This window comes from Channa argus, chromosome 11, assembly GCF_033026475.1.
Source record: "Channa argus isolate prfri chromosome 11, Channa argus male v1.0, whole genome shotgun sequence".
NCBI lineage: Eukaryota > Metazoa > Chordata > Actinopteri > Anabantiformes > Channidae > Channa > Channa argus.
This window is the reverse complement of record NC_090207.1, coordinates 16315382-16458805: the sequence shown is the minus strand read 5'-3', so window position 1 is coordinate 16458805 and position 143424 is coordinate 16315382. Positions and strand designations below refer to the sequence as shown.

The 143424-nt window shown below is 39.4% G+C and overlaps 10 protein-coding genes and 1 pseudogene across 15 annotated transcripts in view; 7 read left to right on the top strand and 4 right to left on the bottom strand.

Moving 5' to 3' along the window:
- The window catches only part of LOC137136750 (uncharacterized), a 53944-nt gene extending 46749 nt beyond the window's left edge, over positions 1–7195 (bottom strand). For both annotated transcript variants that reach the window (XR_010915621.1, XM_067522427.1), the window contains exons 1-2: positions 6871–7195; positions 2647–2830 (exon numbers count right to left, since the gene is read on the bottom strand). Coding sequence is in view for 1 of the 2 variants with exons in the window: in XM_067522427.1 (XP_067378528.1) it covers positions 2647–2809 (163 nt within the window). In the remaining variant the exon portion in view is untranslated. The remainder of the gene's footprint in view (positions 1–2646; positions 2831–6870) is intronic.
- A 2368-nt stretch (positions 7196–9563) lies between these two features.
- On the top strand, positions 9564–13618 carry LOC137135686 (arrestin domain-containing protein 3-like). Its single transcript, XM_067520121.1, has 6 exons — positions 9564–9999; positions 10581–10638; positions 10737–10884; positions 11252–11348; positions 12334–12590; positions 12803–13618. The coding sequence occupies exons 1-6, from the start codon at positions 9744–9746 to the stop codon at positions 13517–13519; spliced, it is 1533 nt and encodes a 510-aa protein (XP_067376222.1). The 5' UTR covers positions 9564–9743; the 3' UTR covers positions 13520–13618.
- A 609-nt stretch (positions 13619–14227) lies between these two features.
- Positions 14228–24460, top strand: LOC137135687 (arrestin domain-containing protein 3-like). 2 transcript variants are annotated; one of them, XR_010915479.1, is made up of 7 exons: positions 14228–14485; positions 16175–16232; positions 16321–16468; positions 18220–18316; positions 18556–18812; positions 19042–23716; positions 24089–24460. XR_010915479.1 is itself a non-coding variant. In XM_067520122.1 (6 exons), exons 1-6 carry the CDS (start codon positions 14230–14232, stop codon positions 19483–19485), a joined length of 1260 nt encoding a protein of 419 aa, XP_067376223.1. In that variant the 5' UTR covers positions 14228–14229; the 3' UTR covers positions 19486–24460. The 2 variants fall into 2 exon arrangements, 1 of the variants encoding a protein (XP_067376223.1); XM_067520122.1 differs by having other exon boundaries at positions 19042–24460.
- An 886-nt stretch (positions 24461–25346) lies between these two features.
- LOC137135688 (arrestin domain-containing protein 3-like) lies at positions 25347–34790 on the top strand (annotated as a pseudogene).
- A 9506-nt stretch (positions 34791–44296) lies between these two features.
- On the bottom strand, positions 44297–50573 carry aqp3a (aquaporin 3a). The gene is made up of 6 exons (XM_067520124.1): positions 50389–50573; positions 46294–46420; positions 46038–46175; positions 45801–45916; positions 45335–45552; positions 44297–45233 (listed from the first exon to the last, which is right to left on the bottom strand). Exons 1-6 carry the CDS (start codon positions 50494–50496, stop codon positions 45035–45037), a joined length of 906 nt encoding a protein of 301 aa, XP_067376225.1. The 5' UTR covers positions 50497–50573; the 3' UTR covers positions 44297–45034.
- Positions 50574–55277: 4704 nt separating this feature from the next.
- On the bottom strand, positions 55278–71478 carry nol6 (nucleolar protein 6 (RNA-associated)). Its single transcript, XM_067521426.1, has 26 exons — positions 71319–71478; positions 70740–70952; positions 70476–70592; positions 70162–70341; positions 69834–70002; positions 69571–69705; positions 69277–69440; positions 69047–69167; positions 68852–68910; positions 68631–68732; positions 68418–68533; positions 68042–68219; positions 67708–67830; positions 67194–67342; positions 63282–63357; positions 62752–62892; positions 62489–62606; positions 62074–62228; positions 61720–61883; positions 61380–61532; positions 61156–61253; positions 60857–60981; positions 58466–58555; positions 58143–58343; positions 57362–57463; positions 55278–57218 (listed from the first exon to the last, which is right to left on the bottom strand). The coding sequence occupies exons 1-26, from the start codon at positions 71463–71465 to the stop codon at positions 57069–57071; spliced, it is 3546 nt and encodes a 1181-aa protein (XP_067377527.1). The 5' UTR covers positions 71466–71478; the 3' UTR covers positions 55278–57068.
- LOC137136238 (E3 SUMO-protein ligase ZBED1-like) lies at positions 63368–66014 on the top strand. The gene is made up of 2 exons (XM_067521427.1): positions 63368–65037; positions 65202–66014. The coding sequence occupies exons 1-2, from the start codon at positions 63562–63564 to the stop codon at positions 65748–65750; spliced, it is 2025 nt and encodes a 674-aa protein (XP_067377528.1). The 5' UTR covers positions 63368–63561; the 3' UTR covers positions 65751–66014.
- A 694-nt stretch (positions 71479–72172) lies between the features above and the next one.
- LOC137136735 (uncharacterized protein C2orf81 homolog) lies at positions 72173–74788 on the bottom strand. The gene is made up of 4 exons (XM_067522402.1): positions 74681–74788; positions 74184–74433; positions 73848–74036; positions 72173–73754 (listed from the first exon to the last, which is right to left on the bottom strand). The coding sequence occupies exons 2-4, from the start codon at positions 74409–74411 to the stop codon at positions 72948–72950; spliced, it is 1224 nt and encodes a 407-aa protein (XP_067378503.1). The 5' UTR covers positions 74412–74433; positions 74681–74788; the 3' UTR covers positions 72173–72947.
- wdr54 (WD repeat domain 54) lies at positions 74715–79250 on the top strand. The gene is made up of 10 exons (XM_067522405.1): positions 74715–74800; positions 75139–75425; positions 75871–75933; positions 76754–76820; positions 77243–77299; positions 77514–77641; positions 77843–77943; positions 78264–78426; positions 78597–78671; positions 78821–79250. Exons 2-10 carry the CDS (start codon positions 75201–75203, stop codon positions 78950–78952), a joined length of 1011 nt encoding a protein of 336 aa, XP_067378506.1. The 5' UTR covers positions 74715–74800; positions 75139–75200; the 3' UTR covers positions 78953–79250.
- A 9700-nt stretch (positions 79251–88950) lies between these two features.
- Positions 88951–130552, top strand: rhobtb4 (Rho related BTB domain containing 4). Of its 4 annotated transcripts, XM_067520505.1 has the most exons (12): positions 89021–89159; positions 89861–89997; positions 113363–113564; positions 113793–113896; positions 117300–117485; positions 117764–118583; positions 118761–118980; positions 119974–120092; positions 124479–124629; positions 124733–124821; positions 125072–125177; positions 125411–130552. In XM_067520505.1, the coding sequence occupies exons 3-12, from the start codon at positions 113373–113375 to the stop codon at positions 125587–125589; spliced, it is 2166 nt and encodes a 721-aa protein (XP_067376606.1). In that variant the 5' UTR covers positions 89021–89159; positions 89861–89997; positions 113363–113372; the 3' UTR covers positions 125590–130552. The 4 variants fall into 4 exon arrangements, with proteins under 4 accessions (XP_067376603.1, XP_067376606.1, XP_067376605.1 ...); XM_067520502.1 differs by lacking the exon at positions 89861–89997 and having other exon boundaries at positions 88951–89159; XM_067520504.1 differs by lacking the exons at positions 89021–89159; positions 89861–89997 and adding an exon at positions 105411–105780.
- Positions 130553–136351: 5799 nt separating this feature from the next.
- si:dkey-40c11.2 (drebrin-like protein A) overlaps positions 136352–143424 on the top strand; it is a 24921-nt gene continuing 17848 nt past the window's right edge. Inside the window, exon 1 of the mRNA XM_067521060.1 lies at positions 136352–136680. Coding sequence (XP_067377161.1) covers positions 136589–136680 — 92 coding nt within the window. The 5' untranslated portion in view covers positions 136352–136588. The remainder of the gene's footprint in view (positions 136681–143424) is intronic.

Genomic DNA, 143424 nt, shown 5'->3' with positions numbered 1-143424 from the left:
TGATGTATAAGACTTATCTAGGCTACTGATTTATGACTACTGCCAGCTAATGTACTAAAGGACCCTCCTCTCTTCCTGTCATCAGGGGCAGTATTACAATATGTTTGTTGGAAACCTACACGTGTGACATTATAAATGTCTGAATTATATAAACACACTTTATACTCAAGGTGTAACACTGTACGATGGCATGATATTTTGCAATAAAGAAATTTGAAGATATGCACCCTAATAGTGTAAAATGGATTAGATTATCGAGGCAATTAAAGTATGACTTGACTTCTGTTGATTGTGGCTTTCCCTTGCTATTGGGTACTTACAAGAGATGGAAGAGAAACTCCTTTGATATCAAATCTGGTGTTTGGTTGAGTTTTGAATATTCAGCATTAACCAAGAAAATGGAGACACAGCCCAAGACTATTTGGAAGCTCTGCTTTGATGTTTAAGTTTTGAGTAACAACACTACCACGCTATATGTTACACCATCCACAACATCATAACAGAAGGTTACAGTCACCATCACCACTTCCCAAAGTGCTATTACAGTCCACATTATCCTGCTGCCAGTGGGACGTGGCGAGTTTTGTTTTTCAAATCCTGCAATAAATGATTCAACTGCTGCCTGAAAATGTTTCCTTATTAATTTCGCTAACCTGAAAAACACCTTACCTAAAACGTACACTCACTGGCCAGTTTATTAGGTGCACCTGTGCAGCCATCCAATACAGAAGCTCTGCCATTTTTGTACTTATAAGGTTACAATTTCTCAGAAAGGTGATAATTCTACTATGTGATTATTATTGAGGTCATAGTGGGTGGTGGAGTTGGGCTTGAGTGTATTACATTAAGAGGTGGTTTATGTTTAACATTATTTGAATCACCATCAGAAGGGACTCCATTATGACTTGATCACCAATTATTACCTCAATAATAAACAAACAGTACAATCATTATTATTAATATTATGAGTGTATCAAACCAAATCATGAGCCAACCGTATCATTACACACTGAAAATTCAATACTTAAATGAAACAAATCAAGATTTCATTACAATGAATCAAATCATTTCTTCTGCTGTCACCCTAATGGCAGCTTCTTTGGACACCTGCATGTGTGTTGGCATTCCTAGTCAACAAGCTGCAGGTTAAAACAAAGTAATACCACTACCATGAAAGGTAGTCATGTGACCTCAGTAATATGGAAATGCCAGAAATCCAACCTTTTCTCTCTTTTGCTTGTGAGAAACACTGACTTCACAGACGCTGGACAATAAGCCACCTGTTAGCAACCTTTACTGAGTGACAGTGCACTGTTTATGCACTCAGGAACAGTAAAGAGTGTAAGTTACCTGTGCAGTGGAAGGGTGCAACCTTAACCCTCAACTAACCCTAACCCAACATTTGTTAGTTGCAGAGCTCGTCCTAGTGTTATTCTTTTCAATATATAAAATAAGAACATTCTTGCTAGTTATGTTGGTTTTTTATCAATATGGCATATATGAACCTGAAGGTACAGCATTCATTAAACCTGTGTTTGTATCATGTTTTGTCGTGAGTTCATATAGAAAATTCTTTTTTTTTTTTAAATTGTTAATTTTCCAGAACACACACACACAAAGAAATTTAATAAATCTTTTGGCTATATTGCCTAGCCCTACCAATATTCAATACTCATGGTACTGCATTTAGTTTGGACAAACATGTCCATTCAATGTGAAAGCATGTACGATAGTTGGTGGTCTTGACTGTTCAAATATCCTGTGATCAAATGTCTCCCTCAAGCTTGGGACACACTTGACTAACCACGACTTTAAAAGGCTGGACAGCTCACATATAACCAACAATCACAGTTTTGTAGTCTTTGACAATCTGGGAGCAGCACACACTTGATGAATGAGTGGTAAATACACTTTATGACTAGTCTGCAATGAATGGAAATTTGGAAGATAAGCACAACCACAAATCCTTCGAGAATGGAAATCTCACAGGATTCCATGCCAAAACAAATATGGTGGCAACCAAGAATTATCAGTTTTGAACTTAAAAATATGAGGTCTAAAGAACAAAAGGCGAGATGCATAAATAAGAAATTTAACGTAAAATAACTTTTTAAAATTAAGCTAAGTTCAGGTAAAGCTGTAGATACTCTAGGTCTCCCTTAGTTGTGAATTCATTTGTGACCAACATCTATTAAAATCTTTGGGAGTGCTAGTCATTAAAAGTAAAGACTGGCATCTATACCCAACACACACATTGATTTTCTCTGCTGATGAACACAAACCAACTAGGCACAGCCAGTCTTACAGTCAACAACAACAACAACAATAATAATAAAAATCAACAGTAATAGGAACAATCAGACTTACTAGATAACTGTGGTTTTCAGCAAATCAAACTTAGATCAATAGCACTGTGAGTCTAATTAGTGTAGCTTGTAGCTTTAATTGTGCTAAACAATGACTGAGTAATTGATTAATAAAAATCATAATGTGGGAAGCAGAAAATACCTGGAGTATGAACAGTGTTACCTCTATACTGTCCAAAAAAATAAATACTGTCTACCACACTACAGACACACACACACAAACAAATCATTAGTACTATAGACTTGCACAGCTTATAACAAAACACAACAGGACCTTTACCTGTAGCCACAATGGAATGACTGGATCCACAAGCCAGCAGCTTCACCCTTCCTAGCCTAGCCACAGTGAACTCTCTGAGCTGGGACACCTCTGGTCCGATGTCCCCTGGTTTGTCATGTCCAGTCTGGCCAAGTTCCCCAATACCCCAGCAAAGCAGGTCCATATCTAGCTAACACTGGGTTTCCTGGGAACACAGACAATGGAAATGTAAACAAAAGCTCTGCTTGGTACTTTCTTTAACTGTTTAAAACATTTGCATGTGTGTGACATCCATTTTCTGAAAGCTAGGCACTCATGTTCGGAACTAATGTTTCTAATGTGAACATTTATATAGAAATAAGTTTTCCATCACCTTTATTAACACCTTGCACACCAAAAAAACACGTATTTTAGATGTTGATTTTTAGCAGTGATGAGGAAATTACTTCTCATTTGTACATGATCCAACATACAGTGGCATGACAAAACATAGTGGAAAGGTTTTCATTTAAAATAGCGGTTTACAAATACTCGAGGTTGAGTCAGCATTAATTGTGTCATTTGGCTAATTTTAAGTTCCCAGTCTTAATTTTAATAAACTGTAGATATGATGCAGATCACCATTATTCTCTTCAACATGTTTATTTACGATCTTGCCTCTGTGCTAATTAGAATGCATCTCTATCCTCCACACACACACACACACACCCTACAGCAATATTACCAGCACAATTCCATCCGACTGATATTGGAATTTTCCGAAAGAGCAAACCAATAGATAACCTATTACAAAACTAGGAGCGATCAATAGCTAATTTCTTTGCATTGATTACCACTTGGACATTTAACATGCACCCTGTGGCCACAGTGTGTGTTCCACAAGCTTAGATCCCCATTGGCCCTCATGAGTATTAAAATTATTGATTCAGACAGAGGACTAAAAATGTCAAGCTGTTCATTAATCTTAATAAAGACTGGACTTGACCAAGGCCCCTGCCCAATGCAGGGATACAACCTATCCAGCTAGGAGCACATACACAGCATGGATTAATGAGCTTTTACTGAGGGATGTGATTTAAATCTTTGCCATTAATAGATCAATTACAAAAGAACAAGTTTATAATAGTACTTACTTTACTGCACAGCTGAATACATTTTATGTTTCATAATGTCTGTCTACTGCTAGTTATCTTTAGAGAAATAAAAACAACTGCAGCATCACTGCAGGAATAAGCTGCATTTGCTGTTATGCTACAAATGGCCCTATCAGGCACTAACAGCAAATTTCCTCTCTCTCTTATGTAGTTGAAATACAAAAGCATTTATGGCTGTTCTTAGTTTAATAAATGTCCTATACAGGATTTAATTTGCTCACTTCTCTTAGTTTTAACCATTTATTTCTGCCATATTCGCCGTTAGGTTTTCTGTTTTGATAAGCAGTTAAGGTATTTGTATGATTTCCCAAGTACAGATGCACTAATCAGAAAGGGGTCACCAGTGCAATATATCCAAAATAAAACACTCCAGTACGACTGTGTCAGCCCTGAAAAAGACTGGTGACCTGTCTGGAGTGTACCCCAATGACAGCTGGGCATGAGCAAGATAAGCCGGATGGAAAGCAGTCTCAGACCTAAAGCCAATAAGCAACCATCACTAGCCACTTTATTAGGTACGCCTGCTCAACTGCTGTTTAATGCAAATATTTAATCAACCGATAACATGGCAGAAACTCACTGCATTGAGGCATAGTCAACACGATCTGTTGAATTCCAAATCAAGCATCAAAACAGAGAAGAAAATTGAAGTGACTACGAACACAACATGGTTATTTATGCTGCTGACCTACTGGTATTTTCACATGCAACCATATCATATGGGGTGGCTGTAGCTCAGTTGTTAAGACAGTCGACCATGGACCACAGGGTCAGTGGTTCAATCCCCGCTCCCGGCTACGTGTCAAAGTGCAAAGTGGGGAATTGAGCATCTTGCATGGCAGCCTCCGCCATCGGTGTGTGTGAAAGAAAATCAACATTGTAAAGCGCTTTATAAGAATATCTTTATAAAAGCGCTATATAATTAGCATTTACCATTTAAAAAATAGGCAGAGAAAAGAATGAGAATAGGCAGAAAAAGAGTTCCAAAGAGAATACCTTCAAACTTCAATAAAGGAAACTGTAACTAATAAGCACTCATTACAACCAAGGTATCCAGAACAACATCTCTGAAAACACATGTTCAACCTTGACAAAGGATTGGCTACAGCAGCAGATCACACCAGGTGCCATTCCTGTCAGCTAATGCCTTCAAAATATTTAACATAATATTATTTTAAAAGTTATTTATTTTGGGTTACTTAAATAAGATAAAAAGTTTTGATATAGTCCAAGTTAAAATTCATTACCATAAAATAAAGGCCTGGATGAAGACAGTAAAGATTTGGCTCATAACTTTATCTATCAAACATAACAAATATCAAATCATTATAGAGCACAACGGCTACCAGAAACTAACCTGTGTCAATGTTAAAGAAAAAGAAATGTTCACTTCAGTGTCTGCTTTGTTTTCTCACTCTGGTCTGGTTGTCTTGTGTCCCTGACTTCACTTCCTTCCCCTCCTCTCACTGCAAACACTGCATAGGCAGGGAAACTGTCACCATAGCACCTTCTGTTGACAGCACACCAGCGTGCCAAGTACATACAACCAAGTACATACAACATATTGTGGTGGTGATTTAAAGAATACTGAACTGCATTTGTAACTTAAATTACAGACACTGAACAAAATAATGACATTGGGGTATTCTACAAAGTTTACTTGTATAGCTGCTTGTATGTGATCTGTCACAATATACTGTAAACATAGAAACCAGTTTGTATGGTTGATGAAGTATACCACAAGTATAAGCACAATTTCTAGACTTTAAAGCCTGTACAATGTACACAGAGATTCAGATAATTACTGAACATTTGTTGGACCAATTCCCAATCCTAGTGCATATTGTGCCCCATTTTATCAGTAGGAAAACACATTGTGTAAAAACTAGATTCTCAAAAATCCATCTATATATACCTGCACTACTACGTTTTGCTTGTTAGTTGACAGATTGTTTAAGTTAAGAAGTCAAGGTTTTTTTTATTATGTCAATCAGTATGCATTAGCCAACAATAAGAGGAAAAATCATATTAGACACACACACACACAAAAAAAAAAAAAAGCAGTGAAAACAATCTCTCAAAGGCCGTGTAGTGGGCAGGGCTGGATTCATAGCGTGGTAGCCTAAATGTGCTGGGCAGGTCAGCATTCTATCCCAGGGCTGACAGAGAAACATGCAGTCAGATAACCATGCACACTCACATTCACACCAAGCTGTGAGGCGGCAGCTAACTGCTCCACCACTGTGCTGCCCAAAACCATAAGTATTTTTATATTCTCTAACAGTTTGCTTGTGAGATTGCTTTAAAAAAATGACAAAGAGATGCTGCAAAATGCCAAGTCCAGTTGAAGGTTTTAAAAACACATATGTCTCACCCGGGTGGCAATTATAGAAAGACTTAGTCCAATCTTATTTTTCCATCAGTGTTACAGAGTTATGTCTCTCGCCACATACACAATCTTTGTCTTTAAACACAGCGGTGGTCCGCTGACTCGCAGAGAGCACAGACACACCTCTGCGTGCGCGTTTTGTTTTGCTCAGTGATCAGTTTAGGTCCAAGAATTTACATTAGTTCGGCATGGCGACTCTGACCTGATCGGTTTGTCACTTTTACTAGCGACAGTGATGATCAGCGAGGTAGAAAAAAAATATAGGGAAAATGAACAGAAAGCAGTCTGTGCAGAGAAGAGTGATAATGTAACCTCTGCTCGGGATTTAGCGGAACTATAAACAAAAGTGCAAATGATCAATATTGATGTCAAACAAACAAACACTGACACCCTTTGTCTCCTCATATTTGGAGGACAATGATGACAGATGTTAATAGGAACAGTAAAAATAGAACATGCAACACAAATGCTAGATCTGGGGCAATTTGAAGGCAACGAAGCAAACTGCTTTATAGCGTGCGCAGAAATAAATGAGCATTTAAGTTCTGCGGTATATCAATTCTTTAAGAGAAAAATGTTATTAGTAAATATGAATTTACTTGTGGAGCAACTTTGTTCTCTGTGTACGTTGGTGAGTGCGAAGCTCAGCCAAGTCTGGCTGTGGCAAAGAGGTGCAGACAGCTCAGGTGAAGTCAAACTTACCCCTCAACTCCAGTGGACAACATCAGTGCGAGTTCGGGTGAGCAGACAATCAATACGAGTAAATTATCAAGAGTCTTTTAAAGATCATAAAGGTGAAATAACAATAATTTCATGCTCTGTCCGCAGTCTCTCGTCCACCGTCATGGATGTGTTAGCCACAACAAGCTGGCTGGCTAACAGTCGCACATTGAGCTAAAGCTGTAAGTTGTGTACAGGTTTATGTTCCGCTCTTAACCTAATGTGCCACAGGTTCCGGTGGACACCGAGACAGCAGCCCCCACACTCACCAACCAGAAAGGACCGTGTAGCTGTCAGCAGAGTCTTCATCAGGGGATCAGTGACCGATTTCATGTTCATTCTTCTTAAGCTTCACCCCGTAATCATTTAATTTGGAGTGATATTGTTGAGTCTAGGTGGTGACTTTGCTGTTGTAGATGTGGATAAATTAATTTCCCCTCAGTTATAATTTTATTAGACTCACTGCTGTTGAACTGTAGCTCAGAGAGGAGATTTTGTCAATTAGCGAGTCCTCGCTGGACAAAAATAATAGAAAAACATTTTTATCAATTGCAGTTGCAATTTAATAATTAAGCATTCCTAATACCAGGTTCTACTGTAGCTAGTATTACTATTCGATATCTTCGTTATCTGGCTTATATCAATAAAGTTTTAACTCTGCAGATATAGCTACAGAAACAGGTTACAGTTGGAAGTGTGTCACAGAGTTAAAGAAATTTGAAAAAGTGAAAACGTTTTTGTTTCCACTTAATAAAAAATTCTAAATTACAAAGCGAATGACAGTCTTACAATAAGGAGTCAGTGGACAAATATGGTACTGAACATGTTCTAAAAATTTTGAACTGCAACTACATTTGATGCAATAATAATGAAGTACATTAATGTCGCACCCACTTTACTTATAGCAGTACTAGGCAGCCTGACTATAATATTTATTTAGGGTATAGAGAGCTGCAGTGGCTCAGTTGGTAGAGTGGATGTCTACTGACCAAAGTGTCTTGTTTCACATATGGCTGTTCCTTACATTTAAAACATTCATTTAGGAGACATAGATTCAAACTCCTGCTGCTGAGGCAAACCACAAAATACTTAATTTTATTTTACATATTCTGAAACGCCAACTTTCAACCTTTTGAAAATGATTAAACATGCAAGTCACAAAATGTCGGCTGCAATTGTGTTTTACATATAATTCAAGGATACAATTGCTCAGGTGGAAAGGCTTCAAGTGCCCTTTAAGGTGCCCTTCAGAAGAGCAATCACAGTAGGGTCCCAACCCAGAAGTCAAAATTTTCTTGTTTCCCCTCCCTCAAAAAGTAAATTGTATTTTTCCGAGGACATTTGGATTATTGCAAATGATAAGCTCTGTGACAAACATAAGATCGTGATACTTAGGTGTAATTACTTACACATACCAAGTTACCTTCACAGACCAACTTCACAACACTAATTATTTTCCAAGTTTAAACACAATGGCGAGACGTAAATGGCTATTGAAAGGGCTTGACATTATGCATTGTTATGGATCCGAGAATTCTGAACATGTAACTCACCCATGTAGTTAGATAACGTTAGCTAATTTTAGCGTTAGGTACTGAAACAGTTAGCTCATAGCTAACCGCTAGCGAATAGTTGGAGGAACGTTCTTAAAACTCATTAACGCTGAATTAAAGAAAACTATATTCCAACATTTTGTATGGCTGCACTGATTTGATGTTAAAAATTTCTAATAATAACATTTAACCAGTTTGCTAAACACACAAACGTTGTTTAAAGTAACATTAACTGAGTTAGCTAGCTTACCAAATTAAACGGATATATATCTTGCGATTTGTAAATGCAAATGGGAGGTCCAATGCTACTAAAGCTATAGTGTAGATTTTTTTAAAAAAAGGGTTATAAAACTTACAAAACTCCAGATGTAACTTGAGACCATGCACACCAAGACTAGTCCGCCGCCCTGACCTTCGACATACACACATACAGCAGATTCTCTCTCGCCCAACCATCTTCGTCTTTAAAAAAACAAACCGTTTAGACACTACTACACATATTACGGTCTTACAAAAGTCCACTCCACGGTATTCAATGTAAATGTCTAATTTTATTATAATCAGGATAATCTTTCATGTGGCGAATACAAATATCACGTAAGCGTTGGGGGAGTATCAAACCATTTCAGTCAACATATATAGAATATAGTGTACAATTGCATTTTTTTCTTTACGTTTCACACATCACTTCCGGGATACGTCTTAGACCGTCAGGATTAAAGCATAGCGTTTTGTGCTGTTTTTTTAAGATTATGATGCTGTAAATATTGTCATTGCAACTTGACTGTGGTCACATGACACTGGAAGACAGTTTAGTATCATGTATAATTCCCAAAGTAAAAATACAAACAACAGCATTCAAAATTTATCTCAGATTTTATTAGGGAGAGATTTTTTGCGAAACTATCCATCGTTGTATACATATATACATATACATATATATGTATATATGTATACGTTTATATATTTATTTCCATTTACGACATTTGGTCATTTGAAATTGCAAATCTGTAGCTCCTGCGACCGACCACCAGGAGGCTCCGTTTCGTTATTTTTGAATATGCTTTCCAGGGTGGTCTGTGATCCTTCCGCTGATCTTCTCCTTGTTACCTTCAAACGTTGGATGGCAGTAGAGGTCTGCGATCGCACTCTTGCAGGGCGTTCTATGGGCGTGCTCTGTCTCTCCCTACGACATGGGTTCCTCCAGAGCAAAGTAGCATGCAGTGAAAACGCTAGGAAACAGTAGCTTGGTTAAAGTATTCGACTGTCATAATCCTTATTTACTCACACTTCTCTACCACAATGCCTTCAGTCAAAAGTTTTACAATGGCTTACCACTCGCTGAATGAGAACGGGACGTTTTCGGAGGGGGACACAGTAACTGGAACCGTGACACTGTCCTTACAAAAACAGATCACAGTTCAAGCGCTTTTTGTAAAAGTGAAAGGAGACGCCGAAGTACGCTGGACAAAAAAGAGCGACAATCGCAACCATACATACTCTGCACACAGGAGATATTTCAAGCTGAAGGAGTTTTTAATCCCAGAGAACTCTGAGGGTATGTTGTAGACTTTTTGTTATGCATGTGTCACTAGACTAAAACCGCTGTAGGCCCCATCCGTTATGGCCAGAAATGGTATGTGACGATGCTCGGTAATGTTGAAACGTCCATAGCCATTCATTTATTAAAACAGCAAAACCTCACAAACAACAACAAAAAAAAAGCCAACTCCCACATTCAGAACACAAAAGTAAAGTACAGATTGAGCCCCAGAACCTCCCGTGATTTCCAGTTGGTCACTAACTGTTATGCGTAGGTAGGAGGTGAGGTTCTGCTTACGAACCAGAGAACATCATACATGGGTGTTTGTTAAATATGCAACTCCAAACCAACTTATATACCAAGGAAAATTAAGTAAAGTACTAATTACTCGTGTAAAATGGCCTTCTCGTTTTTAAATATCCCTTCTTTTTAATGTTGTAAATATCATTACTCAGCCGCAAGCCCCGACAATATCAATATTCAGCATTTAATGTAATGTGTATATAAAGAATTGCATATTTACATAATTACATATTTAAATATGTTCCCATCTTTTATATTCTTTAGTGTTGACACCAAAACCCTTTTCTTTTCAGACACTGTTGTTCCACAAGGGATCCATGTGTACAAATTCAGCTTTGCCATACCACCAGGGTAAGAACAGTAAGAGTCTCTACAGCATACATTTGCAGATTAAACTGTTCTTAATTAAATTCTCTGTTCAACATGAATTTGCTCATTCTTCATTACAGAAGCATGCCGGCATCCTTTAGGGGGATACATGGAAAAATTGTTTACAAGATAGAAGCAGTGCTGTCCAGGAGCTGGAGGATGAACAGTACAGTGGAAAAGGAGATACATTTTGTCTCCAAGTCCTTTCCAAACCTGTGCTCACTTATGGTGTGTTAAATATTTGAATTGTACATATGTCCATTTTTGATTTACAGATAACATGTCACCTAATTCTACAGTATATTAAAAATAGATTTGAATTTGTAATGCTAAAGTGGATGCCACAAGTCCTCTTTAGTGCAATGCTTATGTTGCATTGAATCTGTAGTTCTATCTGTTCTTTCTGATGGAACAAAACTCTGACCACAATATAATGGAGGTGATATGCTTTTTTTTCCACAGGAGACTTTATAATGGTACTCAGATGGTCCTTATTTGTGCTCCTGTTGACTTGGGTATCTTGATTTACAATATGACACACAAAGATATATTAATAATGTATTAAAAATAATATTTTATGTCAATTGCATTGCAGTTACAACAAGTTGGTTCAACAAACAAAGAAATTGGGCTTTTCTCAAAAGGACATGTACACATGGATATCACCCTTGACAAGAGAGCTTATGCTCCAGGTAACACAATTCCTCTGTTTGTTTGTTGAATTTCTAGAAGGTAGTAACCAAAAACATGTTTGTCATGTCATAGTTGTAACAGCCAAGATTTTGCTAAATGTTGAAAACAAACAATTGATGCAAGTATACTGTTTCATATTATACACTTCCTGACCAAGAAAAGTCACCACCTTGACTAAGCAAATAGGTAAGAGGCCTCAATTTGGGTAATTAACTGCTGTAATTAATTTCTTATCTGGCAACATGTTATTCAGCCCTAACTATGCATTGAGTAGCTGAATATACTGAATGAACAGGTTTGTTCATGAATGAATTGTTTTGTTCATCCGGATGTCACAGGCATATCTCAACATAAAAAGTGCCAGGATTTATTGGGTTCAATCTTGGAATGAAGAAGAGGCTCAGAGGCTGCAAGAGGCTCATATTTTCCGGAGATCACTATAAGATCATGGTAAAACATTACTGCAACGATGGACAAAAATTAATCTGACCTTGCATTAGCTCATTAAAACCATGCTCGGGAGAATGCACGCCCTAACCAAAGCTACAGGTAGTCCAACAAAATATTAGAGTGTGTGACTTTTTTTGGTCGGTCAATGTAGTTTATGAATTATATTATTCAGCCTTTTACCTTTAGCAACATAAAGACATTTTAGTCTATGCACTGTACAATCCTTTTTCATGACAAACTTTGTTGATGCATCATTGCAGGAGAAACTGGTGTAGCTAATAATATTTTTAAGAGGTGTTTTCTGCTTAGACATATCTGTTCCGGTTCCTTGTTGCTGTAAATGCTCTTCTGTGTGTGTGTGTGTGTGTGTGTATGTGTGTGTGTGTGTGTGTGTGTGTGTGTGTGTGTGTGTGTGTGTGTCATTCTGTGACACTTGATAAAAACTGAATTAGATTGTACTTTACAAATAATAAGTACCACTTTACATTTCAAATTGGTAAATTATCATTAATTAAATTGTTACTTTTCTTATAGGTGAAACTATGAAAATCATTGCAAAAATCAACAATTCCTCATCCAGCGAGATGACGCCCAAATTCAGTTTAATCCAGGACGTGGTGTACCGTGCCAATGCCAATACCAAACGTGAGGAAACGGTTATCCACAGAGTGGTTGACAACTGTATGAAACCGCAAACACAGAAGGAGGTCAAGTGTGAACTAAAGATCCCTTGTAATCAGATGCCGACAATCCAGAATTGTGACATTATCTCTGTGGAATACTTTTTAAAGGTATGTAATGATATAATAATGTATTATTATGCTAAAACATAAGTCCCCTGACAGGGCTATATTTGACCTGATTTTGAGATTAGGTTTACCTGTAAGTATTGATGAGCATTTTCCAAATTTGTTGTCAGACGTTTGCCTGTTTTCTGTTTTGAAGGGAAACATAATGACCTAATGAGGAAGTTGTGTACTTTTTTTTTGTTTTGTTTTTCCAGGCGTATCTGGACATCAGCTTCTCTTTCGATCCAGAGGTCATGTTACCGGTGATCATTTTTCCTCCTAACCTAGCTTCTGGTCCTCAGATTGCAGGGCCCTATCCAGCTAGGGGATTTAGTGGGCCAAGCAATAGTGACTTCTTACCCCAGGCTGGGTTTATTGGGGTCCCAAGTAACCATGATTTCCCTCCTCCTGCTGTGTCTGTGGGTCCCTATCCTGCTGGAGGTATTGGGGGCCCGATCAACAGTGATTTCCCTCCGCCTCCTGTGTGTATGGATCCCTCTCCAGCATCACCATATTCAGGGAGTTATGGATACGCAGGAGCTCAGAGTTATTCAGCACCACCACCTCCATATCCTGGTTACCCACCAGCTGGTCTGCCAAGTGTGTACCCTGCTCAGCCAGCACACATCAGTGATGGCTACAGTAATCCTGTGCCACAGCTGGCTTCTCCATTTGGATCTCCATTGTCATCATCTTTTGTGCTTCATCCTCCACCTTCTGCCCCAGCATTTCAACCACCCCTACCTACCCCAGAGATCCACCCATCCTCTTCTTCTCCACTATCAAACATATCTCCAACTGCTCCTACATACAACTTGTTGCCTTCTTCACCAATGATGAACACAGACTTCCTGTCTCAATCAAATGAAGTTCCTCCGGAATATATGCCCTCTTTCCTGGCATCTGATTCAAAAAACTCTGATGCAAAATAAGAGGATGCATGTTCAGTTAAATTATAATTGAGAAAAATACCAGTAGTTAAATATAAAATCAGATTAACCAAGTTGCAACAATAAACAATAAGAATTATTTCCAAAGTACCTTATTACAGTAGTGAATTAAAAAGGAAAAAGTAATCTCCTTGCACATAGTTTTAACATATTGTTACCTCAATTATTTATACTTAGTTATATAATTATAATAACCTCAGTAAATACTGTGTATTTTATGTGCCTTGTTCAACTCAAGTGTCCTAAACTGATTGTATTTTCGGTGTTTTAGTGTATAAGTACTCCCTCTACCTCACTATTCTTTTTGGAGACACGTTAATATACATCGGAGAGCATGCAGGGAGACAAAACACCCCTTTACATGCATTCTAAACATTATATACACTCATTTTCTCCCTTACAAATAGCCTGATAATGGCGCATGCTTATACACATTTCCCGTAGACAGATTTATATAATCACGGTATTATGCTAATTAGGATATACTCTTGTTAATTTGTTGTGATTCGTGGATTTCTTCAACGTATGTTGTAATAAATCTCGTAAGTCCCTGACGTGACTTAATATCGGAATTTTTTTGTGACCTAATTTTTCGGGCGGAGCACACTAACTGTGACGTAAGAGCCACTGCTTGCTGTTAGAGGGACGGTCTGAGGTTGTGCAGCCACAAGTGGATAAACAGCGCAGATGACATGTCTCCCATAAAGTATTTCTGTCTGACTTATGAACCTGTAAACGAAGAGGGCACGTTTTCCGAGGGAGATATTCTCTGTGGCACTGTTACTTTCACTTTGACGAAAGACACCAAGGTGAAGACTGTTCTCGTCAAAGCTAAAGGTGACGCGAACGTTCACTGGACAGAAGGAAGTGGGGATGACGAGAGATCCTACAGTGCCCGCAGGAGATACTTTAAAGTTAAAGAAAACTTGGTTGGGGAAAGTGCTCAAGGTAAGCAAACGAAATGTGAAGGTGTTAAACTTGTACCAGACACTCGGTTACCTAGTTATATGCTTCCGCAGCGTTTATAACAGACGTGAAAGCTCGTCAAAGCTTAGGCTACATTTACTCAAAAGGACTCAGAATTCAAGTTAAATATCATTGTTAAATAATAATATAACGTAACCCTATTTAACGGGGTACCCTTTATCTACTTTTGGGCCTTTAAAAACTATGTTTTAGGTCACGTTTATGCAGCTGGGGCGGATCTAGAATTAGTTTCTTGGGGTGGCCAGACACATCAAAATAGTACGGGATTGTACGGGAAGACTGGCAACAGTTCATACTCAGACTATCGAAAGATTCATCTGTCATGAAAATATTTGTTAAATTAAATCAGTCAGACAGATGATAATTATGCGTGTGTGTTATTGTGGTCATACTGAGCAGTGAAGTTAAACTGGGGTGCATTATATTAAGAGGTGGCTTTTGTGTTTTGGCCCTCTTAAATGTAATAAATAGGGTGGCCAAAAACATTAGATCTGTCGGTCTGTATGAAGTGTTTAAAGTGTGGTATTTATGGAACGGAGGTAATGTTAATGCAACAAGTCTGCAGCTTTTCATTGAAAACTAACCTGTATTGTGTCATAAGGTGAAGCAGAAGTGCCCACTGTTTACTACTGTTAGTGAAAACTTGTTTAGCTTTCGCTGCTTTGACTGACTTTTAATAGACTGACATCCCACAGAGACAGTCACCCCAATATACCCAAAAGGTCCTTCGACCCAGATCACAACTGTTTCTGTGGATTATGGCAGATTGGTCTACACCCCCCCCCTCACTTATGTACTCTCATAATCCAAAGTGTATGTCCTGCCTACTTTAAGGACAATGTAACTGACAATGGCCCGAGCCATTCTGCCAGTACAGAGCTGCCACTAAGAGAAGGAAAACACCTACCCATCCACATTTCCTTCTTCAGATTCAGGTTCTCTACACCCAGCAGTCCAGCCCATTCTTATTCAAGGAGATGTAACAAGGATGACCTCATTAGTATACTACTGGAAACAGTTAAGCAGCAGGCTGAGGCTAATAAGGTGCTAATGCTGACAGCACAGAACTAAATGACACAGCTGGAACAATGAATGGCCACCATGGCTGGTTCCACCTCGAAACGAGCTCAAGCAGATCAGGAACTGTATTAGTCCTCCCTATCTCTGTGTTACAGGTTCATTCACCACCACAGGCTCAGTCGCCACCAGGCCCAACTGCTGACACTCCTGTGGTGCGCCTACCCATTTCCTTTACTGCCTGTTCTCCAGCACCTCAGAAATCATCTATGGCCCTGTCTCCAGCTAAGACACAAGTGGTGGTTTAGAGTCTAGCATTAGTAGTAGTAGTTATGCTGCCCCAGCATAAAACATCTCCTTAATTATTAATAAAGCCGAGTATAGCCAGACAGTCTCATTGCTCATTAGGTAACTAAATTCAGAGATGGAAAGAGGGAGTTACGTGAGCCCTTTACTGACATGGCCTCTTTCATATGTAAAAGATGCTTATGTGAATTTTCAGGACCATAAAAATCCAAGTTCCATTGAGCACCTAATACATAGTACCTTAATCCAACTTAGTAAATGTGTTATTTGTATACATTTAAATACATTATTCATAGGAAATGTTAATCATGCTCACTTCTCTTGTAGGCACTGTACTTCCCAAAGGGGCCCATAACTTCAAGTTCAGACTTCAAATTCCAGATGGGTAAGTGGGAATCTATGGTATCTAGCATCAATGCTGCATCCTTTGCTTTTACAAATAACTGCATTTGTGGGCTTGTTCTGTGTTATAGGGACATGCCGTCATCCTTCACGGGGTTTCACGGAAAGATTGTCTACATGCTTGAAGCAAAGCTGTCCAGGAGCTGGCGGTGGCCTTCTAAAGATCAAAAAGAGATCAAGTTTGTTTCAAAGTCCTTTCCGCAACTTGACAAAGTATTCGTAAGTGAAACAGTAGAAGAGAAGTACCCAGAAATGCTGCTTGTTTTCCAACTACTAATGTCCTAATCTCTGCTAGTTACCTAGATCAAGTATGTTCAGCCTTCAAGTTAAAAGTAGAGTTGGGGAAGATAAAGTTGACTTTTTACATTCTGGACATCCAGACAAATTGAAAGCAGAATAAGATTACTGGGCATTCACTAACAATTTGTTCAGGGCCAGATCATTTTGTGGTTTTAGTTAATCTCTCAAAAGGCAGAAGGGTGGTGTCTGGATTCTTATAAAAAATTTGGGAACCAGCTTAAAGCTAGCAGAAACATAAAAATAACTGTTGTATTCAGTCCTACTGTGTGTACTTTAATTAAATGTAAGTCTTATTGCTTTACACTTTGCCTCACTTGCTCTTGCTCATTTCCACCTCTGTTCCGAACTTACATCAATTTGCTACAAACTCAACTGTGTGTGTAACAACTTTGTGGCACTCTCTTTTCCCTGGCCACCTACTATACCTAACCAGTTATCAAACTAACTCACCCCTACAGGCATGCAAAAGTTGTCATGGGTATATTAAACCCAGAGCGTGTTAAGCAACCAACATGCTGGTGACCCACCTAGGCAGTAATTAATGTGTCCCCGAGCCAACTGCTCTAGCCATATTAATGCACAACAATAACTAACAACATGACCATCACCCAGATGACAGAATATAAAAATGTACAAGAAAGCTTAGCTTCAGTGAATTGCATGAAATACAGTTCAACACAGCAGCAAAAAAATACAGTTGCCTACTAATTGGGTAATGCAATGCATGGTGTGCAAAAACTTTAGGTGTCTCTGCTACTCGTCTACTACTGTGTGTGGAACTTCCCTTTACTATTAGTTTTTACACAGACTGACAACAAACACTGAAAGTGCATAGGTGTTATTTATTATATATTATTATTATTATTATTATTACTATTTATTATTTATTTTTCTACCACAGTACATAGTAACTGTGCTCACCAATACAGAAGAAACAACTGCTAAGGAAGCAGCAACAACAACTTATCTTAGTGGATATATGGAATAAATCTCTTGGACTAAGCCGGTCACATTTGTTAAACACTTAGGTCAGGCTTGTCACTCCCATCTCATAGGCATAGTCAGTTCCTCTAATGACCCACCCAAGCTCCTGCTAAAGAAAACACATTTGGATGAACCTCAAAGCAAACCCAGGAGGGTAGGTAGGGCAAGAAAACACAGAGAGTTTTTTTATAGTCAGGCATGGAGTTGAGAGCAAAGAGAGTTTTTATTAATTGATATAATATTCTGTCACAGTCCCGGTTTTTGCTCTGTACAGTTTGGTAGATCTACCTTCATTTAACATCCCTACAGCTATTTCTGTATGTGTGTGTATATATGTGCGTTTGGGGGCCTGTTGGCTCAATAGGTAGAGCATCTCGTTGGGTGCAGAAGGCTGCGGGATTGAAACCCACCCCACCAGGTGTGGCCCCACCCAGCCACCAAGGTAGTTTTCTGATTGACTCAGGTTTACTGTAGGGAACCCGCACTGAGGAAAAATGGAATAAGAAAATATCAAACAACTTTTAGTGAATACAATTATGTTTAAATATTAAGTATTGATGTTCTGGCACCAAACTGGACATAGACTGGCTTAATCAAAATGTTAATAGCAAGATAATGAGTTTCTTTCTTTTTTCCTGAACATTATGTTGTTGTGAATTACTGTTTGTTAATATGCAATTTTCTAGTGTCCACAATCTGGTTCTGTGAATAAATCGACAGGGGTTTTCTCCAAAGGACAAATCCAAATGTCTGCTACTGTTAACAGAAAAGCTTTCTCTCCAGGTAAAGTCATGGCTGCTTCTTTACAACCATTTGCTGATGTGAGACATAACATGTACAGAATATTGTCAGCTGATTTCAGCTTTGGTTTTTTGTATCATTATTTATATGTTTGTACAGGTTATTTTAACAGGTACCTGGTTTCTACCTTTAGTAAAACTAATACAATTATTATTAATGTGTTTATAAAATTATTCCACAAAAATGTGTGCATATTCCAAGGTTATGGTTTGTTTTTATAGGTGACACACTATCTGTTGTGGCCACAATCTGCAACTCTTCGTCCAAAACAACGAGGCCCAAATTCAGTTTACTGCAAAAAACTGTGTATCGCGCAAGTGGCTCCACTAATTCTGCTGAGAAAACACTATGCAAAATGATTGGGAAAACTCTCACACCAGACTCAAAAGAAACTGTATCTTGCCACATAAAGATTCCTGTTGATGCCATCTACACACTCTTTAACTGTGATATCATCTCAGTTGACTATTTCCTCAAGGTATGTCAAAATGTGATAGTGACATTTCATTTTTGTAGTTAAACACAATCTTCCACAATCATCAGATATATAAAAACAACAGCACTTTGTTACACGGTAATAGTTTAAACAAGGCAAACAGAGTAATTATGTTATCTTACCACAATCGGCTTGATTAAATATTCAATTAAGTAATGCTGGTTTAAATACTTACTTGCGTAAATTCAGCTCAAAAAGTATATGTTCCCAGGTGTACTTGGACATCAGCTTTGCCATTGACCCAGTGGTATTGTTCCCGCTTGTCATCGTTCCTCCGAGCCTGGCTGCCTCTCAGGCTGATGAGGCTGTGGGCCCTTACCCAGCTGGAGCTGTTGGGGCCCCAAGTTACAGCGACTTCCCTCCACCTGCTTTCCCTGTTGGACCTTATCCTGCACCCACAGGTTCAGGTACTTATGGGTACCCTGCACCAGGTCCCAATCAACATATGGACATAAGTGGCTATAAAAATCAGTGGGCACAACAGGCTACTCCATATGGGTTTTCAACTACTGCTTTCACAGCACCTTCGGTTCAGGTTCCAGCCCCTACTGTTCCACCTCTGTTTCAACAAGGAGAAGAACCTCCATCATATATGTCCCTTTTCCCCACTTCTCAGGACAATCTCAGCAGCAGTGGATCAAAATATAAAAGCTGAGCTTTAAATTGTCCATATTCACCTATATAAATGCCTGATTGACTGCAGTTACTTTAACCTTTTTAACAAGTGTTTTGAGAGACTCATTTTGCACTACTGAAATCAAGCACAACCATTACCTAAAGCTCATTTAGTTTCCTTACAGAGAAAACCGGTCAGTAGAGACTCTTGCTAGCGTGGCACTGGACTGTGTTCAGCAGCATCTGGACAGCCCCAAACCCTATACTCGCTTCCTCTTTGTGGATTAAGAGTTGCTCTTCAGCAAACATAGGCATGCAAACATTGTCCACCCACTCTGCTCCTGAATACACTAATACATAAGTCTTTATAATTAAATAATATTTGTACAATCAAGGATCTAGTTTATAGTGATTGGTGTCTTCTCAAATTAGACTAAAAGGGAGTAGACTGTACCTTAAGCTAAAGCTTATTAATAAACCCTACCCTACTAGAAAATAAATAAAAATAGAATACAATTTTTATTGTAATTGCACAAGTACAATGGAATTAAATGCATGACATACTCACACACACCCTCACACACACACTAACATCCTGCAACTATTGCACAGCTCCCTATGAAGGGGAGAGCACTGAACTGGTACATGCATATGTGCCCCCATCTACTCTCTTGTAATTGCCTACAAGTATGACATCATTTTTCCGCTCTTAGCCCACATTCATTAATATCCACCCCTCTGACTGAAACACATTCACTTTTCAAATTTGTACTGGCTCTATTTCAATTTTAAATAGAAAGCTACAAGAAATTATGACAAACTACTCTCTCGAAGTCTATTTTGAATATATTGTTTGCCAGCCTTTTTTTTTAACTTGCTTTATATATACAATACAGTATATACAATACGGATTTGATCAGAAGTTGATTTTTATGGTTGTGATTTCACTATCTTTGTGTGTGGTTTCCAACACTGCTTGTTATCAATGATGATTGTGTGGACTCAGTGTCCACACAGTCTATTAGTATTTTTATATCCTTGTTGATCAATCTGTTGCTGAATACCATACATTTTGATTTTGAAACAAGGATAATTTATACTAAGTACAGTGTAAAAATGTTTTATGTCTTTTTCATACACCTGATGAAGGTCTGAGAGGTCTTAAATCAAAGGTTTAAGAGACTGAAACATTGAATCAATAAATGTTGCAGTCTAAGCGAGACAGTGTGCAGTAATTGCTTCATTGCATAGGGTGACAGTGTACCAAGGTCATTCATGTTACGTTATTTTGGACCCACGATTAACCCTTGTGGCACACAATTTACACCTGCCAATTATAAAGCATTATTATTTTTCCTGACATGTTGGTTTATTATCAAGGTAACTTGGTAGCCATGACTGCGCGAAACCTTTAAAACCATATCTTCTTAATATCTGTTACAGCTATTTAAGATCCTTGGTATTAAAGGCCTCTTTAAGGTCAAAATAAATTCCCACAAATATTCATTTCTATCTATGATTATTTGTTTCACAAGATCCATTAGTGTTAATGCAGTGGATGAGTGGGCCTAAAACTACAACATGCCCATTGCCATTTCATATTTTGTTTTTTTTACTCAAGCTTATCTAACCTGGGACATGCAGCACAATATGGAAAACTGGGGTAGCACTGATTTTGGCCTATAGTTTTAAAATTAATCTCTGTCACCTGAATTATATAAAGAGATGTGTTTGGCTATTAACATCTGCTCTGTATTAGTTTTAATACAAATTACAAAAATACATATGTAAATCCTTTGACAACACAATCAGTGCTCCTGACGTATCAGTGCCATTAGGGTCTATTGATCATTTCACCTTGCAAACATTTAAAATTAAATAATTTCCAACTCATCCGCTCCAGCCAAAAATATTGGACTGAGGGTATAAATAAGAGAGCTGTTTACGTCATCCTTAACACTTCTTTCAGGAATTTCTTTAGCAAGGTGAGCACCAGTATTAACGAAAAATCAATGTCAAGTCTTTAATATGTGGGTGTGTTGTCCTGTGTACATGATTTTTTTTTCCAACAGAAAGCACTATATCAGAATGGGGTACAATGTCTCTAGGGTTCTTTCTCCCCATTACTTTCTAACCTTAAAAACTCCTGCAGTTTTCTGACTGCAGGACTTACAGTAGTTAAGAGACACCCCATAGGAGAACAAACAGAAAACTGTAAAGGACACACTGTTTTCTACAGCAGGTAAAGAAATTCCGTGTCACAAATACTGTTGGTGCAATTTCACACAGGCGTCATTGAGACACTTAGTGCTTCTTCCTCATTAGTGTGTGGTTTCTCAGAGTCTGTGTGGAGCATTATGTGAAAAACATCGTGACCATGCAGGCCCCAATAGCTGTCCAATTCCTCACAGTAACAAGGGGCAATCCTATTCATCTAGACACTGTTTTCTCTTTCCAACAGATTTAGGTTCTTTAAATCAAGTCCATGGAGATGTGGCACAACGGGAGTAAACACATCTTTCCTGCTTTGGTGTAAAGGTGTGTGTACCATTTGTGTATGTTGGTGGGAAGACCAGATTTGTCAAGAGTTATAAATGTTGCAGAATATGCAAATGTTTGCAAATGAAGCAAAACGTCACAGCAGCTACAGGTGGAATTTTTGTCAACAGTATATGAGAAGGCCTGGAACGTGACAAAGGAAGAAAACGGTGTAACGGGGTACGACACTGACAAAGACAAATTAAGGGAATGAACTCTGTTAATCAGTGGGCTATTACAGACATTAAGCTTTGTGGGTGTGAGGTATCTGTGAACTGACTGGATTAAGTGAATGAGTAGGTTGAGGGAAAGAGAACCTTAAATAGAAAGTGAAGATAATGAATAAATGAGAAACCTAAAGTTAAAGTTCCATCCTTAAGATTTAAATTGATCCCGGCCACGTTCATGAAAGCATTTGCAGCATGAGTAGAGCTAAACTGCCCATTAGAGCCTGTAGGAGGATGCTCAGTCCCTCTGGTCAAGTATCCATAGTGGGTAATGTACTGAGGAAGCTTTATCCCCACCCCCCTGCGCTTGCTGTAAACTGACACAAGGCACGACTCCAAATATCAGGAACCATCGGGTGTGTGTCCGTTTGCTCGTCATCATCGTTCTCAAAGGTAGGAAAAGTAGTTTGTAAATGTCGTTACCTTTTGCTAAGTCAGAGAGCTAATATAACGTTACCTACATTTTAAATGTAGTGGGCTGCGAGTTTCTCAACGGTAAAACAGCGACTCAGTTTATTTTTAGTGTTTGAACATTAGTTGCCTCTGCACCAAAACCCCTGCAGATTCCAACATGATTTTCTTCACTATAGACTATGGTAAGAGACAAGATATGTAAAAATCTATTCTCCTTCAATATGTTATGTTGCCAGTGGAACATGCCGGTACTAATTGAGTTAATTGTCAAGAGGTTAGTAGTATGATTTAGTACAAAAAGAGCCCCTCAAGAAAGACATTACTTTGTAAAAAAAAAAATGCTGTGAAAACAATTGCAAGAATTTGGAAATTTGCTGCCATTGAGCTGATATGTTGTTCAGTTAAACCCTTGCTTATTTTAGTAACACAATTATAAAACATTCTGTTGTTTTGCAACCACATGGCTCTGTAGTAACAGGGCCCCAAGTGTTGCCTGCAGTTAATACCCTTTGCCAACTGAAAAGAATTTGGTTTATTATGAAGTAAAAAAAAAACAAAAATCAAATGAGGGCCTACACTGCTAAGCAGCTGAAATTCAGTTCCAGACAAGGACGTTATGCAGTGCTATGGAATTCAAAATGAACAAATTTTTTTTTAATGATGAAAGTTGCAGCATTTGATATGTTTTTACAATTTATAATCAAAAGTTTAAAACTTTAAATAATCTGGAAGTTATTGGATTCTTTGTATAGTTGACATTTGCTTTCCTGGAAATAAAGTTTGTAATAGAGTGGACAAAAAAGATAATTAAACTCTACATTAGTGACAGTGTTTTTAACATCTCTCTAAAACCCATTTCAAACTGAAGTAAACATTACATTATATCAGTTTCCATTAAAGTAAAGTCCATCAAAGTGGAGAAGCCTTAAAAATGTTACTTTGTTAATTGTAGTTACTTTTCCGCAGCTAGGTGGAGATGAATAAATGTTTAATGTGACATTTGTAAGAGTGTTTTATTTGCAGGTTTAGAGTCTGGACAGAAATTTAGCCGTGCACGAACGAATGAACAATGAGAATCAGCTTCCCACAAAAGTGAGTAAAAGTTAAGATGTGTGAAAAATAATGTGTTACCTGGTCTGTATGTTTACATATGAATAGGGATGGGCTGAAAGACAACCGTGCTAGTAATATGCTCCTTGACCTTAGGAACTGTGATACTTATCCTCAATGTTTCCAATAGGTTAGTGCCTAAGCAGATAAACAACACAAAGTTAACATTTTTATTTATATAGATTTTCTTTTGCCAATAACTGAAAATAATGTTTTTACATCAACATAAAAATGGTCTGACTGTATCAAGAAAAAAAAATAATGTTGGATGAAGAGACAATGCTGTATCAGAAAAAAAATTATGTTCAAAGCAGATTGAGCAAATACCTTCAACCAGTTTTTCCTCTTTTTCAGTCTTGCTGTCCCAGAAGGAAGATGGTCGCATAGGTTTAGAGAGCCTACAGCCCTGCACAGGATTACAGTAGACATTTTAATGTTACTCAGAATATACTTACTTGTGGTCCTCTAGACCTGGGTATTTAGCTCTACTATGACACTTAAATCATGCACAATAGTCAAATGTCGAAGTGTCCCTGGGCAAGACACTGAACCCCGAACAGCCCATTCCCCATCTGTGCAGTGCCGGTCCAAGCCCTGTAGAAATTGGGGAGGGTTGCGTCAGGAAGGGCATCCGGCAGAAAAATTGTGCCAAATCAACATGCGGACAATGATCCGCTGTGGCGACCCTGAACTCACGGTATAAGCCGAAAGGACAAAAAAAACAAATGATAATATTCTTAATTAAAATGTATATTTTGCATTAATTGTATTGTAGTCCCTTGTAGTTGGTTCACCATATAAATAAATTGTTCTTTCCTCAAAAAGGCATGCACACATGGATATCACAGTTGACAAGAGGGCTTCTGTCCATGTAATACAATTTTTATTCACAAAGAGTTTGTGCTCAAAAGTGCTTTATTTTTAAACTGGGACTTAAACATGAACAAGGGCTAAAGAAACTACGGAACTCAATAAGGGGATAGAACCTAAACAGAAAACACCAATGTGAAATCATTAGCGAGATGAATCGTAAAAAAGGAAACATGGAATTCTCAAAAACAGAAAACGAGCACAGAAAATGTGAGTAAGACAACGAATGCAAACCAATGCAAACATCAGACCAAGACACAGAGAACAGAAACCCACATGAACAAGAGTCAGGAGTCCAAAAAGCATGAGACGGGGTGTAGCATGGCTCACAGAGACGAGACAAAGACAATGATCTGATAGAGAACCAAAAGGAGAGCTGGGTTTAACAAGGCAGGTGAACAGGTGAAAACACTTGAGACCGTTAACGAGTGGTAAAGGGGGAGAAATTAACTGGGAACAGGAAGTGGAGAAAATGGGTACAAAATAAAAGTCCAAGACAGGAACTGAATGTGAGGGCCTGATCAAGACAACTATGTTGAAAGCTGTGTGTTTAATTCTAGGTCATCTTGGCAAATCATGTCATTCAAAAACTCCTTTTTAAACCGTTCATAAATTGATATTTTCTCTTAGAAATAGGCTTAAAATGACACACGTTTATACACAGTTTTTTGTGAGCCCCCCCCCCACTTTCGGGTGGAGTCGGACAGTTGTGACGTAAGAGCCACTGCTTGTTGTTAGAGGCACAGTCTGAGGTTGTGCAGCCACAGGTGGATAAACAGCGCAGATGACATGTCTCCTATAAAGAACATCTGTCTGACTTATGAACCTCTAAACGAAGAGGGCACTTTTTCCGAGGGAGATTTTCTCTATGGCACTGTTACTTTCACTTTGACAAAAGACACTAAGGTGAAGACTGTTCTCGTCAAAGCCAAAGGTGAGGCGAATGTTCACTGGACAGAAAAAAGTGGGAATGACGAGAGATCCTACAGTGCGCGCAAAAGATACTTTAAAGTTAAAGAAAACTTCGTTGGAGAAAGTGCTCAAGGTAAGCAAACGAAATGTGAAGGTGTTAAACTTGTACCAGTGACTCATTCCTATACAGCAGCTCTATGAATTTTACTCTTTTATGAGTTTATAATTTTTTAGATGAAACTGTCAGAAAGGTGATAATTAAACTTTGTTTATTGTTGAGGTCATAGTGGATGGTGGTGTTAAACTGCAGTGCATTGCATTAAGAGGTGGTTTGGATATTTTGGCACCTCATTTTTTTTAATAAGGGGGACAAACACATTAGATCGATCCATGTATGGTGTTTAAAAGGCGGTATTTATGTTAGAGGGTGGTATTGTAACAAGTGTGCAGCTCTTTTAGTGTAAACTACCCAGTATTGTGTGAATTATGTAGAATGGTTCGTTTTAGAATGTTACTACTTATAATAATTGATGGGTTCATATGTAAATATCACTGTTACAGCTGTAAAGGTGCAGCTGATTTAAGCTACTTTATATATTATAGTATTATAGTATGGTTATCCATTATTTATCCATGAAATGATTATCATCTGATTTATATTTAGTGTGAGGCTCTGCATTTAAAAAGTAACTAAAGCTGTATTGGGCTACACAAGTATAGGAGAGTAAACAGTAATTTATTTCCTGGAAAGTGTAATTTATTACAATTACTTGAAACTCACTTTGTTTGTAAAATACACCAGGACCACTTAGCAGCAGCTTCACAGAAAGTTCCACTTTCTCAGGGATATAAGAAGAGAAGTTTTCTAGTGTTGTATTCTATTAATTGGTAAAAATTGTGAAAGTGGCCATGGGTAGGCCTTTACAGGAAAGTGCATTAGCAGCCTAAGCCACCCTCATCTGCATGTGTCAGCCTAAAAGTACATAGAAATAAACTGATTAGAACCTTATTATGATAGAGTGCACTGTACAATGCTTATGATACACTGTACATAGATATTTTTATACTACAGGTAATGTATACAATAGTACAGGTGGTTAATTTGAAATATATATATATATATATATATATATAGTAAGGCTTATATAGTTTTGTAAAGTTTTTGAATGTACATTTTTTTTGTTAAATTACAGGCATTGGTTGGATTGTTTTTGTATAAAATACAATTCCTTGTAAAGTTTATTGTGCTGGTAGTATTGCACCCATAAAGCTTTGAGTACCTTTAGCTGACGAACTTTGCACTACTTGTCAGGTGACTGGTTTCAGTGTCTTTAATCTTTTGAAAAACACAATTTAAATATATATAAGAAGCATAGGTCAGTCTGTGTTGACAGCAGTTATGGTCAATGTGCAAAGCATACCTAATTGTATCTTATGTAATTTCCACTGGTATGCATACTGGGTATTATGGACAGTATTTTAAAATAAATCTTTAAACACATTGTGAAATATGAACCACGTAAATCACAGTTTCATTAAGCACATAATAAAAGTGTATCTTACTCCACGGGAGTAAAGGCTTTATATGCATACATTTGTGAGGTATCCATGTGTCAGTCGTGCTCAATTCTCGTTTAGGCACGATACTTCCCAAAGGGTCCCATCACTTTAAGTTCAGACTTCAAATTCCTGATGGGTAAGTGTGAATTTCTAATATCTAGCATTTGTGCCTATCATTATTAGCCTTTACAAATAACTGTATTTGTTGACCGATTCTGTCTTAAAGGAACATGCCATCGTCCTTTAAGGGGTTTCATGGAAAGATTGTCTACATGCTCGAAGCAAAGCTGTCCAGGAGCAGGCGGCTGCCTTCTAGAGATCAGAAACAGATCAAATTTGTTTCAAAGTCCATTCCACAACCTGACAAAGTAATGACAAGTGAAACAGAACAGAGGTACACATTCCAGGTCCTTGAAAGCTGCTGCCCTGCCTGTTTCCCAACTAACCATGCCCTGCTCTCTGCTGGTTACCATCTTAGATAAGGGTGTAGTATGTGAACATAAAGTGAATTGGTATCTTCCAGCCTGTGATTGTAGGGCAGGGATAATAAACCAGCCGGGCAGCGGTTACCTAATATTTGGAATGAGTACCCCTGCAGCAGAATGATAATCATATAATACTTAAATAAGGAGAGGGAAACGCATGCTCCTCAGGGACTGCAGCCCTTTTCAAGCAGTGTTTTACCTCCACTAACCACTGTTAGTTACCTGGATCCGGTAATCTAAAGTCAGAAGTCAGAAGCTAAAGTAGCATTTTATAAGGCAGGGCTGTTGCCCCTGAAGAGTAAGAGTTTCCCATCCATGACTTAAATATTTGATTTCTGCAGCACTTAAAATGATTTGTCACTGATAAAAAAAATAACATGTTAAAGATAAGGTCACATGAATGAAGAGGGAAATTGGCCAAAATTTAAGTTTTAGGCTGTGTGAGAACAAAGTTTTGTGAATCGTGCCACAGTAAAAGCACAAAAAAAAACCAGTGTACTGTGCTTAAATATTTGGAAGAAGCAGACAGCAGGCACCACAGTAATGAGAGAGGTCATAGGGTATATAGCATTTTTTTGTGTGTGGGTTACAAAGTGATAAAAACCATACACAAAGGGTTCAAAGTCCATTTAAATGTATTTAAATTTATTTTATTTTATAAAGTTTTGCTTAGTGAATAATCTGTGGTGTACTGTATATACATGAATAAGTGAGTGTTGTTTTGTTTGTAACAATCCGGCACCAATTCATAAGGTTTTGGAACTGAACTTCTTACATGCTGGCAGTTTTCATTGTCCAAAAAATTCAAAGCAAAATTAGATGCTTTGGCTTTTCTAGTCAAAACACAGGTGCAACAACTAACAGTCTGTTCAAGGTCAGACCACTTCCTGGTTTTAGATAGCCACTGATTAGGTGTGGTTCTTTGTGAGGAATTACAGTTTGAATGACCGGGTTAGGGTTAGGTTGTGTGTCTCTCAGGTGAAGCCAGTTTTTCCGATCCACCCAAGCTCCTGCTAGAGAAAACACAACAGAATTAACCACAGGGCAAACCAAGGTGGGTGGACAGTCACAGAAGAAATTGCAGGGGATATTTTTTTTATAGGGAGGAAATAAAGTAGGTTCTGGTTCAAGGAGTGGTGTTGAGGGTAAAGGTTTATTTATTGGTTTAATATTTTGTCACAGTTCCGGGCCCTGGTTGGCTCTGCTACAGTTTGGTAGTTCTGCCTTTATTTATCATCCCTGCCACCAGATTCTTTTGCTCTCTTGCCATTTTCCCACACACTCACCTGCTTCATATGACCCAACTCGGAGCCTCTACCAGCTTTTGTCCTGCTTATCTGCCCTTATCACCACCTGACCTGAGGTAATATGCATTATTTGTTAGGTAGTGTTCTCATTGACCGTGGGCCACACCTGCCAGTAATGAGAGTGCAGTAAGAGGTCAGGAATAGTCCCAATTTTATATAAATAGCTTTTGGAACAGCTACAGGGTGAGTGGAGGGAATCTGCATTGTGAGGAAACATGGAAAAGGAGACAGTCAGGATGAGTGTTATCTTTACTGAACATTAAACTGATGTGAAATGATGTTTATATGCATTTTTCCAGTGTCCACAGTCTGGTTCAGTGAATAAAGAGACAGGGGTTTTCTCCAAAGGAGAAGTCCAAATATCTGCTACTGTTAGCAGGAGGATTTGCTTTCCAGGTAAAGTAATGCTTCTTTGTCTACAACCACATTGTGATGGGAGACAAAACATATTTTCAGCTAATGTCAGCTTTGCTTTATTATTATTTTTTGATTATAAGTAAAAGAAAATGCTAATATATCAGTAATAATATTAGCATAATTGTCACTTTAATGATTTTTACAAGTTATTATAATATGTGAATACTTCACATTAACTGTAATAAAAACAATACAGTTGTTATTACTGTGTTATGAAATTGTTCCAAGAAAATGTGTGCATTTTAAGATGTTATGGTTTGTTTTTATAGGTGACACACTATCTGTTGTGGCCACAATCTGCAACTCCTCGTCCAAAACAACGAGGCCCAAATTCAGTTTACTGCAAAAAACTGTATCACGCAAGTGGCTCCACTAATTCTGCTGAGAAAACACTGCAAAATGATTGGGGAAACTCTCACACCAGACTCAAAAGAAACTGTATCTTGCCAGATAAAGATTCCTGTTGATGCCATCTACACACTCTATAATTGTGATATCATCTCAGTTGACTATTTCCTCAAGGTATGTCAAAATGTGATAGTGATATTTCATTTTTGTAGTTAAACACAATCTTCCACAATCATCAGATATATAAAACAACAGCACTGTGTTACACGGTAATAGTTTAAACAAGGCAAACAGAGTAATTATGTTATCTTACCACAATCGGCTTGATTAAATATTCAATTAAGTAATGCTGGTTTAAATACTTACTTGCGTAAATTCAGCTCATAAAGTATATGTTCCCAGGTGTACTTGGACATCAGCTTTGCCATTGACCCAGTGGTATTGTTCCCGCTTGTCATCGTTCCTCCGAGCCTGGCTGCCTCTCAGGCCGATGAGGCTGTGGGCCCTTACCCAGCTGGAGCTGTTGGGGCCCCAAGTTACAGCGACCTCCCTCCACCTGCTTTCCCTGTTGGACCTTATCCTGCACCCACAGGTTCAGGTACTTATGGGTACCCTGCACCAGGTCCCAATCAACATATGGACATAAGTGGCTATAAAAATCAGTGGGCACAACAGGCTACTCCATATGGGTTTTCAACTACTGCTTTCACAGCACCTTCGGTTCAGGTTCCAGCCCCTACTGTTCCACCTCTGTTTCAACAAGGAGAAGAACCTCCATCATATATGTCCCTTTTCCCCACTTCTCAGGACAATCTCAGCAGCAGTGAATCAAATTATAAAAGCTGAGCTTCTAAAACTGTGAGGTCCGGTGTGTTACACCTGTTCGCTCCAAATTGTCCATATTCACCTGTATAAATGAAATGTGTCTCGTGCCTGATTGACTACATGCAAGTTACTTTAACCTCATTTTTCAGCACCTGAAATCTACAATCTAAAAATAGGCTCTTCATTTATGGTGATTGAATGATTAGACTGTAGCCAAAGATTATGGGTGTGTTTGTGGGTGTGTTGTCCTGTGCTCAAGACTTACGTGATGTTTCCCAACAGAAAGCACTATGGCAGAGTGGGGTACCATATCTTCCTGTTTGTAATTTAGACTCCATATTTGTTTGCACACAATAGCATATTACCATGCTCAAACCTATCTATTTTTATTTATTATTTTTAGCAATATTGTGTGAAAATTATTCATCTATGCCCCACATTCAATTCATTGTAGGAGGAAAATGTTAGTTTGAGTTTAGTAAAAGTATGGGCCCTTTTAGTTTTATTGTCTGTTTAATCACGAGTGTAGTTTTTGACCTAAAATAGCGTTCTCGTTTTTCTCTTGCAAACCTAAAGTTGGCCAAGGTGCCAAATAGTGGATGTGGTTTTGGTAAAGAAAGCCTGTATTTTTTTACAAAGACCAAGTTAAGGCTGGCTGTGAAATAATCAATTTAAATTGAATAAATTTAGCTTGTTAGAGAATACAGTTGGCTTATTTCAAGACTTTTTTCCAAGTTCTTTCAGATTCTTTGTGGAGCCTTGTTTAAAAAACATCATGTGACCATGCAGGCCCCAAAAGCTGTCCAATTCCTCACAGTAACAAGGGGCAATCCCATTCAGCTTGAGACACTGTTTTCTCTAACAGAGTTATGTTCTTTAAATCAAGTCCATAGAGGTGTGGCACCATGGGAGTAAACACATCTTCTTTCCTGCTTTGGTGTAAAGGTGTGTGTACCATTAGTGTATGTTGGTTGTGTGAAGACCAGATTAGTCAAATGAAGCAATAAGCAGCAGCAACTACAGGTGGAATTTTTGTCTATAGTATATGAGAAGGCCTGGAACATGACAAAGGAAGAAAACTGGGTGTAACGTGGGAAGGCACTGACAAAGACAAATTAAGGGAATGAACTCTGTTAATCAGTTGGCTGTGAACTGACTAGATCGAGTGAATGAGTAGGTTGAGGGAAAGAGAACCTTAAATAGAAAGTGAAGATAAGGAATAAATGAGAAACCTGAGGTTAAAGTTCCATCCTTAAGATGGAAAAAGCATTTGCAGGATGAGTAGAGCTAAACTGCCCATTAGAGCCTGTAGGAGGATGCTCAGTCCCTCTGGTCAAGTATCCATGGTGGTGAATGCACTGAGGAAACTTTATCCCCACCCACCTGCGCTTGCTGCAAACTGACACAAGGCACGACTCCAAATGGCAGGAACCATCGGCATGGGACGAAGGCTGCTGTGTGTCCGTTTGCTCGTCATCCTCGTTCTCAAAGGTAGGAAAAGTAGTTTGTAAATGTGGTTACCGTTTGCTAACTCAGAGAGCTAATATAACGTTACCTACATCTTAAATTTGGTTTGTCGACGATAAAAAACAGCGACTCCCAACACTTTGTGTTCCAATATTACTTAACGTTAGCAGTTATCTTAGGTTTGTTCAAGTTAGCCATACGACTAAAGCTAAAGCTGATGTGAATGTTAGTTAAAGGGAATAATTAGGGGTGACGTGCAATGAAATAACGCTACGTAAAACCAAAGTTTCCTTTCTCGCATCATCCATCACAGTAAGTTTCGTAATATTTTTTTAGCTCAGAGCGAAGTTGCTTAAAGCCACTGCATAAATCTAGCGTTAAACCATTTACACACACCGATGTTTGCTGCTTAGGTTGCTGGACGGTATTAAACGAGACACTTCCTTTTAAACCATTCAATGGATATTTGGTGAAGCAGCATTAATCTACTACTACTACTCTCCTAATAAGAATCTAAAAAAAAATAGATTGCTGTCTTTTTTTATATAGCTGATACGGATTGGCACTGTTGGGATCATTGTTCCCATGTGATAACTTTGTCCAAGAGTCCTTCACCGGTCATCTTCTAACCCTACATGCAAAATGCTACCTCCTACCTATAGTGTAAGGGATGGGTTTTACGTTTTTGACCCAATAACAGTTTTAAGACGTTTTTATTATAAAAAGGAAGATAGTTGGCAAATGCAGGCTAGAAGTGTTGCCCCTCCAACTCACCAGATGGTGCTGTGCTCTGGCCTATGAGAGAGTAACCCAGCAGTGACGTATGGAACGAACTAGACTTATTACAGTGAAGGGGGAGAAGAACAGAGTCTGGAGGAGAGTGAAGTGATTAGGGGGTAGAGTAGTCTTGGCAGTGGAAATAGATCCTTTGATGCGGCCGTGATGACTGACTGGTGGGTGGGTGTCCAATCCCTGACATGAACTCTAAAAACCCCTTTTAGTGAAAGTTAGCAAGAAATCACCACCACCACAAAGTATTAAAGGTGAATTGAGCCTTTAATTAATCATTTTCCCCTCCAAAATTCTACAAACAGTACCCCATAATGATAGAAGTTTTTTTGATTGCTTTACAAAAAATAAACGCACAAATGTACATAATTATTTGCTGCTTTTACCAAAAGGCACACAACAGCCCACCTGAAGGACTCTCAGACCATAAGAACAAAATTCTCTGGTCTGATGAAACATTATACACTTTGACCTGAATGCAAAGTGTCATGTCTGGAAGAAACCAGGCACCACTCAACACCTTACAAACCCCACAGTGAAGCATATTGGTGAAAGCATCATGCTGTGGGGATGTACTTTGTATTTCAGTGGCAGGAAATGGGAGAATAGTCAGGATCGAGGGAAACAGGAATGCAGCAATGTACAGAGACATAATTGATGAAAACCTGTTCCAGAGCACTCTGGACCTCAAACAGGGGCGACGGATCATCTGTCAACGACCCTAAGTTAACAGCCAAGATAACAAAGGAGTGGCTACGGGACAACTCTGTGAATTTCCTTGAGTGACCCAGCCAGAGCCCAGACCTGAACCTGATTGAACGTCTCTGGAGACATCTGAACATGGCTGTGCACAGACTCTGCCCATCCAGCCTCATAGAGCTTGAGAGGTAGAGCAAAGAAGAATGGGAGATACTGCCCAAAAATAGGTGTGTCAAGCTTATAGCATCATACTCAAAGACTTGAGGCTGTAATTAGTACTAAAGGTGCTTTAACAAAGTATTAAGCAAAGGCAGTGAAATTATGTACATGTGGTTCTTTTAATGTTTGTTTTAAATTTGCAAAGATTTTAAACCAACTTCTTTCACATTATTAAGACGTATTGTTTGTAGAACTTTGATGAAAATAATGAATTTGATCCACTTTGGAATAAGACGGTAACATAACAAATTGTGGAAGAAGTTAAGTGCTGTGAATACTTTCTGGATGCACTGTACCTGAGAATGCTTCCGTGATGTTGGTTCCTACTTGAGCAGTCAATGGCACTTTATTAAATCAACAATTTAATACATGAATACATGGTGAATGCTCATCTGAGGCATGAAAGAGAAAGTGCTCACATGGCTTGGTTAAACATCTGCATGGGGTGATCAAACATTTACATAGTGAGGTTAACATCCTCCTTAAATAAATAATTCTTTATGGGCAGGCGGTATTACTCATTATCCTTAATGTAATTCAAAGAATCTGCATCACTCACAGAAACAAAGCGACAGTCGTAGTCAGGTCATAAACTTGCCATGGTCCGAGACGTGGATAGACAAACTGAGACATGAACTTCATAAGGGCTGGAATGTCACAGTGAGTGGAGACAATCTGGCAACTGGGTGAGGGAACCGAGGAGCTATAGGAATGAGAGAGTGAGAGCAGGTGAAACTGATTGCCGGTGATTAGCGAAGCGGCATGAACGTGAAGGGACCAAACAGGAAGCGACTGCAAAATAGAAGCCTGAAAGCAGAAGTGAAGTGCGCGATCCTGGCATTTAGAGATTTTGCAGAGGTTTTATAAATGAAAATAAAATCTCTCTAAAGTCTCATTTGTCACACATTTCAGGAGATAAATTTGATTTAGAAAATATTTTGTCATATACTTAATGCCATGTTCCTTCCTCTACTAGCAACAGTCAATTATCAATACCATTTTTTTTCTCTCTACCACAGAAGTGTCTGGCTTAAAGATTCGGAACAAGCTATTGGGTAAATGTCTGCAGGTGGGAGAAAGAGCCTTGGGAAGCAGAGTGTCACTGGGGGAATGCAGCCTATATTCACCCTTACAGGATTGGCACTGGCTCCCAGAGAGCCAGGCTCTCAGCAGTCCCCACACTGGTGAGTGTCTGACTGCACCGGGTGAACAGTATGAAGGTGTCCTCCTGCAGCCCTGTATCTTTAGTGGTGAAAGTGGCAACGCGGGAGTTGAAGTGGAAGCGATGGGTATGGCCAGACAGACAAGCAACCAGGCATGGTTATGTTCCAAGAAAGGCCACCTCATTTTGAAAGGGAGGGGCCTGCACCTCAGTGCCACACAAGATTCAACTTTGGTTTTCCTTTCAAGGGAACATAATCAGGTAATGATATTTTAGAGAAGTATTAGAAGATTAACCATGTGGCCTAATGTCTGATAAATCAGATTATTCTCTTTGGTATTTACAACTGAGAAGGAAATGTATATTGAAATCTGTGGTGCTGGATGTTCTTGTGGTGCCCCCTCTTTATAAGCAGGGCAGCAGATGGCGGACACTTGACAACCAGACATTATGCGACGGGAGAAGCCGCAAACTAAACCAACTCCAAGACGAACCTCAGCTCCATCTGGGGAAATCATTGGAACCTCAGGACATCTCTAACATACACAAGCAGCACAAACCTTGTAAGGACCAAACATTTGTCAGTAGTTTACGGAAAATGAATTTTTAAAAGTGATGTTTCAACGGGTCCACTTGCATCAAAGTGTTGACAGTATTAAGCATTATAAGCAATAATGTTGCTATAGAATCAAAACAAGAATGCAAGCTCTTAAAAAAGATTTTATGCATTAAAAATTATTCCATTTAGTTTTTTCTTGAGGATCTAATGTTGTTAGGTTTGCTTTTGACCGATCAATATTTGTTTTATCTTGGAAGACTGCCACTATGTCCATGAAATGTATTTCAATGTATTTCCTTTTTTCGTCAGAAGATAGACAAACATTACTATTCCTTTCTGTGTCAAAACCCTTTACTGTCTGAGACATAAGTCATACAATTAGGATGAAGAAATAAACCCATGATGTTCAGATTAGTCCTCACCTTTAGTTGACTAGTTTCTTTTTTTCCCCACTTCCAGTTGAACGAATGGCAGGTGTTGAAGTGACAGAAACATATCCTGCAATAGATGAGACTCTTTCATCCCCGAGCACCAAATCCCCTGCAGATCCCACCATGATTTTCTTCACTATGGACTATGGTAAGAGAGGAGATATGTGAAAACCTATTCGTCCTCAGTATGTTATGTAGGTAGATATACAGTGGAGTTACAACAAGTTTATTAGTTACAAAGGTGTTTCGGTTATTTACTGTAGCATAGGCTTTTTGATATACATATCCCCATTTCCAGAAAAGGTGGCACACTGTAACATGTAAATAAAAAAAGAATGCGATGATTTGCACATAATTTGAAACATGTTTTTGGTTGTGTCTCGTACAAAGACAATATATAAAATGTGGAAGCTAAAAAATGTTGATATAAAATAAAAATTGTGTAATGCTAAAAAAAACAACTCGTCCAACATCTAATTAGGTTAATTGACAACATGTCAGTAATCGTTGCTTATAAAAAAAATAAATCACCTGAGAGAAACTGAGTCTTTCAGATGTAAGAATGGATCAGTGTTCATCACTGTATTTAAAAATGCCATGAGAATTTTTGCTCGCCACATAAAATGGCAAAGGATTTGGGATTTTGCTACTGTCAAGCTGACATCCTGTTCCCTTAAAGCCCTGCTTATTTCAGCAGCACAATGACAAAACCCATTCTACCATATTTCAACAGCATGACTTTGTAGTAATACAGTCCAGGTGTTGTTACCTTTTGCCGACTAAAAACATTTGGTCCATTTATAACGTGAAAAATACAACAATGCCTGAAACTGGTTAGCAGCTAAAATTCTATAACAAACAATGGGAAATAGCTTCCTAAACATGGTGTTGGTAAAATTAGGGGTGATGTGATGCAATGCAGTGGTAAATATCTGTCTGAACATTTTTAAAACGTGTGTTTGGTATCACATTTTAAGAAGTAAAAATGTCTTCTTAAATGTTTTAGTTTCATCATTTGTTCAGTTTACCATAATATGTTTCGAATAATATGCAAATCATTGCAAATTTTTTTATTTGCATTTACACAACTATTTTGGAAATGGGGTTTGTAAATAGGGGGGGCAAACAATTAGAAAAATTGTCATTATAATGTATAGTTTAATCAACACCTTTTCTAAAATCACTTCAAACTGAACAACTAAACATTTTATTATGTCACATTGCATTAGATTTATCAGTTAAAGTCAAGTCAACCCAAGTGCAGAAGCCTTAAAAATGTTACTTTGTGTGATGTAGTCACTTTTCCGCCACTAGGTGGAGATGAATGAATGAGGAACTGAGCGGGTGTGTGATATTTGTAAAGGAGTTTGATCAGGCAGGTTTCAAAGTTTGGACAGAAATTTTGCAAATGCATGCATAAGAATCATAACTTACCAAATAAATGAGTCTAAGGTGAAATGTGGGTTTGTGTGAAAATAATGATGTGTTACTTGGTCTGTATGTGCATGTTAACATGAATAGGGATGGGGTGGAAGATAACCATGCTACTACTAAGCTCTTTGGCTCTGGTCCTGGGAACTGTGATTCTTATCCTCAATGTTTACTCCAATAGGTGAGTGTGTAAACACACACACGCACATACACACACACCACAAAGTAGAAATTTGTATTTATATTGATTTTTTTTTCCTATAACTGGTTTAATCAATCTAATAACTGCACCAATTGCAAATATTTAAAAAAGGGGGAAAAAACTTTGACCGTATTAAGAAAAAATCGTTGGACAAAAGTTTTATGTAGAAAAAACATGTTGGACAGTTGATTTCAAAGAGTTTTGGTACAAAGCAAAATGAGCAAATACCTGCACCCAGATTCTGTCTGTTTCTGTCTTGCTGTGCCAGAAAGAACAAGGTGGTATGTGTTTTGAAGTCCTACACCCCGAGGGCAGAGATGAATGTTCCCGGGTCCCCAGTCCCCAGTGAAAGAGCCCTACTGACAAAGTACGCCATGCGCCTCCCACACTCCTCTCCCTCTTTACAACGAGGAGAAATACTGATTGAGTGGAAGGATGGCACTTTTACTCCATTGTATGAGGCCTGAAGGTGGTTATGTAGGCTTGGACACGTTTGTGCAAGTACGCATGATGTCTTATGTAAGGTTGTGCATGTTATTTTCTGAGTACTCTGAAGAGAACAGTTCTAAAAAACAAAAGGTCAAATGAGGTGAAGGTTTCTGTTTCAGACTGTTGGCATCAAAATAATACCAGGCAAACTATGGAGGGTGTATACTTGACTTTCATAAAATGGAAAGTTCATGGATGAGTACCAGACCATTTCTGTGAGGCTTAGCTGCCAAAGGAAGATAAAAGCTGTTGTAAAGCTGCCAAAATAGAAAAAGTTAAGTATGGTCTTTGCGTTTTCAAAGATACTGAGTACGGCTTTTTGGTGTTGGAGATTTTAGGGATTACTTGTTGGATGAAAGGATTGTGAATGATTGTTTGAGCATTCAGACATTGTTGGTAGGCTTAACATAATTATAATTTAAGGGCTAAACAAAGCAACAAGTAGCTAAGGCATTAAGTTGGATAAATTAGACAACTAATCTAATTGTCTGTCAATGGGTAGCTCAGCTGGTAGGCAGTCTTCCACAGACCACAGGGTCAGTGGTTCGATCCCCAGTATTTCAAAGTGTCTCTGGGCAAAACACTGAATCCCCCCAGCAGCCCATTCCCATCCCCAGCTGTGCAGTGCCGGTCCAAGCCCGGTTGAAATTGGGGATGGTTGCGTCACGAAGGGCAACCGGCGTAAAAACTGTAAAAACTGTGCCAAATCAAAATGCAGACAATGATCTGCTGTGGTGACCCTGAACTCACGGGATAAGTTGAAGGTAGAAAAAAAAAATAAAACAATCTAATTGTCAAACCTCTAAGCTATATGAAGAGCTAATAATGTTGTCCCAGTTTGATGACAGACATTGATAACATATGAAAGTTAGGTAATCTTAAGGACTTTGTGTTGCAAGAAACATTGTTTAATAAAAGATGTTTTTTATAACAAGTCAGTATTATTTGGCTTATACTCATGTGCTGTATAAGATGTTTTCTAAAAAAAATCCCAACCTAGTTACAAAATTAATGTTAACGTTACAGATAAATATATTATTCAATTTGTAATGCACATTTCTTGGCTGACATTTTTAATTTATATTTGTAATCAGATTTACTAATATCATCATCAGCAGATGAGTTTGCTGAGTTGTCAATTAACCTGAGTGTATTCTAAAAGCTACAGTTGCAGGTTCACTGGTTTTGTCAATTGCTGTATCAGTTTCATATGTGGTGGCCTGATAAACCACTAGGTAGTGGTACATTTTTTGTAATTAAAAGATTGACTAATAAATTAATAACCAATAAAGCTAATACAATTGGATGTGTATGGGATGAAACATGTTGTTTTTTCAGCATTTATTGTACATCAACCAGCTTCCATGGTCAGTCTATTTGTATTTATTGAATGAGTGTGTAGGGATTCAGCAATGACAGATAAGTTGAATGTTTCATGAACATGACATTTCCCTGTGGCTAAGAAACTTTCCAGTAGGCGGAGTGTCCTTATAACCGGAAATAATTAATAATAATTGAAGAGAAAATCTTTGTTTGGACAAAGCACTGCCAGAAGGAAAATTTTACATGTAAAACTTTTAGCACGTTTGTCTCTGTTATTTACGTTTAAAGGTTTAGAGAAAGCAACACCAAAGCTAGGACACTCTGTCTCCCCTGCTGGTTTTGTTTACACTAATGAAAGAGCACAGCACATCACCCTCAAAATGACGTGGCATCCCACACCCTTCCAAACCCCATCCACATTCCTCAGTAAAGAAACAAAGAGTCTTATTTTGATTTCTCTTTTTTTAGCCAAGTAATTCCTAAGCTTCCACTATTGTTTAATATTGGTGTTTTATTGACCTTGATCATCTATGGTAAATCATTATGAAGCTAGATTTCTGACATATTACTATATTATATTGTAAATATATGTAGACAGCAATGCTGTACATATGCTGAAAGTTATTTTTTGTTTTGGCTCCGTACTCCTTCACAATGGATTTGGAAAAACAAACAATGCATTTAAGGGGAAAATGCTGACTTTCAGATCTATGATCTATAATCAGCCTGTCTTCATACATGTGGTGTGAATAGTGTAGAAACATAACCCTGTGATTTTTTTTTCCCCCTCCTGCAAAGCAATGTGCAGTGCAATCCAGTGTGGACCATGTGAACACCCTCAAACAGCTCAAAAGTCAACTTTGTAACCTTTAAACTCCGGTTTGCTGGAGTCAAAATGCGTCACTTTTCAAACACTGAAAGGTGCACTACATGCACACAGGTGTGTTTTTTTGGAGGTTAGGCAGAGGAAAATGGGAGTGACCTGTGTATATATAAGAGTTGTTTGTGAGATATCAATATCCGACAGATCGTGTTTATTTGGTTTCACAGCCTCCTTAAAGTGGATGCAAACTACTCTGTTTAAGAGATGATTGTGCTTGTTAGTGTTTCATTCAACATTAATCAAATGAGCAATGCTCTGAATAGAATATACAGTAACACCACTGTCCACTTGTTAAAAAATAAGCTCACCATGAAATCAAACGTGAAAAATAGGGTCCACCATCAGAACACTGATGGTGGATAAAATAAAAAATGCAGCATTAAAAAAATAAAATAAAATAAAACAAATATAAGCTAGGCTTAAACTACATGTACAGGTTGTTGATCTTCTCGAATGGAAGCGAATGGTTGTTAAAGACAAGTTGTTGAACCAAAATATCTATGTTGTCTCTTGGTTTGACAAATTGTCATACCTGAGAGAGATGGCGACTTTCCATTGTATTGGTTGGGAGATCATTAGTTACTCAGAGACCTCAAGGACTGTAAAGGTAACCAAAGCAATTTCCTGCTGAGCCCTAAGTATCACAGCTATACCACATGAGTTAGTTATCATATGAAGCCTTGTATGAAATGGAGAAGGAGACAAGCAAAAAGCCGAAGCAACAATAACCAGATGTGTTCTGAGGATCCTAGATTTATGAGTATCCTGTATTTCCCTCTCAATAATACAACAATGGTCACCCGTCGACATAATTCCAAATTCCAGAGAAAAACCACATTATCCTCTCATTCACGTGTTTGCTGTTTTTCTTAAATCAATTCCCATCGATACCATTGATATATGTTCACAGACTAAAGGAAATTAAATGTATTTTAAAAATAAACACCATTGTGGGTGTTATAATAAAGTAACATTTCTGCTTATCTTGATGTCTTGCATGGATAAGAAGACGAAGCTTTTGTGTGTGTAACCATGAAGGCTCAGTTGATAATAAACTTACCAAACCTGAAACAGAGATTTTGGGAGACTTATTACAGTAGCCATGCCTGTAGCACTTCTTTGCTTTGCTTTAACATGTCAAACACCTTTTATAGTAAAGAACTTGTGGGACAACTATTAATTGAAATAACTACTTCTATTAGGTTTCTTTATACAAAAAATGCTGAAAGTTGCATTTATTTAAACATTTCACAACTATAATAGATCACAACTATAATATTTTTGTGTGTGTGTGTGTTTATGCATGTGTGCCTGTATTTGTATTTATTTATTTTTTTGTTAATGATGTTTGTGGTAAGTATTGGTAGTTTCAGTTCCCTGCAGGTTTAGGCTTGCTATTGAAAATTTGGCCGTCAAGCCTATCTGCCTATTTTCCAGGAACCCTTCTAAACAGACAGGAACCATAAAGTTCCTCCTCAAGTGCTGAAATTAATTTTATGTAGCTGTCATTTAGCTGTCATTCATTGTGGGTTCAAAACAATGCTGTTTTTAGACAAAGCCTTTACATGTTACTGACTCTTCCCTCTGATATTTTAAACTATGCACTCAACAAGCCATTACATCCTAGACTTCATATAACTGAGAGATACATTTTAATGTCCTGTAAAAAACAATGTGAAAGAAAGTACCTTCTGCTTTTTCTTTCTGTCTTTTTGTCTTTCTTTCCTTTCCTCCCCCCTCCCTTCCTCTTTCCATGCATCCATCACCATGTTTTTCCCGTCAAAGTATGTTCTAGAGTGCTGAAATCTAGCCAGGTGCAATGCTTGGGATGAGCCTCATGCTCTGGCATGAGCAACCCAGCTTAGAGGGTATAATAGAGATTTTACAGGTATATTCAATACTAAAGCTTGTAAAAAAGAATAAACCTGGTGTGTGAGATGCTATGTTGAAGTGTTATGTAAAAGCATTCTGCTTTGAGAAGATCCTGGGCATGCCTCTGCCACAAGCTGTAATGTGCCTTCCCTATTTGATAAATAGAAACCTCTTTGTTTTCCTGTTGAGAAGACGTCAAAATATGCGCAATTCAAATCAGAATTGTCTTTTGGGTATTTTGTGGCTAGTTTTAATTGTTTGAATGTTTTCTTTTTCATCCACATACAGAATGATTCCCAGATTTCTGTTATCTATATAGCTTAACTAATCTGTGAATTAAGTGTACATGATAACGATCAATACTATAAAGTATCTTATTTTAGCAGTTGGAGCAGTCAGTATAAGGTTGCATAGATGTTCCATATATTACAACATTTGGAGCCAAGTGAATCCCAAAAACATTATTCAAGGGTCAGATCTTACCGAAACAATATCTTACAGAGCCTTAATACATCAAAGCTGATCTAATAGTAGAATTCCACTGGAGCCTCGGGCGGTGAAGTGTGCCCAGCAAGGAGGCTCAAGATAGAAAACACATGTCTTAACGTTGGTGAGTGATTGTATCAGGTTTTATAACATTTCACTGGTGGTTTGGGGTTTTTTAGTCCATTAATTGCATTTTGTGTATATTTTACATTACTACTGACAAGATTTCAAAGCATATCTAGAATTTTTTTATTATATTTTCTTTCAGTTTACTGCAGTAACCTTGCAGAGGCATCAAATGTTTACTACATTGCCTGTTGTGAAGAACTGTTTTTATTAGTGTAGCTGCTGACGTGTTCAAAGATTCTCCAGCACACTCCACCGAATGACAGTAATCTATCTTTGGTTCTCTAATTGCTTACCCATGCTTATTAGTCTCATCATTAACACCATATCGTGGTTTTAATATAAAAATATGATATCTTTATTGTACAAATATTATGAGCTGTAAACATTGATTTATCATTATTGACTAATCAACAGTGGTCTTTGACCCTTATTTTTTTAATTAATTACTCTAATTGTTTTACCTTAATTACCATAAGCAGTATTGTTAAAAATACATTGTTTTCTTAGTGTAGTACCTTTGTACCTTGAATAAAGTGTAGATAATCTTACTTTGATTAGCTAAACGGGACAATGGGAGAGTAATTGTTTCATACTTTGTTCAGATTTCAAAAATACACCTGCCAGCATCCAGAAAAAAGTTATTAATTGATAAAGAGTATTTCCCAAAATGTCAAAGGTTAACAAACGACAAAGTGTCGTTAACATTTTAGTCTGGAGTTGACTTTGGTCACCTGGCAAATCTATGTTGCATATTCACTCCCTCATATTGATCTAATACTTGTCTATGATGTCAATGTACTGCCTTTCTAATATCAACTTCATGAGGAAAATCAGCATGTAGGATGCTTTTATATTTTCATAATTATTTTGTTTTTAAAAATAACAACATACAATTTTGTCTCTGTTTGTGGTAATGTTGTGGTTGGGACTGTGTGTGTGGATATTTTGCTCTCTGATCATTAAGTGTGTTTCTGTGTGGGCAGATATTCTACCTGATAATCTCTTTTATATAGGATGACTTGCTAAAACCTGTTTAGATTAACTGTACAAAGACACTGACTCATATTAGCTTGTGAGAATCCAGACACTACAAAAACAGATTTACCCTTTGTGTGATACTTGGTAAATAATTTGTTTAAAAGTTAAACAAATACTGGGTGCATTAAGCCCATGGAAGAGCAAACAAGACATGATACTGTGTTTTGTTGATAAATGGCAAGTAGGCACGAGCTTTTTTAAAAGGGAACATCTGGAGGACCAAGGCAGATTTGTATTTGATTTGATTTATGTACTGAAGAAGTGAGGCCTGGCTCTGGTCTGTGGATACTGAGGTTTACTTGGAAGTAAGCGTAGCCTTAAAATAGCAGTGTAAAACACTGCATAATGATGGTGCAGAACTGTCCTACCACAAATGCTTTGTCTGTAAACAACACCTGTCTCACGCTAGTCTTCGGTTTCGGTCAGCTGGCAAATCTACTGTAAGTTGAATATCAACCGTCTAGTAGTGTAGTGATTCTTATTTGTGTTGCCAATTTATAGCATTGTTTTCATCAACCCACGAGACAGGTAAATCTTGAAATGTTAATGAAATTGGAAACTTCAGGATATAATCTAATAGATTATTTTTTCTGATTGAAGCAACAGTAACAAGAGCGTGAAAGTACACAAGTTGTACAACAGCAGCAACAACAACAAAAGCAATAAAAAAACAAACTTTATTGTATTAATACAAAAGCATTTTCCCACATACAAAATGTGTGCTCAGAGTCCAGTATAGCACCCGACCATGAAACCATACACAAAAGACAAACACATCAACAGGCATAAGTCTGATTTAGTCCGATAGAATAATCTCTATTGGGCTACTGTACAATAGTTTTCTTAAGCAGGTATTCATTGACACATATTTGAATATTTAGGTTGAAATTTTCATTTACCAAAATACTCGACAACTTCCCTGAATTCAGATGTTACCAGTGAATGGCTCTGGACTGACAAAATGTGCTAAAACTGGTAGGGAAAGACACATATATTTCTATACATTTTGCTTAATACCTACTCTATCGAAGTATGTAAAGATATTTAAAAACCTTAAATGAAAATACATTGGTACAAAGCACACAATACTGTTGAGACTGAAGTGTTACACAATAAGATCCAGATATTAATTTCTGAAATAATTGTAATTCTGTATTTGTGAATTTTCTGTCTTTTCCATTCATACACAAATCATTCCTCTACAGGTTATTGCAACTTCACAATCATGTAAAGAGAGTGGCCTGCTTTTCACAAACAAGCTATTTTGGGAAATATCCCAACAGCTGTGAAGTAGGTTTGGAAAAAAAACTTGTGGCTGGAATGAAAAATGCTAGTGTGTGTCAGTATTTTCTGAATATGCATCTTTTAGAGTGAGTGGCCCGATATCTCTCACACACTCAGTGCACTTCTTTGGTACCCTCTTTGGAGTTGTTGGTGTTGACATTAGTGAGTCGGACATTCTCCTGCTCACTGTTCTTCCTCATTTTTGCTTCTACCTCCACGTGGAATCCAACCATGAACTGGTAGACTATCACACCGACGATGGTGCCAAGGAATGGGACACAAATAGGCACCAGGAACCAGCCACTTCGAGTCCTAGAAAGTGACAAAACGTTTGGTGAGAATGTTTTAATAAACTGTTTACATTGATGCAGCTAGGACTGAATGTGAAAAATGCTTCAGCTTTGTATACTTACGTAAAAACTTCACCACCCCACCCAGCAATAGATGTGAAAAGACGTGGTCCAAAGTCTCTGGCAGGATTGACAGCATAGCCTGAGTTAAAGCCCATAGATAATCCAATGACCAGAACCACAAATCCCACAGTGAAGGCCTCCAGCCCTTGGGGAATGGGGTTGTTGTATGGATCCACAATAGCCAGAATACAAACTATCAGTGCTGCTGTGCCGATTAGCTGGAGAACGTAAGAACGAGTTTTTAATTAGGGTCAACCCCTAATCTGCACATTGATTTGGCATTTGTTTTTACACCACATGCACTTCCTGCCACAACCCTTCCGTTTTTATCCAGGCTCAGGGCCACACCTGGTGGGGTGGGATTTGAACCCACTGCCTTCTGCATCCCAACCCAATGCTCTACCACTATCTACTCCATAATTAAAATGTAGCGTATGATAGATGTGTTCACATTTGCAAAGAATACCTGATCAAAGAAGCCATTGAAAAGGGTGAGATGATCTGCTGGGTAGGTAGCAAAGATGCCAGCTGTGTTAGCAGATGAACTCATGTTGAAACTATCAGGTTTGTCTGACAGGGCATCTAAAGAGATAGAAACAACAAATGGCGCAGTCAGATATTATGAAAACTACAACATAAAATTATTCATTGATGGTTTTAATAAGATAATTTCTTAAATTTTACTTCGCATCATATCCCTTACCATAGTACATGGCATAAATTATGCTAGCGCCGAAAAAAGCACCGATTGTCTGAAAGAGAAAGTACATAGGGAATTTTCTCCAGCGCTCCCTTCCAAGCAGACACAGTGCAAAGGTCACGGCAGGGTTCAGATGACCACCTGCAAATGTACATGTTGACAGTGTGTCAGTACATATTATAGACCCTTAACATACAGTTCAATGAATGTACCCGACTATAGTCTAAATATTTTAAAAACAAGACAATGGTTTGGTTACCTGATACCTGGCCACACACCAGGATGCCTAAGGTGGCACCAAAGCCAAAGGCAAAGTTGACAGTGAGGAAAATAGCATGGGAACCACCACTCAAAACATGTTGGGCCACAGCTCCACAACCAAACATCTGGGAAAAGAAATAAAAGGCAAGTTTAGACGAGTTTGCAATAACTTTCTCTACATGTCAGTTTATCAATTGTTTCTGTTGTAGACAAAGCCATCTAATTACAACCATGCCTGCTGTGTATGAGATTTACAGAGATCACACACGTTTTACTTGGACCTAATACTTTCATTTCAAAGTGGTTTGGTTTCCGTCTTCTTTAAAAAATCTATACTTTTCAATGTTCTAGTACAAAGTTTGCCATGCCAAACTCTACATTTAGTGCTTTGTCAGCTAATCAACGTCATGTCATGAGGTAAATGAGGCAATGTGATCCTTATCTGTGAAACCACTACAACAAAGACCCATGAAAAAACTCAGAACTGGAGAGAGCTGTTACTACTACTGCACAGCGTTATCCAGGAAGAGGAAAAAAAACAGCTACATTTCAGTGTCCACTTTGAATGGTGAAAAGGGGGGAAAATGTTTCTTTTCTTCGGATAAAGTGACAGATTCTATCTAATGAGAAGGAATCGCACAATATGTTTCAGTGGGGCCAAGCAGGTGCCCCACTGTGTGATTATATGTGTGTGTCTCTGTGTCCTCTTTGTATGTGCTTGGTCAAAGAAGTATGTGTGGTCCATGCTTAGGCGGCCGCTGTCTAAAAGTCCCCTGATGAGGGGCTTTTCAGTGAGACCACACGTATCAGATGTTGAGGTTAGCTTGAGGGAACACTCAGAGGGACTGGCGCCTGAGGGTTCATCATCACTGGTCTCAGTCTAAACTCTTTTCCACCCCTGATGAGACCAGCCATTACTGGAAAATACTACATAAATCAACCTCATGTTGAAAATGTCCTTAGCTGTTTTGTGTTTGGAGTGTAGCTGAACGTCTCAATGTGCTTGTGTGAAACAGATTTGATTCACTTTACATCATTTTACCAAACAAAAGGGATCCGATTACAAATGATGGGTCATAAGCTGCAAGTGCCGAATTCCTTACTTAGATGACATTCCACCAGAAAGGCCTCATTTAAATCCAAAAGTGAATCTGGTAGCAGTAAGTATTATTTCTAACTCTGAAGTGGTCACATTCACCACTGATCACGTGTTTCCTCTGTTGAAGAGTTCTAGCAACTTGCTACAGCTGAGTGCAAAACATTGCATCCTGATATGTTGAAATGCTAAAAAGAGTAAAAGTCCTTTCTTCATCAACATAATATTTAATGCACATTTAGCTAGTAAAAAACGATATACCATCATCAGAAGTGACAAATTGGTCAAGGAGTGTACAAAAAGAAAGTGTTAGTAAAATACTTCCTTTCTGCTTTTTCTTGCTCTTGCCTCTCATGGAATGTAAAAAATTCTTCTGATGGGACTTTGCTTGGATGTTTTCTCCTTAACGTAGATTTTTGTTCGCCTTGTACCTCACTTGTATGTTGCTTTGGATAAAACCATCTGCCAAATGACTTAATGTAAATGTAAATGTAATCAAAATGTTATCATTGATTATATCGTTGCCAAAGTTTGCATCCTCCTGTATAAAATGTTCTCAAATACTTTGCATGTCCTCAATTTGCCTTTATAACCTCCACCAAACTCTTTCTCACCTTGTCTAATTTCAGGTGTCATTTCACACTCTTCTTCATTGCATAATTGTTCGAAGTCTACCAGATTGCTTGGTTGTCTGTCAAGTACAGCCTTCCTCAAATATATATCCACAGGTTTCCAATGATATTTACGTCAGGAGGCTGGGAATCTATGGTAAAACATTCACTGTATTCTTTTTATAATATTCCTGAATTGACTGATGGTAGAAGGCTTTGTTTTAAAACCATCTGCCCTTGGGCTTCATTTATTCTTCCCTCCTTTTTATCGTATGCTTCAGTGGCTGATAGAGCCATACACCCTCAGAACATCAGTGAGCCTCCACCATGTAAAAGAGACCTAATACTTAAGTCAGTAGATCTCCAGGGGCAGTTACGTGGAGTATGCTTACGAGCATGTGAACAAATTAAATGAGTTTGTGAACAAGTCTGTGGTCTGATGAGATGGTTTGGGAGCTAATTTAAAAACTTTTAAGCAGTCAGTCTGCTCGAACACACATTTGGAAGCTGTTAAGGAGCTGGAGGCAAAACATTTGCTGGCCTGCACCAGTCTCTAAATCACTACCTGTGTCATTTTTTCAAATCAAGATGAAAGGCTCCAGAATCCCACTCCCTCCCCAGGTTTGAAGTGGAAAATGAAATACACATTTTGAGAGTGCAATGAGGAGCCACAAAAAAAACCACCTGCCTATAGATAAATGTCAAAAACATTTCAAAGGCCCATAAGATGTGCGAGTGACATGATGCTATACATTTTTCTGTCTCGGTCTGACCAACAGACAGTTGAGTGCCACATGTTTACAAATGTCATGTTTAATATACTTTGCAAAGTGCCTTAAGTTAGTGAAGTCATACCAAGAATGTGAAAGTCAACACATACAGTGAGGTACTCACCCATACACATTATGTTTGCAAATGACTGTTAATATGCAGTTTACTTTGTTTGGTTTGTTACTACTACCAAAATGTATTTACTGGGTTAAATCTGAGGAAAAAAGATAGCACATACAGAAATAATGGCAGGGACACAAAGAGACTTCTGTAATATCAGATAAGGGGAAGTAAGACTATGTCATGCATGATGTGATACCTTTTGTTCTGCCATTGACCCTCCCAGTGCTGCTATCGACATGTGTTGCGTGTTAAATAACTGCACCACACCTTTCTGTTTGATACATGCTGAAACATGTTCAGAGGAGTAATTAAGTTTTTATTGTTAAACGTATGGTCTGACGTTGTTGATTTCCCCCTCATTATTGTGTTTACTTTCATATTTATAAAGCAATGAGCAATGAGCTCACACATTTTTTCATTTGAGATAACTAAATGAATAATTATTTTATTTTTAAGAATTATATTTTATATTATATAAAATTATTTAGAATTTTAACTTAAAGTTCAGGTACAGGTAGCATACGCCTGCGCCTTGATAAATGAGTGTTTGCTTGTAAATGAGTCACTAAACCCAACACAGAGATATTTAAACCATTACAGGAGCATTTGGATCACCTGCTAAGCTGGTTGTTGTACTAGAATTTATGGTATTAACTTTTTACCAAAACAGGGGTAAGACAAAAGATGCTTCTTATAAAACAGTGATTCCTATTTTGCTAGATCCATGGGAGTCTTAGAAAGATATCATTGTACGGGCATCTCTCTTTTTTGGATGTTACTTTTTTGCCTCTGCACCTGAGATCAAATTTTTGGGGGGGATGTGCATGCACTACCTCCAAGCTCTGAAGTCCATTTTAACCCAAAACAGCTTTTAGGACTGTAGCAAAGCTGGATGACAAGCTACTATTCAGTCAAATTTCCTCTTTGCCTCCTGGAATGCATCACTCTGTGTTAAAGATGGCTGACTTACTTATGTTTAAAAGTGCAATATACAGTTCAATACCTGTTATCATGAGTTGTTTTCATTTACAGTAACATCCATGATCTTTTCCCAAACACACACCAATAATGTCATTAAACTGTGCCATAAACGTTTTGCTCCCAAATCCTGAATCTTAAGTCGAAGCAAATATTTTTGTGAGATACAATATTCTGTTTCTCCAGTAACGACCAACCTTTTACTTACCTGTTTTTCTCTTTTAGCCAATGTAAGTAATTCTACATAAACACACTGACTGGCCATTTAAATGCTCTGTCTTTGAAGCATTGTTGTTTATAACTTGAAATGAGTGCCATTTCTGTTTGACCATCTATCATTCTTCAAACATGGTTATACACATATAAAAATGATGAAAATATAAATGGTATGTGTTTGCACATTACAGTTCTGAGGAAGCACAAATGCTACTTTTATCATCTGGCTTGGCAGCGTATTTACAAACACCTGTCAGCATGAGAGAAGATGTGATGTAAGTTCCATGGTTCCACTTACCACAAGGATGAGGGTGCCTAGACACTCTGCCAGGGACTGCCGAAGCAGCTTGTTACGGAGGTGCAAGGCCTGGGCCATTTTCTCCAAGTACATCTTCTGTCTCCCCATGTTGCTAGATGCTGATGGGATTGTGAGTACACACAGTAGCTAGATAGGTTTTCCTCAGTGGCTTTGAAGCCAAGAGGACGTGACTTCTCTTATAGAGCCCAGATGGGTCTGGGCAAGCCTGAGCTTGGCCCCACCTTCTGTACCGCACCTCCCTGCTTGTCACTGTGTGATTCATGCTCATGTTTTCTCATTGGTCCCCTCTCTCTCTTCCACATCCACAATCACACACAGAGATACATACCGTACTACGGTAGTTCCTGATATACAGTGTTAACCTGTGTTAGGTGTTACCTAAGCTGATCTTCACCAGAAGCCATGTTGAGATTTACCTGTCACTCTCAGCTTTATTTATGTTTTTAAATTATTGTGTATCTTATATGGTGCAATCCTAAACATTAATTCTTAAATACACCTTTAAAAGAGGGCTAACATTCTGACATTCCACAAATTTTTATTGACATTTGGTCCTCAGTAGAGATATATGTAACTGACACATATATCTAACTGTAAACTGTTTCTTTACTCCTTGTAGAGTTTTTGTGTTCAGCTTGGGTTACGTCTGATTTGAAAGTGAAACATTTTGTGCATCCATCCATCATCTTTAACTGCCTCTCCTGTTTAGGGTTAGAAGGGGGGGATTGTTGGGATGGCAGCCTATCCAAGCTGGCAGGGTACACCCTGGACAGGTTGCCCTTCTAAAATTGTGGGGCGCATTGAACAATTTGTCCACATACCTATTGTAAACATAGCACATTTCAAAATTTTATTCATAGAACATAACTGGGACTTGCTGTACATGAGTTGAACAAATGACAAAAATGTGGATTACCTCAACTAATTAAAGTTAAGTAATCACTTTATTTGTCCCCTAGAGGCAATTTAAAAGGGAATAAAAGTAAACATCAAAAAATAGACACAAAAGAAACCCACAACAGACAATCTTCGTGGAAAAGACACACAAACAGTTTGCAAAGTACTTCTAATGACATGTACTTAAATAAATATTAATAATAATAAATAAGTTAAAAAATGTGAGGCAGTGTAGCTCTATTAGTGCTAAGACAATGTTCAGCGTTTAAAAGCTGCACAGCCCTGGGGACGAAAGTTGTCCTCCTCCTCTGTGTCCTACAGCCTGGAAAGCCAAGCCCGTGTCCTGAGGGGAGCCACTCAAACTCAGGAAGCAGAATATGGGAGGAGTCCTGAAAAAACCTGTGGGCAATTTTCACAGTCTGCTGGTCACATAAGGGAGTAAGACATTGAAATGGCTGCCCAATGATTTTTGAGCCAGGTTCACCAGGCGGTTTCTGTTCTGCAGAGTAATAGAGTGAAACCAGCAGGTGAAAGTTATTACATTTTCAATGAAAACATAATAGAATATGATAAGAATGTCCTTGACAGTCACCAAATGATTTCAACTTCCTGAGAAGGTACAGTCTCTGATGCCACAGATTTCCTCTGTGTTAAAGGAGAACTTTGGCAGGTTTAAAAAAAAAAAGTATTTATCACTATCATCTCCCTGGTTTTATTTAAGTTGAGCTCAAGGCACAAGTTTTCACACCACTCCACAAATTCCTGCAGAGCTGAGCTATGATGTTACATGTGGCCAGAGAGCAGAGATAGGAGGACTGTGTCATCAGCGAATTTCACAATATGACAAATCGACTGAGCAGATCTACAGCCGCCTGCATAGAGGATAAAGAAAAGAGGAGAGGACACAGCCTTGTGGAGAGCCAGTAGAGGTAAAAGGGACGTCAGACAGGGAATTATTCACCAACACTCTCTCTGAACTGTTGGTGTCTATAATCCACAGTGCGAGTCGGTGAACGATATGGAAGCGCGTGATGAACTTCAGTTCAGGACCTCAGCAGTACCCTTCTTAGGGATAGGAATCACTCCGTTTCACATTACGGACATGTATGGATTGTAATGCAAGTCAACGAGCTCTGGAACAGATGCTTAAACACGCCCCTCAGCTGCTCAGAACAGCGCTTTAGGGTCTGCCCACAGATGTTATCTGGCCTTGGAGCTGTGTTCATTTTGGTCTTTCTAGGGGCTCTCACCATCTCTGCTGTGCTGATGATGAGGTTATTGGGGAGGCAGGTTGAGCTACTGCCTGCAACCTGGATGGGCTTGTGGTTCGTGGAGACAGAGTTGACTGCTCCCACGTTCTTGTGGCCCTGCCAAGCAAAGATCTCCTCTACTTTGTTTTTTGTATTTCTGCTTGGCAGTTTTTATGGCTCGCCTAGCCTCTCTGTTGACCTCTTTGTTTTCAGCTTCTAAACCAGTAAATAAAACAGTAAAGTTAATTACTTAATTTTTACAAAAACATAACTACCACATTCTTCTCATCATGCATTGTTTGACGATTAAAACTATCCAGAGACACTTCTTTTGCATGTTAAAACTGTGGTTTGAAACATAATGGAAACTTTTTGTGTGATCTTTGTACATAATTAATTGTTTCCTTTAACAACAACAATAATAACGCTGTCCATGATACTGCCAGACACATTAACAACATTCAGTGGAGCAACCTCAGATTCCGTTCTTGAGCTGATTTCGGTACAAAATGGCTCCAACATCTACTGTCGTAAACTACCCATGTTGGATGAAAAAATGCTAATTGAGTTGAGGCTATTAATGTAAACTGGAATTTTCTATTGACCCCAATTAAGCTTCTATATTGTTATTAGACTGTTTAGTTTTACCTTGTGTAAAAACTTAAAAAGATTAAGATAAACAGCTTGCCTTGCATTGTTCTAGTAGTCAGCTAATTTGGATTAAGAGTGTAACCCAAACATGAGGCTGGCACACTGTGTCTCAGTAACTGAACGCACCGGTTCCTCATTATGGATGTGGTAATCTCTGATGGAACAGGAGGCAATCACAGTGCTGCCGTCAATCATGCAGTACGTGTCTTATGGCAGCTGGCGGTAAATGCTCACTGTTTCCTTTCAACTGCTACAGTGAAGGGAGGGACAGAACCAGATGAGGCAGAGTGCATTGTTCAAGGAATTATGTGTGAAAAAACATGATGCAATTAAACACAGGTATGATAAATATAAATATTTAGTAAAACAGCTAGGGACTCAAGTGGGGCAGGTTTGATTTCTGGAGACCCTGGAGGTTTTTCCACAGTCCGGTGACTGTGTCACTTGTATATGAGCCGAATTAAAGACTTCATTTCTTACTGGTACTAAAGAGTTCATGTGCGTGTGTGGGTGTGTTGGCTTTTTTTTAACTGACTTTTGCATCCATTGCTTTATACCGAGTGTTGGATACATGTGGATAAGTGTTCATGGAAAGTGATCAGCAGCTACTTAATTTCTTTAGTGCTTGATTAAAACATTTCTACAGTTACACTGGATCATTTTTCCTTCATTAGGCTTTGCCTGGTGCCCCAAATCCTACCTTCTAAGTTTTCATTTTACTGTGACCAGCCATCTTAAGTAAAAAGATACTGTATAGGTTTGTGCATTAGTTACTACATTACTACTTCATTTTGTATTCCTTTTTCAGTTGACATCCAGCAAGAATCCCATCTACGTAGCACACCAGAGGGTCTGCATTTTTGGGCCATGTGGTATGAAAAAACTTTCCTGGAATAATTTGGCTGCAGAGACGTGACAGTAAATGGTATATCAAAAAGAATGCTGAGACCCACAAACATTAAGGAAAGTTATTAAACCCACAGACATTTCTGTCCACTCTCTGCAATAACTAGTTCTCACAACGTTGATTTTAAGGATTACTGAAAAGTTTGCTCTACACTGTTTTCAGATTTTAAGTAAACCCACATTTCGTAGAAGAACTGTATGAATCAATGTCTTTAATGTTTGTGATTGATGACTGGGTGTACCATGTGTTTACCAGATGTATCAGTCTCCAGTAGGAGTGCCAATGTGGCAGTTGTATTTAAACAGATGCTGGATGACAGGACAGGTGCAGACAGGTTTAGAAAAAATGATATCTATCAGAAAGTCCAGCCCAGCAGAGTGTCTCTTACCAGAGAGTCATATTAGCGAAAAAAAAAAATACATGTTGAATGAAAGGATTGATACCTACAAGTACCATTAAAAGTACAGCAGGATATCCAGTCCTCCTTTTTAAATCTCCCATTTTGATCTCTGAAGACAGCATTATAATTTAATATAAACGGACTAGGAGTGGTTCTGGTTTTTCAACTTTTTAAATGACACGCGGAGGTTTCTGATTGACTAAACAGAATAATAAGACAAATGCTGCTAACTGCATGTGTGGCGTGGCAACACCCCATGATGTCAGTCCAAACTGAAGGGAAACCTTGTCAGATTTCTACATTGCGTAGTTCTGCCACCAGACTTCATGCATTTGGTGGTGATGTTCTCTCCTTGCTCAACCAGATTTTTGTTAGACTTTCTGGGATCTGTATCACAATACACTGGGAAGAACATAATGTGTTACATACATGTTATGGATAATCAATTTGACAATATTAAAAACTGTAATTCATCACTCTGTATTGTACCGATTGACTCCTGCCTTGTCCATAGTCTGCCTCTAGTGCATTTCTGCTTTCCTTAATAGAATTATGTAGTGCTGTAACCAAACAAACCTGTTTTGTCCATCAACAGCTGCAGAGACAAAAACATGTCTACTCAACAAAACAAAACGTCTGGAACATTTGGAAGTTAATTTGCTGTGATGATCACAATAGTGAGCAGTGACTCATCGACAAGAACCCTTGATGACGGCGATGATGTGGAAAACAGTAAAAAACAAAATACTTTCCATAACTGAAGTGACATCTCCTTGACTAACAAACCTTTTATTGATCTGATGTAATTTGATGTCTCACTAATATATTGAATTATTAAAATCAAATGTTCAAACTAATTTTAAAACCAAAATGGAAGTAAAAACAAATCAGAATACTCTCATCATCACCACTTCGCGCTTGCATTTGTCTAAATATTTTCTGCACTTACCGTCTCCTAGTAAGGAGCCTTATTTTCACAACAGCCTCAAACTACATTTTTTACAGGTGCTAATTTTAACCCTCGCCTGCAACTCTGATTTTATTGCCCTTGTAGAAACCGGTAGAGACAGTTCAACTGAAACGTTAGACATATTTAAAAATTACAGTGATTGTGACAACACTAACCGATCTCAGACACTGTACACCTTTAATGTACCAAATAAAGGTGGATACATCTGGATCACAGATGCAGAGGACATGGCTTACCATTACTGACTCTGAAAGAATGTATAGAAGGCAGCTAATTACAAATATGATCATATCTATCTGTCAGTACAAATCTGCATGTACTGTACATTGCAGAGCTCAAGAAAAGGTTACATCCCCTGACTGCTGGACATCACTGTTTGGAAAGTTCTTAAAGATGTAAATTACCGTATGTGCTATGCTAACATCATAAAGGAAAACAAAATGGAAAAATTCTAGAAAATCTGAATTAGATCTCATACTGTTCAATTCTACAAGGTGGAGTTGCAGGAGTAATGCTCAGCAGTTTCATATTAATTAGAGCTCATGGTGCATTTTCCTTCTAAAAAGTGTGGTTTGGTGTGCCTACACTTTTTGTCTGAAAACATAATTAATGCTTTTTTTGGGGGTGAATGTATTTGATCAGACATACACTTTAGGCCAGTTTAAACCCGAGGTCTTGCACAGCAGTATTTTACATAGCATGACTGAGGACTTCACTGCCTGTTTAGCAATGTTACTTGGGGCATGTTTCGTTCTGACAGTGATTCCATGAATCGAGATCATCTTGCTAATCAAAACAATGACTTTAGGCTCTGGCTGTAAGCCCCATTCAGAGATTTCCTAGAAGTAAGAAGTATTCACAAAATCCCCTTCCGTGAAGTTCTTTAAAAGCAGTCACAAGTCTTAAACCGCCCATATGTAGGTAACGGGCATGTCTTTGCTTGAATATCACCTCTCTCTACTTTCTGTTTAACTGAAACTGCTGTGGTTTAGCTTTGGAAAACCTGTCATACACACACTACATTCCACAAATTACATCTCTGCATTGAAGCAACATTTTTGTCACTTAAAAAGATTTAAGCATAATAATGTTAACACAGAGCTGCATCTATTTCTTTAAACTGTTTCCCATTCATTTGTCAAGTACTGTATTGAGAAAAATGCTCATGATAATTTCCCAACACTTAACCATGATGTATACAAATAATGCATCTAATAATTGTGTCTTACCAACAATGCATATTAATACAAATAAACACATTTGTCTAGCAAACAGTTTAATAAGAAATCTTGGATTCCTTTTCTGTCTGCTATCAATCTAATAAGTTTTCCTGTACCAAATCAGTCAATTTATAAATGTTGATTTTCATCGGACAAAACACTGACAGAGAAACACAAAGTAAGGGAACCAAAAACAAATCGAAAGAAAATATATGCCATTATTAGACATGACAAATGGGATGGTGTCTAAAACTTACTATTAATATATATCATAGTTAACAAGATGTCCAACATAATTTCATTATTAAATTTTTCTTCTTTGATAAAATTGGTAGAAACAATCTTGTTGACAACAATATGTTGTCTAAAATGACCATTTTTCGATTCTGGGTTCCACTGATTTGACCAAGCCCTTTCCCATTATTTGGAAATCCTCCAGTATAGCCTCAACATTGGGAACCATAGTTACTTCCTCCCCAGTCACCTCCATCCTTCGAGCAGACACCTGTGAGGTCTGTGTTGAGTGATGAAGAAAAGTAAAGGGGTGAGTGTCAGACGTTGATATATGAAAATCACAAATCAAGCCATTAGTATTCCAAAAGGTTTTTCTAGTTTATGGGTGCTTTTAAAAAAGAGGATTACAGAATTCACACCTACCTTAAAAGGCAGTGGGTTGAAGGCTTTCGGTTTCCATAAAACTGCAATCACTGTTCCACCATAGGGATCACAGAAGAAGAGGGCCAGGTCTCCAAAAGCCTCCTGAAAATACATTTCACTGCAATAAGCAAAACAGTTTATGAAATTACATCAGTAAAATCTGTTGCAATGCAGTCCTCCGCAAGACAGCATCAGACATCATGATTGTTACGCGCTTCCTCCACAAGCTGTTGGGTTAATGGGATACATAGCACACACAGCTTAATGTACTGCATGATTTATTTTATGCCTTACCATTGCATTAAAAGAGAGACTGAGAGAAAGAGAAGGAGAAACACACACGGAGAGATCTTACTGTATTGTTGTTTCTGTTAAGACTTGCCTGAGAAACATCCTATAACATGAGTCATAAGGACAAGAATGTACAAGAATGTATGGAGAGGGTGAAAAAACACGGAAAAATAAAAAAGGTAAGTCCAGAAGCATGTCAACATTGTTTCTAGGCAAACTACAATACAGGGGAAGCTTTGATGTCGCCACTTTGTGAACAATGCAAGTACAGTCTGGTTTAATTAGGCATTTCTCTTCCATGCGTTTTCTTTTTATTTTCAGGAAGCTGCTGGACGTCACATAGAATATTCTTCTGGCCCAAGCAGCCCCGCTGCAACTTGCATGCGTAAATCCTGCTCCACTGCTATCCCCACATCCTTTGTGAACAAGGTGTTATTAGCACCACACCTTCCTTTCAACATGAACTATACCCCTGACAGATTAGACTCACTCTGAGCTCTACCAGGTAGAGGGACACGGGATTGTAGTCGATAACAGGCAGGGCCCCTCCGGACTGGGCTACACTGCCCGTAATGACGCCTCTGCTGAAGGTGACAGCGGGAGGGTCTACTGCCTGGCTGAGCAGGGGAACCTGCTTAGGGTTCAGGTGAATCAACACATCGTAGGCATCCAGGGGTGGACGCATGACCACCTGCACAAACACAAGTCCACCACAGTGCTCAAATATGACATCATAATTTATTGAGACAGTGGAGAATTTATGAAACAATGGAGCGGTGAGTAGATAAAAGCTTTAAAGAGCTTTTGACCAACCCTGACATCTTGCATCTGACTGCTGTCCATCAGCTGCTGTTCCAAAACTTTAAGACTCTCTGCAGCCACCATCACCACACGCTGCAGCATCTAAACACACAACAAAAAGCAGCTTTGGACCATCTGTAGTGTTTCCGCTGAGAATATGCTCACGTCATAATATACAGTCCCTGAGGTTATATAGCTGTTCATTAATACTACAATACAATTTTCCCGGGCACATAAAATATGACCAACAATTGCAGACACGAAAAGGAAATCACATTAGAAAGAGTAATATCCAGCAATTGTTGTTGTTAATAGAGTAATTAAAAGGAGCCGCCTACTGTATTTCTTTTAACTACTCTGATAAAAAGCACACCCTTATGTTTTTATGCATTTTTGCAAATGGTCACTTAGATATATGGATGGAATAAAACAGTGTGAAGTAAAATGTTCTAAACACTGGAAACCACACTGTGTGTTAATATTTGTGTCGTCTTTGTGATCTTTGTTTCTATAGCATTCCATTACATAACAAGTATAATGTCTCATTACAGCAAAGTAGTGGAAACACCTAGTTTATTTTCTATTTTGAGAATGTGAAATAAATGCCCTGAAACTAAGAAAGAGTTTGCATGTTTCTGGATTTATGGGTTTCATATGGATATTTGTGTTTCCTCCTACATTCTAAACATACATTCTTGATTTTAGGATGGTGACTCTAAATGTGAGTGGGTTTCTATCTTTCTGTCAGCCTTGAGATAGAAAGGTGACTCGTCCATGGTGTGCCCTGCTGTTCCCTCAACGACAGCTGGGATAGGTTCCAGTACCCTGTGACCATGAGGGGGTTAAGGGGTTAAAAACATCTAGAGATGAAGGAATTCAAATGACCTGACTTTTGCTAAAAAGTATTTAAATAGCTGAAGTGACCAAATGGTTTTCCTCAAACCCAATTTCAGTTTAACCTATAAATGGATGCTCTTTTCTCCAAGTACAATCGTCACTTTGTTTTATGGCTTCTATTGTACAGATGGTGCAGATTACAACTAATGTTCAGTCATCAAGATAATTAACTTTCAATCACACCAACTTGAAATTTCTTTCTGGTTTAGTTATAATTAATGTAATGTTAGCAAATTAACATTTCTGTGGTGATGGTTATGGTAGAAAGCATCTTGTTTGCCCTGAAAGTAGCTCAAACATTTATTGTCATTTTTTCATCACAATCTGCTCCCTAGTGGTCAGAATTGAGACTACAACAAACAACAAACCAAACCAATGCGACTCACCTTTTCAATGTCTGCCAGTTTTGAAATGATTCAGTTTTGGTAGTTTGTGACAGTGGGGATGTGAGTTAAACAAGAAACTGATACATGTTACCTGAACAACCAGACAAAGTAAACTGTAAATCATCCAGAACAATGTGATTAGACATTACAAATAAAGCTCATGATGACGTCTCTACGTGGACGTCAGAGAACACAACCTTCCTGCTCTCTCCTGCATTGTTAGTAAGATAGATGCTGGGAAAGGCTCAGTATTATTGTTGGGCTTGTAGGGGGAGTGAGGTAGGAAAGTACAGGAAACATAACTGGGTCAGTTACGCACCATGGGCTGGTGTGTATATCTTTTCTATCAACTACTCTGTTCGGCAGGACTCTTTTATAGCTATGGTCATATCCAAACAGAAGAATACAAAACTAAATATCTACCTTATCTCACTACCACAGAGGACAGCAATGAAAAGCAACTGGTGAGCTACTCCTAATAGCCTCCAAAAAAAGAGTTGTTGTTGATATCGATGTCAATGTTGGTTTTAATGGTTGTTGAAGTAACACATACAGTCTCTGTATTTTCAGATCAATGATTTACATGAGGTTTTGGAAAAGCTACAGAATAGTCAATTTCCAGCTCTGAGAAAAAAGCATGGCTATCTGCCTGTGGTATGTTACGCACAAACGCCATCTAATTGAGAAGGAGCTCAGTCTATTCAAACAAATACATAAATTACCTTATTATTTATTATCTCAACATCCACTCTTCACATAACAGTAGATAATCAATAAGGTCTCAATGTCTTTTCAGTGTGATCCAGGAGACCAGTGTGCATTAAGGAAAGGCTCCAGGATTGGAAAACTATGCGACTGCTCTTTGCCAAGAACATGCAATTCTTTTCTACATCGGTGTTTGTGATGTTTTGTCTTTTGACTAAAAAAAACAACAAATCTTTCAAGCTTGTGATGTATTATAGGGCATAGCTGTCACGTATTGTATTTGCTCTTTATTTCCTGTTTACTGACTAACATTTTTTTTTTTTTTTTTTTTTTTTTTTTACATTCAGTAATGAGAGCTAATCTATTAAATGTGATGCTATATGACTGGTGTACTTGTGTTTGTGTGTCTACTGACCTGTACACTAGGTGCTTTCTTGGTCCACATAGATAGTTTTTTATCTTTAGGCGTAGCTATAAACATGACGGGCAGAGACTCTCTGGAGGCCATGAAGTCATTCTTGATTTCTGTGTAGTCGGCCACTACATGTGACAAAAAGGGGAAGAACAACAATAAAACTAAGCAGAGAAACAGCTTTGCAAATGAGCAGGATGTCGGGTGTGTAAATTAGGAGTTCAGGAAGGATTTCATTGTGTCACACAAAGGGTAAAGGGGTGTGTGTGTGTGTGTCAGTGTTAGAGAGAGAGTGTCCTTGCCTGTGAGCTGGTTGTTAAGGTTTACAATCAGCGGGTTGTTCCTCCAGTCAAAGGAGGAGAGCAGATGAAGGAAACGAAGGAAGCCCACCTGTGGAGAACTGAGGAACACAGAAATTCTATATTTGACCTACTGAACGAACAAAGGGAAGTGAACTAAATGTATAACCTCTATTGAGGCTGATGAGGTAGCTAGGAGAAACTAGGAAACTACAATTGGTAAATACCCAGGAGGAGTAAAGGGTGCAGGCTGCAGGAAGAGTGATGCCACCAGCAAGTCTGCTGTGTCCTCTGTAATGTCTTCACTGAAGAGTTGGGCTCCCAGCCAGCGTTTGGCCAGGCGACAAACTGCCCCGAAACAGGAGTGCTGCTGCTGGAGTCTAGCAGCAACAGGATAAACCATATAATGACAGAAAAGGTGCAGTAAAAAAGTATAAAGAAAACATACAACCAAAAAGTAATGCTTGCAACAACAACATGTGTTGCTATAAAAACTATAGGAAACCTAATATCCTAATTTCGCACAAAAACATAAAGATGCTACAGTAATTACGGCTTTAATTTTACCCATGTAATGTGCTGGTGAGTTGTGGCTTGTGAACTGTAGCCATCTCCAGAGCCTGAGCCTCCTCATTGTCCCTTACAATCAGCAGACCTTCTGCATTTACACTCTCCCTCAAGACCTGAGGCTCCCGATGATACGCCACCTGGATCCGGAACACCAAGCCATCCTGAATAGATCCGGAAAATGGATACATAGCTGTGTGAACTGAATCTAATCACTGTGAAATAATATGAAAACAAAAACTGTGGCAACAACTTGTCTGGACATATCTTTAACTTTAAAATGTGATCATTTTACATCTCCGGTCAGGTTCACAGACAGGTGAGTGACATATACATTAAGTTAAATGGTAATACCTTCCAGACATCCAGGTGTGTGGGGCAGGGCCTGCATGTGTAATTATGGTGCTTTTTGATCAACTCCGCGAGACGGATGTGGAAGGCAGCTCGGATATGCCGAATAGCAATGCGGTCGTGGGGCCACTTTCCACTGCCCTCCATGTGACAGATCACTGAAACAACATTGTATATGACTTTACACAATAACCTTAAGCCAATAACCAATAACCGAAAGGCCTTTATAACCTATAATTATTTACTGCAAAAACATGGATTGTCACCCAGTTATTCTGGCTATATTCACTCCAGATTGTGACAAAAATGACATATATATTGCCATCCAAAGAAAGAAAACTCAAATGAAAATATTTTTCAGTGGAAGTAAAATATATGGCGGACAACAAAGAAATTACTTAGTGGATTAAGCACTGACCTGTTATAGGGGTGATATAAGCAGGGCATGGTTTGCTATCCTTTAGCACAAGGGATCTAGAAGTCTTTTCTCTTTCAAAGAAGGAATAGTCCAGTTTCAATGGCAGAGGGGGGAAGACCTGGAGGATGAAACACCACATTAAAACTGCAGAAAACCCCACCGATAACCTAATTTAAGATTAGTGTTTAAACTCACACAATATTGTAATGTTTATCACTGCAACAATGACAGCAGATCCTTGTTAAGAACAAGAGGCTTTCTACCTGGGTGTATCTGAGGGCAGGGTGAGCTCCTTGCACTGATGTGATGGTGAGAGGCAGGCCTTCTTGCCTCCAAAGTTTTCTGCTCAGGTCATCATAAGACTGAACCACCAGTAAACTCTCCTCCTCTCCAGTACTAGGCACCTGGAGAACATAATCCAAATCAAACACATGCTGTGTCCATACATTGTTATGTAGTGTGTATGCATTGTGTGGTGTAATAGAAACACTAGCACCCTCTTCTGGTGGTCACACCATTCTTAAAACAAACAAAAAGCAAAAACATTATCACAAGAGTGAAAGTCTTAAGAAACAAAACAGAAAACTAATCAAATTGAATACATTAATATTCTGTAGTTATAACAAAAACACCGCCAAAGAATGTGCATATGCAAAGTTTCTATAAATAAAAGGTTTTCATTACCACATAAAGATTCCGTTTTAATAAAGCTAACCAAGTTCATATAAAATTTTAAGTTTGATAAAAATACATCAAATTTTAAACTCCGTAAATAACATCCATCCATAGTTACCTCGCTTCCTGTCGTGATGACGTCATCGACCATCGCCGCCACATAGCGCACACAGGATTCGGGGATAGCTGCGTGCCTGACGAATAACAAATACATGATGTTATGTTATGAAATGAGGCAACAAAAGCGACACACCCACAGTCATTTTTCCGTTTCGGTAAATATCAAATTGAAACAAGTGAAAACTTGATTTATTTATATTACCCCAAAGAACGGCAATCGACATTAGCATTAGCTGGCGTGCTAATGTAAAAAGCGTTCGATTAGCCAGCGGCCAAATATGAAGCGCACAGGGAGGAGACGGAGCTCTGTGTGGGACTGCTTTGAGCAAGTGGGGAACTTCGTCCGCTGCATGAAATGTGACGCTACATTGAAATACTGCGGTGGAGCCACTAGCTCCATGATGAACCACATGAGTAGACATCATCCATCCAATACACCGCTCGACGAAGACGAGAAACCGGTGATTTGTACTGTTCAGTGCATGGAGGAGGAGGGTACTTCGGATGTCATGCAGGTTGCCGTTATGTCACCCAACCCCCCTGAGCGGGAATATGGAGAAAGGAAGCGCCTAAAGCGGAGCTCTGTTTGGGACATTTTCATCAAAGTGGATGACGAGGTCCATTGCACCATGTGCGACACAAAGCTGAAATACAGGAGCAGCACCACCAGTATGATGTACCACATCAAAAACAAGCACCCAGACACAATGCCTAATGATGGCGTTTCAGTAGCAACACATGCAGAGGTGACTGAACTTATCTCCAGAATGATAGAGAAGGACATGCTTCCCATCAGTATGGTTAATGGTGATGGCTTCCGTGAGCTACTTGCATACACTGTACACAATTATAAAATGCCATCTGCTAGTGATATTACACGCCTTATTGAAGGCCATTTCCATGAGAAGGTGGAAGAGCTTGTAATGCAGCTGGGTAGAGTAGAGAAGGTGGCTCTCACTGCTGACTTCTGGACAGCCCTCCCAATTCAGAGGTACATTACAGTTTCCTGTTCGTTCATAACTGAAAACTGGCAGGGGAGATCAGCTGTGCTGCAGACACACAAATTACCATCAGACAGTCACTCTGCTACAGACAGTGTCACACAGAGGCTTCTCAACACGGTGCAGACATGGGGCATTACTGGAAAAGTGACTGCATGTGTCCATAACAACCCAAAGGACAGTTTGGCAGCCCACACGTGTGCCCATGTCACCTGGGACTATGCCACTTGCTTTGCCACTACATTGCAGCTAGCGGTCAGTGACGGACTGAGTGAGGATCTAGTTCACATCATTGCTGCTGCAGGGAAACTAGTAAAACACTTCAATCACAGCTTGCTGGCAAGTGAGGCCTTGGAACAAAAGCAAGTTCAAATGTGCCTTCCACAGCACAAGCTTATCCAATCAAGCAAAGCGAGATGGGACACTATCTGCAATATGTTTGAACGCCTGCTAGAGCAAAGGTGGGCAATTAAAGCTGTGCTCTCTGATCGCACTGTCACAAACAGACAGGAAGCCCAAATGCTTGAGATTGAAGATGACTGCTGGCAAATAATTGAGAATTTCACACCAGTGCTGGCAACGCTGAAATGGGCAACAACAGTCATATCTGCTGAAACAGAGGTGTCCATTTCAAACATCTACCCCATCACATTCAGCCTCATTCAGACTCACCTTGTTTCAAAGGAAAATGATGTTGAACAAGTCTCTGAGTTCAAGCGGAAAGTTCAAAAGTCTCTTAGAAATCTTATGGAGGTAGGCACCAACCTTTCATTTGTACTTTAAATGAAATATTTTGTATATAATATGTAATATAAATAGAAATTCTGAAAACCAAGATTAATATGGATATAAAAGGAACAAAGTGCGTTGTGTTTATTTCATTCTTAATGACTCCTATTTTATGTTAACATCCACAGGTTGACTCTAATGACCTTGCCTCCAAACCAGCACTGGTTGCCTCCATGCTGGACCCTCGTCACAAGCACCTCAGCTTCCTTACGCCAACAGGGAGACTGGCTGCAAAGGTCAAACTGCATGAACTAGTTTCAAAACTAGATGTGATAACTACTACTGTAGGCACAAAAGATGAACAGCAGGAGACACTGGTCACACCTGATATTAGCCAGGTGGCTATGCCCTCACAAATGAGAAGTGATACCAAAAACACTATGATGTTGCTCCTCGGCGATAACTACAGTTCCTCCTATGCCACTGACTCCGAGGCTCAGGTGGATTACTACTTAAGAGACATTGCTCCGTCACTAGACATAAATCCCCTGGACTGGTGGAGGGTTAATGGGCCGAGATTTCCCAAACTGGCTACTCTGGCTAGACACTATTTGTGTATACCTGGGGTCTCATTGCCATCGCTATTGTCAGAAGCTGGACAAGCGTATGCAACAATGCGTACAAGACTGAACCCAGAGCACGTTGACATGATGATCTTTGTAAACAGAAATGTGTAACTTGCATTATTCAATGTGTTAACCTATGCTGACTTCCTTTACTAAAAATAGAGTAAGATTACTGTAGTGCAGTGGGTGGGGGGGATTAAATAAGCAAAATCTGAGAACAAAGTGGCGACTACAGCACCTTGGCATTTAATATTACGCATCAGATAAACCCAAGTTTCTATTTAAGCCAGCTACCACTGCATCAAAGCATCGGTTTGTCTCATTTAAAAAAAAAAAAAAAACCACACGGTACCCTTGCAATTGTGTCAAAAATAATGCAACCCTTCTCTCGGAATATTGTTCCAATTGCAAATGTTTTGGTATTTACATGCTTATTGATAAAACCGAGAAGAAAAGTCAAACTTGATAAAAATTCACACAGAACTCAAAAATGGACTGAACATTATTATTGGCACCCTTAACTTCATATTTGCTAGCACCCCCTTTGGAAACAATAACTGAAATCAGTCGCCTCCTGTAACCATGAATGAGTTTCTTAAACCTCTCTACTGGAATTTTGGACCACTCTTCTTTTGCGAACATTGGTCATTCAGATTTTAAGGATCCCTTCTCCCAACTGCTGTTTCAGAACTCTCCAGCGCCTTGCTTGTAAACATTTCTGAGTGCTTTTTGAAGTGTGTTTCGGGTCATTGTCCTGTTGGAAAAACCATGAACCTCTGGTGGAGATGCAGCTTTCTGACACTGGCCACTACGATACGCCCCAAAATTCTTTGGTAATCATCAGATTTTATGATACTGTTCACACAGTCAAGGCTTCCAGTGCCAGAAGCAGCAAAGCAACCCTGAAATCATCTTTGAATCTCCAACATATTTGACTGTAGGGACTATGTTCTTTTCTTTGAAGGCTTTATTTCTTTTTCTGTAAACATTGCCGTGATGTCCTTTACCAAAAATCTCTACTTTAGTCTCATCTGTCCACAGTTCATTCTTCCAGAAGGATTGTGGTTTTGTCACAGAAGTTTTGGCAAACTCCAGTCTTACTTTTTATGCCTATTTCAGCATTGGTGTCCTCCTTGGTCTCCTACACCTGGTACTTGCCACAGGTGTCTAAATACAAATTAAAGGAACATCACATGCTTAAAGTTTTAACGCTTGATTTTTCTATCCTGTTTTTTTTGTGTCGTTCCATTACAAACAATAGCAATGAGAATGTGAATACCAAAACAGTAGTGTAGGGTTGCATTTTCTGACATAATTACAAGGGTGCCGATATTTGTGGCCATGACTTTATGTTTGATGAATTAATAACATTCTTTCTGGTAGTCTATAAATTAGATTTGCCTTATTTTTTCCTTTTAACACGACAACATACAGTATACTTGTATTATCAATACAGCTAAAAACACACCAACCTAACAAACTAACACTTTGTTATTAACAGTAATAATAATGTATATTGTGTCTTGAGTTATTGTGTCAAGATAAAATACATACAGTTGTAGCAGGTGTGTGATGATCTGTCTGGGGACTAGTCGTTTTTGGTACATGGTCTCTGCTTCCCACAGCACAGCCTCAGTGATGGCACCGTCCTGGAAGCGACGAAGCTCGGAGCGAGAACCCCAGAGCTTCCGAAATTCAGCGGCCTAGTAGACAAACACCTTAGTCCTTAAAAATCAATTATTGTTCAAGCATCGTAACCCTTACATAATAAAGACACAAAACAAATAAATCTGTATAATGGTTTGTCTATTTTACAAGCTTTAAGTCTTCAATTCTCTTAAATCTAAGCAATATCAGAAATTAAAGTGAGCTTTGTTTGTAAAAACCACATATTGTTAGATTACTACAAGAGCAATTTTAAACTAGATGCACCCTGTTGTAAAATAATTGTTATGTTGGACATTGAAAATAATTTGCTTTCAGTTTGTAGCATTTACAATTTTGCACTCAATACAATTGGGTACAGTAACACTGCACACGTCCAGAAGATAGATGCAGGCGAGGCTACCTTTGGGCTGTCTGCAGCAGGGCCTCTTTCCAGGACAGACATGGCCAAATCTGGCCTTAACAGTAAACCAAACGAGACAGGAGGTTGAGCTTTGTATTTCGGGGCTTCACTGTCCAGAGACCACTGTGATGAAATAAAAAGTAGTAAGTACTTACCAATTTCAGTAATTGTGGGAAAGATTTAAACTGTGCTGAGCACTGCTAGAATTGTAATAAGTAGGGCTGATTAAATGACGTCTTTGTTAATTATGGACAAAATGCATGTTTTCCTAATCAAGTCAGCCAGACATTAATTACTTTAACCCTTATAACCACTGAATACAAGTTTTTCCCACCTCAGGGTCAGGAGAACGGGAGTGGGTGAGGAGGCAAACCCTTTGTCCCAGTCCTTGTTGAAGCAGAGACAGAATATAAGGGAGCATGGTTTGAACATAATCCCCACAGTGGTCCATCAGTTCGTTGAGGAGATTCAGCTTCTTACAACCAGACTGAAGCTTCACCAGATCACATAACCTGATTCAGACATTAAAAGGACGAAACAGAAGAGTTGAAAGGATGGTTGCATTGCCTTTAGTTGAAATTCTAGCTAATTAGATCAGTCAACTGCAAAAAAAGAGATTACATAAGTGATAGTATGAAATGATGTTTATGTGGTACACAAGATGGATGATTGTAATTAGTTTTGCTGCATTAGCTGATAAAGAGTCATACTGGAACACATGGTCGCTTGTCCTTATCATGGGTTTGGGGGTCATGAGGAGGCTGTGGAAAGCATCCACTGTAGGGTTGTCCCAGAACTGCATTGACACAGATGCTTCATGCTGCAGCTGAGAAACAGTTTGTACATTATCAAAACCTGCTGCTTATTATCACAACCCAAATATTGATCTTATTTGAATTCTCATTTGTTTTGACAGCCCTTACCTGTCTGTACGTACAAGTGGTCATGTCAGCACACATGTTAAGATGTCCTGAAGGGTCAACAAACACAACCTGGAAAGCACTGTGAAACTCTGCAAGAGATGGCTAAAGGATATAAAGAAAAAAGGGAAGACAAAAATTTGTTCTTTAGAAATATTTAAATAAAAATATATAAACATTGCATGTACAGGTTGATGGTTTAAAATTTGAGCTAGTGCACTCACAGCTGTAGAGTCAGGATCTCTGGCTAGACTAATCCCATTCACGGTCAAGTCTGTAGATGCTAAAGGTCAGAAGACGAATTTGTAAATTACAGTAAAATATATAATAAACACTGCCTAGTAAAGCTGTATTGTATTGTGTACTTTATTATGCTTTATCTGAAAAGTTGTGGTTTAGTTTGTTTAAAATGTTCTTACCGAGAAAATTCAAGCTGTTTCGTAGTAGCTGATAGGCTGTCATGGTGTTACTGATTCTATGAGTGGTCAGCAGGTAAGCCAATAGCATTGAACTCAGGAAGCCATTAAAACAACCAGTGCCCTATAAGGCATTAAGAAAGCAATAGGATAAAGGTGAGATAAACAGTGTAAGAAGACTAACGAATAAATGCAATGTTACACATACAAAGTAAGACAACCAATAAAACTACCTGGTTGAGCTCTCGTTGACGAACCCAGACTTTGAGCAAAGCCACGCCATCAGCAAAAGCTGAGCACTGGGAGCTGATAGCAGAAAGAAACTGGAGGTGAGCCCTCGGCAGTAAATCACCCAAAACTGAGCTATTGTAATGTGGAGTGGGAGGTTCACAGGTCCCTGTGACAAACAAACAACAAAAGAAAAACTGATATCTTCACACGTAAGAAAGGAAAAGGGGAATGAAAGTAATAAGATAACTGTGGTGGGTAACATTTGTTAGTTTATACAAACAGTTCTTCAGTCTTACCAGCCTGGGAGGTCGACAATCCAGTGTACCATTCTGTCCGAATATTATTCTTCTGGGGGTGAAAACGGTTGGGTTTGAAGAACCCAGGAGGTGGACAGACATGAATACGTACAGTGAAGCTGGAGAAGTCCTTACCTGAAAGATGGGACACCATAACACAACTCTTTTCACAATGATAACCCTCCAAAAAAGGGTTTACCACACATATGCAAAGAAAACAGTTATATATAGTAAATTAGAATATGCTGAAAAGTGGTATGTACCGGTAGGGGCCAAGAGCAGAACGGGTCTGAGTCGATTTCCATGGAGACAGGAATAACGCATGGTTCCAATGTCAGAGGAGGATGTGAGATGCTGGGCCAGGCCTGACAGGTAGAGAGCCCTCTTTCTCGGGTACCTCTGGTTCAAGATATCTTTTGGGTGGAGGACATCCTAAAAAACAGAAATATAAGCACACCTAAGACATCAGTGTCTCTTATGATCCCTCCAATTATTCATATTTCATGGGGCACTTGAGAAAGGTTCACTGATCTTAAGGCTGCCAGTATTACTTTTGAAAAAAATAATAATAATAATAGGCAGATGACTTACAGCTGGGATTGTGACAGCTAGATCCACCATGATATGTGGTTTGATGCAAGTGCCCAGGGGGTAGCTGCCGATCAAGTCAACAGAAGCAGGAGGTGTCATGTGGAATTTGCCTTTTTTTGTCTTGGGCACCAGGAGGAAAGGGACCTTGACTGCACTAGAGAGCCATGACAGGTCACTTACCTAATGCACAGAGAAAATGAGCGGAAAAAACTGTATGCAAGTTTGTGGATATGATAAATAAATGGACTTGGTGGTCCAATGGTCTCTACGCTCAATCTTAAAGCTTTCTTACAGGTAAAGTGCCATACACATACCTCAAATTCTGGAGAATCTGGTACAGTCTGGAGCAGCTTGGTGACCGTTTGAATGAAGGAATCTATTTGCTGTTTTTTACGCTCACTCAGGGCGACTTCTTTCAGCAGCTCTTCCATCTGTTATTGGTGTGGAGATTGTAGATATTTTGAGGTCTGTATGTGTGTGCTTTTAAACTTATTTTCACATTGGAAAAAGACACCACGAGAGCTTTAACCTCAACCATGTCTCTGTTCATGTTAATGTGAGTTGGTCAGAGGTCTCACCTGCATTTTCAGCAGACTGCAGTGGAACAAGCTTTCTGCCTCTTTCAGCTGGTTTAGCTCCTCTGCAGAAGGAGGTCTGTACAGATCACTTCGGGACAGCTTCACCGGGTGATAGACGAGCTGATCTCCTCCAGCTTCTTCAGGGTTCCTTCTTTTGGCTTTAATCTGAGCCTCCTGTTCCTGCTCCTCATGATTAGAATCTGCGGGGATCGTCTGTAAAATAGCACAACCATTAGTAAAAGCAACATTAGCTGGATCTAATGTAAGTTTAGTCATTTGGTTATAGTAGTAATATTGAATGATCCGGGTATGATTATAAATACAGGGTTAACTAGTTACTGTAAGTAATTAAACTGACTAGTAACGACTCTAAACATTACTAGTGTGCCTGTCGTAAATGCAGTTTCCATTAATGAATTACTTCTCATTAGGCAAAATCTTAGAGATGTAATGCAAACGCAAATACGGAGGTAAAGCATGCGACAAACTTGTCGTTACCAGGGAGTCAACGATGCCGTCTATTATTCAGTAGTTAGCCACTAAGCCGCTGAATATGCAAATACATTTTTACAGTCTTACCTCTGCTAGGTCCTCCGCCACTTTCTGCTTATTTTTCATGTTTGATTTGCTTTCAAGTTTGGAATTTAGACATATACTTTCAGAGTTTGAGAAATACTGCTTTCCCTTCCCTTCCCTCTCACATGTGCACATGGAATGGTGAAACATGCTACGGAACAAAATACTTCCCTGATTGGCGCAGAAGCTGTGGGGTTAAATGGTGATTGGCTCACTGCTCGCTGAGCGTCCTGTCGGCTCCAGCAAGGTAGGTTGCATGCTCAGACTTTCGCACGGTGCATGTGATTGGACAGCGCTTTCGTACGAAATCAGTCAAGAAGCGATAAGGCATTTGTTGTTGTTGTTTCTTTGGTATTTTCAATCAGCGGTGTATTACTATTGACGTGAATGGTAACATAAACTGTTGTTTTAAGCATAACAAGCTAAAAGCAATGCGGTCAAATATAAGAACTCTGCGCTAAATCCTGCAGAGCATTTTGGTTTACCTCCGTTATCATTTTGGAGGATGTTGTCTGAGGTCCTGCTGAACTGTACTCTGGCCTACAGCACTGTACAGAGGTGCTTCTAGTGGTTAGTCTAACACCATAAATAGTTTGGACAAAAAAATAAACACACCATTCAGTACAACAGGATCACAAACTACAGCCTCTGAAGTGAACAATTAGTTGAATCAGCATTCCTCAACAATGCTGGGGAAGCTACACTGACAGCACAGCTGTGTTGGCTACCAATTACTTCACAGTAGAAAAAGCTAAACTACAACAAATCTAAAGGGAGAAATCTAGTTTGGTCAAGTAAAGCTGCTCTGGAAAAAAAAGCTTAAAATACTTTATTTAAAGCAATGTAGATGTGATGCGTGATAAGAAATATAAGAAATTATAACAAAATACAAGTACATGGGTCATTCATAAATACAACAGCAATAACAATACATTTCACAGTCAATCCTTCAGTTAACTTTCAGAAATAACGTGAAACAATTTCTATGATTATTTGTTAATGAAAGCAACGAGCAATACTTGTGGCTAATTGACATATATAGTATATTAAAGTTTGTTTTTTATAAATTTAGATTTAAAAATAAGAATAGTCAAATATTTTTCACGAGTGAGCTGACAATCCAGCCTTCTAAAATATCTTGGGACCTAAAACCTGTCCTAAACAAAATCCCATCTTTCTTTGTAGTTTCAGTAGTTAACTACATAAATATATGTAATGTAATTTTAGGTTAATACACTCATAAACTGGCAGCTGGATGTATAAGAAAGACACAGATCTGGCGAAGGCTACAAAACATTTCTGCTGCATTGTAGGTTCCCAAGAGCACAGAGGCCTTCATAATTCTCAAATGGAAGACGTTTGGCACAACCAGGACTCTTCCATGAGCTGAGCAATTGGGGTTGCTGAATGGAGTAAAATACAGCGATGAAAACCTGTTCCACAGAGCTCAGGACCTCAGACTGGGCCAAAGGTTCACCTTCCAACATGACAACAATCAGAATCACACAGCCAAGACAACACAGGACTTACTAACAGCTCTGAATGTCCTAGAGTGAGTACTGTATATTTTTAGAACAATAATATATAGTGTGCTGTTCAGCTACAGATGTCAGCTGTTATCTGTGAATTTTATTAGTTCCTGGACTCGAATAATGGAATGATCTTAGGTGGAGGACCTGCAGTAATCTGATCAGCTGAAATTAGTGGAACAGCTACATCACTTTTTATTGGCCTTAGCTTGGTAGATTGGCCTTTAGGGTTAAATATGAGAGGATTTACTTCAGCGGCCTTGGGATCCAGGAGAGAAACACCCTTGGCCAACACCATTTTGTCCAGCCTCAAAGACCCAGAAGATGCAATACCTTCATTGCTCTGTGTAGAAGTAGATAATTTCTTCAGAAAAACATCTTTTTCATCTCTCATCTGAAACCCTACTGACTGATCCTTGGTAAGAGTTAATGGCTTTAGTGACACTGCTGTCCACTCAGTTTGCTGCTGGTCATATTTTGGTTGCAGTTTGGATAGTCCACTTGTTTTTTTCAGTTTGGGGCCATTGTCATCCACAATCTCATACTGAGGAATGACACAGTGTCTAGGGAGGGAGGCAGGGTCAATCTTTGGAATGGGTTTAGGTTTATAAGAATGTGCCCTACTTTTACTCTTCAACTCCACAATCTTTTTTTCTGCTGAAGTGGACAGGGATGGCAGTAGTTTTCCAGGAACAGGCTTGAGAAATACATTAACCCGCCGCCTTTTCTTTTGAACAGGTTTTGGTGGGGGCCGAGGAATAAGCACTTTAAAGGACTGGTCGCTGACAGACCTCTCCGTACTTGTTTCCATTTCAGATTGCTTTGGAAAGCTGTCTCTTCTGGCCACAGTACCACCTTGCTGGTCAACCACTGGCTCTTCTTGTACAGAGATTTGAACACTTCCAGCTTCCTGTTAGACACAGATTTCGATATAGCATGTAGACATGGATAAAGATAACCTCTTCGTGGAAATTTAATGAGTAGAAGAAACAGAACAGAATACCTGTTGCAGGGGAGAAGTTACAACAGGCACGCAACCTTGAGCCAAGGAATCGGGAATGGCTGGCAAAGGCTCTGAGTCTTCGGTTTTAGATGGTTCCTTTGGTTCATCTCCTACATCTGGATAGAGGATTTGCTGCTCCAGAATCTTTGTGATGTAGCTCTTGGCCCAAGATACGGAGAAAGGTGCTATCTTAAGGGCACAGACAGGTAATATAATGGTTAATATATATACACATAGCTAAAAACGATGCAAGAAAATAGATTTATTGGTCTCTCATGACCAATCAGTGATATGATGTTCAGTGAAATCAAAACTAGACGCCTATATGTCCTTTACCTGTCTTTCAACATATACTTTAAGACAGCCTTCCATGACCATGCTCAACAGTTCATCCATGATCTCCCCCACTATCTCATCTGCCTCCTCATAGATCAGCATGTCCATCCATTGGGCCTGAGTTAAGCGACCAGAAAGTATACAGTTCAGCTCCTGCATTGGAGAGGGGGTCACCTGCGCAGAGCCATTATTCTTGTCAGCACTGGACTTGGCTCCTGTGAAGGACATCTTTGCTCAGGTGCCAGTTTGTCTAAAATAACACAGAAATTACAACTAACGTGAGATAAAAAGGCAGTAATGGTCAATGCCAAAGATATGTGTGACGAAGACTTTCATGTGATCTGGTCTCGTTGATGTGATGTGATTAAACGCGATAACCTGTTTTCATTTCATGAGAACTTTAATGTAAATGTACACGGACTATATGATCGTAACACTGCCATTTATTTGTATTTAACTCACTGTTAAAATAGGTTAGTTCAAATTTGAAACCTTACCTTACACACCAATTTGTATCCTTTGTGCCAAGTGGTCTACGGTTGCTTAGCAACTAAGAACGCAAGGGTGACGTCGAGCGTATGGGCGGCGTTGTCTCTATGGCTGCGGAGGACGCTGAGGTAATCATGTTGCTAGCAATAGCTAAAAAATGTTCGCTTCCATTTTAGTCAGCCTTCTATCTAATATAGATAACGGGAGCGAAAGTTGAAGTAGATACAGCTTTTGCAATTTGTAAATATCTAAATATGTGCACAAAAGTTACGCGGTCCCTATTTTTAGGTTGCAGAGCTTCATTTGGCTTGTTGTTAACACTCCTAGCTGCTAACGTAAAGTATTGGCATTTGGCGTTGCAATGCTGCCAAATAGCTGTAACACTACGTTTCGTAGTTTTAATTAAACCGCTAGTTAAACCTAAAGGACTTCAACACTATCTGTGACTTTTATTTAATTCTCTTAGACTGACATCGGAACACCCACTGGCTTTTCCACAATCCGCGCTGTTTCAGAGAAATCTGCTCGATGTATCACAAGGAAAAGAGCATCCAGATCAAAAACAGCGCGTCGGCGCTGTACAACAACCTCAGCGTGCTGCGCATCGCGACGCGGCGTCTCACCTACTTCACGGTGGTCCATGCCAACGTGATCAACATGGTCAGCGCGTCGTGGGACGGCCTCAACTACTCCCACCGTCAGCTGCAGTCCAAAGAGCCCAATGTCGCCACAAGCACATCGCTCATTATGCAGGTTAGGTTAGGCCACGGTGCTTGTTCTGCAGTTAATTTTCATAGGGTCTGCAGGTGAGACAGTATCAGCGGAGAGGATTTTACCTTCTAATTGTACACTCACACAAAATGCATGTACACAGAATTAGAATTGTTTACTTGCAGTCCGTTGAAAATTCCATTCATCACTGTTATTGGCTTTATAAGACATGGTATCAGGACTATAGCGTATTTATAGACATGCCACTGCCAGACATTTCTTGCTTATAAAACCTACTTGTTGCCTCATTGGTGTGCCTTTACTGTAATGTTTCTAAACGGGGAACTTATGTAGTATTAGTAAACCATAAACAGCTCCACAGTAATACACTCAAAAATACTTAATGTTAATGCATTATGTCTTCAACTGTTCCATGCTGTATTTGACTGTGTCATCAGAAAATAAATTATGTGTTTTCATGTACTAGGCTGCATTTTGTCTTCTGCCCTCTCGTGAACTGCTGGTGGTGACTTCTCAGAAAGGCATCCAAGTGAGTTTTTTTTTTTTTTGGCTCCTCTTTAGGTTGGCATAATTGCAGGAGCCACTTCTACTTAAATAATCAGGCTGGTGATTTTTTTTCTTTCCTTAATTTTTTATGTTCACATTTTTTGTGAAGAAGAGACATGTCAGTGCAAAGACATGTCAGAGCAGGCTCACTGATATATTATTGTGTATTGGCTACTGTATTTACAATTAGTCATTTGACAGATGCTGCAATCACAGCAACTTAACACGTTATGTACAAAACAAACAAAAGTCATGAAGATGTTGCAAGCAAAGTACATTAAGAAGAAATGTTTTCACTTTTGAGAACCATAAGTTCAGGAGGGTTTTTTTATTAATTTGAAGTGCAGAGGAAATTGTCGAGTTCTTTTGTTTAACAGCTTTTTAAATAGTGGGAGTGAGGCTGCTGAGTGTGTAGAGTTGTCCACCCTCATGGGCCCATTAAGCTAAAAAGTTTTGCTTGGAATTTTTAACTGTGTGGTCTAGGGACCACCAAATACTATTAATTGGCTTCAATGAATGTATTTTATACAGTGCAGAAATCTAGACTGAATTGTACCATTTAGTATTTTGCGAGTTCCATTCACAGCTCATCTGGAACATATGCTAAAATCTATATGGGCAGGCCACTGAACCCCAAGTTGCTCCTGGTGTGGGGAAATTGTTACTTGTTACATGCTTTGGATAAAAGTGTTTGCTAAATATATAATGTATACGGTGCATGTATATTATAAAAGCGAACCTTAACAAAACTATTGAAGTATCTGTTTTTTAACCTTTTCCTATATTTGATTTTATTGTTGCAGATGTATGAATCTGATGGTTCGATCATGGTGTATTGGCATGCAATGGATACTCCAGATATACCTACAGGTAAGGTTGCATATAAATTGTGGATATATACTCTGACCTGACCTGTTTCATTTAGCTGCATGAAAACCTTCAAGTAATTAAATTTAAATGTGAAAATTAATAGGACACAGTATAGTTTGACGTTTGTCAGCCTTAATGTCTTCATAACAAACATAATTCAAAACATCTGTGGATAGAAAAGATCATTATAATGAAATAAAATATTTTCAGGCATGTACCTCTACAATAGTATATCTATACAATCCCAATAAACTAGTGAAAACAAGAACAGTAAATGTTTGCTTTGTCAGGTCTACCCACAATTTAATAACCTTTTCATATATGCATATTTGTATAGTCGTAGAAAAGTAAGAAAGAGTATTAATTAAAGTATTAATTTTTTACTAAATCTAGTGAACTCACAGAATGTAATTGTATCCCAGCTCAGGCCGTGTTTGCTCGAGGGATAGCGGCCGTACGGGAGAATTATATATGTGTGGGTAAGTGCTGACTGAAATATGTTTCCTCTAGCTATGTATATTCAGGAGCAATAATTTAAATTCTGCTTGTTTTCCTCTCTCTCTCACTCACTCTCTCTCTCTCTCACTCACTCTCTCTCTCTCTCTCTCACTCACTCTCTCTCTCTCTCACTCACTCTCTCTCTCTCTCTCTCTCTCTCTCTCTCTCTCTCTCTCTCTCTCTCTCTCTCTCTAGGCATTTCATCTGGTGCAATTCTAGTCTTTGATGTTCCCAGTAAAGGCAGTAATATAACACTGTCAGAGGTCCTGGAGGAGCACAAGGAGTCCATCACTGACATGGCATCAGAGTGCTCTGGTAGCCAGGTACAGCATGTGCAAGCTTGTTCAGGGTGCATCTTATCTCTGGCCTATCTCTGTGAACTTTTGGATACCTCTAACTTTTCCACTAATGATAGACTACCTAAATAAATTACGAGTTTATGTAATACTTCCAGGAACTACAACACTTCTGTGAATCATAGCACACAATCCCTTCTACAATGTGGTTTTTCTCTCCACCCTCAGGACTGCATAGCTGATCTGGTCAGTGCAGATGATGGGGGAAACCTGTGTGTGTGGAAATCTGGGGAGGGATTTCAGCTGCTTAACAAGATACCTGGCTTTGAGTAAGAAACTGAACTTGTGTGAGCTTAAATAAAGTGGTGCAGTGACTATGAAGGTGCCAACTAAAGGGTTAAGACTAGTATTGCATCAGGTGAACTAATTGTGACAGAGTTACTTTTGGTGAAACTGCCTCTTAACTAACTTTTAACTTAATTTCTATTCTTAATTGCCTCACTATCTCTCTCCCCTCTTTGTACCATTGTTGTCCTTATCTAGCCTAAATTATGTTCCTCTTCACTGTCTTTTTTTCCTCTTCATTACCCCTTCCTTACTCTAATCTAATATCCTTTATCTTTTCCCTTTATTTCCTCACTGGTTTCAGTATGAGCTGCTCATCCGTCAAGTTGTGGAAAGGTACAGTGGTGGCAGGTTATGGCACAGGCCAGATCCGTCTCTATGAAGCAGTGACAGGAATTTTGCATGCTGAAGTCAATGCCCACGCTCGCTGGATATACTCACTAGACATAGCTCCTTTTTCTGGACTGGTGAGTTTTACAACAGTAACCAAACCTTTCTTCACTGACATTTTATTGTGTTGACATTTATCTTTTGAAGTGGCAAACACACACACACACACACACTGACGCACACACACACACACAAACACAAAAAAGATGCATAGATTTACTAGTGATTAACCCCTTGTGTGCTGTAGCTTCTGTCTGCTGCTGAGGACTCTCTAGTCAGGGTGTGGCATCTGACTGTGATTCCAGAGACCAACAGTGTGGAGGTAATTGGTTTTATAGCAGAAAACAGATATGTTTTCTAGATAGGTCCAAAAACATTCAGAACAAAGATATTCTATGATGTTTTCCCCCTATGTTTAAACTTTTACTGTCAGCGATACCCTGACTGTATGTTTTCTTGATTACCTCTTAGGTTGCCCATTTGCACAATGAATGTGTGACAGACACACAAATCTGTGGCGCCAAGTTCTGCGATAGTGATGGTTATGCATTTGCAGTGACAGGTTATGACCTGAGCGAGATTCTCCGCTACACACAATCGTAAAATTTGCTTTTTGAGGCTTTGTGAAAGAATGTAAATAAAGTATCCAGGAGGAACAAGAAAATTACCTACATACAAAAAAGTAGTCATGTTGAAATTCAGTAAAGGTATTTACCATGATCTTGTTTGGGTGAAACATTGTTTCATAGCATTTATGTCTACAAATATTAAAAGGCGATAAGAAAAATTCTTAATTAGCAAATGTTTACATCTATATGAATATAGCTTTAAGAAGTAATAAAATGCTCTGTTATTCTTTAAGATGCTTTCATTGTTTCACACAACTTAAATAAAAAAAAAAATTATAAAGAAAGGTATTGTGTCTTGGTTTTAATTTCACACTTCACATATGTAGCAGTAGATGGGACTGTGTGTTGATTATTGTTGAGAAGGATGATCACAGTGTAGTTCACTAGAGGGCAGGGTGGAGTTGCCTAATGGTTATGGATCAAAGACGGACTTTTCCACAGACATCATACTGTGATTGTATAGTGGGCGCAGACACAGAACACATGCTTCTCTGTAAATATATGCTTATATGTCATCTTCCCCGGTCATATGAACAGTTTTAAACAAGTTTTGCTTTATACACATTTTGTATGTATATATATGTGTGATTTTTTTTTTTCAACAGTGTGATGTATTTGTTTCCCATGGCTGCACTTTAAATTCTTAGGCATTTAAAATTAGTAGATTGAGTACTTTGGTGTAGTAACAGTAGAGTGAGAAGGTCATGAAGCACTAGAACAGCCGTTATATAAAAACAAATGTAGCGTATAACTACATTTTAAGAATTACTGTATCATCAACACAAGACAGAACGTATCATCTTAGATCTACTGAGACAAACAGGTGGCTTTACAGACAAAACAAATTTTGTCAACTTAGCTGTATTGTTAAAAATCTTGTTTATCAAATTCCATGAGTATTTTAAAATTTATGTCAGGGAACCAGGTATCACTGTAATCTCACCCATCTTAACATAACAAGATAAGAAGAATCGGGTCACTGAGGAATCGTGTGCTGTTTGTCAGTCTAGAGCTAAGCATGTATTAAATCCCTGGGTTCTAGTCTTTTCTGGTTTGCAGTCAACACTGGTCACATAACATCATCTGACAAGACTGTTTTGAACCCACACACATGGCAGGTTATGTAACTTAAATTTGGTAGGTGCCAAATGAGTGTCATGCTAATGCTGATGGCCAGGTCAAATATAAAGCATACACATGTGACAAGAACACACACAGACCTTATGGAATCAATAATGTTTGTCTGGGTCACATTGTATGATGCCTCACAGCTGCTTGGGGTGGGGTAGCTAACTACACTGGCTGTAGAGGGACAGTGGAGGACTAAGCTGTCAATATGAGGTCCCAAATGACACGCTGAGATTACATAACTATGTGGAACAGTACAGAGAGAGGAGAAGGTTGGTCAAAAGTAATACATGAAATAACCAAGTGATTGAAAAATCTGAGGAGAGCTTGATAAAGAGAGTGCTGAGAGTAGAATTAGAACAACAGTTTTGTTGAAAACAATAACAGCAGTGATTTGGTTCTTTTTTAACTCGGTCAGTAGTGCTGTGCAATGCTCTTGTCTTGTATACAGCCCGGGGCCACTCAAGCTGTGCACTGCAACATTACTTGTCAATATTCAATAGCTCTTAGGTGTTTTACACAGCTGAACACACAGTTGTCCGGGGGATCAGAATGTGTGTATGTGCATGTCTGTCAAATAACAGTGATGGTGCAATAGTCCCCCACTCATATTCTCCTGCAGACTCATTGAAATCTTATACTAATAAGAGTTACCAGAAGAAAATTGACTATGTAAGATCTTAATAAAAGCCCCCAATGGTCTGATGTGTCTTCAATAAAATCGCATAGAAAAACATTGACCATATGAAGATTTATTCCCTCATAGGATTTATTCCAGCAAGGTACTGGCCTTTTTTCTTTTTAGCTCTCTAGCCATTAACACATGCATCAAAGTCTCACAGTCTTGATAATAACTGACAAGACAAGTTTTTGTCAGAGCACAACCCAAAGTATAAATGAGTAATGGCCAAGCCTTGATTGACAAATACCAGGCAACAATACCACTTCATCCATACTTGCCAGTTATGGCCTTAAGGGTTTGCAGGTGTGGTACAGTATTTGCATCTCTATCTTTAAAGGTGTTTGTGTCTGTGGTCTTCATCTATTATTCGAGTGGAGAAAGACAAATTTATCCCTTGCCCATTCAGCCTTGTGGCAGCTGCATAGACCTGTGCTGCTAAGCTGGCTGGGATAAAGCCTCACCAGGGGGGATGAAGTACCTAAAGCCCCTCCAGCCTGCTGCCACAGACAGACCGGCTCTCTGATTTAGCAACCAGGAAACCAGCTCCCACAGACATGCTGTATAAATAAGCTGTATATCTTCCATTTTAAACACACTGAAATGGGAGGGCTGCCACTACTGACAGACAGATGTGCAAAAAAGCACAGACAAACACAGAGACATAAACAAAAACTAGGTAAAAAACTTTTCATTTCTTTTGGGAAAGTAGAACATACTTGAAATGGTAATTGTACATGCAAAACTACATGCAAAAGTACATGAATGCATGCGGGGCTAGGTGTTGAATTTTAGGTTTTAAGTTGAAATGACAAATTATTATTGTCATCTTGTTTATTCAAAAACAACATTAGAATTCATCTGAGTCCTTTTTCTGGCGTTCTGGTCAATAAATCCAATATATAGGTCTGTTTTTGCTTTCTATCAACTCCTGAGGAAAATTTCCGACTCTTCAGCTTCTAAATTCTGTTGACTGTTGACCGGTTATTGTTTGCCTGCTGTTAGGTATGATGTCTTAGAGCCATCTGAATAAAAAGAACTGCTTTGCTGCTGCCAAAAACAACACAATGAGAGCAGTTATAGTGAAAAACTGTAAAATTAGGAAGCAAAATGAACCTAAACTTGCTATGAATGTCTTTAAACTGTGGAGATTCAGGTCATAATTCTTTGTATATTTATCTCTAAAGGTATTATGGAAACTGAAACCACATAACTTTGTCATTTTGTTTTGTTATTACACTATATTTACTGTCATTTTAATATTATTTTAATTTACATTTGTTGAGAATGGCTACATTAAACTATTCACTTCTAATAGAAATGAATACAAAAGACTGTAAAATCTGTGTCCTGTTTCATCTCTTTTTCATCATGATAATTATAATAATTGGTAAGTGACTTCCAGTTCATCCAGTCTGCAAACATGCGCCCATGACAAAAATGGGTGGATAGCGGTGAATGGGGTAGATCAGTTTTATTGCTACAAACTGGATTACAGGTAAGCCAATCCACCCTCCTCTGCAGCCACAGGTTCTGTGTTAGGCTTTGCCAGTGCCATGGAAAGCCACACCCAAACATGTCAAGCAGGATAATCCACCCTTCTTGCCTATGTTGGTCTCTGATTTGTAGGAGGTGTGTCAACAAATGACGGCTTGTAAAGTCAACATTCTTAGATGAGAACTGAAGAAGGCTGAAAACCTTGAAAAGAGCAGGAGGCCAAGATGTGGAAACATAAAGCTGCAGAAGGCTACAAGATGATTACAGTGAACATTGGCAATGAGGAGTGATGCATCACTGCTGTCAGGCAACGTTGGGATGGGGAACTTTGACTGAAAATACAGGGTTAAACAGACCATGACAGTTTCAGTATACTGTAGTCTGTTATACAATAGCATTAGCAGTTCTGTCCTAACTTCTCCACACACACACACACACACACACACACACACGCACACACACAAACACACACACACACACACACACACACACACACACACACACACACACACACAGTGGTAACATCTTTTAGAAGGCATGGGTAGGCAACAGGAATTAAGTGCATTAGATTAGAGTAAAATAAACATGATCAGACCCTGCCATCTGCTCTGGGATGGCATGGTTGCCTAGCACTGGGCACTGTTTGGATTGTTTGACGTTTATGTGTTGACGTCAGAGTGTGTGTTTGTGTGCGCGTGTGTTTATGCCTCTGTGTCTATGTGCCCATATGTGCAGATGGCACCATTCACATGATGTCTGATTCATTTTCCAGACTGACTTCCAAATAAAGTCAGAGATGTGAATTAGCGGTTCTGCACGTACTAGTCGTGTGTCTGTGCAAATTTTTATTGTGTATGTTTAGTTTTGGCAGATATTTTTTCATAAATAATATGGTCAGTGAGAAATTATTCGGGACCTGTTAACATCTCACACCGTTCTCTCACACTTTACTTATTATTACATATATTATATATGTATGATATATTGAGCACCTGTCTCATGGATGGTCAGTTTTAAACAAGTCCTTTATAAAACAGAACATTTTTTTCTTTTTCTCCCACACAAACACACCTCTCATTACCTCTGATGTGTGGGTGAGAGTTAGTCACTCTCAAAATAGAGTCACAACAATAATAACAGCAATATCCTGGCAACCCTTATCATTGTGCTCTGTCCGTGGGACAACTAATGGGGTTAATATGAAAAAGCTGAATGGCCAGCTTCAGGGCACAACCTGAATTCAAAACACATAGAAATGTTTGTTTCCCTTCATGTGCACATGGTTGTGTGTGTGTGTGTGTCAGACAGTGTTCCGACTTTGTATTTGGCACCTGCAGTGTCTCAGCAGAAGGTCTCCAGTTCATCTTTGGTGTGCATTTGTCATATGTGTGTGTTAGAGGTGGTGTGGATTTTGTTCATTAATCACGACAGCATGTGCTCTAAGCTAAACGAAGCTCAGTCTAAGAAAGTACAAGGATAAGCCATTTCAATGCATCAACTTAAAATGTCACAGACTAACTTATTCATTACAGCCAGAGAAACACAAGTTCAAGTGTGTGTTGTTTGAGTAACCTTTCCATGTCATGGGTATATGGCCTAATGTTTCAGAAATTTTAGCTGCTGTGATGTCCTACTGATCCTCTTTACCCAACACAATCCTCAGCTGTTCTGTCACTCAACAGCAAATACTACAAATATACACACCTCAATACTCACATCTCTATACATTCATTGTTCCACAGAAGTAGTTACAGAGTGGATTAAACTGCAGGCTCTGACTTAATTGTGGTCAGTTAATTTTTTTGTCAATATAGTATCAGGACTCACACACTTTGCAAGGCCAAAAAAATAGACACTGTTTTTTTCTCACCTTTGTCCCGGACTACTTTAATGATTTTTTCTTCTTTTGTGCTCTGCTTCATCTGCCCATTGAACCAAATAACTTCACTGTTTCAAAAGATGAACTCATCTCTTCTGATTATGCTTATATAACTATAAATATTCTGGAAAAACAAAATAAATCAGGGTTATGATGAGATGTTTTTCCTGAAATATTAACTTTAATCAATACTTAGGAAAAACAGGAAATTGGGGAAAAGGAGGAAGATTATCTTTGTTTTGATTTAAACCGGACAAATGCTGAAACCAGTGAGCTACTGCATGTCATACACACACCGTCAGAAAAACCACAATATTGCCAGAGGATGCAGCTGATGAGTGACACCTGTCTCTTAATTTTATTGTATTAACTTAGTACATGTCCCCTACTCCCTCCTACCAGCAAGGACAGGAAATGTTATATGATTAACCACAAAGTAGTAAATGGAGCAGAAGTTCAAACACTGCAATCTGCTCATCTTTCCTGAGAAAGGCCTCAGACCTCCTAGAAAATTGCTGTGAACCACACACCCTACCATTATGGCCAGTCACTCCCACATTGCATGCCTGTGTGCATGGAGGGAGAGAGAGGTTTGTTATGAGTAAAGGTCAGACGAGGAGAGAGACGTGACAGGACCCACATACTTGTAAGGCCCTAAGACCTTATACCAACAAACAGCAAATATGATCAGATCATAGATGTATTCCTGTATTTTTTTTATAGAGTAATAAAATTACATTGACAATGCTCATTAATGTAATGTTCTCTGGATGGAACCTCAAACCTCCAGTTCCCTCCTGAGTGTCATAAGTCTCCAAAACTAGGGGAAAGAGACAAAAAGCAATGAAGAGCAGGGGAGCAACGGGGATAGAAAGACAGGAAGAAACAGGAGAAGAATGACAAAGATAAAAAGAGATTAGAGTTTGTCGGGAAAATAGTACCAATGAATGTTACGGCAGAGGTAGCTGTGCTTGTCCTTGTTTCCATAGCGACCCAAATGTGCTGTCGGTGCAGTGACGCCAGTTGGGAGCATTGCACTGCGGCCATGCTGACATGAGCCACACGTGCCAGTGCCCAGCTGACAGCACTGAGCATACGCCAGAGTCTATTCATAGCACCTTAGTGACGCCCTGGAGGGACACAGGCAGCCCAGGAGTGTGGGCCAAGGAGGCCAGGAGCCCAAAACTTGGTGGGTGCTGAATGGCACTCCTTAATGGAGGTAGATAGATGCTTGGAGAGAATGAAGGATTAACCTATGGTGGGGCTTATGTCATCCTCTCTCTGATCTCTATCCACACTGACAAAGTGGCATCTGGCCCCTCAGTCATCAAAAAGAATTACATAAATCCCTGCTCTATTGAGGTATCCAAACATATGCACATACACAAAGTTTATATATATATATATATATATATATATATATATATATATATGTGTGTGTGTGTGTGTGTGTGTGTGTGTGTATGTATGGACAGCGTATTTACAAATCAGGAAAAAAAATCTAAACAAAAGAGGGCCTCATGAGGGGTCAAATACCATTTATTTTCTTTACATGATACCTTGGTGCAGTGTTTAATATCGGTTTTATTTGGCTATAAAAGTCAGGTCAATTGCACAAACGTGGCACTTTAACAGACAAGATAATAAAGCAGAAAAAAAAACACTCCAACATAGGAGGTACAATACACCTGTGTGGGTTTTATCCCAAACTGCCAGTTCCCAGAAAATCAGATTGGGTAATATGTAGTACTGGGATGATAGAAGGATGTGCTCTCTGTCATAGGCTTAATAATATAAGCAAAACAATTTAAAAGTGATACATGTTGATTAAAAATAGGGTTCACAAATTACATTTTGGCTGATGCTTCCCATATCAAAGCAGATATTTAGTGTGCAAATAACTTGAATTTGAAAAGATGCCGAACTTATAGACTCCAAATTTTAATGTGAACTGTTCACCGGAAGTATTTTTAAAAAGAAAAAGTTGAAATACTATGTACGTAGTGTAAAGAAATTAGATATAAACCTTCTTGAAATAGTTATTATTTGTGATATTTGATATTCTAAATATAGTATCATAACTAAACCTAAGTGGCAATGCATGGCTCACATGAACCAGAAAAATCAGTAAATATACCTTTACAAAGCAACAATACCAAGTTGCAGCAATATTCCTGCACATGACTGCATATTATGCCAATTTACCTTCACGCCACATTTTCCACAATGTGGCACAGTTGGCAAGAGGGCTGGAAAAACGAAGTCAGTGTGTCCTTTGTGATTGTTCAAGCTCAATTGGTACTTCTGTAACACTGCTTTGTCTGAGAGATCAGGCAGAAGAATAGCACAGGCTCTGCGGTAAAAAGAGACCCATTGTGGTTAGTGGGTGCCCAACGTTAGATGTCACTGAAGTCATGGTTGGTGTCAAAGGCCATTGTGGCTTCTAAAAGGCCACAGTAGAGAGTATGAGTATGTGTACACATCTTTCGCACACAGTATCAGTGGGAGAAAGATGAACTTTTTCTTTGTTTGCGTAGTGAGTCATTTATTATTATTTTATCGACATATATTTGTGAATAAATGACTCTACTGGGGGTGCATTGGACAGGCCACTAGTTTTTGTAGAAATCTAGCTGACACAGGCCTTTCATGGTCCTGGGGTCAGCAGTTTGCCCCCTCAGGGAGAAAGACAGAGAGAGGGGTGGACGCCCCCCCATTATGCCCCTATTGTGCCCATGTGGCTGCAACAATAGAACTTCAACAGAGGTCACTGGCTGTGGAAAAGTGCTGTAAAAGACAAATTGAGATAAAGGCTTGGTACACCTGCCATGAGGAAGAGAGGGAACAATGAGTCAAACTACATCACACAAATGAGAACACACACACACATACACAGAGTTATGTGATTGTACCACAAACTCAGAAAACACTTAATGTACTGTACAGAAATGACGCATATTATTTTCCATCCACAGAGGAAGCTTATCCCAGTGGTATCCATGTCATGGCTACAACAGGATGTTCCACAACTCATCTGTACTGGTGTGTGTGCATCTGTGTGGTTGTGTCATGAGTCCCAGGCCTGCTGGCCACAGCCTGAAAATGGTTGCCTAGGACTTGCATGCACGCTGAGGTAGGAGCAAGCCTGGGCAGGTCGCTCAGTTCCCTTCACAGGACAATAACTGGTTCAGATGCTTGGCTGAGCACGAGTCTTAGAGAATCTGTGAGAGACAGGGGTCCTCTCACGGCCTCTTAGTTGCCCCTGACATTTTTGCTATTGCCAAGTTCAAAATGTGTACACAGAGAAGGGCATTTTCTTTAGAAATGCTGATGTAGGCTGATGCTGAAATGCTTTTCTGACAGCTCAAATAAACAAGTAGAAGACAGAGTACTGTGTTTTTCTTGTTGTGCCATTTGGGGAATTCTGTCCCTTCCTGTCCCAGCTTGTTTCTAAGATAAATTTAATACATTACATTTAACTTCATTAACTGAGTTGGCAAGAGTTAGCAAAAAAGACACAGACAGCCTCTTCACACAAGCTGTCTGCCTGTTAACAAGCTGTGTTCCCAAATTCTGAATCATTATACCATGTTTAGGCCACGCCGTATAAGAGATGGGTGTAGAATAAATGCAGCTTAATGTCACCACTGTGATCGTTAAGAGAAGTGTTTAGACACTTTATATTGATTGATGAGACAAAGGACAAAAACAGCATAAATAAATGTAAACTGGTTACTGTCATGCCAATTATTGTTTAGCGAGTTAGTGATCCTGGTTATTGATTGTCCTTTTTTAGTGTGAGCAAATCATATAATCTAAACCTTGAAATAATTAAATAGCAAAGGACAATGTGATTGAGCACACTGACTGGGACATATAGGACACACACAGTAGGTGACTGACTTTGAATTACAGTACACTATGCTGAACAATGTGTTCAGCATCCTCCCTGAGGGCTGTTGACAGAGTGTTTTACAAAATAGTATTTAATTAGGCTCGAACATTCACCCAAATAGTTTCACAAAGTGGGGTGGGGACAAAAATAAAGGTGTAAAATGTCTTCATACAAATGCACACTGTTTGGTTAACCCATTAACTACATTATGTGGTTAATCAGCCTGGACAGGTTTAGCACATGGACATGATGAAGTAACTGGCGTGGCCAACCGAGCAAGGAGGACCTGTTTTCATCAAGCCAAAGTGGCAGAAGGAACCAATCGTCCTGAAGTGTCCATGGATTTTCACTTTTTTTTGTACATATGTATTCACATATTTTCAGTAGGTGAAGTGTGTAACAGGCCGCAATTACAATTATCAAATAGCAGTTATTTTTCTGTTATGTATGATTGTTTCCCAAAGCCTAAAGAGTGGGATCAGATTTCTTCTATGGTCCAACTAAAAGTTTACGTTGTAGCACAGAAACGAGTTCAGTTAACAATTCTCCTCCTATATGGGAAATCATTATACTTTCCCTTTTTAATGAAATCAGTTTTTTTGGACTGATACTACGTCTGCACCTACAACTCATTTTTGCACAAAATAATAATGTTTCCATTTGCTGCAATTACAGTAAACATGGCATCAAATGGGCTTATAAAAATCTGATTATAAATTCCTTATATAAGCTAAAATAAATGCGAGACATATGAAACACACAATCCTTAAAACAATATCAGCCATTTTGTCAGTCCTCGGGGGGGATATATAATTCATATTTAAATACGTCTTCACCGTGCGCACTGTCCGGCCTGGTGGCTGCCGCACTCCCTACTTTATGAATGGATGGGTGTGGCACTGGTGACTGGCGATGAGGCTGTCGTCACTGCGCTCGTCCACAGGCACTGGCGTGCAGTCGTTGAGGGCTGGAGTGAAACATAACTGGGCTCTGCCACCGCTTTGGAGAGACAACGGAGGAAGGAAAGAGGAGGAGAGGAGAGAGACACAGACAGCGGCATCAGCCCACTTCCCATCGAGGACAAACTTCTGGCGAGACATTTGGTGAGACAAGGGACTTGGTTAAAAACAAGGGTGCGGTAGACGACAAGAGACGGCGCATGGACATTTATTGCAAAATTTTTTAAAATATGCGAATTTAAAATTGAATATATAAATGCATAAATAATTGTGGATCACATTAGATGAAGTCAGACAGATGTAGGACACGTGAGCTGATAAAAAAAATTTTGGAAATATTCGTTGTGCATCAAAGATGTAAAGTCTGACTCGGATCATTATAAAAAAAAAGACCCAGGTAGCCACGACGAGCAGCATTGCTGTGTAAAAACAAACAGACAAAGAAAGTCGCTGCATAGGTCCCCTCCTCCATGTGCTCCCTCCTTGTAGGTGTGACGGAAACAACAAAGGGAAAAACTCGCATCAGGACCACAGCCGGACAACAACCCAGACAGATCCCAGAGCACAATAGCGGGGGCCTGCAAACCAGAGCATGTCTGCAGGTTTTGCAATATGCAGCGGTCTTCATGTAATTACATTCCTCCTGGCGTCTCTCGGCTACAACAGTCGGGCGCATTTTTCTTGCAGTTCTGGCAGATCCTTACCAAATACGCGCGTTTAGAGACGAAGCCGATAATTTGACGACGTTCAAGTCCGGGCTGAAACGGAGAGAGTGTGAGATATGATTAGATGTAGCCAGGCTGGGGAATGCTCTGGAGTGATCGCTTGTGTTATGTGCCTTGCAGTTTAATGGGGAGAGCGAGAGACGAGCACTGCCCAGAATAAACTGAAGGGGAAAAGAGCAGCGCTGAGGTGTGAGCTAAAAGTGGACGTCGAGGGGCGAGAGACCTGAACTGATTCCAGAAGTGAATGTCTTTCAAAGGTAGGAGAGAGGTTACGCACAGTCCGTAGGCTACTATTTGTCATAAGTTGTGGTTTAAACTATATATGCGCGCAACAAAACGGTCTCCAATGCAGAGCATGTGGAAGACAGAGGTTACATAACGGCTCAGTTAGTTTGGGCTGCTCGCAGTTATGCAGCCTGACTTTAAATTTCTGTCCGACAAGACTTTAGGGAGACACCAACTGAGACGTCTTAGTAGGTGCATTTGGTAGTCTTTTGCCTGACAACTATATTTGCAGAACCCTATGAAGACACAATTCTTTAAGTTTTACGCATAGAGCAGAGTTAACAATTTAAAACCAACGCGCTTGTGTCACTTCTGCACAGTGTTGATAAGACTCATGTGAGCTTTGGCTTAGAGGACAGTTATATTTATTGTCAAGTTATTTTTATTTGTCCTTTTCCCCTAAAGCATTGATACATCCACACATCCATCCATTATCTGTCACCTTGTCCTATTCGGTTCGCGGAGGGGCTGGAGCCTATCCCCGCTGCCATCTGGCGAGAGGCGGGGTGAACCCTGGACAGTCTATCTCCATTCTATCTCAGGTCCACAGAGAGACATACAGACAGACAACCATTTGCACTCACATTCACACCTATTGGACTGGGCGACTAACTATTGAGCAAAATTGGCCGAAACATTCCACTCCACTACCCACTTTGACGTCAGTAATAAACGCATAATAGAATTATCACCTTTCTGACAGTTTCAAAAACTGAGGAATTATAACCTTAAAAGTAGAATTCTTGGCAGAGCCACTGTATTGTATTGCATTAAATTGCACATGTGTTTATAATGTTATGCCTGATCGGTGTAGTGGTCCTTCTAAGACAGTAATGGCAAAATACTCACATTGCAACAAGCTTGATATCATCTCATCACCAAAAGTACCTCCCACTCCCTGTAATTATTTTGTCTCTGTGGGGATGTTTTTAAAAGTTGCATCACATCTTCCTTTGGCTGTGTCTGCTTCCTAACACTTGGAAGTTACTTTGTGCTTTGATTGCATAAAGGCAGAATTAAATATCTGCACCACCTGCTGCCTAGATGAGTGAGTGAGCCTGAAGCCTTATAGCTCATGAGTGCAGTAACTCAGTGTGCACAGGACCACTGCAGTTAATGTATGTGCTAAAGCACACAAAGACCAAGAGACGGAAGGAAACCTGGTTCCTCTGACAATAGAATTAACACCCATAAGAGTTAAATATTCGGATGATTTTTTTGGTTCCCTTTCTCTGTTCTTTCTACTCTGTGAGCAGAGAGCAGATGATGAGTGTGGGGGATGGTCTGACACAATTGACACCAGTTCCTTCGGTCTATCCCACTCTTCTGTGTTTTTCTATCAGCTGTGGAATTTGAACCATTCTTCCTTTGGGGTGAGGCCCTGCCTCTCCTCAGAGGAGTAGGTTGTCTCCAGAGGAGGCTGGGATTGTGTGTGGGTATAATGGGGGCTTTCCAGTGGGAGTGCACACTAAACATTCCTGGCTGCTGGATGGCTGACTAGTGGGCCGACTCCACACAGCTGGGAATCATATAAGAAGTAGTGTCTCGCATCAGTTGAATGATATCACACATACACTTTCAGTCACATGCTGACACACATGCACACACATACACACATACGCCCACACCTTCCCTCAACTGGATCCAGAATGTCTGGGGCCTGTAAACTGTGTATATAAAGAGTATAGTGTGTATTTCCTGTACACTATTCAGATGTACTTATGGAGTGTTGTTAAAGTGCATCATCATCATAGATTGAAACTCAAATGAAAATACACACAGGCACAAACACACGCACAAACATACACACAAACACACACACACACACACACACACACACACACATTCTTGGAGACTGACACAGGAATTCACACATAGGAAAAGAAAAAAAAAAGACTAACAGAGACTCGCAGTCATTGTACAACGGTACCACATGATGTTTTTCTCTTAAGTAAGTTTTAGAGAGAGGGAAAACATGGTGGGGAGAGAGAGAGAGAAAGAAAGACAGAGGCAAGTGGTTGTGCTGGTGATGGCAAGTGTACAGTTTGTTTCTTTGTTATTGGCTGCCTCTTTGGTTGTTTTTTAAACTGGGTGTCTGTGAGCAAAGAATGTGTATGCGAGAGTATACAAAAAAGTTAAAGCCATGTATGAGAGAAGAAAACAGAAGAGAAGAAAAGAATGTTGGAAATGAAAGAGCAAAAATTTGAGCTCTGGAGAGCTGAAGGATGCAGGAAAAAGGAGCTGAGATCATGAGGAAGAGGGACATGAAGGGGTTTCGGCTGTGGGGAAATTAGAGCAGAGCAGGCTGATGGAGCGAGAAAGAGAGCAAGTGAGAGAAGGAGTATATATGGTGCAGGACTGTATGACATGATAAATCTGACAGCACCCCCTTTTCTAATTTTTACATTTTTATTTAAACATAATTTCACATAAAACTGATTTGGACGTCTGTCTTAACTTCCTCTTATGTGCTGATTCTCTTTCACTATCACCCTCCTTGTCTTCACTGTGTGTCTGAGTGAATGTGGTTAGTTTTATATCCCTGTGGCCTGTCTAAATTACACTGAGAAAACAAATGCTCTGATTAGTCTGGTCCACAAAGCAATAAAAGCAATATTATTATAAAAAAGACATGATTGCAACTGTCCTTCTCTATCTCCCAATCTCTTGCATGTTTATATCAAGATTCCATTTGTGCAGGAAGTAAAAAAACACCTTTACAAGGCCGGGCAGCATTTGTGTTTGGGAATGAGCAGTGTATGTAGTGAGAGACTTAGATAAAGAGGTGTTGCTCCCTCAGCGAGGACAGGACAGAGTATTGGACAAGGGGGTGAGAGGAGATAAGAGAGCCCGATCATTTTGACGGGGATGGTTTCTTTTGGTTTTGGCTGCTCAGACAACTCAAAGCTGGGCTGATGCCAGACGCTGACAGGGGGTAGTGTCCAAAGATCCAAGATGGCTACACTGATATGTGTATTACACAACCTGTCTGTTGACAGAATATGGGGAAAGAGTTCTGGGCCAAAGGTTTTCGGCAGCAAGAATTGTTTCAGTGCTTTGTCAGAGTGGTCAGTGCTTTTCGATTGTAAGTGATTAACAGTATCACACATTTTCTTTTATTTAACTAATTAAATTAAATTAACTTACTTTCTAGTGGTTCTTTTTTTTATTTTTTTTTTCCAAGCATCAGTTTATGTTCTTCAAGATCTGTGTCACCAGTATAAAACTCTGGGCATGCACGCATTGTTTGGCTTCAAAATGACAAGTTTGACATGGGACTGGTTCAGGTTTGACTCCAGCTGAAAAGGACAGTGGAATGATGATAAAGAAAAACCTTCAACTGGACCTTGGACAGGGCCTCAGCAGTTGTCTTCACTTTAAACACACACACTGACACAGTCCTAAACATTAAACATGTACTTTCATGTGGATATTTCTGTCTTCTGGCCTGAGGTTGGTTTCGTGTGGTGGCTACTTGCATGTTTGTGTCTACATGTGTGCGCTGGAAAAGATGTCATGTTATTCCACTGACTCAGAAAGACACAGCTTGTTTGTTTAGCTGTGACTCCTCTCAATTTCTGTTCACATTTGTGTTTGTGTGTGCTTCTGTAGCTACATCACGGTGGTGTGCATGCATTGCTGCAACATCTACAGTTCCTCTCCACGGGCATCTGTGTGTTATTATGGATGGATATTTTTGTATGTATGCAACTCTGTATGCAATTTGATCCCTGGGTTCCTCTTTCTTTAGAACCTGCTGCTCTCATTTGTAGCAGAAAGCTGATCCCTTTGGTGAGTTGGCTCCAGAGTTATATGACTGAGAAACACCAACCAGGTATTCAAGTATGTGAGTGTGCTGCAATTACAGATTGCATTTTGCACCATATAGGTGATCATCTGAGGGTTCTGTACTGTACTGGTAATACTGGTAGTGTGTGTGTGTGTGTGTGTGTCTGTGTGTGTGTGTGGGTGGGAGCAAAAGTGCGGTTGGAAGGGTGTGGTCGTCTCCTTGCCTTAACAGGCTGACCACTTACCTAGTTTATATGGGACCAGACAGCCCCATATGGCTAGCCTCTGTGTTGTAGTGCTCATCCCCTGTGTCTCCCATTTTTAACGCCCACCAGCCTCTGCTGCCAGTCTCTTTCTGTTTGTTTTCACATCTTGTCTGCCTGTCTATCCCACTGCCTTCCTGCAAAAAGAACAGCTCACATCCCATCGCACACATCATTCTGTGCCTGTGGCTTTCCTTAATAGAGAACTGAGCAACTTTGGATGTATTTTGGTTTGAGAGGGCAACTTCAGAGTATCATTTTTTTGGTTTATCAATAAGAGAGAGAAAGTGAGAAAAAGAGACCCTGGGAAGTGCCACGGTTTGCTTCATGTCATGTGAATGTTTGCCCTCATTTCACTAAGCCTACAGCTGACTGCTGGCATCAATGGGTTACCGAATGTGATTTACACCAATGGTTGGCCGATTTCTTTAGTTACACCCTGATTTATTTGTGACCTAAGCTGCCTCCATGGGCTTTCATTATAGTCGCAGAGCATTTAATTTCTTTAAATACTCCCGACAGCTCCCCTCACTTTAACAGCATCGCAGGGATGCATCCAAAAATCATCCAACACACCCAAAGCTCATTAAAGACATATACAGGCACAATGACTCACACAGACAAGCTAACAGTATGAACTCCTGAGCCCACATTTGCAACCTGCTTCATATAGACATAAACACATTTACACATGCATATGCACCCTGTCTGTCTAGCCTGCAAACTAATCTGTAGTGAGAGAAACACCCAGGGGTCAAATCCCTGCTAATCAGGGTAAGACCAGTTTCAGTGTTGGCCAAGTCACTCAGTGTTTTAATCTTTAATTGTGTTTGTTAGTGTGCACATGTGATTGTACGTGACCACCGGTGAGTCTTTTCACCCCTACTTTTATCACTCTGTTGTCTTTGCACTTATAATCACTCACATGCAGTTTAAGGGTTGCCCAAGTTTTGCAGTTTCAGGAGGCTGATGCAACCTGATCCACACTCTGTCTTGTCTCTCTGTCTCACCCTGTCTTACATTTCCATGCCTGCACATGCGCGCGCGCACACACACACACACACACACACACACACACACACACACACACACACACACACACACACACACACACACACACACGCACGGTAGAATGGATGAATCAGATATGGTAATTGCGGATAGCAGGTTGCAAATGGGAGCTCTGTTATCCTTCCAGTCAATGTTTGTCTCACTCTAGACTCTGCGGTTTGCTTGCACATGAAAATCAGAAATTGACTCACCACATATGAGGTTTGGTTTGCCATTTTCAGCTTGGATCTTTTTGTAGTCACAGCATACTTCAGGAAGTTTTACCTTAATTTTAAAAAAATAAAGGAAAAACTGAAAAATGAGGTTAAATTTCTGCTTTTGCTTGTCAATTAATGACATTACAAAATCAGCAGTGGTACATACAGCTGTACAGTCTCGTAATAAAATAATTTCCCTGTTTGCTTAGCGCTCTGTGTGTCTTACTAGAATATAACAATCTTATTACAAAATACATATTTAATAATATCATCAATATAATTTCTATTTAACATGATCACTTTGTAGTGATACATTTCTCAACAAAGGTCATGTTATATAGAAATATTAACTTTCTGAGTGTTGTTATGCTCCATTAGGGTTTTCTGTTAAATTGGCTTTTACTACCCACTTGACTCAGTGATCAGTAATACAGTAGTGGCACACTGTAAACTAAATGCTAATCGTCATTTAGCCAAAAAAAATTGTATAGCCCATTTCGAGATACTGTAAGAACAGTATATTTATTTATTTGTTTGCAAATGAAGACTTTGCTTTGTCTGAATATTTCTGTGGTCTGGTTGAACACTGTTCATAAGTAGTTAGGAGTAGCTGGGATTAGTAATGCATCATCCAAGTTAACTTCTACCCTCTTGTCCCCTGCTCCTATTCATATGATTAAAGCCTGTGTGGCAAATGAATGATATGTGGTCACAGTGTTAGGTGATTGTTGTATGTTGGTTATATCACCAGGCCACAGCGCAGCAGTGTGGAAATAACTAGACACCAGTATAGATTTTTCCATCACACTATTTTAGGATGCCTACTGTGTACAGTGTGTCATCTGTGTGTGTGTGTGTGTGTTTGTGCATTTACTATCATATTTAAAAACATCTCTGCAGTTGGATGTGTGTGGACACATGTTTTGCCAGATTCATGCAGTATGTAGACTATAATATAGCAGTGCTATCAGGTAGGATCTGTACATTTGATGATTTCTTTTTGTTTGTTTTTTTGCTTCCAGGTCAGCTTAAAGATTATGCGGCTCCCCTACAGCCTGAGAAAAGACTTTGACCTCTGAGGCTTAAAAAAGCCACACATCCTATCAGATAGCATTAAACTGCAGTGTCTTTAAGATAAATGTATTGCTGCTTTGCTCTGTGCATGAAATGCAAGGTTGTCACCTCACAACAACAGATTTGTTTTTCTTTGTGCAAGTGCAATACAATAGGAGGAACCCCCTACATGCAGGGTATTTGATGTAAACACAAGAAAGGACATTCCTGTTATGCCTTGGCTTTCTGTATTATTGTTTATTTGTCTGTGTGTGATTTTAGCTTTTTACACCCCCCCCTACCCCCCTAGGTTATCCTCTCTATTTCTGAATCTGTGAGCAACAGCATGTTTTAAATAGAGGCAGACAGATACAGGATTAGCCTGATACCAATATAGTTCCAAGTGCATTTAAAATAAAAAACATATCCATATTCAGGTTTTATTTATACACAACACATTGGCCAAGTATCCTTTAAATTTGATTTAAAGAGATTTCTGTGAAGATGTATTTTTTTTTATCTTTTATATTCCAGTATTAAAGTAGCTTAACAAAGCAGCACACTGATGTAACTGTATAGTTGGTTATGGATCTTTTTTTTTTTAATTCCTATATAGAAATGGTTCACAGGATAATAAATACAGGATAACAGACAAAGAATTAAAAGCATTTTTTTTTCCAGACAAAGTTGTTTTTTTTTTAGGACTTTTTTTTAGGACTTTCCATAAATTTTCCTGTAAAATCACTTGTGATTATATTGTTGAACAAGAGGTAGACTTCCTTTTAAAGGGTCACAATCCAAAAAGGTCTAGGATCACTGTAGAGTGAGCTAGATTTGATGTAGAGACTGTGCAGCATCTCTGTGCAGCTCTGCTTCACTGCTCCACACTTAAGTCCAGTGTTGTTTGGCTTGGACTCACATTTTGTTTGATCGGGCCATTTCTGGAATAGTGAATCACTTGTGCCGGGGCCAAATAAATCTCTCTCCTCTTAACTTTAGCATCCTTTGCTGCTCCTCATGGCTACTCTCACATTAATCATAAATGCAGAATTTTATTCTATTTAATGTACAGTCATCATCATTATTATTATTATTCCTGATAAATACATTTGGTAGAATATTACTGGACATTACTGGTAGCGAAGTCTAGTAACAGATTGCATGCACTTCTGTAAAGACCTCGAGGGTTTATATAAGTAAAAGCACGTTATTATTGACAACCTATGTATCTGCAATGTTCATAATTAATGCTCATAATTGTACTTTTTAGTCAATATTGATGGAGGGCATATAGTCATTGTGTCTCTCTCTACTCTTCTGAACTGCGTATTAACAACACACATTTCAATGCATCATTTATCTTTGTTGTCTGTAGTGGTGGCTGTAGCTCAGTCATCCACGGACCATAGAGTCAGCGGTTCGATCCCTGGTCCCAGCTATATGTCAAAGTGTCTCTGGGCAAGACACTGAACCCCTAACAGCCCCTTCCCCTCTCCAGCTGTGCAGTGCGGTGTGGTTCAAGCCCGGTAGAAATTAGGGAGGGTTGCATCAGGAAGGATATCTGGCGTAAAAAACAGTGCCAAATCAACATGCGGACACTGATCCGCTGTGGCGTCCCTGAACTCATGGGATAAGCCAAAAGGACAAAATAATATATATATATTTATTTTTGTTGTCTGTGGCATATGCTCTTCTTCAGATATATTATATGACAGTAATTACCTAGCGTTTTTCATGTGAACAGAACAGTGACAATGAAGTTTAACAGCAGCTTTAGCCACTTTAAATGAGAAAAATTGGAATATTCATTAAAAAATAGGAATTATGTATTTAAACATATTCCAAAATAGTGCATATTATAATAAAAGATAACCTTTGCCAATTTGGTTCCATTTAACATGTAGGCTTACCTTTTATATATAGGCAAAACCATTTGCCTTATTCTTACATTATTAAAAAGCCCCAAAAATGTTCTACTATGTACTTACATTACACTTTGTAGGTGTAACCTCCGCCCCTGTCTCTTCAGATAGAATTACCAAAGGACATATTAAGAATTTCCCAGGGAATATATCTAACAGATTAAATAAAACGTCAACTAAATCTACTGAACCAGTGTTGTATCTTGGGAATAAGCCTTTTAATTCTAATCAGAAGCCGTAAAATGAATGGAAGAAGTTAAGTAGATTACACATAGTAGATTTGTTCAAGGCACTATGTTGTTCAAGGCAGTCATGTTTGACATACAGAATCCTGTACCAATCTATACTTCAGCCTGAGCTTCGGTGTCTGTCTGTGCAGTTTTATATGTTATCATCTGATTAAATGACTACATTGGATGTTATCAAACACACATAATTATGCTCCACAAGTAGGGAGTTGGGGTTAGGATGGATGGTGACAAAACACACAATTTTCAGTAAATGGTTTGTTTTCCATTTCAAACTGTATCACAACAGTCTACTGATTATTGAAATTAGCCCTCTGAGCCAACCAGAAGGTGGAGTCATTTGTGATGATGGCCATTCACTGGGTGGATAAAAGTGTGTGTCTCAAAAGAGGCTGTGAGCAGAAGCGTTTTCTTTCTGAAAATGGATTGCCCACAAGCATGCCAAGCTCTGTATTTCTCAGACTCCTTTTTAGAGTTGTAGTCCTGGTCCCTATAGGCTAGGCCCACTTGATGTTGGTTTTCTTGCTAACCTAAATTCGGCATCTGCTTAACAGCTGCTTTCAGTTTTGCCTATTTCTAGTTGTATTTTCCATACTTTGTGATCTTCATCACCTCATATCTTTCATCATCTCATTCCTTAAACTGATTCCCACACCTCATCTAGACATCATACATTTTTAAGTCACAAAGCCAATGACTGCTCAGCCATTATTGTAAAGATGATCAAACTGATCTTTCACTTTAGTGACACTAACTTCTACACAAGTTGCCTTATGAGTCAAATAGCAACTGGCACCTATTCAGAATATCTGTAGATCACTTAAAATATATTTTGATATCTGTTTCTTAACTTTTCTAATGTTTGAAAAACCTATTCCCGTGGCGATGCCTGCACACTGTCCATATGACACTGACTGTGACATCGACTGTGCTTAACAGTCACTACCTGACCAAACAAAAGGTAAAAAAGGTATATACTCTAACACATGGATTCAAACAGTGCTGGTTTTACAGCATCATGAACTATCACTTTAAGAGTTTGGACCAGCAGCTGAAGAGAGCCTTAATAAGATTAGCCCTGCCACTTGACAGCCTCAGCTTAACAGGCACCTCTACTGACCTTTGTGTCTCTATCCAGCAGAGAGTATGCATATTAATTTGTGGGTGTGAATGTATGCAATTTTAATATTCCGTTTTTTTGTTAGTTGGAGAATTGTAAGCATGTGTGTTGGTGTACACAGTATGTTTGGTTAAATTTAAACATTTTCTGTCTTTACACTGTAGCTATGGTGTCCACAGCAAGGCCTCAAGCACCAAATAAAACCATCTCTACTCGCTAAGTATACACTTTGGTGAGAAATTCTAGTCGTTCTGTGAAACTTTTGTTCAATCAGCTGTTTTCTTGTTAGTTTAACCTCCATGTCACTGATGTAAAGTCAATTTCATCTAAAATCACAAGCTAAAAGAGGAGAGTGGCTGGGGATAGACAGTTTGCAAAGAGGGTTAAAACTGTACGTGGCTAGTCAGCCCTGGACTAAATAAATGGTCTGCATTTTGTCTTGAGGGGAATGTGGCTGTACAGACATGTCTTGCTACACCCAAGTTTATGCAGAAATGTACAATATAGAGAAGTTAAAAAAAACTATATTTATGGTCTGATGCTGGCTGGGATTGCTGGATAACACATGGCTCTAAATGGGCAGTTTTGTCAGTCTGAGGTCAGTTAGTTGTGAGAAATATGCTGCACTGTGTTCATGTTCATTCCAGACACCGCTTTGTGAAAACCAGGCACCTCACTGTGAAACATTTAAGTTGGCATTAAAATAATAATCAGAGCTCTGTTTATTCTCAGCGGACAGCAGGCAGTTAAACACAGAGAACCCCCCACTTACACCACCATACACACTCAGCAGTCCCTTTCTCCCTCACTCATCCCATTCAATTCGTCCCTTCTCTTCAGATATTCCCACTTCTACCCAGCCTTTGCATCAGGAGCTCAAGCTACTTCCCATTCCTGACATATTCCACCATCATGGTCTATTATCACCAATACAGACTTGACCTGATCATACATCAGTAATATAGTCGGTTAATACTTGTCTGTAGCCCGGAATTCATAGTTACATGCTGTGGCAAATAGGGATTCATACTTAATTACATTTCCACACATAATGTTTTACATCCTATCTTCTTTTTGGCATACTGGAGAGCTTGGACACTGTTTATTAGCTCTTAAATTTAAATCATACCTCATATATAGAAGATTATTACATATGGAAAGACTATATTACATATAGTCTTTCCATATGTAGGGTGCACCTCTCACATGCATATTTATGGTTGTTTCCCCATTTAGTTTCTTATCTTAAACAAATGGAAAATAAAATTGGACTTTTGTGATCATTACATTAAAAAATATATTCATTTTAAGAGTGTGCATGGTAAGTTTGGAGGTTCCCTAAATTCCCTGAATCAGAAATGTAGGTGATAATATAAGAGGTAAGATTGGTACTGCAACCTTTATAACATAGCCATACAGTAGATACATACATATATGCTTAATAATCACAAAAGGGAACTCTGGTTTTGGAGTGGGCAATACACAGAACATTATACACACAGACATAGTGGAGACAATGAGGTAGATAGGAAAACCATAAAGTTGACAATAAAAAAAATTACAATAAACACTAAAGCAGAATGAAAAACAAACACTGTTTATTAATGCAAGTCAGCTAAACACTAAGATCACTCAAGTCAGATACGTATAGGATTGTATTGTATTGTATAAATAAAGAATGCAGAATTATCTGTATGTGCTATTCCTATGTAATGTTGCAGGGGGCTGTAGTCTGTCCCAACTACACCTTGATGAATGTAGAATCCACTATGAAAATAAGCCAGTAAGTAAGGTGCTATTGCAAGATAACTTTAATGTTAGAGGAGACACAGGAGAGTCATTACACAAAATTATTTTTCAACATGGATGTTTTATAAGGCATAAAAGATAACAATCTAAATCTTCCTAACCCAAAAAAGCACTGCATTTAATAGCTACTGATTAATGCACTGAAGTACTCTACTCCATTGTAGTGCTTTTCCTTTTCTGTCATGAGAAACAGAATAACCTTTATTTATTGGGATATAATGAAGCAACAACAGCTGCTCACACACACAGAGTTTTCGTACTTACTGTAGATGAGAAAATCTAATGATTACTTAGAACATAAACAACATCTCAGGCTTCTCTCTTTCTCTCTCTCTTGCGTGAACTCTCTGTCTGTCTGTCTCTTTGTGTCCTTTCTCTCAGGCCTTATCTAACATAAAATGTTTTTCACTTAAACTCACACTCTGCTTACATGCCTGTCACCCATCACCAAATAGGCTGGCTGTTACAAAACACACTCCGTTTTATGCCAGAGTACAACACTTCTTGGCCACTTCTCCGTGTCAAGTTTTTGAGAGTGTGTGTGTGTGTGTGTATGTGTGTGTGTGTGTGTGTGTGTGTGTAAGAGAAAGATAGAAAAAGAGTGAGAGATTTGGTATGAAAAAAAACGATGTGTGATGTAGATGTATGTGCATTTCTGGGCCTTTGCCAGTTTTTCACTTAGTATTTTTGGAATGGCACTTTCTCTTTGGCCTCAGTGGGGGGCGGCTGCGGCTCAGTTGGTAAGGCAGTCATCCACAGATCACAGGGTCAGTGGCTCGATCCCTGGTCCCAGCTATATGTCGAATTGTATCTGGGCAAGACACTGAACCCCTAACAGCCCATTCCTATACCCAGCTGTGCAGTACTGGTCCAAGCCCGGTAGAAATTGGAGAGGGTTGCGTCAGGAAGGGCATCCAGTGTTTAAACAGTGCCAAATCAACATGCGGACAATGATCTGCTGTGGCGACTCTGAACTCACGGGATAAGCCGAAAGGGCAAAACACAAAACAACTACTTTCCCTTCGGCTTCAGTCATTCCATTCCGTTTGCACCTTTGACCTTTAACCTCAGAATTTTCTTCCAAGTAGGCCAAATTGAAATTTCTGTGTTGTTACATTTCTCTTGTTCCCTCTGCAAAACAAAAACGTATGTCAAATGACCTTACCAAACATTCGTTAATAAGATCTACTCTACATGCTATACCTACATGTGGTAATGTTCATGTGTTTGTCAGGGCTGATGGTAGAATTTAATCTTTGGTACTGTTATCAGTTTCCTGAGCTGTTTGGAAGACCCACTGCAGCTCTGACCTACTTTTGTCAGTGTATGGGGCTGCTTGTAGCCTGTTTTTTCATTAAGTGTGTATTGTATGTGTGTGCGTTTGTTAGTGCTTGGGACGGTGTGTGTTTGAGGCGAATTCTCAGGGGACCCACAGAGTGTGAGAAGTTGGGTGTTTTGACAGCTTTTGAACAGTTCTAGTACAGTGCTGTAGCAAGGGGTGTGCAGACCTGTTGGATATTGGATGAGCTGTAGGGTTAGAATAGGGTCGGTGGAGGAGTGGACATATGAGACAGATTAGATAGATGAGGGAAAGATTTTAATTCCACAATGGACATAAAAATCATCATGTCAAGTCAAATCAACTGTTCTGAGCCCAGATTGACCTGCTCCATGGTAAAGAAGTAGAGAAATTAACCAAAAAACAAACAATTATTTTGTAAGAAAAAGTTACGTTTACAAAATGGTGGAAGTTAATTAAAAGAAATCCTTTCTGAAAGTGCAATGAAAAAAGAGCTGAAGACATTCGTCATGTGCATCTGTGGAGCATAGTACCATTTGGTCTCATCGGCATACATTTATAGAGAACTGAGTATTTATCAAAGCAGCAGGACATTTCATGTTGCCTGTGCCAGGCAATGATCTCAGCTTATTCTCCCAACTTTTAATCTTGACAAAGTGTAAAAGCTATGGGAGTAGACTTCCCACACAGTTAATAAAAGAGTGATAAACCTTGTAAACAAAGCTACACAGTCCTTTTTGTACTACTGTAGCGGAAAAGGCCACACATTACCTCAGCCTGTACTGCTTGAGAGTTCTCTCACAATTGCACATCTCCAACAAAAGGGTTGCCTCTCCACATTTCTAAGCCCCCTCAGTCCCAGTGTTGTTGAACGCCTGCTTTCTGCAATGGCATTCCAGCCCATCTTTCATGCTGTTTCATTCTGGCCATGCCAGCCAGGTCAGCGGGCAGTGTTTTCTCAGGCCTTTAAGACACCCCTGGACAAACAGATATAAAACAGACACCTCCACTAGTTGCACATTAAACTCCTGTTCCCTTAATTGCTGTGGCTGTGCTGTTTAAATGCAAGTGTGCTTTTGCAAAACCCTATGTAGACAACAACATACATCTTTGTGACTCTGCAGGGATTGACTAAGCAGTACAGGAATAAAGGGATAAAAATATTTGTTTGCTGTGGCATTATCATATTTAATTATTTGTTTCTGAGTGTTAAAAAATTTTGGTTTTGATACAAAGGCCTTTAGTGACTGCTTTTCATTATGGTTCTGGCAAGTTAGAGAAAGAGTTCATATGTCTATTACATGAACAGAGATCAGTACCCATTTCTACCAGCAGATGTCTGTGTTCAGTCTTCATCAGAAAGAAAGTTGGTAGATCAAACTTTCCAGGGTCCCCACATGTCCAAACAATGCAACATATCCCAAATGAATTCTTAGATAAAATGTAATAAATAAAATGCAATGTCATAAAATATTAGACATTCCACATTCGTCTCTTACCTTAAATTACATGCATGAACATGAAGGGCAGGTGGCATCAAAAGGGGTTTTGCATTTTAAAAACATGTCTTAAGTTGGAAAACTTCACATTTACACAGCAATTCAAGTTTATATTTAAACAAATTGTTTGGCTGGCAGAACAGTAAAGTATGTTTTCTTCTCAGCAGCATTTTTCTTCTCTGGTACAGCTTAACATTCCAGAAATGAATTCTGAGACATCGAGATTTTGGAAAACACAAGGGTAAAAGGCTGGGTATTTTTCCACAGCAATCCAAGATCTGCCTGTTTTTGGCATTGCTGCTCTATTGGGTTTTGTGGTAATACACAAGTGTTGCTATGTGATAGCTAGTTGCTATGCCCGAACACCCAGAATAAAAAGAGAAGAATACATTTTATATGTCCCAGAAGTAATAGCTACAGTATTAGATCATTTGATAGGATACCTTATGTATCAGCAGGGATTAAGGGAGGAATTCACCCAAAATCTAAGTGAAATGGAGAAATTTATTTCATGTTAACATGTGCTTGATTTGCATTCAAAGTTTTTGCTACGCTTTTAAAAGAATGTGACCTCTTCCTTTGTCGCTGGGTAATATTAAAATGACAGTCTTCAATCAATTTAGCTCCTCCAACAAAAGGCAGCGTGCAGGATGTTTTGAGTTAACAGGATGGAAAGAACACAGTTTGGGGCGGGGACATTAATAGCTCAGCAGGTTGATTGGCTCTCGTGTTCTAATCTGTGATGAGGCCTTTAAGTGTTCCTCCTCAGCTCTTAAAACGGACACCGTAAGCCTTTAAAGCTGCTTTTCTCGAGCATTCTTGGTAATAATTGGTAATAATTAATGTTCTTAAGCTGTTCTTAACTGTAGAAATTGCAGCTCTACAAGAAGCTGAAACTGCAAGGCAAGAGGGAAAATGTCTGAGGGTGAATTTGATGCTTTATTTAGTTGTGCCATGCTCTCGCGCCTTCTCTGAAATATATAACAGCTGTGCAGCTGGCTGTATCCATTATAAAGCATCCGCTCCTTACGAAATGTCTCTTATTCCGACGCACTTGAATGCACCACTACAGGAGTTGGGCGTCCTGTGTCGTGACGCGCAGTTGTGGAGGCGTGTCTCTGATGAAATCAGCTGGGGAAACAACGGAGGGGGTGGTTCGGACCCGGAAAATCTTCAAATCAGCTATGTTTAGGTTTCTGTCTAAAAGTCGTCCTTTTGCAATCAAACCAAGACTCTATCAGTGCAGCGAGTCGATGCTTGTTTAGTTCTGTGAGACTGTGAGGTGAAGGAGACAGCGAGAGGAGGAGGAGGATGTGACAGGGCACAGGTCCTGTGCGACGTCTCCACTTGTATATTTGTGCTCTTTGATAAACAACGGGATCAACGCAAGCACCTTTCATTCCTAGCTGGTCTTTCTGTTATTTGATTGAGCGGCTGAACCACCAGCAGAGTGGCATGTGGGTCAGTTCCGGAACCGTCGGAAGGTAGGTACCTCTCCTGCAGCAATAGCCGACTGGGTCACATGCTCCCAATGCCTGCCATGCACAAAACAATCCACAATCAAAAACAATCTGCTTGTCCAGCCTTTACTCCGATGTTATGAGAAAATCAGCAGCTGTGCTCTGTTGATTTTCCGGAGATCTTTTTGTCCTGTTAAGTGGGCTCTAAATAGATTGGAGACTACTTGCGGTATTTACAGATGCTTTTTACCTTTCTCATAGTTCTTGTAGCAAGATATGTTACAATGGATCATTACTGTTATTTGTTAGTCACATCCTTTCTGCACAGGCTGCTGTTATGGAGCATCAGAATAGTGCAGCTGATGGGCTTGGCACATTACGCAAGACTTGGCAGCGCATCATTTAGTATTTAGGGATGCCCACCTGCTTTTTACAACACCAATAAGCGAAAGACATCTTAACACGTCGATGAATGCGCTGTGCGTCCTGCCTTTTATCGCCCTATCGTGCATGGGTGACAGTTCAATAGATTTCTTGCTTTGTTGAGGAGGTTTCCAAAAAATATGAATGAGTCAGGTGGTTATGAATGGCTGCGGGGAGAGGGAACACGCGAGGATCACTACAAGCATCAATGAAAAGCATCATTGATGCTTGTAGTGATTGATGATGGAACAGCACACGGACCACACCTATGAACGACAAATAACTTGCACAATCTCCATTGGTAAGCCTGCACACGCACGCGCCGATACGCATTAACCGTCAGTTGTAATGCTGATCCTATGGCTATGACGTCACCAGATGGTAGTGTTATGCAGGTAGTTTAGTGCCCGGTGAGGACGCATCTCACCTCTACCTCCAAACACAGAAGACTTTTGTACATACTTGATAAAAAAAAATCTGACTATACTTTATTTTCCACTATAGGTGTATCTTCAGGTGGGGTCCTGCCAAACAATCTGGCACACTTGCATACCACAAATGTGCAGCCTTGTCTTTTGGCCTTTTTTTCCCCTGAAAACATGTCTAAGAATGGCCACCGAGGCTCCTCTTTATTCTGGAAACATCAATTGTTTGCGTTAGTCAATATCCCGCTTTATGCAATTTTTTTTATCCACATCCTGAACAAAATGACAATGCCTTAAAAACCGATTAGCATTTAAACAAGATAGAAACGTAGCCAGAAAGACTTTTGGTTTTGGTTTTAGATCTACTACTGTTGATGAATAAACCATTGCAGCTACTATTATGTAAACCTTCAGATGGATCTGGAACATAGCTACTCATTGTCCTGGTATAGGCACTATGCCCAACTCTTTGACTGTGTCAACAGCTTTGAGATAACTGCTCACTAACTCACAAATGGGACTGACAGACCAGCATGGAAGTCAGCCAGCATTATATGACCTGCTTGAATGCTCTCACTCCTGTATAAGGCTGCAGTGGTAGGTACTCATAGGTAATAGAGCTTGCACCTGTGTATGTGTTTCATGCTTTTTGTGTCTGTTGCCTTCATTTTAACACAGTATGACATGGGCCATAGAGCTTAGTCTTAGAGCATTTATTTGTGGCTTGTGTTAAATGTATTTTAAATTACCCTTCAATTATTTGTTACATTCCCAAACAAAATTAGTGGCCTATATGGATCTGTGTCACAGCAAGCCACAGTTACTTTGACCCAAATTAAGGAATAGAGAAGAGAGAGGGAAAAAAAAACAAATGAAATGGCACACTTGTTTTTTTTTTCTTTTTCCATGTGAAAATTTTTTTAAAAAATGAGGTAATGTGGTTTTTTTCAAAACATTGTCAGGACCTTATTGTTTTATTTGAAATTACCAGTGTGTTATGTTTTCAAACATTAAACCAGAAAACGCAATTGTAATTGAAATGATTTGTTCTATTATGAAGTTTTGTTCCTAAACACGTCATGTTATATAAAGTGAAAAGACTTGCACCCTCAAAGCAAAGTCAAACCAATCAAAAAAGAATGTAATGGTCAGCCATAAACTGTAACTGAATTGACTTTAAACTGTTTTAAAATCAGAAACCTTTTGAAAAGAAAATGGGAAGATTGGCTGGGAAAGTGGGAGAGGTGTGTAGGAACTGGGAGATACTGCATTGAAAAAATATTTGAGAGGCTCCAGAATGTAGTGTAACAGCATGAAATGGAAATGAGACAGAGAAACAAAGACAGCAAGAAAGATGAAGAGCAAGAGTAAGCGGAAAATGCAGATGGGGAGGAAAATATGGAGGGATGAAAGAAATGAGTGTATCAAGAGGAACCGGTCTGTTTACAAAGCATTGTTGCAGTGGAAAAAAGAGGGAAGGAAGGCTTCCTCAGTCAGACTGACATGCTAATATCAAACACTCTTCCGTTGATGAGGTTGGATGTGTACAAATCACCGTCTGCCACGGGACACTCATTAACACTATCTGCAGTGGGTGAGGCACGTACGTGCAGGCATGCATGTGTGTAAGTCTGAGGTCTGCTGTCAGCCATCCAGGGAGCCAAGCAGAGGCTACAGAGCAGGTTATGTAACCAGTCTATGCCAGCTGTGCCTGTGGCAGTTACTGTCTCAAACACCCATCTAAACTGTTTCACTTAGAGAGAGAGAGAGACACGCGCGCACACACACACACACACACACACACACACACACACACACACACACACACACACACACACACACACACACACACACACACACACACACACACACACACGAAAAGCATACACACACACAAACACGAAAAGCATACACACGTACCAATAATCAGAAGATCTTTCCTGAGAGCAGACCCATGACAAAAATAAGTTGGACACTTGACTGCCCATATACCCACTGTATACCATCTTCCAACATGGTAATTTTTTGCCATGAAGCCTGTGGTAGTATTAACCACATAGTTCTAAGTGTGCAGCATTGGCTAATGTTTAAAATGTGTAGTTATTTGGGTCTTGACTTTTTTTGTGTGGTTTTGGACTGCTCAGTGGAGAGGTAGCCACCTTCATCATGACATTAGGGTGAACTCTAGCTTCAAGTAAGAGGACAAAAGGAAAACAGACAGATGGTGACTTTGGGGTTTTTTGGGATGAGTGGTTGCTGCCAGTGGACCACTATAGGAGTTACATAATGGAGGTGGGGGGGCTTAATTTTTTTCCTTAATTTGGTATCCATTGAAGTATAAGGTCAGACAGAAGACTGCTAATAATAACAGAAGAGGCAGTGAGATTTAATTTGAGGGAGGGAACTGAAAGACGGCATAACTGAACTGGAGCCTCAAATTGGGAAACTGCATACAGAATGGGGGGGAAAAAACAATGAGGGGCTGAGCAGTGGTGATGGGGCACTGCTGGGAACACACCTGACAGAACTAGACAAACATAAATGAAAGGGTTTGGAGTGTAAAGCAAGTGAACATAAACAAGAGGATAAAGAAACAAGGAACAATACAATGAGAAAAAGCTTTGGAACCCCCCTTCGGCCTTAAAGCAAAGCTACACTGAGTAACACACTGTCCAAATTATGCATGAGTCTCTTTGTCTGTTTGATCCTCCTGGAAAGACACACACACACACACACACACACACACACACACACACACACACACACACACACACACACACACACACACACACACACACACACACACGTACATACACACTCTCTCTCTCTCTCTCTCTCTCTCTCTCTCTCTCTCTCTCTCTCTCTCTCTCTCTCTCTCTCTCTCTCTCTCTCTCTCTCTCTCTCTCTCTCAATGCATGACATTCCAGAATAAACCAGAAGGTCGGTGTTTGTGTGTTGAGTGGGTGTTGGAGTTCCTGTCACACTGTTTCTATCACTGTGGTTTTGCCTACACCCATCAATATGTCACTATAAGAGTCAGAAATACATGCACACATCCACGAACTGTGACAGAATCGCCTTCTCTCATTCACACACACACATTGTCTTGTTTCACACATTCCAAGGAGTCTTTGTCCTTGGAGTCTCCTTTACTGCCCTGATGGGAAGATGACACTGGAGAGCAGATGTAGTTGAGATGTTTGTGTACAGTTCACTATAAGTCTGTGCTAAAAATGAAACATGAGCTTTACAGCTTTTTGTTCTGCTCCTCTTAGACTGCATTGTGCTCCTTTTAAAGTCCCAGGCTTCATCATTCAGTCACGCAATTAATAATAACTGAAGTTTTTGAAAGCTCATAAAGTTTGAACACTACCCTGAGAGCAGGTGCATGTCTGATAAGTGCAGAATTGTGTGAGTAGACAGTTATGTGTGTTGACCCTGTCCTGATCAGGCTTTTGCTCTGAGTCAAATGCAGAGCCTCAGATGGAGGCTGATATCATAATCCCCCTGAGAAACTGTCCACACCACCACCTACACTGCCTCTTGGTTACATCACTAGTCGCATCGTTCCATGCCTCACAGACCGGCCCTAAGCTTATTACCACATGCACACATATGCTCCCGCATACTTACACACATCTACTTCCACACTCCTGTAGGTCAGATGAGGATCATAAACCCGTCCTTCCACCGTTTTTTGCATTGTCTGCTGGTCTCACTTAAACAATCACACAATTGCCAGACTTAGTTATTGTTGGTCTTGCACTTTTGATCCTGGTGGAAGGAACGACTGATCCTCTCGTCTATTTGAGACTCTAATGATCCCCTCTCTGTCTTTTCTCTCTTGCAATCCTTTTTGCTTGAATTGTAAATGTAGGGAATTAAGGAATTAATTCCCTACATAGTGACATATTGATGGGTGTAGGCAACCCCCCCCCCCTTGGTTTGTCTGGCAAAGCCCATGCCATTTTTGTCTCTTTGTGCTTATATGTCCTGTTATTTATCATATGTGTAGCATATCAGGACTCACTTGACATTCACTTCTTTCTCATAAAGCTCTAAAACGACTGTTGCTTTGTCAGCTACCATGACCCACAAACTAAAAATGTTGCCCGTGTCTCTCTCCTCTACTTGTAGCATGTGTCTTTAAAAGTGCATCAATCAGACAGGTGGCAAGGGTAAAAGGGTATTTATAACTCCAAAAGACAAAGTTCTATCTGTTCTCTACGGACAATCAGGAAGCAGCCTCTTTGACAGACGCTTTAATTCAGTTCAGATAGACAAAGGTAACTTCTCTTTGCTGTGATCCCCAGCCGAAGTAAAGGGGACGTCTGACTGAAAATTTGGAGACATCAAGATGTTTTTGTTGTTGCTGATAGGAATAATACAACCCCAATTTAAACAAAGTTGGGGCAATGTGTAAAACATAAATAAAAACAGAATGCAATGATTTGCAAATCTCATCAATCCAAATTTTATTTACAATAGAACATATCAGATGTGGAAACTGAGCCATTTTACCATTTCATGGAAAATATTAGCTCATTTGAATTTGATGACAGCATAAAATGTCAAAAAAGTTGAAAGAGGGGTACGAAGTGCTGTAAAAGTAATTGCTGCAAATAAAAAAGAATTGGAGGGGCATTTGAAAAATAGGTTGACTGGAAACAGGTCAGTTACATAAACAAGGTATAAAAGGCGCATTTGAGAGAGTCAGAGCCTCTCGAATGTAAAGATTGGCAGAGGTTCACCAATCTGTCACAAAATGTATCTAAAAATTGTCGATTTCAGAAAAATGTTTCTCTATGTAAAAGACTTGGAAGATCCCACAAGCTACAGCACATAATATCATAAAAACATTCAGAGAATCAGGAGGAATCACTGTGCGCAAGGGACAAGGCCAAAGGTCAAAACTGGATGTGTTAACTGGATATCCTGCCATTTTCTTTGGGCTTAAGCTTATTTAAAATGGTCTGAGACGAAACTGTTCTGTGGCCAGATGAATTAAAATTTGAAGTTCTCTTGGGAAACATTGACCTGGTGATGTGTGAACTAAAGAAGAGAGGGACCAGATAGTTCAAAGGTCTGCATCTCCGATGATATAGGGGGACATTAGTGCCTATGGCATGGGCAGCTTACACATCTGGAAAGCAACATATGCTCCCATCCAGACAACGTCTCTTTCAGGGAAGGCCTTACATATTTCAACAAGACAATGCTAAACCACATACTGCATCAATCACAACAGCGTGGCTTCACAGAAGAAGAGTCCGAGTGCTGAACTGGCCTGTATGCAGTCCAGATCTTTCACCAGTAGATAACATTTGATGCATCATAAAACAAAAAATCTGGCTACAATATCCAGAACTGTTGAGCAGGTAGAATGAATGGGACAACATTCCTCTCTTAACTCCAGCAAATGGTCTCCTCACTTCCCAGACACCTATAGGCAGTTGTTAAAAGAAGAAGGGATCCTACACAATGTTTTTGAGAAGACTTGCTGCCATCAAATTTAAAACTCATATTTTGAAATGTTAAAATTTCTCAGTTTTCAACATCTGATATGTTGTTTATGTTCTATTGTGAAAAAAATATGGGTTGATTAGACTTGCAAATCTTTGCATTCTGTTCTTAATTACATTCTACACATTGTCCCAACTTTGTTTGAATTAGGGCTGTAAGTGACTTGGCTTTCAGTGGAAGAAACAGCCTCTGGATAACAGCAGTGGTGTTATGAATAGGTTGGAGGTGTGTGACTACATGGAGAGTAGGTCATGGATGAATAGCAAGATGCACACATGGCTCATGTGTCTGAATAGATGCCATTTTTAGCTGGTGTCTGTCAGCACTGGACTGAATTGTTGAACTGGTATTCGTGTCAATGGAATAACAAGGAAAGGCCTTTAATTAATGATTCAGATGCTCTTTTCTGGGACCTTGGTGTGGTTCTTTGAACAAGTTGCAAAGAGGGATCAACTGATTAACTGACTACAGGTGTGTGTGTGTGTGGGCTAGTTATCTATTAGAGCAGATTCATCCAAGAATGAGCACTCATTTATAAATGGTATTAACATAAGTTTTGACATGTCAGAAGGGCTTTTCCCATTGATGTTTGAGGAATGCACTTGAGCTGTGTACATAACCGCCTTCATGTTTTTCCATGGTTCAGTCCAGAGTTGACCCATGGCCAATTCTTCAATCACACTTTGTTCTGTTTTATTCCTCTTTGCAAACTTACAGCAAGTATGTACTTTACCAAAAGATGATGCACAGAAGATTCACCTGCATCTCTGAAAAAGTTAATGACAAATTACATATTCACTTTGAGGGATATTATTGCTGGCAAGACAGAGGTTTGTGTTATTTTGTCAAGTCCAGTTGCTATCATGTGCATTAAAAGGAGATCAGATACAGAAGAAGGATGGACAAGAGAGAAAAGAGAAGTCTCTCTGTCTTTTCTACTATGTGCTGTTACCAAAATAGCTCTGCAGTCCCTCTATTCCTCAGCCTATGGCCCATGTCTTCAGTAGAGTTTGGCAGAATCCCCTAAACACTGGTCAATACAGCTATGGAGGCTTAGGGACTTGAAGCTTCCCCTAATCTTGACTGGGTGAGAGTCTGTGTGTCAGATACCTGTTGCTTACCTTGTCAACATGCAGTGTCATTCTTCAATGGAAACTTTATTATGCGATTATAATTTTCAGCGAATATTGAATTAACCACTTGTTTCTCTCCTTCTCCTGCGTCCTATTCTCCAGGGCCCTCTCCATGGATATAGACACAGACTATGAGCGGCCCAATGTGGAAACCATTAAATGTGTGGTGGTTGGGGATAATGCAGTAGGCAAGACCAGGCTAATCTGTGCCCGGGCCTGCAACGCCACCCTCACACAGTATCAGCTGCTAGCCACCCACGTGCCAACCGTCTGGGCCATCGACCAGTACCGTGTATGCCAGGAGGTGGGCACATACATACACATGTAGCGAGAACCACATATACACAAATTCATGAGATCTTTAACATTGGTATAAAAAAATCTTTTCAGGCCTGTAAAATGTTTAAAAAGGTTGACCATGTAATTAGCATTCGTGGACAATTTTTAGTGTAGCCTAGTAATGGCACAATTGTTCAGTCAAAATGTAGATAAAACCTTTTTACCCCATTACAGTGATATGTCTGTCTTTCAGGTGTTGGAGAGATCTCGTGATGTAGTGGATGAGGTCAGTGTGTCCCTGAGGCTTTGGGACACATTTGGGGATCATCACAAAGACAGACGATTTGCCTATGGCAGGTGAGCAGATACACAGCCACAAAAAGGCAGATACACATAGTTTCAGATTGTCTAGCAGCCAGAAACTAGTGACTTACAGCCAAGAGTTTGCTTTGTCTCAGCTGTACGATTTCCAGGCATTTCTATTGGCTAATGTGTTACCAAATACATTGTTGGCCGTATTATGAGGCTGTAACTTTCAATGAGGATGTAACAAATCTGTCGCACCCACATGAACATGCCCACATAACAATTACTTAGTCAAAAGTTGTTTTTTGTGTAATCCAGCTGCCACGCTTTTTTAGATGAACTCTGCCCTCAAGCTGTTACATCCTTCTTCCACCAGACATGATTGGATCATTGCTGTATCCTCTTACCCCCCCATCAATCCCTCCATCAAAGCTGCTTTATTGGCATGAAATGGAAATGTACCTACTGCCAAAGCAAAATTAACAAATATTGTTCCAAATGACAGTGACCAAACCTGGCCACATGACTTACAACACACGTTGTAAGAGGCAGTTCATTCATCATTAAATGAGTACAGCATATAGACAGTAAATTATTAACAGTTATACTTATAGAGTACACATTTAGTGTTTGTGTTTTATTTTTCCTCTTTTGTGACCAAATGCTGAGACAAAAGCGTAATTATATGTAGATATGTGTATCTTTCTCTGAAGCCATATTACAATTTTATCAATTTTGTCCTTGTCACCTTTTTGCGTGACAGACAGTTTGTGCCTTTTGGCGGTTGTGTGTAGTTCAGTTTGTGGCTCGAATTTCCTCCCTTATGTTGTGTTCTTCCACCCTCTGTGTCATTTGTCACAGTGATTTGCTTCTGTTTGTTTGCTTTAAAGTGTGCATACGAGGCTGTCCGCATGTCCTCTATGCTTTGTCAGCCTGCAGTCAGCTGATAAAGACACAGTGCCAGCTCAGCTGGTTTTCCTGCTTTGCATCTGCAGCTCCAGGCATCAAGCTCTTCTTCCTTCTCCTCCTCCTCCTTCCAGCTCTGTTCACCCAATTGTTCATCTAGGACATGCCCTTTCTTACAACCTGCCCTCAGACTCATCTCCTTTACCTAAATGTCACCTTCCCTCTCCTTTGTCTCCCTTGTTATCCCATTACTCAACTCTAGTTACCCTCCCTTACGCCCTTCACACTTTGTTGCACCTCTTACCCTCTCGACATCTTCCACCACTTTGTAGCCTTTTGTGATATCAAAACTCAAAACATCAGCTAGTCAGACAGTACCCAGACTGTTACATGCTTTGTTAAGAGAAGGACATTCTGGCCGGCAAAACGATCTCAGCCAGAAAATAGGCTAAGCCAAACTTAACCTTTTATCAACCTCAACTTAATTTTCTTTTTTTAGTCAGCTGAAACCCATTTAAAAAATGTTTCCTTTTGTCTAAAAAAGTACAACAGTTTTATATCGCACATTTAAGGATTGTTCTTACAAGCAGACTTAGTAGCACATTAACAACTGTTATAGTACTGACAGACTATCTGCATATTTGTCACATCATCATTACATCATCTGGTAATCAAGAACTTTCCATATACACACACACTGAGAAAACCCAAGCCACTGCTGGAGCTGTTTATTACACATTAGTGCTGGGGGTAAATTATTAGTGATAACACAGTAGACTTGACTCACAGGTGTCCTCTGACTGAGATACACTGTGTTTTAACTATAGTGTATTTGCATATACACTATCAATCAATCATCTTTGCAAGCCTAATGTATATTTATATTAATTGTACTTGTTAAATGTATTAAATAATGCTTTCAGTATTGCAAGCATCCACCGCTAACCTAAACAGGTTACCCTCATGCAGAAGTACACACTGTAATATAATTGACTGCTTTGATTTATACAAATATAATGTCACTAACATATTAATGTGAAGTGGACAATTAAAGTATGGAGCCTAGTCAAGACAGATACTCATGAGATCTAAAACTTCATTGCCCCTTCACTGATTTCCTATCCTCAACATTCAAGCACATTGTCTATGTAATATAGCATTTTTTCAATCTGTACAACGTTTGTAGCATGTGCAGTGTTGTTGCTGCAATGTCCAAAACATTACCATAAAAAATAAAAATAAAAAATACATTTCTGTTAACCATGAGAGCAAAGGCACGTACACATAACATGACCTCTAACAGACAAAGCCGTGGTCGTGATCCTTTGATAAAGTGCCACTGTAAACTCCTGTGTGTGCATGTGTGTATGAGCCACAGTATGATGCAATGCTTTGGTAGTATATATTATGTCCTTCAGACGTTGCATAAACAACAGTAAAGTTGGACTAATTAACCCATTTACACTATAAAAAAGTCTAAGTACATAAACCTGTCACTGAGGTACATTGACTTCTGTTGGAAAGGGACAAATGTACTTATAATCCTTTGAGCTCCTTCAAGGATACTTCCTATTCTTTAAAGATCCTGAAAGTGAAAAAATCTCCTTTGCTTCTCCATTTTGCTTGATTATTGCGAATTAAAATCTAATTAAGGTTAAATGCAAGATAAAATACGTGGACAGGGTAGTTTTCTTTTACAGTTTACCCTGTATCTGCTCAGTAAATAGGCCACACTCACAATCACGGGTACTTTGCCTAAGGGAAATAAGAGAAGTGTTTAAGTTGTGTGCAATGCAGCTCTTAGGTTAGAGATTTTGCTTAGAAACTTATGGTGAATACTGTATGTCTGACAAAAGTCAAACAAAGGAAAATAAATTTGCTGGATATCAATAATGGTTAGTATTGCACACAAGTTACAAAAGTAATGCTAATTTTATATGTTCATGGTTTAGTCCTGCTGATGTTGTTTTTTTAATTAGTAGATGAATTGTAGATTTTTCCCTGTCAGCATTGCACAAATCTTAAATGATGCGTCTCACTGACACAGAGCTTGATTAAACATTACCTAGAAAAAGACACTAATGCACACACTTGTGTGTTTGTGTGGTCTATTCTTAGCTATCTCTTTGTGGTTCATGTGGCCCTGGAGGGCTTAGGGAGATTTACATAAGAGAGAGAGACTGAGAGACCGATGGGCCAAACAGATCACCAAGCAGAGGCCCAGAGTCACACACACAAACACACACTGCTCTTTTAACCCACCACATAGCTTGCCTTATGGCACTGTCCATGCTCCTGTATGCCTTGCTGCACAACAAGCATCTTCCATACACATATCATACGTTTTAATGTGAAGTGACAAGATGTTCAGTGACTGAGTAGAAATGTTTTTTTTTTATCTTTATCCTCTTCATTTAATCAAAAACTGCATGTCTTTTCTCTGCGGACGTTGTTGCCTTATGACAGAACAAAGGTGCTCTCCTCTGCTAATGTTTTTCTTATCTGATAACTATTATGTTTGTATTATTCCTCACTCTTTCCCCTGTAGGTCTGATGTAGTGGTGCTCTGCTTCTCTCTGGCTAATCCCAATTCCCTGCGCCATGTACGCACCATGTGGTTCCCAGAAATCAAGCACTTTTGTCCCCGGACACCCATCATCCTTGTTGGCTGCCAGCTGGATCTGCGCTATGCTGACCTTGATGCAGTTAACCGTGCACGACGACCCCTGGCAAAGTGAGACATAACATTTTTTTCAAAGCATTAAAAGAAAACCATATATAGAAGCTTTTCCAGTGGCATTTTGGATTTGTGTGGTTAATCTATGATCATTACTATTGTTTCAGAATCGGTTATTAAAATAACCGAATCACCTAAATCAGACACTGGCTGAAATGTCTTGAAATGTGTTTAAGAAAATTTTGCTTTTCATCTCAACATTTGCATGATAAAAATAAAGCACAGAGCATGTTTGCTTACTTCATCAGTGTTATCATTTTCTTCCTGATTCACAGACCCATTAAACCTACAGACATCCTTCCTCCAGAGAGAGGTCATGAGGTGGCAAAGGAACTAGGGATTCCTTACTATGAGACCAGCATTGTAGCCCAGTTTGGAGTCAAAGATGTTTTTGATAATGCAATCCGAGCTGCCCTAATCTCCCGTAGACACCTGCAATTCTGGAAGTCTCACCTAAAAAAGGTCCAGAGACCCCTTCTCCAGGCACCATTCCTGCCTCCACGGCCACCACGCCCTATAGTGGGCATCCCAGACCCCCCTCCCACAGATGGGGAGGGCCCCGATTCCCTTTTCTGCCAGCCGCTGTGTGCAGATGTACTTTTCCTTCTGCAGGGTGGCACGATACGTGTCTTTGCACACAGAGTCTACCTGGCCACATCATGCTCCAAGTTCTATGACCTCTTCACTCTTGATCTTGGTGGATCAAGTGTGGGGCCACGAGGAGAGGAACAGGAAAGTAAGGAAAACTTGGAAAGTGGGGAGGAAGATGAGCAGAGCAGAAGAGGAGCCAAGGAGCAAGCTGGGCGCACTAAGAGCCTCGACATAGATAAAGAAGGAGTTAATGGAGGGGTGCGTGGTTTGAATAGACCCCAGCTGCTGCAGCAGGGCTCTTTGAGGACTTCCCAGAGTGATAATGCACTCCCTTCTCGAGCCCAGTACTCCCTGGGAGCACTAGGGACCGGTCGAGCACTTTCGGGATGGGGAAGAGGGTTCCTGAGCGTGTGTCTGGAGCATGTTGTGGATCCCATGACTGGAAGACTACGACTCATGACTGTGGTAGTCATGGATGCTCTTATTCAGGAAGAACCATTCAAGGTGATCGATGTCAAGATTGATAATGTCAATTGAAAATGTCAAGATTAATAAAAAAGAAACACACACACATATGTGAATGGAGTGTTTTGCATCATAACTGCGGGCTACAATTTTAGTATCATATGAAAAACAGCGTTGAAGTTTTATCTTGAACTTCTTGATTTGCTCTGGTTTTAGGCTGTGCTTCAGTACCTGTACACAGGGAGTCTGGATGAGCGCAGAGGGGATTTGATGCAGGTGGCTACTATCGCAGAGCTACTTGAGGTATTTGATCTGCGGATGATGGTGGCCAATGTTCTAAACAGAGAAAGCTTCATGAACCAGGAGATCACCAAGGCTTTCCATGTCCGCAGAGCCAACCGCATCAAGGAGTGTCTCAATAAAGGGACATTTGCTGGTAATTCTGCCAACCATTCAGTGTCTCAACACTTTAGTAGCAACTTAACTTTAGTAGCATTTTCATTGCTGAATAAGTATTTCCCATGTACGTATTTGTACAGGTCTGAGTGTTTGTAAATGTGTGTTTGTGTGTGTTGGGTGTGGGGGGTTGGGGGGGTATGTGAGAGTGGGAGAATTGTATTATCAGAGGTTGATGAGGCAAAAGGCTGAAAGGATTTCTAGCATTCAGTTTCAGTCTGGGAAAATTCACAATGTGTACATTTGCTCATATATATTTGCTATTGAATATTAGCTAGGAAATATGCATTTTGTATTTTGTGATTTCTATTTTCTGTAGTCCTTACAAAGTCACCAATTGACTGGTGTGTCAGCTTTATTGGTTGTCTAGTGTTTGCTCTTTTGTGCTTCCTGTATCTTGTGTTTTTGTGGTGTTGTCTGTCCCCCTAAGCTGTTGTATGTGCATGTAGTCACGGCATTAACAGTTAATGCCAGACTTCTGCCGTCACATCCTTCTGTACAGTTACTGTTGTCTTCAGGATTACAAATCTTGCTTTAAAATGCTTTTAAGAGATTCTGTTGATAAATTAGGCTATGAACAATCTCTTGCACTATTTACTACAAAGTGCAAAAATTAAAGATAGATGAAATCCTTTTCCCATCATGACATTCTTACAGTAACATAACTGCTGTGTTTCCTCTTAACATTTTCTCTATTAGAGCTGTAGTCCAAAATCCACAAAGGATTAAGACCATGACCTATAACCCAGCGCCTGCTCTCCTTCCCTTACTCAGTCTCAAAAGCAGTTCTGTCCTTCTGTCAATTTATCTCTCTGTCTGTCTACCTGTGTCTATGTCTCTTTGTGTGTCTGTGTGACGTTCTGTCTGCCTGTGCGTGTGTTTGGACGTCTGCCTTGTCTGTCTTTCCCCCTCTGTAGCTTGGGCTTCTGTGGCACTCCACAAGATGAATGCTCTTTTCCCACCCCGGTTTTAGATGTGGTGTTCCGACTGGACGACGGGTGCCTCCCGGCCCACAAACCCCTGCTCATCTCCAGCTGCGACTGGATGGCCGCTATGTTCCGGGGCTCTTTCATGGAGAGCTACATTGAGGAGGTGAGCTCAGACACAAGAAAGAATTTGAGGATGGAGTTACCTTTAAGTTTTGACGAGGGATTTAGTTTCTGTGCCCTGTAAAGAAAAGGTCAGGCTCTAAGGGCAACCTAAGCACCCACCAATGCTGCATGTGTCAACAAAAGCTGTAATCTGATAAAATAAATAAGTTAAGTTAAATGGGTTACTTGGGTAAGGTTTAAAATTGGGGAGGTTCATTTCTTTCATTATCTGCACACAATTGTCTCTGCTTCTAGTATGTGAAGGTTTACTCAGAATGCTGTTATCAGATTGACCTACAAACCTTTTTTTCACCTGCAAATGTGAGTGAAGCTCTGCAGTAACACCCCCAACACACACACAAACACATGCACTCACATAAACACACTCACACACTTTTAGATATGGCAGAAGCAACAGGAAACCTCATCCATTGGCTTCCTGTTGTTTGGGCCTGTGTGGTGTGCTATACCTACAGACGCAAACCACAAATGTTGGTTTTGTATCATAACATTGAGACATAGGGCTTGTGTAAGTTTTTGGTACTAATATCCCTGTCTGCCCTTGAGATAGATAGATAGATGAATAGAACAGCCCATGGATTATCTAACAAGTACTATTAAACTGCTGACCTATTGAAATAGTTTCTATTTAGAAACTTTGCTATATTTGTGAGTTCTCAAGTTTATGATAACAGAGTGGCCAGCGTTCAGCACATGGTGAGTCAGATTACTTAAGGTGTGCTGTCACCTAAGGTTCAGCTTCTGGTTGCTGGTTACTCGCATGGGATGTGGCCTGTGCACTGGACCTGACCTAATCAGAGAGGAAATTCACGTCTCGTGCTGTCTTTAAGTTGATGCTCGGCGGACTGTGTTGCAGAACCAGATCCCCTGGGGTATGGTTACTGTCAAGGTCAGCAGGGTTGGGTTACGTAGATTCAGGCTCTCAGAAAGATTGGAAGTAATTCTTGGAAAAAACATCAAGACAACACGAAGAATAAAAATGTATGTCAAGTATAGGTGTCAAGTTTAAAGTCCTAGAAATATATAAAATTGGAAAAGAAAACGGTTTTGTTTGTTGTTATCACATGGATTCGCCTGGAGTTTATTCCATAACGCACCATGTGAGTGGGTGCAGCTTTTGTTGCCAATGGTAAAAACAGGGCATCAGCATCACTGAGGGGGCCCAGTGTTTGCTGTTGGTGGGCTGTCGGTGTCTATGGTTACTTTAAATGGTTCATGTCAGTAAATGTTGTGGCACTGTTTATGGCATGAAGCTGGCACAGCATGGAAGGCAGGTGGCCCGGAGACAAAGGCTCAAAGACTGAGTGCACAATGAAGCTGTTAGCATTTATGTTTATGAGCAAGGGTGCATTTGTGTTTGCATATAATTGTATCTGCTATCTCAGACTATATCTGATTTACTTTGAGGTACACCTCATCATGGATAAATGCTAGTTTGAGAAGCTGTGTCAGCAGAAGTTAGCAGAAATTGCGGTAACACCTAACAGTGGTCGTCCATTAGAAGAGCTCTTAGAGGAGGACACTGTAATGAATTAGCACAACCTTAACACAGTAGACAGTCTAGCTACTCTTGAAGAGATCCAGTATTGGAGAAGGTAAGAAGAAATGTTGACAAATTTTAGATATAGGAATACTGTCAACTTCTGTTTCCCGCCAAAAGAATTTATTAATTGAGGGTGTTTTAGTCATTGCTTATTTAAATGTTAATATTTGACAACACGCAGAATAAAATAAATAGTTAAGGGGTTATGTCTATGAAGAAACAGCATTGCATTATCAAAGTACAATTACTGTCTTAGGTTTTGGAAGAAGATTGTAGTCCATAATATGAAACTTCACAGAGAACCTGTGAAAATAGTTTGGTCATCAAGTGCTGTTCTATTTTCATGCTTGTGTCACACTTCCTTCTCAGTATTTTTAAACTAACACGTTTAGTGTGCATGCTGTTGTGTGATAATATGGCTATTATAATTTTGGGCAGAACAACAGACATGTTTTTCAAACTTTTATTATCATTAACATGATTGTTTGTGATGTTATTGGTATTAGCAACATTAAAGATATATACAATAAAAAATTTTTAAAAAGCCTACGGGCCATCAGTTATGTTTAAAAAGGCTTTAAGTATGGTGTACATATCAAAAACCATGAGTACAGAGACACATCTTGAGGTTTGTTGTTTGTGTACACACTTATTCAAACTGACCACTGAATGTGTCATGGTATACCCTTAGATTATGTTCTAGGTGTGCGTCTGTGGTTTTCTGTTCACCTTGTGAGTGTGCATCCCAGTGGTGCATTTGATGTTGAGAAGCCTCAATTGTCAAATGGGTGAGTCTGTTAAGCTCCTGACTTAGAAGAGAAGATGCAGTATGTGGTTTTTGAAGGTGACAAGCTAATTTATTGAAAGTAAAGATAAAATGACCTGAAATACTTTACTTTCATTTAAACTTATATTTATATTTATAACTTATCTATCGTGATTTTATGTTTTTATATTTCTTTTTTCACACATCAAAGGATAAGCCTTGCCAGTTTATACGCACTTTTCTTATTGTCAGTAAATCCCATGAAAAGACCAAAACCAACAATATATGTACTCCAATAAAAAATGATTATGAGTGGACCCAAAACCTTATTTAGATTACTCACCCCTACCGTACAGCCCATTTTGTTGTCCAAAAACAATTAAAAATACATCAGTGACCTAGGCTGTTGCACGTGATGACAGGTTTCTTAATTTCTAAAAATATGGGCATGATAGTTTATCTATAAACAGCTTTGCAGAGCAACGTCTAACGATGACTTCAATGACTTTCACAGTCTCGGTAGAGTGGTTGCTGTAAGACAGAGGCTACCGCACATATTTGTTAATGTTACTCTGCCTTTTCAGCTTGTACGAAGAAGCATCAGCTAATGAAATGGTTGATGGATGCCCAACAACCTGGCTGTTGAATTATCTTTTCTATGTTAATGTTGTTATTCTATCTATTTTGTTTGAACAGGATAAAGAAAGTTTCCACTCAGGGCTTAGTTGAATTGGATGTCTTTGTGCTATGAAATACTTCATCCTGGTCCCTCCCATTCTGCTATGCCCACATTATGTGCTCCAGATTGTCCCCCAGTTCAAACTGCTGAGCACTCATCGCAGCGGCCTCTCCTAGTTATTTTTGTGGCGCTCTGTGCCTTACACTCAGTTGAAGGGTCAACATTCACATCTCTGTGTTTATTTTTCTGACTGCACACACAAGTACGGTTTCACAGGATCCATTACATTTGACAATCTGCTGAATCAGGTTTTGGATTTACAGACAATATTTGTTAGAAGACATTCAAAAATATAAAAAATCACCAGCCTTGACATTTTAAGTATTTCCATCCTCAAGTTTCTGAGGCAAGGTTCTTTTTTAAGCTCCGTCAGCTCATTGCAGGTATTGGAGCTGGTTTTTCTATTACATTTTTTTCATACCATTTATTTCCCTCTGCCCAAAACGTCTAGGTTTGCAAACAAACTAAATGCACAATTGCCACCTAAGACAGAAGTCAGTGTGAATGTGTCCACTATTTAATGCTTCATGGTCTCAGCTGGGGCTTTGAGCTGTAGAGACCCCCCTTGTCTAGGTTCTGAGACTTTTATTCCTAACAAGAGGTTGCACCAAGCTGACATTCTCCTAATTGGTTATAGGAGTAGAGGTTGAAGATCACCTCAGTAGGTACACTCAGAACTCATGGAGGGGGCAAGTCATTACTCTCATCATTACTTAACTTTCTTTTGTCTTTTATTAGGCTTTGCATTGGCTGCTGCCAAAGTACTGTTTGTCTCACTTACAGTAAATAGGGTCTCATAAAGGTCTTGCTCGTGTGTATACAGTTATTTATTAAGCTACCCAAAGTTAAAACCTGGAGTATGCTGAAAAGCAGTAGGGTCAGTGCCTTCAGTGAAGCAAAGCCCTAATCTGTTGTATGGCGACATCTAGGGGTCACAGCAGGTTGTTTTTGTAATGAATTTTGCCACACTCTGAACTGTTTGAACCTAGATGATAGGGGAATGGGACCATAAATAGATGTCCTCTGCACTTTATCTCCAAATATTGCTTTCATTTATACAGTAAAACCCACCAATTTAAATGATATACTACACTTAAATGCTAATGTGATGATAATGAGGATACATGAATTTGCCCCCAGAGAAGTGCAAGTGTAAGAGAAGATACACATGCAATGTTTATTCACTGAGCATTAACTCATGTAAATGCATGTTTCAATGAAATTGAATGTCTATATTTGGGTCAATACATTTTTATGTGACTTGGACCTCAGCGTTTCTCATGTTTTTGTGTTTCCTTTTGATTTAATCTTTTTGCAGGTATCTATTCCTAACACCAGTTTAGCCTGTATGCATGGGGTGCTGGAGTTCCTGTACTGCGGTCTGTTGACACCCTGTCCTGGTCTGGAGCCCATAGAATTGATTGTGCTGGCCAACCGTCTGTGTTTGCCACGTCTTGTTGCCCTCACAGGTGAACACTCTTTGTGTAGTATTAGAAATGCATGTTCAGATAAAAATTTGTGCCTGTAAAACGTAAATATTAACATGATTTTGTTCTTTTTGTGCATCTTCAGAACAGCACGCTGTGGACGAGCTTCTCCAGTTGGCAGTGAAAGGAGTTGACATTGATGGACAGGTTTTAGCTTACCTTGAGCTTGCACAGGTCTGTCTCTGCAAAATTGTCTGTGTCCTCTAAGTAACATTTAATTTTGAATTGTACTTTTCAGTTAAGCTAAAGTAAGAATATGTGTTCATTTACAATGATTCATAGTAATTAACAATTAATTAAATTAAACAAATGGATAGAGTATTCTATTGAAATGTTATCTTTGCTCTCACCTTTTAATTTTCATATTGCCTCTTGTTTTCCACAGCTATAATTGCTAATTGCTTCTGGGATTTTTCTTTTGCAGTTTCACAATGCCAAGCAGCTATCAACTTGGTGTCTTCATCACATCTGCACTAACTACAATAGCATCTGCCGCAAGTTTCCCAAAGACATGAAGGCCATGTCTCCAGGTAGAGACACCACAGTTTTTCCTGTCCCCTAAAATCTTTAAAAAACCTTGTTTATTCAGTAATCCAACTCTTCCCTCAGCGAGTTCATGGGAGGTTTGCTTTGCCGTGTATGAACAAAAAGAAAAATGATGTCGCTAAAGATACAAATAATAGTAGAAACCTTATTAGTCCATTTGTCATTGTGCAACACGTATTCTCTTTATTGTAGCTCTTTATTGTTCTTCTCCCTGTAGAAAACCAGAGGCACTTTGAGAAACAGCGCTGGCCTCCTGTGTGGTTTCTGAAGGAGGAGGACCGTTATCTGCGCTCTCAGAAAGAGCGTGAGCGTGAGGAGGAGATCCTGCGCAAGCAACACACTAAACGGGGCTGGTGCTTTTGGAGACACCAGTCCTCCTCCCCACATGTGTCCTAAAGGGTTTCCTCCACTGACTTCTTTGTCCTGACTTGGGTCATTACACCCAAAAAAAACCACCCCTCTCGTAACACATATAAAAGGGAGGTTGGCTCTGAACGCTGAATCAGTGGGGAAAAGTGAAACTGCCTGAATGCCAGGATGTTAGGGGGAATGTAGGTGCCTCTTTATAATTGTGGGTGACTTAATGAGTGCTTTATGGTCTGCGTGTATGACAAGTGTGGGTTTAATATGCATGGGTGTGACAGTCTATTTGAACAGCATTGTGACTGAGTGATGCTTCCGAGTTGAGTGCTTCCCAGACTGATCTATGAGGGCCAGCAGCACTGCAGTGCAACTCCTTGTCTCCTCCACAAGAGCTCTGTCCCTCCACCAGCACTCACAGTGTCTCAGCCTTTGAGTGATTGGACCGGGAGCGTGGGCTCCCTATCTGTCTCAGTCTCCATTCTTCACATTGACCGTATTGACTATTACACATTGGCCACTGCAGCTCCTTTTGGGGAGTTTACCTCTGCCTTCACTTCTACACAGACTGTTAGCTTGCACACACAAACCTGTGTCCAAGATCTCCCCCACTAAACCAGCACTGGACTACCAGAAACTGACACTGACAGTGTAGTTTCATGTCATTTGAGGCTTTTTTTAAATGCCTTTTATGAATCTTATCAGGGGAAATTGTGCATAATACAGAAATATTTTGACCGATTGTTATTGAAACCATAATGATAAGACTGTTAGTCTAGGGACCAGGTTTGGGTGTAAAGGGTCAATCTAAACCCATTACAAAATTCATACTTTAGTTTAGAAGCTTGGTCAGAGTTATTAGCCTCCAATCTAGTCTGGTTCTTGGTGTTGATCATCCAGTTCTCACCTCCCACCTCCTCCTACTCTTGCACACCACAGCTGCAAAAAATTAAAACACAAGCTGTCCTTGTTGAGCTGGTTTCACCAAACTGCACTTTGCAGTGACACCTAAACCTAAATTGACCCCTCTGTAACACTGATGGGGTAAAGAGGGCTAGCCTTACTTGATACCTCTGCTATAGAGGAATAATAGACAGTATTTAACAAACGTGCTTGTAATGTCCATCCATGACCACTAGATTGCATTGAAGCACCTCAGCCAGCCTGCCTTTACACCCCTAGACCACTAGGGGCAGCACTGCTCAGGGCCGTGGCACTAACCTTCACACTAACAGAAGTTTTTATGCATGTGATTTATTCACTCTAGATTCACTCTAGACTTTTTAAGATCAGCAGTTTAAGTAAGGTCATTCCAAAGTGTTAGAAGAAAGCTAAAGCACATGCATAGTGTTGGTAGTGCATTTAAAAGCTGTAGCGGTTGATTTTCACCTGATTCTGAATACCAAAGCTGTGATCTTTCTTCCTCGCCGTCTTCATTTCCGCTTTCCTGCTTTCTTTATTTGCAAGAGGGGATGGGGAAAGAAAAGAAAGAGGCTTGTTGGAGATAGGCAGTATAATCTGAATCCAGAAGTGTCACAGCTGGATATTGCCTTCCATTCCACTTGCTTGAATTGAAAATGGTGCTTAAGACACAACTGGACAGTGTCCAAATGAACACTCAGACACACATGTGACAACCTGTCTGGTTGTTTAGTGTTGGCACAATTTGACACAAGCATTTTTTTAAACCTTATTTTTTTCCCCCCTCCATTTACTAATAGGTTGTAATAAGGTTTCTGATTTTGCAAACTATGGCTACAACTTTGTAATGTATTTTGCTGCTTTAATATAAAAATAATGTGATCTGTTTTGTTTTCATATTAACCAGGAAAATAATACTACTTAAAATTTGCAATTGTGAGTCTCTAATAACGGTTTGATATATAACTGCGTATGAGAGCAGATCTGATTTTCTTGTTAAGGCTGCAATTTTTTGGGGCTTTGCTAAATGTGAAAACAAGATTTTAGGTTGATGAGTATCTATTAGCACATTGTTCTATTTATGGGTTTGGCCCCTCAGCTTTACCCAGGAAACTGTAGAAGATGGATTAGACAAGTGATACATTCTGTTGTTCTCCATGGGAAGTGTGTTAAAATCATTGTCAGCTACCGAAGTAGAAGTCAGATATGATCCCGCGAGACCAATGTGAGAATTGAACAGATTCCTTTCTGAAAAGCGTGAAAGTTGAGTAAAAGTGAACAAATCTCAGTTTAGCATTACATGCAGCCTACATAGTGTGCAATGATCCCACAGATATTTAAGCTTATCCTAGTGCAGGGATATTGGAGGGGACAGTTGGTTGGACTCTTTTGTAACTCACTGAACATATTGCTGTGAGATTACTGTTATTAATTTCTCTTATTAATGAGATGACCCGCTCAACCTCTTGTCTTGATCTGTGTGCCTTATATTATGAAAAACAAACAAACAAACAAAAAAAAACTAGTTTAGTAATTTAGGAACATCTTAGTTCAAACTTGCAGACAGGTGCAGTGCTTAGTATAATGGAGACAGTAGACAGTTGCCATGATATTTGTGTTGATAACCGTAAAATGGATTAGGGTGTTGTTTTATGCACTCCCAGCCATTATCCCGCTTAAGGCAACTCAAGCCATGCCTGTGGAGAATCTTAGGGCTTATTGCTTGTTTAATGCAGACAAAGGCCTTGGATCAGACTCTGTGTAGTGCAATTGGTTGGTCTAATCACATGGCCTTAGATTTGTGATTTTTATAATTTAATTTGTTCTTTCCTATATTGGTAATTGTTCGGATGTAGGCGGAGTGACAGCATGATTGATTTTCGATTGACCAGGTGACTGAGAGGTACCGACAAAAACTTTAAAACCACTGACTTTGAGAAAGCAAAGCTTTCTCACTGACTGGCCTCTGTGCTCATAGGGTGTGACCACTTTTGGAATGTGGTTATTTTATGTGGTGGCCTAACTTTTGTCATTATAATGACACTTAATGTTGGAATGCACTTTTTTTGTGTGTACATTTCTTTCCTTAGCATAAATTGTTCCTCATACAAGCTTGTTTCAAAACGTGATGATTTTTGCACGTGACTTCCACCTTGGTCTTTCAGTTTTTCCACAACTTGGCCTGTGAGAAGCTGAATAACATGTGTCCAGCTGTTTGTTTAAGATCTATTTAGATCTGAACCCCACAGTAGCTTACTTCTGGTTAGTTCTACTAAAATGTTATCTCATCTCAGCCCACTTTAACGTAGCATCACTAAATATAGAAGTTTAAATAATATGCTGGTACATCTACAGACATTTGCTTGAAGAAACTAATGCAGAAACTTTGTTGTTAGTGCTGTTATAGTGGTCTATTTTACTGTATTAGCAAACATATAGAGAGGGACAGAGCTCAAACATATTGATTTCAACATATAGACTATATCAAGATTTTAGGTATTTTAACTTAAATTAAATACTGAAATACACATATTTTTAAGGATGTCTTAATTGGCTGACACCCAAGTATAAAGCTTATGTTTTGCCTCTGTGTAATTTCTAGTGTTAGACAAATGCTGCTCTACATACAGCAGTTTAATAAGCATGGGTTTAGTGCTCCTATCTGGGGTCACTGGGTAAGCTCATGGGGTCATGGACATTTTCTAAAATTGAAAGAATAGCAAAAAAAATTTGGGAAACAGTAACAGATTTCAAAAGATCCAGTTTAGTCCTGTCTTATCACATCCCTTCTGCTGGTACATTCTCAGTTGTTTTACATGGAGATTTTCCTCCTGCTTAGTGGGCCTGACCTTTCTTTTTTAATGTGAGGTTTAGTGACTGAGAGAACACATCTAGTGTCTTTAGTGTCTCCTTTAGTGTGCCTTCAGTGAAATTTCACTCTTTTGGCTCTATACAGGCTATAACTTGTACCTGCAGGTTTTGGGGCTCGGATTGAACTTAATTAAGCCAAGAATTACACACATGTGCACAGAAATAAGAGTAAGCAACGTTCTTCAATGTGCAACATCTTGGAGCTTAGTTAATGGCTGTTGGGGCCATAGTGATAACTTCCCGGGATACATAGAATACTGGAAATAAAGCTTTACAGGTTTAGCATGATATACCATCTATGCTAAAGCTACGCAATGGGGATGAATTATGAAATGACCAAGAAAACCAGCAAATGGAAAAGAAGGTTTTGGATTATTTCAGGTGCCTGCATTTCTATTATGTAGCCTACTACTTTTTATTGATTAAATACTTAAAATATCTTATTGCTTTTCCATTTTTCTCATGAACTCTATCTCTGTAAGCCAAACTATGTAGTGTTTCCTATTGCTTCCACTATTAAGCTGCAATTTAAGTTGCAACCAGTCAGTCCGTGTAATCTTAGTTGGGGAACAGCATCTGTGAACTACTGGTTGAATTAAAGGCAGATATTAGCTACAACAACTATATATAATATGCTTTAATGAAAATAGTTGTTATCCAAAGTGTAATACAGTGTTGTAAATTTGCATCCCAGTTGGAATTAACCACTCACTATATAACTACTCACCAAACTGCGTTTATGTACTATGCTGGTGTATACAAAGGAATGTATGCAGAGAGAAGCAGGACTGGGAAAGTATTCATATAGACAGATATAGTGTGAGTAACCTTTGGTCTATGTCATATTAAAGTGGATCTTATATACTGTATAGTATTGAATGCACTTGTTTCCATTGACTTATGAATTCTTTTAACATTTACTGCTCTTATAATTATGTTGGTTAGAATAAAAAGCAAAAGAGAGCACACCACACTCACAAAGTTATTAAGGGCTTTCAAGAAAATATACAATTGGAATGTTTTGCTGCTGTTGCAAAAAATATTTTGAAACAAAAATTTGTAATATTTTTGAACCACTGTGATTTGTACAAAAATTCAAAAAAGAAAAGTAGAAAAAGGTTTTTCTTTGTTTCTTTTCTTTTTTTTTTTGCCATTTCAGTATTTTGATGTTTGACATGAATTTTATTAAAACTGTTAATCTTTTGAACTTGTCTCATGTGTTTCTTAATATCAGCCCTGTTCATGTTCCTCAGCATGAAGAAACAATACCAGAAAAGTTGACTTTTTTAAAATGCTGCTGCCTCTAATCAATGAGGTAAACTGAAACTGCCTTCAACATCCAACTGCACATTTGAATATTTATTGGCTTTCAGTTTATTCAATTGACTCATCTTAATGGAATCACAGAAGACAATCAAGTTTTAGGCACTGTCGGATGACCTTATTGCCCACCAGTATCAACTAATCTCACTATATTTTGCTGGTGGGTTGCAGTTCAGTATAATTCAAACTGCACGTGCTTTCCTAACTCCAGTTCAAAGTAGTGGCTGCCTAGTTTTACTTTATTAGGAAGGAAATATTACATTCATTAAGACTTTTTTGGCTTTAAGTCTTTTTTTCTACACTTTGTTTTGCACAATGCCTGTAAGGAATCACACACTAGTTTGAAGCAGCTGTGCCACCTAGTGGAACAAAAAGAAACAAAACAAAACAAATGTGAAAAAAAAAGAAATATATTCTTTTTTTTCCTTTTCTTTTTTCTATATATATAGACCATCAAAAGGTTTATAAAATCCTATAACCTATTTACTAGGTTAGAAAATTTACATCCAAATGTAGGCTTTATGCCTCAGAGGTTTAGTGTTTTTTAAGTTTTGGCACTGCTTACACACATACACATAGTTACATTTTTGTGATTATAAAAGACCCATGTAAAATGAGGAATTTGCATTGCCGTGCCTGGTCCAGTAGCACTGTTGCCTAAGCAGTTTCTCTACACTTGGTGGGGGATTATTTGAAAGATTCACGAGATTCCCAGAGTGTGGTTGGGGCCCTATAGGACATCCCAGGAATTATAGATATTTACTGTTACAGACTGAGCTCATGTCAGGAGGTCTCTGCTCTAAATCCTGAACAGGGCAGTACCAGCGACATGTACAGGTTCTGTTAACCAATATGAGCTATCGTATTGGCTTAAAAGTGTTATATGACTTTTTGATGGTCTTCATAGGAAGCTGTAGACAACTGACATAAAAGTATAATAACCTGTAGCACAACCTCCAAACAGTCACACTCTGTCTCAATATTAATATTTTACTTGCATATGTTAAAAAAGCCATCTTAATTAATTGAGTAGTTTTAATCTTATGTACTTTATTGATTTTTAAAAAATGTAAAACAGACTGAATCAGCAGCTCCTCCCAAGGTGGCTCCCTGAACTTATGAATCATCAAGAACTACATGAGGCTTTTAATAAGAGTAATGTCTGGTAAAGGATCACAAAAAGCCACAGCAGTATGGGGGGCTTGGGCTAAGCGTAGCAATGATGATGTTTAGTCATGTGGCTGATGAAGTGTAACTTTAGAAGATTGACGAGGAAGGGTGGTGGATGTGGGTAGTGTGTATATGTGTGTGTTCGTGTGTGTGTGTGTGTGTGTGTATGTGTGTGTGTGTGTGTGTGTGTGTGTGTGTGTGTGTGTGTGTTATGGTCCAGCCCTTGTAGGAAAACACAGCAGTCAAACCACCCAATCCTAAACTCCTAACAGCCACTGATGTACACCAGTTTTCCTCAAATTCTCTAGTAAACTAAGGAATTTACTAGCATGTGTTTGCAGCAGTGACCTCAACATCATCAATGGTCACAAGTATCGACCTAAACACTGATTACAGACCTTTATGCTGCGTCAGCTTTTGATCCGTGTGTTCAAATTTCCCACTAACCTTGCCCCTGCTCTCTCACCACAGCCTCACAGAAAACAACTTGAGAGTCACAGACACGCTGACATCACCACATCTGGCTCTCATTTTCTAGGGTTCCCTCGGGAGCAGATAACAAGAACAAAATTTGAGAGCAAAAGACTAAACACTGTCATACAATCACATGTGCATGTGTTGGGGGTTTTCATGGACAATACAGATATGATGGAAGTTAAAATATAGATCTAGCTAATACTTGAAGCCAGAATGAATCTGGGAGAGTGGGTGTGATGTGATCCAACCTGGAAGAGCACTTTATGGACTTTGAGTTTGAGCTGATCAAGGGCAATAATGCTATTTCAGAGCTTCATAACTTTCAAACAAACCACTCTCACACTCAATTGAATGACATTTCATAAAAAAGTGGACAAAATAGTACTAGAGAGCATGCAAAAAAAGGTCCACTGGTCGTGGAATGAAAGCACATTCCTAACTGTATATTTCATCCCCCTACAGCTCATCTGCATGTTGTTGGCCCAGACCTCTTCAAGGTCTGCTCCATAAACACAAGTCTGCCTCCCCACACGTACACATGTACACCCTCCTAAATAAGAGCCTTTCTAAGCAAAGTTAGGAACAATTTATCATCCTGACACCACGGTCTAATTTAAGGTCTACGGTATTTTGTATGGAAAAACACACGGGGGCTTTTTTTATAACAGAGATTTGTGGTCTCTTTTTATTTAATACTTTAGGTCCCTGCCATTTATTTATGTTTGTGATATTTCAGTAGAGCAAGGCAACCTGAAAAGGATAAGGAAGTGAAAAGTTTCTTTTTCATGCCTAATCAGACAAAGTAAAAAGAAAAAGGAGTGCCAGTTTAGAAAATCCTGCCTTCAGTATGTGCATGTATGTTTACGTAGGTGAGAATGTGATTTAAAATTGAATACAGCTCACGCGTGCACACAATAACAATTGCCCTCAATTGACAATTGTTATTGTGCCCTACATGCTGGCACGATGGTAAAGTCATTTGCCAGATACATGGGTGTACACTGTTGGAGTATCACTTGTCATTAACTTCTGCTCAGTTGTGTCCACATCACTCCCTCCCATATCTACCTCATTATCTACCTTTAGGAAAGCAATAACATGACTCCTCCACTGAGCTACAGTGAGTAGTACAATGACCAGGAGAAGGTGAAAATGACGTGTCTTGTGTCAGCAGAGGTAAAAAAACAGTCTTAAAATCCACCACTTCTGAAACTATCCCACTTAAGACATGAGGCATTTGCTAAAGTTTAGACTAGAACTATATTTCTTACATGTAGCATTACAGTGCAGACTTTGTCTCTGGCTAAGCTGCAAAAAGTAAACTAAAGCATATCTTATATTTGGTTTTTATTTATTTTTGTTTCTATCAGGAAAAAAGGAAATGGCTCAGAAACATTATCATAAAACATCATATAGAGTCATCTTGAATCTAACTTATATCATGTGAAAATGAAGCCAAAATGTGCCTGTTTTGATGATAATGATAATGCATTTAAATTTAAATTTAAATTGCATACAGAACTGTTGACATACAAGCTACAAGCTAAAATGCTGAAATGGGATAGGCGAGATAGGAATTTTTTTAAATAGTACAAATGCCACTTAAAGTCTTTGACACATTCCAGCAGCTTCTACTGTAAAATGGTCAATTTGCAAGATAATAGGATAAAGTCATTGGAAAGGATTTATTTATACTGACTTGAACAGAAGATTACAACCATAGCAAGTGCTAACTTACAAACATATAGGACAGCACGTGCTCACATGTAAGGAGGTACGGCTGGTAGGTCTTGACCTCTCAGAGCATGCCAAAAGGGCACAGGAAAACATGTAATTAGTGCAGAAGGCAGGATGTCAAGAATGAAGATGTGACCCCTAACCTTTAACACATCTTAGACTTTGAACACCACCCATCAGGTCTGAGCACACATAAACCTGGCACACAAGCCTTGATACGCCCCAGAAAAACAGGATTTGGATAAATCCATGCCTACAAGGAAGCAGTTTGTTTAGAGGCAGAAGTTTATTTAGTCAATTCAGAGTGAGATTATGCTTTGTATGTTGTGCAATGCCACATATTATGATGGAAATGATGGAAAATTCAACAAGGACTCGTTAAAAGTTCATTGATCATTAAGAGGACATGTTCATGGACTGGATAGAGAATTTAAGAACATAATTGGAGACTCTGAACAGGATGTTGTGTGTGACTGGGACACTCAGCACGTTGTCACCCACAGACTGTTAGTTTAGGCAATGTTAGGAAGGCAGGAAGCTGAACAAAAAGCCTGCGACAATTAGAAAAGGGGATTCAGTAAATGAGGAGACAATCCTGGTTTGTCCCACACATACACACAAACAATTGTCCAATTCCCCACTGGACATGCAATCACTCCCACATTTACACCCCATCTCCAACAACAGCTGCCAGTGCACGCTAGCAGAGGAAATGCCATAGTCCTCTGAAGTGGACCATAACAGTACTGCAGTGCACATCCAGAGTGAAGGACTGAAAGAGTGGAAGGGTAGGAGAGGCTCTAATGGCAGGAAGTTGTAAGAATAATAGCCGCATGGGGTGTTGTGCCCCCTGTCCCCCTGTCTTGCAAGCTTTGGCTAGAACAGCGGGGTTTGTGTGTGCAGCATGTTTGCTTATCTAACTAATAAAAACGGTTAGGCCTAAAAGTTAAAAATCAGACCAAATTTGTATTGCTGTTTTAGTATGTCCGTAAATGATGGTGATATTCTTTAAAAAGAATAGCTCACGCTTTCTTATTTTAAAACCTCTGCATGCATTACTTTACTTAAAAACTGACATACATTTGTAGCATACAACTATAAAATCAATTCTCTGATTTTGAAAAACAGCTGCACCCCTGACAGTGGAACGTGTACTTTAAGAATAGAAAGAAATGATGAAGATGGAAACTATTTCCCATAAAAGGAAGTGATTATTTTCATAGGTGATTGTGTTGGGTGACTCTGTCAATTCAATAGGCATCAGAGGATTGCTCAGCCACAGGATCACATTTTAGGAGGTAAAAATCACGGTATGGTCTAGTAACAGTTTGGAAAAAGGGTTGTGAATTTAAATTGTATGAAGTCAAAACTTGGATCAAAAGGAAAATAAACGTGACTTTGATCATCTACATCTGTCCTGGATTATTTAAGAATGCCTGCTGAGTAAATTACAGGGCTCAGGAACACTCCCATAATCCCAGATCTTTAAACCCATGCCACTGACCCACAGTCCGAGCCTGACTATGGGTGTGTGTGTGTGTGTGTGTGTGTGTGTCTGAAGTTTTAAAACCTGTGGCTGTGCGTATGTGTAAGCCTCTGCACCAATGCATGGCAGTGTGTGTGATCATGTGGTCAGTCTGTGTGGGTGCATGTTTGTCACTAATGGACAGCCATTGAACAGACCCCTAGGCATTCTGAAGCAGCCTCCCTGGCTCTATCTTTTATGTGCAGCCTACTTCACACACAGTTCCCATGAAATTGACCCTATTCTTTGGATTGTTCAAAGATCGTCTGCACTGTAAAGAGTCTGGAGTCTGCTAAAGGCCAGTGGGGGGGTCTATTCAAAGACCAATAGAGAAAAAGATAGACCGACAGATCCAAACTGATAGATGCCCCTGCAGCCCCTCTAACACACATCACCAATTTCCATGGATTTTTGCAAAAACAAAAGCTTAATCATGACAAGTATTTAAAAGCAAGCAAAAATAAAAAGAGAATAATTATTAAATGCAGTTACAAGTCATGATCTAGCAAGACTACACAAATAGTTGCAGTCTTAACTCAAAGACTGCTTAGCTTAGTTAGTGCCTGATGGTCAGGGCAGACCACGAAGGATTAAAATGTTAGTATCAGGATAAGGGGGATACAAGAGGTTTATAAGCTGAACGTGTTGCTGAGTGGTGCATAGTGAATACTTCTCTTCCAAGTGACCCAGCCAGTGAAGTCATTATGCTTTCCACTCTCTCAACAGGAGGTGGGGCTTTATCATAAAAAACTTATTCTACCCCGCCTGCACAAAGGCCAGTGTGCAGTTGCAGTCTCCTACACGCTGTGAGCGCGCAGCGCCTGCACAGATCGCTGCGGTTTGGAACTAAATCCAACAGCGCATGAAGCCGCGTACCGTTAATACTCTTTCCTCGCTGCGAGCGACCCTCAGCTCTCCGCCGTGGCTGTTTTTTTTATCGGTCCAACCCCGAAAACCGTCGGGACCTGTGAAGAGTGAAGCTGCGGGAGTGGTCTGGAAACTTTCCCCATCATGAGCAAGCAAACGGTCAACCTTGATACCTATAGCTTGTCGCTGCTTACGGCCAAAGAGGACATCCTCAACCCCCGCTCCTCCACCAACTGGTAACGCACAGTGCTTCTGAACAAAACTGCATCTGCCTGTCACAGCAGAACACGATCATTTAAACTATAGAATGTCACCTTTATAATTTTTCACTGTAGAGTAGAGTGGGTAGCTTTGATGAAACTTTCATGTTCTCCATCTTGTTTTTACTGAACGACTCCCGACTATTTACGCACATCCACAGTGGTTATTGCGTAGGCTTGATTTCAAATAACCCAATGAGGCATACGAATGTGACTAGCACAGGGAATCGTTCAACCTCGACTGCTCAAGTCCAACAATAAACAATCGCTTGAAAGTGTGGACTGCTGTCCGGTACGCATGCCAGGCGACTGGTTTGGCAACACCTGGCCCGCTGCCCACATTCGGGCCTTGCGCTGCATAACTTTGTGCTTCTCCTCCAGCATCTCTGAGGCTTCAGTCTTTGCACTTGGGGTCATGTTTCTGTTAATGCCCTGATCTCTGACACGGGTTGTCTTGCAGACAGGGGCTCTTTAATTTAACAGTAGTTGAACAATAACTAGCTGTGAAAAGTAAAGGTTTTTATTGAAGACCAACTGTGCAGAGTGGCACTGAAACGTGAAAACAGAATTGGTACAAAAGATTTCCTATGTAGGACACTATCAAAAACATATTGTCAATTCTAAATGATTTTTGAAGACGTGGGAAGTTGCATGTGTTAGACCATGCCATGCTGTAACCTGAGCCCCCAGCACTTTGGCACATTCAGTCCATTTGTAACAGGGTTTGTCTGGTCTGTCACCATGGTGATCTGTTCATCTTTATCAAACAAAAATTTCCAGCTCTGTCTATCTCCTCTTCTTCTATGTGTTTTTTTCACAAACCAGTTTCACAGAACAAGGTAAGAACCCGTGTACCTCCACAGCTACACACTCAACTTTCCACTACTACCTTGTAGTCCACATCATCTGCTCCAGTAGCTGTAAAAAAAAAAACATTGTTTCCCTGACAAGTGAATAAGGCAAAACGTTAAAGGCAAAAACTTCAAAGACAAACTCGTCAAAAGGAGTTGTTTGATGTCATTGATTATATCATCGGAACACATATACATACACTTCTTAATCTACTTAACCCATCAAGACAAAACGACCACAGAAAAACAGAACAGAACAAACACAGAGAAAACCCCTGCTGGTGCATAAACATGTGTTGTGGTATCTCAAATATGTTGTCACAGGCAGATTGTACTACACTACCTCACCTGTTTTTCCGCATATCCACTCACTTTGATTAAGTTATACTGTAGTTTAATAAAGCAGACAAAAGCACAAGCCCACACATTTGCTCATGAGGCAGCAGAAGACAGATTTTGTCCCCCATCCAGGCAGAACATGCACGATTTCCATTCTACCTTGTAGTCAGAAAATGTTTAAAACCATCCAGGTTCAGTATCGCTATGTAGGTTTTGTCCCATCGTAACACTTACAGGATGACACTTTATTGACATCTATAATTCTTCATTTAAGAGGTTTCCCCTACATTAGTGACAGATCTGGATTGTGTCCCTGCCAACCCACTGTCTGTCAAACAATCAAACCATCACATGTGGGTGGTGTATGTGATTGGCTGTGCCTACAAAGGATCTAAATAAATAAATACAGACACCCCCAGTATTCATTGAGTCCACTTTAGAAGGCTAAATAGCTGTGCTGGGACTGAATTGAGAAGTGGGAGGGGGACCAGATGATGTCAGGATTCCCACTGTCAAACGATTGAAACATGCACAAATCCCACATGTGTCTGTGTGCATGCTTAAGGGACTTTAAGCACGTTCACCAGAGTTTGCATGTGAATATATTTGTTTCTGGATGCACAAATGCATCCTGCAGAGACTATTAACATGATTCGGAGGCAGTGAGAAGGGGTAGGAGGCTTGTTTTGTGTGGCCTTGAGGTCCTTGTGCATATTATCTAACGGCCTTGTGTCCTGAATGTGAAACAGACCCTTTGTTGGTATGACTGAAGAAAAGCTGAGCAATTTCAATGCTTCTTTCACTCACTTTCACTTTCACTCTGCTCAACATACAGCCTTAGAGGTGTCAGATCACTGAGGATTGAAAAACATCTCACTTGTATCCTGGAAACATGCAGTGTTTATGTGATTTGCCTGTGCATGCAGACAGTGAGAGATATTGTCTAAACCTATGACTTTGAATACATTTTTTGAATACTTGACAGCACAGCATACAGCCACTGTCATTGCCACAAGTATTTGCTCTTTATTTTGTATTGAAGTAATTCCACAGTAAAAAACAGCCATTGGACTGAAAAATATATTGAGTTGGTGGGAGAGTGCAATTAAGGACACATTTCCAAACCAGCATGTACACATAACCAGAAGTGTCTTCTTACGAAATATCAAACAGATTACAACACTAGCTTAGCCAAGCATGTGAAAGAGGGGGGTAAATCCGCATTGTTTCAGCCTTGCAAAGAACATCAGATGGAAATTTCTACTGAGCTGTGGAGGAGTTCTATGGAGCAACCCCTATTCGTCAGACTTAGGTGTGGACCGTAGCCAGACATCTGTGGGCCCTGGTGAGTTTTTAACACTCCCTCCGCATCAACTTTTGTCTCACAGACTAGCACACTTTAATAGACCATGCTTGTGTTGGGTGTTTCTTTATTACAGTCATTGGGCAGTGACAAAGTAAATATCTCCTTTCATTGTAGAAGCAGAGTGATTCACTTTACGTAGAGTATTCTGAGCGATATCAGCCTTGTTGCCATTTCTTCCAGGTTTTTGGGTTTGTTTTATTTACATTTCAAACGTGAACATGGATTGTAGCCATAATTGCCGGAAGAATACAAATGACCTTATAAAAAGATATAAAATTCCAGATTGCTCAAAGTAAGAAAATCTAAATTCCCTGAACCTGTTCAAGGGGTTTTTTGACTAGCTCAGATTTAATTTTATTAGGTAGAAAGAGTTCCTCTTTGATTTGAATGTGCAAGAATTTCCAGAGGAGTCAAGAAGAATTAGGTGTTCCACGTAAAGTCTTCACTCGTGACAATTTTTGGCAAAAGTGTTGCTGTGAAGTGATCTGCCGTCAAATGTTAATGGACATGGAATTACAACTATTATGTTTCAGTTTCAGCAATACTGTGAAATTCACCTTGAGCAACAATTTTTTTTAACAAGGCCTCCACTTTATGAATGCAGGTATTTTGCAGCTATTAGAAAATATTCCTCAGAAATTGTAATACAACATGCTATTTAACTTACCAATTCTGTTAATTGTTTAAAGATCGATCGTCTTTATTTTTACATAAATATATCCGCTCTTTGTTTTTACAGAGGGAAAGCCAAGTTATCAGTCTTACCAATTTGACAGACTAATGCATGTTTTGGCTTTCTTCTGCAGGTTTCTGATCTATTGTGAAGAGACTATCATTTTGATAATAAATGGATGAGCCTTTCTTTCAGCATAGGCCCAGGGTGTTTCCACAGGTTCATGCATGATTAACCAAACCCAAAGAGTTCCTGGGTCTAAAGTTACACGGTAAATGGAATACAACTGTGGCAATGGGGAAGGGATGAGAGGGAGAAAGGTAAAATGCAAGGCTGTCAGTATCAGCTTGATCATGTTTTTAATTGCTTCTTCTTTGTATAGTCTATCCTGTAACCAGAGAGAGAGAGAGAGAGAGAGAGAGAGAGAAATTGCCTGTACAACTGTACAAGTGAGTTACCTTGCTCATAAAGATTAACAATTATCATCACGCTGGTTTCAAGAACTAAACTGCCTGAACTTCCTTGCTTATATTCTGCTTTATGTCCAGTTCCTTTATTGACCCACATGTCTACAGCATTTTAATGCTAGCTGTTGACAGACAAGCAGTTCTTTAATCCTACTTGCTTTGAAAAGTTTTCCTGTAGCTTTCTCTATTAAAACATATCCTACTGATCACCTGACTGTGGAATCCCACAGAAGGAAAAACAACAAGTTGGGATGGTTTCCTCTGGCTGTTCAGGATAAGGCTTCAAAGGCCGCACATTGTGTTGTTATCAGGCTGAATTATAACAGGACAAGTTAGATCAATTCTTGAATTAAATAGCTGTATCCTAAAGAATGTGAAGTCAAAGGGTAGCAATGCTGGACCAATGCCCAGTCCACTATCACTCCCTTTTTTTCTCTCACCCTCTGTCTCTGTCTCTCTATATCTCCCTTAAATACTCTGCTCTGCTGTAGTTTCCTGTGTGACATAGATCTCCTTGATTTATAAAGAAGTATGCATCATATCATACACTGTGCTGTTGAAACCTTGTGACATAGTTTTGGATTATAGGCTTAAATTGCCAGAATGGCCACTCAAGTGCTTCTCTTGTGAGATTAGACCCAAGATTAAGCAAACATGTCTCATTAGATTGCAGATATAAATTCTGGTGAAAATAAAGGTTTTAAGAAAGCTATATCACACCCCTGTTCCTGTTTGAGCGATACAACATTTGCAGCTGGCAGCAGCAGCACTGTGCAAGTTTTGCCTTCCGCAAAACAGTACCCTCAGCTCGCTTTGCTTCTTAATGAAGCAAACCTGTGGGTGGTATGTTCGAAGGCGTTGACAATGATGGCTATAATGGCTGTTATATGTATTTCTGTTTAGGTGATTTTGAACAGTAATCGCTAAACAACTGCTTACTGCTGCCCTAAACATTGTTTAGATTCATCTAGATTTTAAGATGAAGATGCAGTGTAATAGAAGGTTTCATACATGATGAGACATGACTGCAGAAGGTTATACTGTGTGTTTATTGTGCTTGTGCTTCTGAATGTTTGGGTTTCTTAGCGTGCAAACTGATGGGTGCAAGACCACAAATTGACACTGTGTTGAAGTGTGACTTGTAATTGATGCAAAAGGTTAGTAATTAATGTTTCATGACTGCAGTGCTGTTATTATTTTTGGTTTTGAATTTCTATTGGTAACAAAATACCTTAAAGATTATTAACAAAAGTGGTGATGCCTTAAGAGCCAGCGTAGCCAGCATGTGTTTTTGTTGTGGTAAAAGTAGAAGCAAAAACTGTTGTGAGCAATAACCCTCAAAATACTTAGTCAGTTGTTCTCACACCTGACCTTTCTGTCAAATCTACCTTTTGTTCATTGAAGTGCCTTGGAACAGTTGACCATGATCCAGATGCCCTCTGCACATTGTTTCCACTGGAAATCTGTCCTTTTTATGCCTACAGCAGAGGACACAACAAATAAGTTATTGTTTCCCTTTGTCGTGCAAAATAAAAGCTGGGACAATCTGCTGGAAAACTTTCCTTTCATGCAAATGCTATGAAAAACAGCTGGATTGAAGTAAATTGCTTGTTTAATTTAGCTAAGGAGCCTTGACTGTAGACTGAGTTGTATTTCTAAGGGTGTGTCAGATGGCTGTCTATAAATATCTGTATTTAGCTGTTTGAATATTAGTAAGAAAATGAATGCATGGTGTCTGTGTGTTTGTCTGTGTGTGAGAGGCAGTTTTGAGCGTTGTGTGTGCAGTAGCAGAGAGAGTTTGCCGATGTTTTATGCATGCTTTAGCTGCAGCAATTCTAAAGGTATTCCAGTACATGAAATCTCATATCCTACCACTGCATTTATCAAAGTGACCTATCTATCTTAGCGTTGTCGCCATTCTTGGCTGTAGCTAAGTGGTGAAGCAGGACATACAGAGGCACAGTGTTGTCCAGTGTTGCTTCCACCGGCTCCTGAGTAACTCCCACACAGCCGCCTCATCGCTAAAGAATTATATAACTCACAGGAATGAGGATCTTAGATTAAGGTCAAATGAAAGCACTGTGAAAATATTTCCACTTCTGAAAAAATTTAGGATGTGTTTTGCTTCTCTGTAGCATTTTTATATCGAGTCAGCTGAACTGGACAATTAAGACTGAAAGTAACTAAGTGCTTGCAAAAAGGTATTTTCATGTTATGTGTTGCTTTGGCTCATTTCTTTGTAAGTGTGCCAAGCACAGTACCAGTTGGATCTGACAGACATAAATCTTTCGACAGATGGTAGCATATTTATTTATTTTTGTGCTTAATTACGCAGTTATGAGATCACCACACTTGCACTGAAATTTTCACGCACTTTCAAGCATACAAGTGTAACTTGACAGAAATAAACACACAAACACACAGAGACAAACACAGGGACGATTCAAAAGGGACACACCTCTCTCATTCTATTATTTGCCCTAATTCTGTGAGGTCTCATCAGCTGTGGAATCAAGTTGCATCATGTAATAATGACATTATAGGTTAACTATTAGCATCTCCCAGCAAAGTCACACAGGATGTAAAGCCTTGGCTGGGACTTCCACTTCTCTTTCTCCTGTCATGTTTGTTCACTTGCTGGTGGTGGGATTGGGTTGTGGGCGGGTGAGGAGAGTCAGGGCGCTCCGTTGTCCTGACGACTCTGGTGGGAAGGCTGTTTGTTAAAGACAGATTGAATGGACCGGAGGAGATGAGTGGAGAGGGATAGAGGAGGGGGTATGAATGAATGGGCATTGGCTCTTGTTAAGAACTATACAGGAATAACGAGGGGAGAGAGGACAATGTGTGAGAGGAAAGAAAAATTTGATGTGAGTGAAGACAAGTATAAAAACAGTATCATCAAACGACTGAAGTTGGGGAAGCGATCGAGTGGAAAAATTGGAGCGTTGAGAGGACAGGTGAACGCGTGAAGAGGAAAGAGAGACTGCAGAGAAGACAGGCCAAATGACATCTAAGGGTGTATGT

Coding starts and splice junctions, on each gene's coding strand:
- LOC137136238 (XM_067521427.1), top strand. CDS start 63,562: ATGAAGCGCACAGGGAGGAGACGGAGCTCTGTGTGGGACTGCTTTGAG. Junction 65,038..65,201: donor CTCTTAGAAATCTTATGGAG/GTAGGCACCAAC, acceptor TAACATCCACAG/GTTGACTCTAATGACCTTGC.
- wdr54 (XM_067522405.1), top strand. CDS start 75,201: ATGTATCACAAGGAAAAGAGCATCCAGATCAAAAACAGCGCGTCGGCG. Junction 76,821..77,242: donor TACTCCAGATATACCTACAG/GTAAGGTTGCAT, acceptor ATTGTATCCCAG/CTCAGGCCGTGTTTGCTCGA. Junction 78,672..78,820: donor CAGAGACCAACAGTGTGGAG/GTAATTGGTTTT, acceptor ATTACCTCTTAG/GTTGCCCATTTGCACAATGA.
- aqp3a (XM_067520124.1), bottom strand. CDS start 50,496: ATGGGGAGACAGAAGATGTACTTGGAGAAAATGGCCCAGGCCTTGCAC. Junction 46,176..46,293: donor GGTGTGTGGCCAGGTATCAG/GTAACCAAACCA, acceptor GTACATTTGCAG/GTGGTCATCTGAACCCTGCC. Junction 45,917..46,037: donor AATTTATGCCATGTACTATG/GTAAGGGATATG, acceptor CTATCTCTTTAG/ATGCCCTGTCAGACAAACCT.
- LOC137136735 (XM_067522402.1), bottom strand. CDS start 74,411: ATGTCCTTCACAGGAGCCAAGTCCAGTGCTGACAAGAATAATGGCTCT. Junction 74,037..74,183: donor AAGTATATGTTGAAAGACAG/GTAAAGGACATA, acceptor TGTGCCCTTAAG/ATAGCACCTTTCTCCGTATC. Junction 73,755..73,847: donor TAACTTCTCCCCTGCAACAG/GTATTCTGTTCT, acceptor TGTGTCTAACAG/GAAGCTGGAAGTGTTCAAAT.
- LOC137135686 (XM_067520121.1), top strand. CDS start 9,744: ATGCCTTCAGTCAAAAGTTTTACAATGGCTTACCACTCGCTGAATGAG. Junction 10,885..11,251: donor CAAACCTGTGCTCACTTATG/GTGTGTTAAATA, acceptor ATTGCATTGCAG/TTACAACAAGTTGGTTCAAC. Junction 12,591..12,802: donor CTGTGGAATACTTTTTAAAG/GTATGTAATGAT, acceptor TTGTTTTTCCAG/GCGTATCTGGACATCAGCTT.
- nol6 (XM_067521426.1), bottom strand. CDS start 71,465: ATGTTTCACCATTCCATGTGCACATGTGAGAGGGAAGGGAAGGGAAAG. Junction 70,003..70,161: donor TAGCTGTCACAATCCCAGCT/GTAAGTCATCTG, acceptor TCTGTTTTTTAG/GATGTCCTCCACCCAAAAGA. Junction 61,254..61,379: donor GCACCCTTTACTCCTCCTGG/GTATTTACCAAT, acceptor TGTGTTCCTCAG/TTCTCCACAGGTGGGCTTCC.
- rhobtb4 (XM_067520502.1), top strand. CDS start 88,969: ATGAGGCTGTCGTCACTGCGCTCGTCCACAGGCACTGGCGTGCAGTCG. Junction 124,822..125,071: donor CTTACCTTGAGCTTGCACAG/GTCTGTCTCTGC, acceptor TTTCTTTTGCAG/TTTCACAATGCCAAGCAGCT. Junction 125,178..125,410: donor CATGAAGGCCATGTCTCCAG/GTAGAGACACCA, acceptor TTCTCCCTGTAG/AAAACCAGAGGCACTTTGAG.
- LOC137135687 (XM_067520122.1), top strand. CDS start 14,230: ATGTCTCCCATAAAGTATTTCTGTCTGACTTATGAACCTGTAAACGAA. Junction 14,486..16,174: donor GGTTGGGGAAAGTGCTCAAG/GTAAGCAAACGA, acceptor CTTCTCTTGTAG/GCACTGTACTTCCCAAAGGG. Junction 16,469..18,219: donor CGCAACTTGACAAAGTATTC/GTAAGTGAAACA, acceptor GCAATTTTCTAG/TGTCCACAATCTGGTTCTGT.